The 113,571-nt window shown below is 45.1% G+C and overlaps 1 protein-coding gene and 2 long non-coding RNA genes across 5 annotated transcripts; 1 reads left to right on the top strand and 2 right to left on the bottom strand.

Annotated features, from left to right (window-relative positions):
* Positions 1 to 12,348: 12,348 nt before the first annotated feature.
* On the bottom strand, positions 12,349 to 14,642 carry LOC104002095 (uncharacterized). Its single transcript, XR_674162.5, has 2 exons — positions 14,206 to 14,642; positions 12,349 to 12,513 (listed from the first exon to the last, which is right to left on the bottom strand). It is a non-coding gene; the product is annotated as an uncharacterized LOC104002095 (long non-coding RNA).
* A 6,279-nt stretch (positions 14,643 to 20,921) lies between these two features.
* On the bottom strand, positions 20,922 to 26,368 carry LOC100608197 (uncharacterized). Its single transcript, XR_674161.5, has 2 exons — positions 25,654 to 26,368; positions 20,922 to 21,218 (listed from the first exon to the last, which is right to left on the bottom strand). It is a non-coding gene; the product is annotated as an uncharacterized LOC100608197 (long non-coding RNA).
* Positions 26,369 to 26,814: 446 nt separating this feature from the next.
* Positions 26,815 to 113,236, top strand: MAP3K9 (mitogen-activated protein kinase kinase kinase 9). 3 transcript variants are annotated; one of them, XM_016926275.4, is made up of 13 exons: positions 26,815 to 27,563; positions 35,279 to 35,692; positions 74,549 to 74,729; positions 85,646 to 85,794; positions 86,723 to 86,898; positions 93,148 to 93,388; positions 95,574 to 95,696; positions 97,350 to 97,503; positions 99,719 to 99,787; positions 101,253 to 101,365; positions 101,953 to 101,994; positions 102,409 to 103,212; positions 104,891 to 113,236. In XM_016926275.4, exons 1-13 carry the CDS (start codon positions 27,158 to 27,160, stop codon positions 105,373 to 105,375), a joined length of 3,357 nt encoding a protein of 1,118 aa, XP_016781764.3. In that variant the 5' UTR covers positions 26,815 to 27,157; the 3' UTR covers positions 105,376 to 113,236. The 3 variants fall into 3 exon arrangements, with proteins under 3 accessions (XP_016781764.3, XP_016781766.3, XP_016781765.3); XM_016926276.4 differs by having other exon boundaries at positions 26,821 to 27,463; XM_016926277.4 differs by lacking the exon at positions 101,953 to 101,994.
* The last annotated feature ends 335 nt before the right edge of the window (positions 113,237 to 113,571 follow it).

The raw sequence follows: 113,571 nt of genomic DNA, 5'->3' as shown, positions 1-113,571 counted from the left end.
AAACGGGGATAAGAATCACCACCTCTGGTGCAATTCTGATGCTAGCTACCCAGAGTGAGGACAAATTTCACAGGTTGAAGGCACAGTCCTCTATAATACTTCCCTCACTTCAGACACCCACCACAAGCTCTGGGACCCCCAGGCCACCTGCACTTTTGACCAACTGGCTACAAATTTATGCATTCTTACTACTACCTCACCTTTGATAATTCACTAGAAAAACTCACAGAACTCAGGAAAGCACTATATTAATGATTGCAGCTTTATTATAAAGGACACAAATCAGGACCAGCTAAATGAAGAGATACGTAGTATGAGGTCTAGGAGGAGGGTTCCCAAATGCAGGAGCTCTCATGTCCTCTGGACACATACCCTTCCCAGCATGTCAGTGTGTGTCTTAGTCAGTTCTGGCTGCTATAAAAAAATACCATAGACTGAGTGGCTTAAACAACAGAAATTTATTTCTCACAGTTCTAGAGGCTGGCAAGTCCAGGTTCTGGTGAGGGCCCTCTTCCTGGTTTGCAGACACACACCTTCTTGATGTATCCTCATATGGCAGAGAAAGAGATCATCTCTCTGCGTCTCTTCTTATAAGGTCACTAATCTCATCCCTGCAGGTAGAGCCAGAGCCAGCATTGCTTTTTACCCCCCAAAGGCCTCCCCTATAAATACTGTTACATTGGAGACCTGGGATTCAACATAGGAATTTTGGGAAGATACATTCAGTCCATAGCAGTGTTTATAGTCAACCAGGAACTTTGAGGGCACTTCAGTGTCCAGGGTTTTTACTGGGGTTTCATTGAATAGCCATGATTGATAGAATCACTGGCCCCATGATTAAGCTTAATCTCCCGCCCTTCTCCTCTTCCTTCCATGGAGGTTATATGATAGCCCATGGCTCAAAGCCCCAACCCTTTAATCACATGGTTGGTCTTTCTGGTGTGAACAAACCCTATCCTGTGTCACCTCATTAGCATTAACTCAGGTGTGGTTCAAGGGACCCACCATGAATAACAAGGCACTCTTTTTTTTTTTTTTTTTTTTTAAGACGGAGTCTCGCTCTGTCGCCCAGGCTGGAGTGCAGTGGCGCGATCTCGGCTCACTGCAAGCTCTGCCTCCCGGGTTCACGCCATTCTCCTGCCTCAGCCTCCCGAGTAGCTGGGACTACAGGCGCCCGCTACCACGCCCGGCTAATTTTTTGTATTTTTAGTAGAGACGGGGTTTCATCGTGTTAGCCAGGATGGTCTCGATCTCCTGACCTCGTGATCCGCCCGCCTCGGCCTCCCAAAGTGCTGGGATTACAGGCGTGAGCCACCGCGCCCGGCCACAAGGCACTCTTATTACTCAGGAAATTCCAAGAATTTAGTCTCTTTCCCAGGAACCAGGAAAAAGACCAAATTCTTTATTACATAACACTATCTAGCAGATTTGTCACAATAATAAAAATTTATACCCATAATGCATTTAAAACAGTATGATACATAGCAGGTACTCAATAAATGATAATTATTAGTTATTAATATGTGATAGCTCATATTATAAACTATTAAGGAAAGGTTTTTCTTTTTATAACACCTGTAGAGTATTGCATGTAAAAGGACACTTAACAAGGCATTTTGATGATGAAGGAATTACTCTGTTGTATTATAAAATCTCTTTTTACTAAGGATGTTATTTCTATGTGAAATTAGTACCAGGCGCTCTTTTCAAAATAAAAACCCATTAGCAGATCTTTTAGTTGTGAGACAGAAGGGATTAAATGAAAGAGGCCAACATTATTAATGATTATGTTGATACTGATACATTTTAATTTTTTATTTTTAACTCACAGAGTTCAAAGGGGGTTGAAATATACATGTTCATACAAATGGCCTTTTGTGCCATTGGAGATAACTCCAAAAATGTTTGCGCTATTTGCCCTATGATAGGCGTAAGCTCCTACTTCAACATAGAGTAATTTCAGTGAACTTACGCGCTCCCAGTTCTGAATTCTTAATTAAGGAAGCCCATGACCACATTCTTAGTATTTTGAATGCTTAGCTACATCACTAGTGATATTTAATGACATGCAAATTTGTATTAGGGTTCTCCAGAGAAACAGAAGCAATAGGATGGATGTGTGCGTGTGTGTGTGTGCATATGCACATGTGTGTGGGTACACGTGTGTGTGTGTGTGTGTGTGTGTGTAAAGAGATTTATTCTAAAGGAATTGCCTCACCCAATTGTGGAAGCCTGATACATCCAAAATCTGACACGTGAGGCTAACTGGCCAGAGATGTAGGAAAGGGTTTCAGTTCAAGTCCAAAGACAGTCTGCTAGTGAACCAGGAAGAGCTGATGTTTCAGAAGAAATTTGAAGGCAGTCTGCTGGCAGAATTCCCTCTTGCTCAGGGGAGGTGAGCCTTTTGTGCTATTCAGGCCTTCAACTGATTTGGCGTGGCCCACCACACCATGGGGGGCAGTCTGCTTTACTCAGAGTCCATTGATTTAAAAAGCAAATCTCATCCAAAAACACTCCCACAAAAACATCCAGAATAACTTTTGGCCAAATATCTGGGCACTGTGGCGCGGTCAAGTTGACACAGAAAATGAATCATCACAGAATGATTATCTCTAATATATGCACTGAGGTGTTATGACGTGACACGAGTGCTTCCAACGTATACAAAAAAATGATCAGACGAAGTACTCCAAAATAGTTTGTGCAATTGTGTTAAGATAGTCAAAGTAGAATCATTTGTTATTTTTTCCTGAGCTCCTGGCTTGAGGAAAGGCCTAGTTCAAAGAGGAATTAGGCATATTAGGATAAACCTCAGCCTAGGGCAACTGGGTGTAGCCCGAGGAATATAGATATAACCATGGATGGGGGAACCCATGGACAGGACCCAACCAGAAAGATTCCTCTAAAAAGGTGAAGAAAGAAGAACTCTCAGAGCTGGAGTTTCATTTTATTTATTTATTTATTTATTTATTTATTTATTTAGAGACAGAGTCTTGCTCTGGTGCCCAGGCTGGAGTGCAGTGCATGATCTCGGCTCACTGCAACCTCCACCTCCCTGGTTCAAGCGATTCTTGTGCCTCAGCCTACCGAGTAGCTGGGACTACAGGCATGCGCCACCACACCTGGCAAATATTTATATTTTTGGTAGTGACAGGGTTTTACCATATCGGCCAGGCTGGTCTCAAACTCCTGATAAGTGATCCACCTGCCTCAGCCTCCCAAAGTGCTGGGATTACAGGTGTGAGCCACCGCACCTGGCTTGGAGTTTCACCTATGATTTTAACATTCACTAAGCAAAAGAGGAAGAGGGAGGGAATGAGGAGAAATATGGAGGAGAATGAGAAAATGTCAACAACAGGCTCGTCACGACACAGAGAAACAAGTTTAGATCAAGAACTGGCCTGCTTCACGCAGAAATTATGCTCATTTTACTTAATGGGTTTGCTAGACAAGCTGACTCGTACAGTTGCTATTTTCCTCATCTTTTATACGTGCACTTCCCTTGCCTTTCAGGCCCGGATGGAAATTTTGCTCCTGTTACATTTTGTTAAATGAACAAGCTTCGGTGAGTTCTATTAAATCAGCTTCATACATCAGCTTCTCTGTTCCTTAATCATTTATCCTGCTCTTTCCTGGACTCTCTCCCACTTATCTCCTTGCGGCATGGAGTTATCCATGGCTGAACACAGTGTCCTTGATCAGAGCATGACTGTTCCCTCACGTCCTCTCTCCTATCTCTCCTCAGTCCTTTCTCTCCATCCCTCCTTTCCAAAGTCCTCCTGTTAGTGAAGCGCGTTTTAGACATCGCTTTCTTCTCAGCTCTGCCCCCAGACAAGACTCTGGGCCAAATCTTATCTAAGCACTTCTCGTGGGTGTCTCCGTATTTGTCTACAAACTTGGCAAACTTCTTCAGGCCAGAGTGACATATGGTGGTGCACTCCTGAACCAGGAAACTCCCACAGAAAGCGTGGTGAAATTGGGGCTCTCAGAGCATCTGGGGGCTGGAATTCAGTGCTAATGGTGAGAAAACTGTTAGGGGGGCCTCAGGCTAAACTTAGACAAACTGTGAAGCTGGCAGAATTTATTTTTAGGCTGACCACTTTTCCTTCCGCCCTTATGAGCCCTCCTCCAAGTTTTCAATGTCCACAGATGCCTCCTGGATGTTCTGGTCTCCTTTCCCAGACCTGCCCAAACTGGACAGCCAGTAAGATTCTGTGTCTAGCTCTCTATGCTTACACTTATTCGAATGTACATTTAATTAGCTCTCAGCCAATAATAAAAGGGCAAAATGATTGGAAACAATCCTTCACCAAAGAAGATATAGAGATGGCAAATAAGTACATGAAACGATGACCAACAACATTAGCCAATAGGTGCAGTGGTTCACATCAGTAACCCCAATATTTTGGGAGGCTGAGGTGAGCGGATCGCTTGAGCCTAGGAGTTTCAAAGCAGCCTGGGCAACATGTTGAAACCCTGTCTCTACAAAAGATACAAAAAATTAGCTGGGTGTGGTGGCGTGCACCTGCAGTACCAGCTACTCAGGAGGCTGAGGTGGGAGGATCACCTGAGCCCAGGAGGCTGAGTCTGCAGTGAGCTGTGATGGCACCATTTCACTCAAGCCTGGGCAACAGAGAGAGACCCTGTCTCCATAACAACAAAAAATTAGTCATTAGGGAAATGCAAATTAAAACCACAATGAGATACCATTATGCATTCACCAGAGTGGTTAAAATTAAAAACATTTACCAGACCCTGTGATGTAAAGCAACGGGAAGTCACATACAACGCTGATGGGAATCCAAAATGGTACAGCTGCTTTGGAAAATAGTTTTGACAGTTTCTTTAAAAGGGAAACATACATGTACTATGTAACCCAGCCATTCCATTTCTAGGTATTTACTCAAGAGAAATGAAAGCATATCTCCACACAAGAGACTTGTATACAAATGTTCATTGCAGTTTCATTTGCAATAGCCCCAGAACTGTAAACAACCTCTATTAGTTTGCTCAGGTGCCACAGCAAAATGCCACAGAGTCTCTGGCTTAAACAACAGGAATGTATTTTTTCACAGTTCTGGAGGTCAGAAAGTCCCACATCAAGGTTCTGATCGGGTTCTGGCTCTGGTGAGGGCCCTCTTCCTGGCTTGCAGATGGCCACTTTGTCTTCATGTGGCCTTTCCTCTGAGTGTGCTCCAGGGATAAAAGGAGAGCAGGAGGAAGAAGGAGAGGAGGAGTGGAAGGAGAAAGGGAAACTAGGCCTGAGAAACCTTGCAGCTTCCACCAGGGCCCTCATAGCATGCTCCTGCAGCACGAGGCTACTGAATGACATCAGCTGAGAGGAAGAGCTGACAGCTAGCACTCAGGCCCCAGTCCTGTTAGTGAGGTCATCTTAGATCATCCTGCTCCAGTCAATTCGCCAGATGACTTCAAACTCACGAGTAACTCCAGGTGAGACCAGCAGAAGAACTGCCCAGGTAAGCACAGCCCCAACCGCAGAATCCTTAACAAATAAATGGTTGTTGTTTTAAGTGGCTGAGTTCTGGAGGAGCTTGTTAGGTAGTCATAGATCACTGCAACACTCACTTAAGTGTGTGAAATCTAAGGCAGTTCCCAGCAAGCACCTAAGAACCCATTTCTGATGTTTTCACCACCTTGCCCTGTAATAATGGGCAAATCACTTACCATCTGCACCACAATCATTTTGCTCTTCAAACGGGAACGTTACCATGTATTTCAAAGGGGTGTGTTGAAAAAATTATTTTTGTAGGATGTTTCTATATGCAGTTGAGTGGGAGTGAAGAGTTTGGAAACATATTTAGTAAGTGGGTCTATTTTGATAGCTCTGGCTAATAAGGTTTCTTTGTTGAGGCTGTCCTTAAATACACAATGTCAGGTTGTTCTCCAGCAGTCTTCAGACTACTGATTACTGCCTCTTCTCTCTTGTCCGTCCCTGTTCGCCTTTTTCTCTCCCAGTGGTCCTGTCATCTTTGGCACAGGACAGCTGAGATTGCTGCTGCAGCCTTGCCTTGGCCTTTATCCTTTTCATTTGGGAAATCCTGTATCTTATTTCTTTTTCTCCTAGTGCAGTGCTCTACAGGTATGATGAATGAGGAAACTATTAAACTGCTGATTCTTGGGTAGAAAGGCCCAAACAAGGTAAAACAAGGTAAAAAAAATTGACTATTTCATTAGAGAGAGAAGCTGCCCTTTAAAAGAGGTTCAAGGTTCTGACGCTGCTGAAGGCAGTGTCTAGGATGTGTATGGCAAAAGACCGTGGGGGCAGATCTTGTTTGGCAAGAATTGTCTGAGTTGGCTCTTTAACTATGCGAAGTTAAAGCAAGTGGTGGTCCATCTTCCCAGAGGAATGAAGCAAACAGGGCCAGTTTTATGGCTAAGGTTTGGTCTAATCCCTGGTATGTAGCTGACTTCCAAAGAGGTTAGAGAAACGTGTTTTGGGGGCCAAGGACCCTACTTAAATGAAAGGGACCTAATACCCAAGCTACATCTCTCGAGGTTTAACATTATTTGATACTTCCAATGCCTAAGATGATCCCAACCAGGTCCAGCAGGCAGAAAGGGACATCAAGCCTCCCCAAGGGGCAACTTAACTTGATGACAAGAGTTAACAGAAATGGCAATTTGTCTGAACACCAGCACTTAGGTTATCATATTGGAAAGGCTGGAATGGGCAGAGTATGTTAAGCTGGAAACCTTTCCTGGCCTAGTTACCTAGCACTTTTTGAATGAGCTTTGGAAACAATACCTGTGTATATGAGTGTGACACACTGATGAAACTTTTTTAAACATTTTTTGAGACAGGGTCTCGCTCTGCCACCCAGGCTGGCGTGCAGTGGTGAGATCTCAGCTCACTGCAGCCTCTGCCTTCCAGGTTCAAGCAATTCTCATGCCTCAGCCTCCCGAGTAGCTGGGATAGGTGTGCACCACCATGGCTGGCTAATTTTTGTATTTTTCATAGCGACGGGATTTTGCCATGTTGGCCAGACTGGTCTTGAACTCCTGGCCTCAGGTGATCCACCCACCTCGGCCTCCCAAAAATGCTGGGATTACAAGCGTGAGCCACGACATTTAGCCTGATGAAACTTTAGAAGCTGAGGCCCATACAGGTGTGATAAGACCATTATAACGCCCAGGGGCTAAAACTGGCGTAATGAACAGTGGGGGAGACACAACCTCTTTCTCTGTCTCTCACTCCCTGACTCTTTTCTCTCTGATGAATAATATTTAGTTAATATTTGGATGTGCATTAAATTGTGTTATTTGGATTCTCCATCCCTAGTGATATATAATCTGCATACTTTATAGATCTTGACTAGTAGTGGAAATAAATACTTAAAGTTTCTATATCTAGATTCTTTGTCAAATATTTATTGTTCAAAGAAACACTGATATATGTAGATAAATAAAATTCTTATAATGAAGACATTTTGAAATAATATTTAGGCAAATTCTATTGTGAAAGGAGGCATGGAACGGTGGAAAGAACTCTGATTTAGTGATACTAAGACCTGAGTTCTGGTCCTAGATCTGCTATTAGTTAGCTGTATTACTGGCCTATTATTTATGATTCTATCAGTATTACTTTGGGGGGCAACTTCTATGATATTAGGAAGATATTTTCAAGAGGGACCTGTGTTGACTAGAAATACATAATGCTCATTAAGAAAATTTATAACGTAATCCCAGCTATTCGGGAGGCTGAGGCAGGAGAATCACTTGAACCCAGGAGGCAGAGGTTGCAGTGAGCCAAGATTGCGCCACGGCACTCCAGCCTGGGCAACAAAGTGAGACTCTATCTAAAAAAAAAAAAAAAGAAAAGAAAGAAAATTTATAACAAAAAATATAGGCCTCTTTATTTTTATTTTTTAAAATTAGGGATGGGGTCTTACTATGTTGCCAGGCTGGTCTCAAACTCCTGGCCTCAAGCAATCCTCCTCCCTCGGTCTCCGGAAGTGCTGGGATTATAGGCATGACCCACCTGGTTCTAGCCTGTCTCTTTAATCACCACTTTTGTCCTGCTTTGGAATCCGATTCCTGATTTTATTTTTTGCTTTAGAAATGAGCAATAGGTAGTTTGGCAGAAGAGCGAACAGGTGTGGAGGGAGCTAACAGAGGTTTTGTTGAAACCACAGACTTGCTTTCCTGAAATAAGCATCAGCCTTCATCCAAATGCCTTGTGTAGATTTCCATAAATAAAAACCTGATGGTAAATATAGATTCATTAAAGGGTCTTAAAATAGGAGCTAGGCTGTGCTGCAGGCTTAAGCAGGGGACACAACACAACTTCTCTATTTTATCCTTTTCTTCTTTTTCTTCACTCATCCATGAGCTTTTATCTGAAAAAGCAGAGAGCAGATGTGCCCGAACTCTTTGGTTACAAATACTTGATTGGCTAATTTGGTTCAAAAGATATTTATTTTGTAAGAGATGAAAATCCAGGGTGGCTACAGATTTAAAGGAGCAACTGAACCCAGGGACCAGGCACCGTGATCTCAGCAGGGCTGAAGCTTTTCTATGTGGTGCTGCGGTGGCATGGCCCGGCTCCAACTGCTCTCTGCATTTGTGTCTCAGCTCAAAGTTCAAAGTCCCCAGAAAGTGATTCTGTTGCTCAGTTTAGGACCTAAGTCCACCCTGTCTATGCTCAGCGGAGGGGTCATGTTATTAAAGTCTCACAAGAAGAACATGGAAGCAGGTGAGGCAGCTCCCCGAAAGTGTGTGTGTGAGTGGGGTTTAGCGGCTGTTACCAGAGGAGGAAGGCTGATGGGAAAACGCCATGGTGTCCAAGGCTCTAGAACTTCTCAGAAAGAGCTGTGAGTGGCAGCTATGTCAGATACCTCCAAAATGCTCCCAGGGCACAACTGGGAAATTTCAGGAGCATTGAGAGCCAGTTGGCCAGAAGGCTGACATCCAGTGGCTGGTTTATATTTTAAAGACTGCAGCCAATGTTTTTTCTTCCTCTTCTTACAAGCTTGTAAACAGCTGGCATTCAATGATATTCATTGACTGATGGGATGAGTAAATGAATGATGACCCAGCTGTTACATGGGCCAAGGGAGTCTTCTGCTCTACATTAGCCTTAGCAGAATTAGTTTAGGAACTGTTTAATGGTAATTGAAGCCCACCAGAGCTATCTTTAGCAAAAGCTGGCCCTTGGTGGGATATTGTTTACAGCAGGCAGGGACAGATGGGAACCAAGGCCTGAATGACAGGGAGCCTCTTGTTTTCATTCCTCTCTGAACGTCTACATGCTTTCTCTGGATGCAGTTTGGGTTTTTTTTTTCTTTTTTTTTTTTTTTGAGACGGAGTTTTACTCTTGTTGCCCAGGCTGGAGTGCAGTGGCATGATCTCAGCTCACTGAAACCTCCACCTCCCAGGGTTCAAGAGATTCTCCTGCCTCAGCCTCCCGAGTAGCTGGAATCACAGGCACCTGCTACCATGCCTGGCTAATTTTTTGTGTTTTTAGTACAGATGGGGTTTCACCATGTTGTCCAGGCTGGTCTTGAACTCCTGACCTCAGGAGATCCACCCGCCTCAGCCTCCCAAAGTGCTGGGATTACAGGCGTGGGCCACTGTGCCTGGCCCAATTTGGTATTTTTAAATTTTCAGTCCACCTAGTCAGAAAATAGCTTTCTAAGCCTCCAGTGTTTGTATTTCCTCTGCTCAAGAGCCCAGAGTGACTGAGACTGAGCCACCTTCATTCCCATTCCTGGGGTCTGCACCTGGCTCAATCAACCAAAATGGCACCTGAGGAGGTGTTATCATGTGGATTTGGCAATCCACTGTTATCATGTGGATTTGGCTATAGGAGCAGTTCTTGGGAAAAAGGGGAGATTCAGGCAAACAACCCAATTGGTATCTCCCGCAAAGCCAAATAATAATTACTACTTGCTTACATTTGCATAGTGCTTTAAGGATACTTGCTATCCATGATCTCATTTGATTCTTGGCACAACCTTATGAGGTAGGCAAAACAGGTATTAATATTCTTACTTCACATCTACTTTATTTCACCTTGCTGTGGGTCTGTTTTTAAAAATTCCTATCTCGGCTGGGCACGGTGGCTCATGCCTGTAATCCCAGCACTTTGGGAGGCTGATCATGAGGTCAAGAGATCGAGACCATCCTGGCCAACATGGTGAAACCCTGTCTCTACTAAAAATACAAAATTAGCTGGGTGTGGTGGCATGCATCTGTAGTCCCAGCTACTCAGGAGGCTGAGGCAGGAGAATTGCTTGAACCTGGGAGGCAGAAGTTGCAGTGAGCCCAGATTGTGCCACTGCACTCCAGCCTGGCGACAGAGCAAGACTCTGTCTCAAAAAAAAAAAAATTGTATCTCTTCTATTTGCCTTTACATTTATTGAGGGCGTAGATTATATCTTTTTACCTTTGCACTTAGATCTCTAGCACCTAGCTCTGGGCTCTGTACATGATGGGCATTTAATTGATATTTCTTTTCTTTTTCTTTTTTTTGAGACGGAGTCTCGCTCTATTGCCCAGGCTGGAGTGCAGTGGCACGATCTTGGCTCACTGCAACCTCTGCCTCCCGGGTTCAAGCCATTCTCCCGCCTCAGCCTCCCTTAGTTGATATTTCTTAAATTGAATTTCCGTTTTCCAGATGAGAAAACTGAGGTCCGGGCTGGGCGAGGTGGCTCACGCCTGTAATCTCAACACTTTGGGAGGCCAAGGAGGGAGGACCACTTGAGCTCAGGACTTTGGGACCAGCCTCGGCAACATTTGTGAGACCTTGTGTCTACTTAAAAAAAAAAAAAAAAAAAAGCTGGGCGTAGTGATGCATGCCTGTAGTCCCAGCTACTTGGGAGGCTAAGCCAAGAGGATACCTTGGGCCTGGGAGATTGAGGCTGCAGTAATCAGTGATCATGCCACTGCACTCCAGCCTGGGTGACAGAGAGAAATTGTCTAAGAAAGAAAGAAAGAAAGAAAGAGAGAGAGAGAGAGAGAGAGAGAAAGAAAGAAAGAAAGAAGAAAGAAAGAAAGAAAGAAAGAGGAAGACAGAAAAAAACCTGAGGTCCAGAATGCTGAGTGGCTTGCTTTGGGACACACAACTCTAGGGACAGGAACCTAATGATCTGCAACCAGTTATCATCCCTCTATGTATCCAGTGGATGATTCATAACAACAGAGATAAGCCTTTGGAACCCCAGTTATATGGTGGCTTAGACTAGGTTCCCACCTGAGAGGTCTCCAGCAGCTCAGAAAGACCATGCTGTAAGACAAAGCACCCAGGCTCTGAGGTTAGAAGCCTGAAGTCTGGTGGCCTCCAGGAAAACAATCTCAGCCCTCCAAGAAGGGTCCTTGCCAGAGGAGTTGGACAAGCACCTAAGGAAGGCAGGTTATTAACACCTGAATTTTCTCAGGAGCTGACTCAACTTTCTTAGCTGCCTCACATTTGAGTTTGATGGGAGAGAAAGGAGAAAGAAGCTGAGGTAGATACTGCCTTTGTGAGAAGCTTCCCATCACCTGGCAGAAGGCAGTCAGGGACAGCTGCAAGCTAGAGCTTATGGTCTCTGAAGTGGGCAAGATCATACAGCTCCACCACTTACAAAATGACCTGGACAAGCCACTTCAGCTGTGTTCATTCTCCCAGAGTTGTGTGAGGGTTAAATGAGAAAATCTAAGTCATTTGTCATTACATAGGATTATCATCTCTTTTCATTCAAGGTAGGAAAAGCAAGAATTGTGCCAGGCAACGATGAAGAAGGCAAAGTCCCTTTCCTCAAAGACTGATGGTCAAGGGAGGGGAGTAAATGGCAGAGTAAAGTGGTGAGGGATCTAAGTGTGGGTCGATCCTGTGGGAACCCACACAGGAAGCATCCCCTGTATCCTCAGGATAGTCAGGAAAGGCTCCCCAGAGTGTGGACCTTTTTTTTTTTTTTTTTTGAGATGGTGTCTTACTATGTCACCCAGGCTGGAGTGCAGTGGCATGATCTCAGCTCACTGCAGTCTTGATCTCCTGGGCTCAAGCAATCCTCCCACCTCAGCCTCCCAAGTAGTTGGGACTACAGGCGTGCACCACCATGCCCAACTAATTTTTTTTTTTTTTGTAGAGCTGGGGTTTTGCCATATTGCCTATGCTGGTCTCAGAACTCCTTGGGCTCAAGTGATTCACTTGCCTCGGCCTCCCAAAGTGCAGGGATTATAGGCATGAGCCACTGCGCCCGGTCGGAGCTAGGTCTTAAAGGATAGGTAAGACTTCATCAGGCAGGAGAAGCTGTGTTTGCAGGAAATGGTGGGATTATGACAGGGTGACTACGAGGACATGGAATTACAATATGGCTGAGGGTGACAGAACTATCATCAGACGCCGTCTTGTGTCATCAGATTCCTTGTATTTATGCTGCAGAGGCCACACTTGGCAGGCTGATTTCAGGGGCATCAATCAAGAAGTCTCTGTGAAGTCACAGGCTTTCAAGATTCTTCTTCCCTTGCTTGCTGGGAGTGGCTGTTCCTCTGTTCACCTCCATTTCTTCAGGGCTGGAAGAGATGTGAGAATGATCTGGTGCAATCCCCTGCACCATGGTTGGTATGGATGGGTATCCCCATGTTATAAATGAGGCAACCGTGGCCGAGAGAAGCTGCAGCCAGTCCTTGGGGATGCGGCACCCAGGACTGCTTCTCCTGGAATTCAAGATGCTTCTTTTCTTTCCTCCCTTTTAGGTTTCAAATCTCTATTTCAGGCAATACTTGATATATTATGTATTTATAATTCAAGTTTTCAGACTTTTCTTAGCAGCAGGTTATAAAAAGGAGAGAAGCAGAAGCTGAGACAGGGAGGAAGCAAACAGAATGGGGCAGAGGTGGGAGTGGGAGGCTGAAGGCTTCCAGGAAGATAAGCTTCCTCGACTGTTAGTGGATTCCGCATCTGTGGCAATTCTACCCCCATCCAAACTAGAGGCTTTGGGACTACTGAGAACCAGGACCACCTATTTTCACAGCAAATGCCTGGAAGGAACCCAGGTGTCACATGTTGAGGGTTTATCAGAATAAATGGCTGTTATTTTCTTTTCCTCTTCCCTTTCCTTCTCACCTACCCTTATTAGTGATCTAGTGTCATAGCTGCAGAGTGACAGCAGGGAGACAGGAGTGAGCGGGGAGTGTGGGACAGAGGGGAAGAAAGAGAAACAGGCCATACGCAGACCTACAGGCAGCTCCTGAGCTACCCAGATCGCTTCTCCTGTACAGTTAGAGCTGCTGGCCCGAGGGAAGGGAAGAGGGGGTCCCTGTTGGAGCAACTGGAGTGGCAGGAGGCGAGTGGGTCGAGGGAGAGTTATTAATAGGCACTAGAACACATATTTACAACTGGTGGCTTAAATTAAGGGCAGCACATTCACACCTAGCTACTCCCAGGCTTCCCACAAAGACATCTGAAGCGTGCAAAGCGCGCTCCCTGAGCCCAGCCCACCAAGGGGCGCGGCCCGCCTTCGTAGGGACAAGGTCTCTGGCGCTGGCCTGAGCGGCTGCGGGAGTTCGCTCCTGGGAGAGCGCAGCGAAACCGAGGGCATCCTTCTCTTTAAAAGGAGGGGGCGGAGGAAGGGAGGAGGGGAGGAGGGGAGGAGGAGAGGAGGGGAGGAGGGGAGGAGGGGAGGAGGGAAGTGGGGGAGAAGGGAAGGAGGGAAGGAGGCGGGGAGGGAGAGACGGAGGAAGAGAGGGTGGGAAGAAGGAAGGAGAGAGAGAGGGCGAAAAGGGGAGAGAGGGGCGAACGAGAGAGATGTGGGGAGAGAGGGGAGAGGAGAGGGACGGGGCAGGGGAGGGGAGAGCGAGGGGAGAGAGAAAAAGAGAGAACGCAAGGGGGTCGGGGAGAAGAGAGAGGAGAGCGAGAGAGAGCGGGAGGAGAGGGGGAGGGAGAGAGACGGGGGAGAGCGAGACAGAGCGTGGGGAGACGGGGAGAGGGGAGAGCGAGGGGAGACGGGGAGCGAGCGAGAGGAGAGGGGAAGAGAGAGAGAAGGGGGAAAGCAAGAGAGTGGGGGGAAAGCGAGAGAGAGAGAGAGGGGAGAGACAGAGGGCGGGGGAGAGCGAGCGCGAGCGAGGGGAGGGGAGAGAGAGAGGCGCGCGCGCTGGTTGTGCCTGCGAAACCCTAAGCTCCGCCAGCGCTATTCCTCCTCCCGCTGCCAGCCCCGCGTCCACGTGGGGAAACTGTCCCTCCTGTGCCGGGAAGAAACGACTCACCGCCTTGCAGAGGCGCGGAAGCTGTGCGCGGGACGCCACGGCCCCGAAGCCGCGAGTGACCGCAGCTCCGATCCCCCGGCGGGAGGCCTGCCCGAGCGTGGGAGCCGAGCCCAGGGCCCTTTCTCCGCACTGGCTGCGGACCTAGCCCTTCCTGGGCCCCTCCTCCCCCCGGGTAGAGAACGTCAGCGCCGAGGATCCTGATGAGGGGGCGCGGTGGCGCCGACCGAGAGCCCGCCCGGTCCCGGTGTTGGGGGGCAGAAGGGGAGGGGTGAGCCGCAAGGGGCGGAGAGGGCCCGGCGTCCCAGCTGGGATGGAGTTACCAGAAAGGGGTTCGAGGCAGCCTAACCCTCCGCGCTGAGTCCTGGAAGGCAGCCTCTGTATGTAGCTCGGTGCATTTTGCACGAAGATAGGCTGCTCCCGGCGGGGTAGGGGGTCGGGGGAAGGTCCTCCTGTGGGTAAACTGATCAGAAAGCCGATAATGGATTCTGGCTCCGACACACGCCACCCCTGCTTGCTTAGTGGCTCTGCACCCCACTTTTTATATAAAGTGGTTATTCAAAGTACCTAGCACATAGGTTTTTGGTGAATATTGAATGGGAAGGGCAGGTGAAGTCCTTGGCACAGGCCCGGCACACCGACCGATGGACCCAAGAATGTCAATTATTTTTGCTGTTATTCCCTCCAACCTCAGCTGTCCTTTCTCAGAAGCAAAGCTAGGAGACACCAGAAGAGCCGGTGCGAAAGTTTGGCTTGTTTTAACATAAAACCCACACTCCCTAAGGAAGTGGATTCTGAGTGGGAAAAGCTTTGGAGTCAGAAGCAGGAACCCCTGATTGGGTCTTGGGCTTCTGTTCCTTAGTACTGTTCCTTAGTACTTAGCCACACTGAATAACCTCCCTGGGCTTCCGTTTCCTTATTAGTAAAATTGGCTAAAAAGTCCCAACCAGGTAGTACGATCCCTTCTGCCTTTATTGAGGGCTCACTATGTTCTAGGCACTGCTCTTAGGGCTGCCTCCGTATTATCTCAGTTAATCTCTAAGCTAGTTTAGGAGGTAGTTAGGATTATTTAAAATCTCCATTTTGCACTTGAAGAAACCAAGACTTAACAGAGAGGCTAAGTAAATTGTCCTAGACCACACAGTGAGTCATGGCAGAACTGGACAGAACTGAGATTCAACTCAGGCAACCTGGTTCCAGAGTCTGTATTTTTTTTTTAATAGACAAGGTCTTACTCCCTCTCCCAGGCTGAAGTGCAGTGGCGCAGTGGTGCCATAGCTCACTGTAACCTTGAATTCCTGGTAGCTGGGACCACAGGTGTGCACCACTATATCTGGCAAAGTTTCTAATTTTTTGTAGAGACAGGGAGGGACTCACTTTGTGGCCCAGGTTGGTCTTGAACTTCTGTCCTCAAGTGATCCTCCGGTTTTGCCTCCCAAAGCATTGGGATTAGAGGCATGGGTCACTGTGCCTGGCCTCAGAGTCTGTATGTACTCTTAGTCAGTATACTGGCACCTGTCTGTAAAAGTGTTTTCTGAACTCTAAAATAGTATATAAATGTTGGCTGTGATTACAGTGAGTGGTACAGTTGGTAGGTCGGTGGCTTCGTCTTTGTATACTAATGGAGGGTATGTCTATCAGTGCCCAACCTACTGTCTAGTACTCAATAAGCTGTCAGTCACTCTGCCATCCCTTGCCCACATCCCAGGAAGGAGTGTACCCATGCAAAAGAATGGCAATTCCATCATGTACAGAGCTGGGGAAGAGGGCAGACTATAAGATAACGAAGAGACATCATGAAGCTGCAAGCAATTGCACCTGACCTGGGTATCAACAAAACCCAAGGAAGCAAAGATGGGAAGGCTTCAGGTTGGAATCTCCCCTACTTTTCATAAAACACAAAGCACAAGAGAGTTTCCCTGATGTTCCACCGGCCAAGCAGGCTGCTCTCTGGGGCTCCCACTGACTTCACAAAGGGCTCCATCCAGTAACCCAGAGAACAGGCAACTGTCTTAAAGGTCTCATCAGTGTCAGGAGACTCATGTCTCATGTCTGTGAGCAAAAGATTCATAGCCTTCAACTAGGAAAGGCATAGCCACTTAAAAGGTCTCCTTGAGTAGAAATCTGGAAAACCACGTTAAAGGAGAAAGTATTTTATTATTTGAGTCTGAATGTTTTCTAATCATTATTGCACCCTTAGTCATTTTATAGAGTTAAGGTTCTCAGGGACTAGACTGTTGTCATTTAACAGTTCTTGAATGAACTCCAGATGATGTAATCAACTGCCCACTTGACATCTCCACTTGGGTATAGAACAGTGATCTCAAACTTATCATGTCTAACATTAAACTGGTGAGATTTGCCCCCAAACCAGCTTTTCCCACATTCTTCTTTAATGGCAACACTAGCCTTCCAGTTGCTCAAACCAAAAACCTTGATGTCATCCTTGACTCCTCTCTTTCTTTTATTCCCTTTCTGATTCATCAGCAAACCTGGTTGGTCTACCCTCAAAATGTATTTCTAAATTCTGACCACTTTTCACCATACCCATTGTCACCTCCCTTTTCTAATTTGCTGTTATCCCTTGACAGGCTTACTGAATAGCCCCTTCCTCCCACAGTCCCCGCACTTGCTTTCTGAAGCGTGTTGCAAACCCAGTAGCCAGAGTGATCTTCTTGAAAAGGCAGACCACACCACTCCTCTGCTCATTGAAATCATCGGTGTGGCAGGGCATGGTAGCTCACGTCCGTAATCCCAGTACTTTGGGAGGCCACAGCAGGAGAATTGCTTTAGCCCAGGAGTTCGAGACAGTCTGGGCAACATAGTGGGACCCTGTCTCTACAAAAAACAAAACAAAGCAAAACAACAACAACAACAAAAATTAGCTGGGTGTGATGGCGCATGCCTGTAGTCCCAGCTACTCAGGAGGCTAAGGTGGGAGAATCGCTTGAGCCCAGCAGGTTGAGGCTGTAATGGGCTGAGATCACGCCATTGCACTCCAGCCTGGGCAACAGAGTGAGACCTTGTCTCAGAAAAAAACAAAAACAAAAACAAACCTCTTCAATAGCCTGTCTCATTTAAAGTAAAACCAAAGTCCTCCTTTGACCTGAAGGACCCCATGTGAACAGGCCACCCTACCTCTTATAGCTCTTACTACCCTTGAGTTTGCTATCTTTTCATGAATACACAGGCATTTTCCTGTCTTAGGGCCTTTGCACTACCGGGCAGTTTGCCTGAATGCTCTTCCCCTGTATCTGTATGACTGGTTTCCTAAATTCTTTCAGGTGTCTTTACTCAAAAGTCACCTTGTTGGCCGGGTGCCATGGCTCACACCTGTAATCCCAGCACTTTGGGAGACCAAGGCAGGTGGATCATCTGAGGTCAGGAGTTCAAGACCAGCCTGGCCAACAAGGTGAAACCCTGTCTCTACTAAAAATACAAAAATTAGCTGGGCATGGTGGCATGTGCCTGTAGTCTCAGCTACGTGGTGGCTGAGGAAGGAAAATCACTTGAACTGGCAGGCAGAGGTTGCAGTGAGCTGAGATCATGACATTGCACTGCAGCCTGGGCCACAGAGTGAGACTCTATCTCAGAAAAAAAAAAAAAAAAGTCACCAGTCACCTTATCAAGGAGGTTTTCTCTGGCCACTCAGAAAAGTAGCCCCTCCTAACATTTCACATCCCCCTTCCCTTTTATTTCTTCTTTGCATTTACCCCTCTCTAATCTGGTATTATATATTTTAGTTGCTTACTTTGTTTCCCCCACTAGAACATGAGCTTTATGAAGGGAAGAGATGAAGGGATTTTTGCAGGAAGGGATTTTTGTTTGCTGTGTTCACTATTTTATCTCTAGTGCCTTGAATGGTGCCTGACATGTAGTAGACACGTGTATAAATATTTGGTGAATAAACGAATGAGTAGAATAAAAAACGAAGGACCCCAAATTAGCGCAGACCTTTTAGCAAGTCACTTATCCTCTCTACACTTCAGTTTCTTTGAATGTGAAATTGAGTTTTGCATAAGACAGCTCCCAGTTTCCCTCCAGCTATGTGCAGACATCCCTGAGTTAACTTGAAAAGCTGGGAGCACAAAGGGTGAAGATTTGGGTTCAAGCCCCAGTAACATCACTTGCCTGAGTCTTAGTTTCCACACTTAGTTAGCCCATACAACAAATTGAAAGGGCTCCACCCAGCGACCGCGAAGGTTATTCTAGCTCTTAACTAGAAAAAGCGTAATTATAAAAGGAAGAAGGCGCCATACCCCTCAATACCACACGGCGGCGCAATGGTCCACCTTTGTCTCTAAGAGGGCACTGCTGTGCCAAGTCCGTTACAAAACAGCCACCACTACCGTGCAATGTATTATTCAGACAACTGTGACGGTTGCTCATTCCTCAGATCTTATTGGTTTGTTTAAATAACAAAAATATTTAAATTGTTACTGTTTTAGATAAGAAGGCACAACTCTCAAAACCAAAACAGAGAGCTTAGGTTTGAGTTCAGTCTTGCCAACGTGATTTAAAGACCAAGGTTTGCCGGGTGCTGTGGCTCACGCCTGTAATCCCAGCACTTTGGGAGGCCGAGGCGGGCAGATCAGCTGAGGTCAAGAGTTCGAGACCACATGGCGAAACCCCGTCTCTACTAAAAATAGAAAAATTTGCTGGGTGTGGTGGGTGGGCGCCTGTAATTCCAGCCACTCGGGAGGCTGAGGCAGGAGAATCGCTTGAACCTGGGAAGGCGGAGGTTGCAGTGAGCGGAGATGGCGCCACTGCACTCCAGCCTGGGTGACAGTGTGAGCCTCCGTCTCAATAAATAAATAAATACAGACCAAAACGTTTGAAAAGCTAAAGTCTAAATCCGTGTCAGGTGAGGGGTGCCACAGTCATGCTAACTTAGTCCACATATGTGTCTGCACATTACCAAGAATTTCCCTCCATGAGGTAGGAGGGGTGAGGAGTAAAGGGACTGTTTGGATTCCAAGACCTTTTGTTTGCTTGGAAGAAGCCGTTAAAGCCTCTAGCAAATAAAAAAGACTGTGAACCTAAGCAAGGCCGTTAAGTAACAGGAGTCATTGTCATTATTGTTACTTATTAGTAGTGTCATCCTCAGCTTCTGTTTTCCTTCCTCCACCATCTCTCCAACTAACAATAATGATTTTAGTTTGAATTTTGTATTTAAAAAGATAAAAGTGATTTTGTAGTTCTTTATTACAATTACACAAATATCACATGGTTATTTTTGCTGTAGGAAAAAGAAAAGTAAAATGAAGGTGACATAGTTTGGCCGTCTGTCCCCGTCCCAATCTCTTGTTGAATTGTAATCCCCAATGTGGGAGGTGGGGCCTGGTGGGAGGCGATTGGATCATGGGGGCGGATTTTTCATGAATGGTTTAGCACCATCCCCTTGGTGCTGTCTTCAGGATAGTGAGTTCTCATGAGATGTGATTGTTTAAAAGGGTGTGGCACCTCCCCCGTTACTCTCTCTCTTGTTACTGCTTTCGCCATGTGACGTACCTGCTCCTCGTTGCTTTATGCCAGGATTGGAAGCTTCCTGAGGCCTCCCTAAAATCAGATGCTGCCATGCTTCATGTAAAACTTGAAGAATCGCAAGCCAATTAAACCTCTTTCCTTTATAAATTACCTTTTCTCAGGTATTTCTTTTTTATTTTTATTTTTATTTTTTTTGAGACAGAGTCTTGGTCTGTTACCCAGGCCATCTCAGCTCACTGCAACCTCCGCCTCCTGGGTTCAAATGATTCTCCTGCCTCAGCCTCCCCAGCAGCTGGGACTACAGGCACGCACCACCTCACCTGGCTAATTTTTGTATTTTTAGTAGAGACGGGGTTTCACCATGTTGGCCAGGCTGGTCTCGAACTCCTGACCTCAGGTGATCCACCCGCCTTGGCCTCCCAAAGTGCCGGGATTATAGGCGTGAGCCACCGCGCCTGGCCAGGTATTTCTTCATAGCAATGCAAGAACAGCCTGACACAGAAGGCACTAAAAATTACCCACGCTCCACCACTTAGCTCAGAAATAGCTGTTAAGATTTTTATATTATCCACCCAACACATTTGTAATTATATTTTATAAGGATTTTTACTACTCTTTCATTTATCATTATACTGTACACATTTCCACATCATTAAAATTTTTCATAATTATCAACAATAACATGTTTTTTTAATAACCTGTTTAAAATTGACAAAAAGTGTATATATTTATAGTATACAACATGATGTTTTGACATATGTATGCACTGTGGCGTGGTTAAATCAAGCTAATTACCATATGCTTTTCACATACTTATTTTTTTGTGTGGTGAGAACACTTAAAATCTACTATCTTAGCAATTTTAAAGTATAAAATATATTGTTATTAACTATATTGACCATGGTGTACAATAGATCTCTTGAACTTATTCCTTTTTTCTAACTGGTAACCATCATTTTCCTCTTTTTCTATGAGTTCAACTTTTTTAGATTCCACAAGATCTGTTCCATAAGAGAGTGAGAGTTCATGTGATATTTGTCCTTCTTTGTCTAACATACTATTCTAATTAGAAAATCAGAATATTTTAATGGTAGAAAATATTAAATAGTATAGGACAAAGAAAAAAAATCACTCCTAATCTCATAATCTAGATTGGTGATAATTGCTGTTCACCTTTTGATATATTTCTTTCAATAATATTAATGCATATATATTTTTCACAAGATTAGGAATATATTATATATATAGTTCTCTTAATTTTTCAAATTTATTTAAAAATTATTTGAAAATTACAACAGATAGATTTCTTTTCTTTTTCCACTTAACGTGATTATTTTCCCAGTCATTTCATGTTCTTCAAAAACCCCGATGATAGGAATAATTTTCTCTTTCCTGAAATCTCTCTTCTTGTGATTGGATCTGTTTGAGGTCCTGGACGGAAAGGCTTGGACGAAGTCCTTGCAGACTCAGCATGGTTGTAAGCAGTATAATTTCAGAGGGCTGTCCCATGGGCTCACTCTGCAACCAGGCTGGATGAAGCAGAAATGATTTGACCTTCACTCCTTAATTAAAGGCTCTGATCATTGTTAAAATGCAACTTGCTCTCCAGAGATGCGACATTCTAAACAGCCACCCCCCCAATAGTTTACTGCTTTTCTGAACTGAGGTTTTCCTAAAAGAGGAAAGATTTCTTACCTTTTTGGTGGTTCAAGCTACATTAACTCATAATTCCTCATAGAGGAATTAAATACTATCAATTGTAATAACATTTACAATTTATTAAGCACTTATTATTATGTATTAGGCACTGCCAGGAGGACCTCTTACTTCATCTAACCTTCACAGCAACCCCATTTTATACAATCTCATGTTACCAACAATGAAACAGAGGCTCAGAGAGGTGAAAGGCCTCCCACAGTCATGACAAGTTGATCAAGACTTGTGTGGGTCTGACTCCAAAGGTCTGTTTCATCAGCCCTGCCACATATCTGCCCAAACCATTTGCTTAAAATCATATTTAATGCAAATGGAGTTTATGAAACAGGAACTAGGGCTTCTTTCCTGAAATGGTACACATGAGAGGTGAAAGTGGTGGGCTGGCTCTTTTAGAAAAGGTCAAAGGGGCCAGGCACGGTGGCTCAAACCTGTAATCCCAGCATTTGAAGAGATGGAGGCAGGAGGATCACTTGAGGCCAAGAGTTTGAAGCCAGCCTGGGCAACACAGTGAGTCCTTATCTCTACCAAAAATTAACAAAATTTGCCAGGTGTGGTGGCATGTACCTGTAGTCCCAGCTACTCAGGATGCTGAGGCAGGAGGACCTACTGAGTCCAGGAGTTTGAGGCTGCCATGTGATCAGTGAGCTATGATCGTGCCACTGCTCTCCAGCCTGGGTGACACAGTGAGACCTTGTTTCTTTAAAAAAAAAAAAAAAAAAAAAGGTAAAAGTCTGCTTGAGGGATTTTTTTTTTTTTACATCAAAGTACTAATTTTAAATATTTCCCAAAAGAATCAAGGAAAGGGTGACATTCATTAACTAAGTCACAGTTTAGGCTCAAATAATACCAGTAACTACATGCTAGATTATGTGTTAAGCACATAACATATATAAGATAGGTACAATTATCCCTAATTTCCAGGTGAGGGATCTGGGGTACAGCAGGGTTAACTTGCCTAATGGCACACAGTAAGCATAGATTCAAATTCAGTCAGAAGCCAAGACCCCAAATTCTTCATTAGTCTATGATGCCTGCCCTCTTTCTTCCCTTCCCTCCTTTCTTTCCTTCCTTTTCTCCCCTCCCTGCTTCCTTCCTGTTTTTCTCTTTTTCGTCCTTTCTTTCTTTCCCTCTCCTCCTGCCTTCCCTCCTTCCTTCACCCCTTCCTCTCCTCTCCTTTCTGTTCCTTTTTTTTTTTTTTTTGAGAGAGGGTCTCGTTTTGTTACCCAGGCTAGAGTGCAGTGGAGCAATCTCAGCTCACTACAGCCTCAACATCTCTGCTCAAGCGATCCTCCCATCTCAGCCTCCCAAAAGCTAGGACCACAGGCACCACCATGCCTGGCTAATTTTTCTATTTTGTAGAGATGGGGTTTCACCGTGTTGCCCAGGCTGGTCTTGAACTCCTCAGCTCAAGTGATCCACCCATCTCGGCCTCCCAGAGGCCTCTGTTCCTTTTTCCTTCCTTCCTTCTCTCTCTTTCCTTTAGGGAAAACCCTGGGTTCAACTTTCAGTCAAGAGGCCTAGGTGTAATTAAAGAGTGTTTCTTGGGGGTAATGGGCAGGTGAAAGAAGGAAAAAAATATATTGACTATTTGCTGGGTGTGAGCAGCAAGCTAAGAGCTTCTGCATGTCCTGTCTCATTTAATCCTATAAACATCCATTAAAACCAGGTATTATTATTACACCTACTTAAAATTGAGGAAACTGAGGTTCAAACTGGTGTCTTGCCCAAAGTCACAGCATTTTTAAAGGACAAAGCCAGGATAAACCATGATCTGTTGACTTAAGTCTAATGCCAACTTGCATCTTGATTGCTATTTTCTCCCTTATGCTATGCTTTTCAGCGTGGTAGAGAAAATGTTTCTTTTTTGGGGTGACATCTGCCAATCCCCTCCTCAAAAACTTCACAGTGGTAAAATCTTGGTAATTCCACCTGACTTTCAAAGTCTTTTACAATCTGCCCTTCTTTTATTTCATCAGTTTTATTTCCCATCACTCCCTTTTTGCATTCTCTCCTCTTCTCTGGATGAAATTTCTATTATTGCTACCCACTACATTAATTTCTATTTCCACATCTTTTATTCTCTATTAATCAGGTTGTATATATCTTTCAATGCCCAACTTAAGCATCTCCTCATCCATTCTAGTCCTCAGGGAAGGCAGTATTTGATCACCCCACAGCCCTACTCAAAACCTTTCAGTGATAACCTTTTACATGCTGAACAAAACCAAGGCTTCTTCGCCTGGGATTCAAGTCAGCCAGCCAGTTGCAAAGAAGTACTGAGAGTCAATTATGTGCTAAGCCCTCTCTAGGTGCTGGGAGAGCTGTGGAGAACCAGACAGACTGGTTCCTACCCTTATGGTGGATGCACCAGACATTAAATAATTACAAATAATCAATTACATAATTACTAGTGTGAATCAAGTGATTACAGGGCCCTCTACAGTCTGGTCTCAACCTATCTTTTCAGTTCTTTCTCATCCTTCTATTCCATCCAAATGGTCCCCTCTCCATGCTTTCCTACGTCTGTGGCTGTGCCTATTCCCACCCTCCTTTCCTGAACACACTCTTCCCTGCTCCACCCCATTCCCCTCCAGGACCAGTTCTGGTTCTGCTTCTTCCATGCAACCCTGCCAGACAAGTTTAGTCTGAAAGATCTACCCTCATTTGAATTCCTAGCACTTACCCATTCAACAAATATTAACTGAATGACTTGTTGAAATGTTTGATGAATGATTCTTTATGAGATTCTAAACACATGCTATGGTATTAAAGGTTTAAGTTGTACAGGGAATTAGTTTTCCTATTGAGAAGAATCAGTGATTTTTCTCCTCTCTTCCCCTCTTCCCAGGGAGTGGGAAGGAATCCACGAAACTAAATAGTAGAACATACGAAGTTATGGAGAAGCAAAATGACAATAAACTTACCCAATTACTCATAATCCGACTACTTAGAGACCCACCATTGACATTTTTCTCTTTTTAGTACTTTTTTTCCTGTTTCTGTTTTGCTGTGTGTCTACAGTTTGTAAGACTCTTCTTCCCTCAAGTTAAAAAAAATTTTTTTTTTTGAGACAGGGTCTTGCTTTGTCACCAGATTGGAGTGCGGTATAGCAAACACTGTTCACTACAGCCTTGACCTCCCAGGCTCAAGCAATCTTCCTGCCTCAGCCTCTCAAATAGCTGGGACTACAGGCTTGCACCACCATGCCTGGCAAATTTTAAAATTTTTTGTAGAGATAGGGGTCTCGCCATGTTGCTCAGGCTGGTCTCCTTCCTGGGCTTAAGTGATCCTCCTGCCTCAGCCTCCCAAACTGCTGAGATTTCAGGCACGAGCGACCATACCCAGTCCTAAGTTAAAATTTTATCAAGACAATTATTTTCTTATGGCCTTTAAAAAAACACAATATACCTCCATCCCCACTCCCTTGCTCTCTGCTGCTTGATGGTGGAATGGTTTTGTCTAAAACAAAACCTAGAGAATTTACTCAGACTCATCCATATCTTTTCCAGTTCATGGATCCTATGTAAAATAAGAATCTGAGCATTGTTTTAGGTCTTTACTTAAACAGAAATCCTTTTTCAAGACCTACTCTGGATGCTTTTTAGAACAAGCCTCATCTCTTTTCTTCAAGACCTCAAATGTGTGCTATGACTATACAGTGTAGTCATATTGATGAGCGAACCACAGAATGTTCAAACTATGAGGACACAGGATATCTTCCAGTTCACTCCCCTCACTTTAAGAGTACAGTGTTAGGACACCTGCCCGAAGTCATGCAGCTGCCTAGTTATCTTTCCAAATTGCCCCGCTGTCTTTAGTTTGTGTAATAATAAACCCCAAACTAAAATTCAACAAAAGCACTCACCCTTGCTAAATAAATCATGTCTATTCCTACCACTGAAGGGGAAAAGGTAACAAAGTTTGGTAGAGGTTGGGCTAGATCCTTCAGCACTGGCTTATTTAGAAATTTCAGAGGACTAGGTGAGGTGGCTAAGGCCTGTAATCCTAGCACTTTGGGAGGCCGAGGCAGGTGGATGACTTGAGCCCAGAGTTCAAGACGAGCCTGTACTTCCAGCTACTCAGGAGGGTGAGGTGGGAGGATGGCTTGAGCCTAGGATGTTGAGGCTGCAGTGAGCCGAGATTGCGCCACTGCACTCTGGCCTGGACAACAAACTGAGACCCTGGAAGAAAAGAAAAGAAAAGAAAGGAAAAGAAAAGAAAAGAAAAGAGAAAAAAAGATCAGAGAACCTTTCTTACTGGAAGTCAACGTTGCCACGATAGGATTAAAGCAAGAAGAAACATTATGGGCCTCCTATCTCGTCCTTAATGTTCAAAACGCAGGGTACAGCAAAGCATATAGGAAGAGGTCGTCCTCACTTGTGAACTCAGCATCGGCTTCTACGTTTATTCTGCTTTGGTTCTTCTTAATCTGACCTCTATAGACTTCGCCACGATCCAAGGTGTAATTCCAACAGGCAAAAGAAGTCTAAGGATTGTCGAAAAGGTGGCTCCCTTCAGACAGACCAAGCCCAATTCATGGCAGCGTTCCCAGCCCCAGTTTGAAGCTCAGTAAGGTGGTCTCTTGCCTTTCTGAATTCTGAAAAAAGAGTGGTGTTGGAATCTCTTCTTACCGGAACCCAGGAGAGGGCGAGCTGTGGTGCAGTCCTCATAAAGGGGAGAACTGTAGTTTTCAGAGTTCTAATGAACATCCCAATGGGCCTAAAAGGCTTCAATAAGAGATGAAAGGTTCCGGGTGAGAGTGGGCGTGGGCGAAGCTGATCCCTCTAGGTTGGACTAAGGCAGAGCCAGATCCAAGAGGGAGAATCCAACTGTAAAAGGGATCTGGGGAAGAAAGAGCTCTGTTGGGGGTGCAGCCGGATGAAGAACACCGGTGCTGCTCAGTGCAGCCCCTACCCATCCATGGCAAACAAAGGCAGCGGCCTCCCTTCCAGCCTTTTAGTTTGAATGAAGGCTCAGTATTACCTTTTAGGATCCACCCTTCCCTCCTCACGCACCCAATGAGGCCGGAGCCTCTTCCTGCCGGGAGGTGCTGAACTCTCCCAGGAAACGGACAGGTGCCGCGAGCCAATGGTGGGAGCTGCGGCGGGCCAGTGGGCGGGAAGAGTGGGTCGACCTGGGTTTGAGAATGACAGAGCCCGCAATGGGGGAAGGCACGGTGCGTCGGCGGCGCAGGGGGTGAGGGGGACCAGCGAGACGGCCAGCTAGCCTGCCCCAACCACGGCGGAGGAACCGGGGACTGGGCGGCCGCAGCCAATGGGAAGGCAGCGGGCGCGGGGCGGGGCGGGCGTGGGGCGGAGCCCCCTCGGGTCCGCAGGGGCTGGGGCGGAGCCAGGCCCGCGTCAGGTGGTCCCGGCGAGCTGGCGGTGCGGGGGGCGGGGCACGGCACGGCGCGGAAAGGAGAGCGGCGGCCGGCGGGCAGCGGCGGGCACCGGCTGCGCGAGCAGGTACCGGCGGCAGAGGTGACGAGGCCGCCCCCGGGGGGGCGAGCGGGCAGGCGGGGCTCGGCCCGCTGCGCCCCTAGGCTGCGCGAAGCGCTCGCGCTCGGCGCTCTTCTCCTACCGCGGTAACAGCGCCGGCGAGCCGGCTCTCCCAGCCCTGCCAGCCCGGGCCCTACCTGCGGCCGCCGTCGTAGGGGGGGGGGTCCTCCCAGCTCTGCGGAGGCGCATGAACAATAGGCGGCGGCGGCTCCTGCGGGCGGCGGCGGCCCCGCACCCTATGGATCGGCCGCTCCATGGAGCCCTCCAGAGCGCTTCTCGGCTGCCTAGCGAGCGCCGCCGCTGCCGCCCCGCCGGGGGAGGATGGAGCAGGGGCCGGGGCCGAGGAGGAGGAGGAGGAGGAGGAGGAGGCGGCGGCGGCGGCGGGCCCCGGGGAGCTGGGCTGCGACGCGCCGCTGCCCTACTGGACGGCCGTGTTCGAGTACGAGGCGGCGGGCGAGGACGAGCTGACCCTGCGGCTGGGCGACGTGGTGGAGGTGCTGTCCAAGGACTCGCAGGTGTCCGGCGACGAGGGCTGGTGGACCGGGCAGCTGAACCAGCGGGTGGGCATCTTCCCCAGCAACTACGTGACCCCGCGCAGCGCCTTCTCCAGCCGCTGCCAGCCCGGCGGCGAGGACCCCAGTTGCTACCCGCCCATTCAGTGTAAGGCGAAGGCGGGGCCCGGGAGCCGGGCGAGGAGGGGGAATGACGGAGGCCTGGGGGGCGGTCGGGGAAGGGGGGAGCCCTGCGCGAGGGCTGGGATGAGTGCGGGGGGTGGGGAGGACGATTGACCTGGGTGTGGGTGGCGCGCGCTTAGGCTGCCCGGGCTTCGCTTGGTGTGCTGGATAAGCTCGAGACGCCTCAGGCCCTGCCCGCACTTCAGACGCTTGGGCTTCTTCACCTTCATTTGGCCACCTCAGCAGTGGCTCCCGATTTCCACATCCTGAAGTCCCAGTCTGAGAATTTGCCAGTTTCCCAGTCCCTTCTCTTACCCACCCCCCCGCCGCCCCCCATTCCCAATCTGGAAGTGTTTATGGCAAGCTGGTGGTTAGTGTCCTAGCCTTAGTCCCCAAATCAGGGACCTTGCCACCACCTCTTCTAACGCCTGTCCCCCGCCTCCTAAAGGCATTTGCTTTCAAAGAGATGGGGGTGTCTCCGCAGGGCTGAGCTGGCTCACAAGTCCCGGAAGCATGTGTGAACTCAAGGCTCAGGTGCCTGTAAAATGTCGGGTTGATTTCTTGGATCCTATTTCTTATATCTCAGAAGTTGCACCTTTAGGAGTCTCACTGATTAATGTGCTAAGAGGGATGTGTGTGTTGAGAGTGGGGGTGGGACAAGTGATGATTAGAGAGGAAAAAGTATGTCGTTCCCCCATGGGAGATCAGGATTGCAAGGTACAGTGGCTGAATCCCAGTCCTTTGACAGTGAGGCTGTTTGGGAAATACATTTTCTTCTTTCTTCTCATCCTAGATCCTTGCCTATATTTGGAACTGGTCAAATCTCAGGGGGACCATGCTCAGGGGTCCCTCCCAGGGCCTTTCTCCCAGTGTCCTGGTTTCCGTCAATTTTCCAGGAGCCCCATATTTCATACCCTATAATGAAATCTTTTTTTTTTCAAGGGAGTTAAATTGCCATCGCAATCCCTTAATCATACTAGTTTATTTCAGAAAAAACATGTAAATATCTCTTTAGTGCAGTTTACACTGTTTTGTATTTGAGAGTTTCCATAATCTCTTATCTGTTAAAAAGGTATTGTTAATATGTATTAATTACTGTTTATTCCTTATTTTGTGTACTTTCATCTTAGTTGATTTTTTAAAACGTCATTAGCAAGGACCAACTTTAAATATTTAGTTTTAAGATTTCCTTTGTAACAGTTACGTTTTTGGCTCTGTAACTTATTTTTTACCCCAGCAATTGTGTTACTTTAATCTTGAGTTTTTTTGTTTTTTTGTTTTTTTGAGACAGAGTCTCGTTGTCTCCCAGGTTGGAGTTCAGTGGTGCAATCTCAGCTCACTGCAACCTCTGCCTCCCGGGTTCAAGCAATTCTCCTGCCTCAGCCTCCTGAGTAGCTGGGATTACAGGTGCCCGCCACCATGCCTGGCTAATTTTTGCATTTTTAGTAGAGATGAGGTTCACAATATTGGCCAAACTGGTCTCGAACTCCTGACCTCAAGTGATCCGCACGCCTCGGCCTCCCAAAGTGTTGGATTACAGGCGTGAGCCACCGTGTCTGGCCTATCTTAAGATGTTTTTTAAAAACTAGCACATAATATCAAAATCATAGCCTCTTCACTTGTTTTTCTGCTCTTCTTTTTCTGTTGGTGTTTTGACTATCAAATCGATGTTCAAATCTTTAGGTTCCCCCTCTCCCTCTCATTCAGTTTAAAACTTCATTTTTCTTCATTTTGATCTTTAAAATGCCTGGTGGTAGCAAATTACTTTAAGTTGTTTCCAGATACTACATCTTTTTGGGACTAGTTTGGTAGCCTTAAGGCTAAGCATCCTAGCATAGTGTTTTGAAAGTGTTGAAAATGAACTTGGTCATATATTGGAAGAAATATGAATAGCCTGGCATGTTAGAAAACAGTGTCATTTTAAACATAAGTCAGATTTTGATTCTGTGGGTGAAGTTTTGTGATTTTGTTTTCAGGACAGCTAATGTCAAAGCAGAAGAGCTAGGTGAGGTTCGTGATCAGGAACTCGGTTTCTTCAATATCTTGTGCTCTGGCTGCTAGAGCAGTCAAGAGTCAGTATGACGTAGGCTGAAAAACTGTCCACAGAGCTAGGCATGGCAGCAGCGTGCTACTTCTTCATTTGGTGGCCAGGACTTATCTTCATTGTCATACAGGTTATCTTGGATAGAGTGGATTCCTAAATCTGGAACCCAGATGTTGAGAAAGTAGGAAGTAACTTGTTCTAATGGAAAGAATTGACTTGAAGAATATGGCATTTGAAAGACCTGACACGTTCTTTTATTTGGCCTCACTAGGAGTTCTGATCTTGACTAGAATTAATTTTTGATAATTCAGAAAATTTAGTTTCAGTCAAAAACTAATTATTGAGTACCTAGTGAGTGATAGATACTGTACACTGTGTTAAGTACCAGGACATAAAGAAGTGATAAGATCAGAAGGTGCTTATAAGTTACATGAGGGAGATTAACTATGTAAATATAAAACTTCAGTGCAGTGCCTTGGTTCATCAGAGGGTGAACATGGGCGGTCATTGAAGTCTATGTGCTCTACCAGATCAGTTTGTGTCACTCGGAAAGTGAAGACGATTGACAAACCTTGTCTCCGAAGACTTGGAATGAAATTGAGCCACTGACACTTCATCGCCAGAGTTACCCTTTTGAACTTCTCCTCTGAGCATGTGTTGTGACGTTGCATTCTGGACCATGAATAGAAGACATTAAGTCAAGCAATACTGTTCAGCTTTAGTTTCATATTATTGCTTCTTAAAGTGAAAATTTAGCTTCAAACTTGATTTAAAAGCTTTTTTTGTTTTTTTTAATTTTTAGGGACAGGGTTTCACTCTGTCGCCCAGGCTGAAGTGCAGTGGCATAATCATAGCTCATTGCAACCTTGAACTCCTGGGCTTAAGAGATCCTCCCACCCCAGCCTCCCAAGGAAGCTGGGACCAGAGGCGCATGCCACCATGCCCAGCCGATTATTTTTATTTACTTTTTTAACAGAGGTGAGGTCTTGCTTTGTTGCCCAGGCTGGTTTCAAACTCTTGGCTTCAATCATTCCTCCCACCTCAGCCTTCCAAAGTGTTGGGATTATAGGCGTAAGCCACTGTATCTGGCCTCAAACTTTATTCAAAACGGAAGGGGAAATTACTAAATATTATGGCAAAGAAAACATATAAAAATGATATTATAAATCATTTTACATTCATATAATGCTTTAATCCTCTCCATTGTAGGTACTGGTTAGAGTTTAGCTGTCTATGGATGACAAATATAAATAACCCAGGAGCTCATCCATCGTCTTTATTTTAGTGAAAGATGAAAAATGTACAGTTCCAAACTCATTATCTTGGGAGATGCAATCCTAGGTATTATATGAAAGTTTCTCTTACAAGAGAGTTGTTTCAGTTTTCAAACAGGGCATACATTAAGGTTATTAGTTTATGTTTTTTGTTATCTACCTCCACTAGAAATAGAAGGACATATTTTCAGATGTACCTAAGATTTTTAAGTGAGTGAAGTATATACCATTCACTTACTCAAAACCCACCAAAATGTGCCTAAACATTCAGTTTCCAAGCATACGATTGAGAGGGAATAACATCTTGACTTTAAAAATGGAAGAACTAAGGATTTATTCCTGATATTCCTGGAAATATCCTTCCACAGAAACTGAAAAATGTGCTGAATGCAGCTTGACCTGATTCTTACTTAAAACCAGGTCTTGACTGGAGCAGGGAAGGGAAGGAGAGCCCCACATACTCTGCTGCAGCTGAAGGTCTAGTTCCTTCGTTCCTATCCCAAGGGACTGAGCAGGGAAGGAAAAAGAAGGTCCTTCCTCCCTCCCTTCTTCCTGGGTTCTGTCTTTTATCTGCTTGAAAGTTGTGTTCTATACTTTTCTTGGAGTCAGGTCATAATATTTGCTTAACTAAATAGCAAGAACCTGAGATTTTTCTGTTCTACCCAAAGAGAGGTTATTGCTTTCCCTTCCCTGCAGAGGTTTTTAGAGGAGCTGTCCTTTCAGCACCCTAGTACTGAATCATATCTTTTAAACCTCCCTGCATTTATTTTTTCAATCCCTCCTGCATTTAAATGAATATTTAACACCTACTGTGTGTTTACAACTATGCTTAAGACTGGAGGAAAGAAGGGAGGGTACAAGAGAAAGTACAATAGTTAAAATTCCCTTAAGGAGAATTCAGATACTCAGTTGAGGAAATAAGAAAACAGATACAAATTTGTTAAGTAATCACACATCTTTTCGTATGTGTAAAAGCTGCTAGAAAAACATGAATGTTCCTCCCTCCATGACCAGGAAGACTCTTAACATGTATTTCTCCAAGAGGGTTTCTAATCTTTCTTCATAACATAGGCATATTTTTCTCATTCATATAGATGACATCAGGCACAAATTAGTAATCAGTCAGGATTCATTTTGGGGCTCAGAAACTCTCAAGCTATTTTGAGCAAGAAAGAGATTTAGCACAGGAAATTCTGTGCTTGCAGAATTGTTGGAAGGGCTGAGAGAAGAGGCTCTCAGCTGGACCTATGTGAACAACTCCCAGAACATAGCAGAACTGGCCCACCAGGTCAGCTGCTACTTCTCTAATTGGGAACATACAGAATCAGGAGCTGCCATTGAAGCTGTTGGCTTCAAAAACACCCTGTTGTGTCTGCAGCCCAGAGATTAGGCAACCACTTGGCTATGAAACATTCCTCTCCACATCTACAGACTTAGTGATTGGACACCAACATGCTGATGCAAAAAATCCCTGCAGCAAGAACATGGTCTTCATCTCACTTCTGCCTTTCAAGTATTGTGCATCTAATCGGCAGAACTTAATCTGCATTCAGAACTTTAGCTGTAAAGGAGTCTGGGAAATGTAGTTTTTAGCTTCCTAGCCTCTGTAGTACTGAAATTTGTGCTAGAAGGATTTTGGAATGGATGCCGATTGCTAGTCTACAATGTTCTGCCATGACATTCATTCTTCAGGAAGATTGCTGGATAAGGTGATAACCTCTTTAAACAGTTGGAATTTTGGGGTCTGGATGGGCTATACTTTTTGTATATCTAAAGACTATCCACCTAACATCCACCTAAGAGTTTCCTTTGTGCAGACTGCCAGTTGCATTACAAAATACAGATGGGCTAACCTCAGATGGGATAGAGGTGCTATAATTAAGCAAGAACAGATTTTTTAGCACCACCAGCGTCTGAGTGGAGAACGGAGGCGTTACAGGGCTGGCTGAGTAAGGAAGGGAATAGTCAGCAGTGGCAGTTCCTCTTTTGGTCTTGTCAAAAGTTCAGAAATGTATCTTTGTTTTCTTAGTTTTTTTTTTTTTTTTTTTTAGTAAAGTGTGATTATTTTCTGTATTTGTTTCAGAAGGTCTAGTTCCAGTTCAGTTTTTTTTTTTTTTTTTTTTTTAAGATCTGAATTTGGTTTATTTCCTCCTGAGATAGTGTGTTAGTCCATTCCTGCACTGCTATGAAGGAATACCTGAGGCTGGGTAATTTATAAAGAAAAAAAGTTTAACTGGCTCACAGTTCTGCAGCCTGTACGGGAAGCATGGCACCAGCATCTGCTTGGCTCTGGTGAGGCCTCAGGGAGCTTTTATTCATGGCGGAAGGTGAAGTGGGAGCAGGCATGTCACGCGGTGGGAGCCAGGAGCAAGAGAGAAAAACTAGATAGGTGTCACACTCTTTTAAACAACCAGATCTTGTGTGAATTCGAGCAAGAACTCACTTATTACTGTGAGGAGGGTGCCAAGCCATTCATGGGGGATCGGCCCTCATGACCCAAACACCTCCCACCAGGCCCCACTGCCAGCACTGGGGCTTACATTTCAACATGATAATCAGAGGGGTCAAATATCCAAACCATATCAAGTAGATTTTTTTTCCATTTTATTTCAAGGATCTCTTGGTTACCTACAAAATGTTTGGCATGGCAAGTGCAGCGGTGAATAGGGCAGACAGAATCTCTGCCCTTGTGGGTCTCATAATCTGGCCTGGACAATAGGCATTGAACAAGTAATTAAGTAATTATAACCTTGATGCCTCTTGTGGAATGGAAACTGCCATGGAAGTGTTTGATAGGGGCCTGACCTCATTTGGTCTTGGTGATGGAGAAGTTCCACTATGAAACTGATATTTAAGACCTGAGGTATGAGTATGAATCAGCCAGGTAAAGACAAAAGAAAAAAGAAGATAGAGAACAGGGTTTCATGCAAGAAACAAAACACACTTTGCTCATATAGCACTTAGCACCACATGTAGCTCGCTTTATAATCACTGGCAGCTATTATTATCTACCCATGAAAGCCTTTCCACACACAACAAAATATATAATCAAGTACCTTAGGTTCAAACTCTGGATTTGGGAAGGAGAATGATTGGTTGGGATACTGGGTGGGATACTGGGATCATCAGGGCTTGAACTGAGGCACAGATGACTGCTGGAGTAAGATATCTCTTATGAGGCTCCTTTCCCATGTTTCAGTCTCCAGGTCCAGGTAGAACCAAGTTCTGAAACTCTCCCAAATTGACTGCGTACTTCCTATATTCACTGCTGCTGAGGTTCAGACCTCTGAGCTGCAAGGCCTCCTTAGGGGGTCCTTTTGCTGTTGGGTCTGTGTCCTCCAGGTTAGTTTCCAGTGGCTGCCAGAGTTGATTTCCTTTCTAAATTACAGGTCTAACAACATTCCTTTTCTGAAAGATACATGACTCCTCTTGTTTACAGTGTGATGTTCAAGCCCCTCAGAATGGCTTTAAAGACATTTCCTGGCCTGGTTACCCTCAACAAGGCTTTGAGCCTCGTCTCCAATCCTGATGCACATGACCTGGCCACAGCAGACTCCCTGGAGGTCCTAATATACCGTATACTTCCTACTCCATGTTCTTGGCTCCTGTCCTTCCCTCTGCCTGATTGTCCTTCCCTGCCCTGATTTCCTTCATCGCCTGAGATCTCTCCCACTCACTCTTTAGGGCCCATTTCAAATGTTGCCTTCCCTGAGAATCCTTTCCCCACTCACCCCCTGAGTGCTCCGTGCTGCTGTGGGAGCTAGTGATTTTCCTAAGCCTCTAATCATACTTCTGCAGAAGCTCTTCTCATCCTATGGTTTGGTTGTTGGGTGTCTGCCTTGGCACTGAGTTGGGTGCTTCTCACCACTGAGTACACAGTAAAGCTGAGTAAGTCTCAAAGAAAGGATCTCGGCCAGGTGCAGTGGCTTATGCCTGTAATCTCAGCACTTTGGGAGGCCGAGGCGGGAGGATTGCTTGAGCTCAGGCATTCAAGACCAGCCTGGGCAACATGGCAAAACCCCATCTCTATATTTAAATGTATTTTAAAGGAAGAAAGAAAAGAAAAAAAAGGACCTCTCCCATATTCCCTTTAGTGACAATAGTTGGTTTTGGTACAGGATTCTGCATGATTTTCCAGGTGGGATTTTTTTTTCATGAATGTTTATAGAATGCCTACCATGTGCTGACTGTCACTAAGGAAAATGCAAAGGAAAATAAGTTGATTGCAGTTCCTGCCCTTATGGAATTTGCTTTATAATGGGGAGACAGAAAGGCCCAGTAAACAGACAACTTGCCGTGTTTACCCACTCAGGTAAATGAAAGGTTAAATACGATGTTTTCAAGATGTTTTTGACTTGCTTCTTTTTTTCTTCCCTTTCTCAGTGTTAGAAATTGATTTTGCGGAGCTCACCTTGGAAGAGATTATTGGCATCGGGGGCTTTGGGAAGGTCTATCGTGCTTTCTGGATAGGGGATGAGGTTGCTGTGAAAGCAGCTCGCCACGACCCTGATGAGGACATCAGCCAGACCATAGAGAATGTTCGCCAAGAGGCCAAGCTCTTCGCCATGCTGAAGCACCCCAACATCATTGCCCTAAGAGGGGTCTGTCTGAAGGAGCCCAACCTCTGCTTGGTCATGGAGTTTGCTCGTGGAGGACCTTTGAATAGAGTGTTATCTGGGAAAAGGATTCCCCCAGACATCCTGGTGAATTGGGCTGTGCAGATTGCCAGAGGGATGAACTACTTACATGATGAGGCAATTGTTCCCATCATCCACCGCGACCTTAAGTCCAGCAACAGTGAGTATGAAGAGATGGGGCTGGAGGGGCTCAGAGCAGTTGCAGTTGTATCCCACGACGTCAGTAGGAGTGGACTTCTAATGGAACCTTAGAGGGCAGTGAAACTCCTTGCTTAAACACATTCCATCCTTGAATGGAGATGTAGGAGGTGAGATGAGTGCCAAGAAAGATTGGTTTAGGAAGAGAGGAAAGAGGCGCCTGAGGAGTTTGGGATAATTTTGAGCTTTTTTTTTTAGCAGTCTAGAGTGGCCTTCCCTACTATTTTTCCACATATCAGAATGTGTAATTCTGATATGCTGTGCACAAAACTTGTGGGAAGTGTGAATATTATCACAAAAGGGATTTTCCTCTTTGTGGAACAAGAGGTAGAGCAAGCCTTTATTATCTGTTTGAATGTTTACCTAAACACCTCAACTTGAGATACCCATCACAGAAGGGACTATAAGAAGAGAATGCTATTCTTTAAACTGTGAGCTGATTCAGATGGTGATGTCCATTTGGAGAGCATGACTTCCTGGTAATATCACCAACCTCCTGGTAGCCCAAGGGTGGTATTAATTAAATGCCGTAATTACCTAGTGTTTAATAGCAGGGAACTGAGAAGCAACTCTTTATTAAACATCCAGAATCCATAAACTGGATTTAAAGCAAATGTTAAATATTAAATGGTGAGTTGGTAGAAGCTCCAGTCCTTCACGTTGGCTGACTCAGCGGGGCTAGGAATACGCTTCTTTTCTGTGGTAGTTTGTGCTCTCTCTCGCCTAAACTGGGTGGTAAAGAGGACACAATTGCATAATGGTATGTACTTAAAATCACTTGGAGCATCCTGTCCCAGAGAGGAGGGCATTTGAGTTGAAGGACTTTGTTGGGGGGAAGCATGGGCCCCCAGGGACTTCACTCTCTTTGCATTCAGCTTTGAGCCTAGAAATCCTTCAGACTTTGTTTTGCTCCAGGCTGTTCCAGATGTGGTTTATTTTTCTGTTGATACTATGGTGAATCTGTTTACTTTAAAAACTACATTTTAAGGCCAGGCGTGGTGGCTCACGCCTGTAATCCCAGCACTTTGGGAGGCCAAGGCGGGCGGATCATGAGGTCAGGAGATCGAGACCATCCTGGCTAACACGGTGAAACCCCGTCTCCACTAAAAATACAAAAAATTAGCCGGACATGGTGGCGGGCGCCTGTAGTCCCAGCTACTCGGGAGGCTGAGGCAGGAGAATGGCGTGAACCCGGGAGGTGGAGCTTGCAGTGAGCCGAGATTGTGCCTCTGCACTCCAGCCTGGGTGACAGAGCGAGACTCCATCTCAAAAAAACAAACAAAAAAACTACATTTAAAAATTATGTAAGTAGTGGCGGGGTACAGTGGCTCACGTCTGTAATCCCAGCACTTTGGGGAAGCTGAGGCTTGAGGGGGAAGAGGATTGCTTGAGCCCAGGAGTTTGAGACCAGCCTGGGCAACATAGCGAGACCCCATCTCTTAAAAAAAAATTATGTAAGTAGTAAGTGTCTATTGTAGAAAATTCGAAAGTGCAGCTAAAAAGAAGAGGAAGTTAACCTATAATGTTTCCCTTTAGAGAGAACAACTATTACATTTGGCATATCCTTCCCGACATTTTTAAAGCGTATCTGGTTTATGCATATACAAATATACATTTATCTTTTCTACCTGTGTTCTTTTCCCCCTTAATAATAGAAAAACTCCTTCTTGTAAGGGTATGGAACATTAGATATGTATTTTAGATATGATGCATGTGAAGTATTTAAGTTACGTAAAAAATCTGGTTTCTCTTTTTCCCTTTGCCATTTTCCTGTCTCTTTATCATGATGATTTTCATCCCCGCCCCACCCCCACTCAAATTCTATTCTTTAAATAAATTAAAACTTTTGGTGACCTCTTTTCAAAGTAATTTCTACCTAGAGATTGCTTTAAGTGATGGGGTAAAAAGAAGCAGATATATTGCTTGGAAAATGTGATGGAGAAGCTGAATTTTCTTTATTTTACTTTTTCTAATATTTTTATCATGTTGAGAGAAGTAGGCAAAGTATTGTAAAGTTACATAATTGAACCCATTTAGAAAGTTGGGTTAGGATAACAAAGTTGTAAAAGTTAATAGTTTACTTGATGAAGTTTTGAATTTGAGTATAATTTTAAGCTCTTCATACACGTTTTTACCTCTTATGAGATTTGTATTTAGGAGTGGAGGCTCTTATGCAGGAAAAGTTACCCTGTTAAGGTTCTGCTGTTTGTAGGAGAGGGCAAGAGACCTGAGTGTCATTCTGTTATTCAGGAGACAAAACTCTGGTCCTTTCTTTTTCCTTATGTGGGTTTTAGGATTGCCAAGGGGAGCCATCAGGATTGCAGAAGTTGTATAATACTTAAACATTCGGCAGTATTTTAAAGGACCTTCTCAATACAGTTGATGCCCAGTAATGTTTATGGTCCATTGGACTGCATGGTTGGCGCTGATGTTGATGCTAGTTGTAAATCTTACATGTATGGTGGGGTAGCACTTTGACATTTGTCTGTGGGTGGATGTTTGCCAAGGATTGTATACGTCTAATATGAGCCTCGATGATACCACCATTCTTACTCCATTGCAATGTGTACATGACTTGAAAATGATTGTATTTTATTTTAATTTTATTTATTTATTTTTTTTAGAGACAGGGTCTCACTTTGTCACCCGGGCTGGAGTGCAGTGGTGTGATCTCGGCTTACTGCAACCGCCGCCTCCCAGGTTCAAGTAATTCTCCTGCCTCAGCCTCCTGAGTAGCTGGGATTACAGGAGCCTGCCACCACACCTGGCTAATTTTTGTATTTTTAGTAGAGGTGGGGTTTCGCCATGTTGGCCAGCCTGGTCTCGAACTCCTGACCTCAGGTGATCCACCTGCCTCAGTCTCTCAAAGTTCTGGGACTACAGGCGTGAGCCAGTGCACCAAGCCTTTTTTTTAAACAATTTATTATTATTATTATTATTTTAATAGAGACGGGAGTCTTGCTTTGTGGCCCAGGCTTAAAATTATCTTAGAAGTGTTATGCCACTTCTTTGCCCATTGCCTCCAGCTTGGGAGCCATAACTTCTTTGTATTTTATAGACTTGGGAACACTGGTTTGTTTTCCTTGCTTTGTTAAGGGTTCCAGAGAATTGGATTTTGGTCATTGTCATGTGAGGGCAGAATACTAGGAATTATATGTGTTAGTTGACTTTGACCATTCGAGAAAAGAGTATGTATACACAGGAGCTGTCTTTGTGGGAAAGAGAAAGCAGTTGATGATAAACCCCTAGCTGTTAGAAAGGTTCAGTAAAAAGTGTCTTATTAAAATGTTTTATTATCTTGGTCATCTACTTTAAAAAGTCATTTGCAGTTTACTGGCAGTGAAACGTGTATGGCATATAGTATCCTATGTTGATATAGAATCTGCATTGAGTTTAGATTGACCGTACGTAGCCCGAAAAGCCAAACAAAATAACAGCGGCTAAACAAGGTCTACATTGACTTGTCTTTGAAAAGAAGCCCGGAGGATTTTAGGGCAGCTCCATATTGTCATCTGGGACCCAGGCTCCTATTTTTTACTCCCTCATCCCAGTACTTGGCTTCCATCCTCATTGTCACCCTGTGGTCCAGATGGCTGCTGGACTGCCAGTTATGAGGTCCAAGTCACAGGCCTGAAGGAGGAGGGGAAGCAGAAGCACAGAAAAGGTGCCCCATGTGGCTGAATTGGCTCCCATTAATCTCCCAGAAGTCCAGCATGGCGTATGTGCTTGTGTTAATTGGACAGAGTGTGGTCGCCTGGCCATCACTCGCTGGAGAGGAGACAGGGAGATGGAGGCTTTTATGCTGGGTGTCATTGAACCCAGCTGAGAATCAGGATCTGTTATCAAGGAAGAGCATTGCCGCTAAGGAATTGGCAGCTAGCAGTCTTACCATGGAATCTTAATGCAGGACATGCATCGGTATGAACTGTTACCTCAGATGTCTAGCATCATACAGCCAAACAAGTTTAGCCAGGCCCTGGGACGTGTGGCTCAGACCCCTGGCTTAACTACTGGTTTATGCTACTTTACCACATCACATCATTAACTTAAGCATCACACCCTAAAACTACTTGTAAAAAGCCTCTGGCTATAAAAATGGATTTATGTGTCTCTTCTCCATCAAATTGGGGAAAACCAGTTACGTGATAGTTAGCAAACACATTGTTGAAAGATGGTCTTAAATGGAAAGGTTGTCCTTTTGGGGGCAGGTAGATGGACTTCAGGATTTTGTATAGTAGGTGGCTTGGTGTAATGGCATTGGGCAGAAGAGCAGTTTAATAGTGGCCATTAAAAGTTATATAAGTGGCCAGGTGTGGTGGCTCACACCTGTAATCCCAGCACTTTGGGAGGCTGAGGGAGGAGGATCACCCGAGGTCGGGAGTTCAAGACCAGTCTGGCCAACATGGTGAAACCCCATCTCTACTAAAATACAAAAATTAGCCTGGGGTGGTGGTGGGCGCCTGTAATCCCAGCTACTTGGGAGGCTGAGGCAGAATCATTTGAACCCGGGAGGCAGAGATTGCAGTGAGCTAAGATTGTGCCACTGCACTCCAGCCTGGGTGACAGAGCCAGACTCTGTTCAAAAAAAAAGAAAAAAGAATGAAAAAAGTTAAATAAGTAAAGATATCAATATTCAAGTAATATGAAAAAGCTTTGGAAAGTAAAAACATTGAAAGTGAAGGTATTCTCATTACTTTTATATTCATATTAAATAACTCTTTCCTTCTCTTAGAAAATACAGAAAAGGGCTGGGCACAGTGGCTTAAGCCTGTAATCCCAGCACTTTGGGAGGCTGAGGTGGGCGGATCTCTTGAGCCTAGGAGTTTGAGACCAGCCTAGGCAACACAACAAAATCCCATCTCTGCAAAAAATACAATAAAATCTAGCTGGGTGTGGTGGTGCATGCCTGTGGACCCAACTACTTGGGAGGCTGAGGTGGGAGGATCGCTTGAGCCTGGAAAGTTGAGGCTGCAGTGAGCAGTGATTGTAACATTGCACTCCATCCTGGGCGACAGAGTGAGACTCTATCTCAAAAAAAATAAATAAATAAAAGAAAAAGAGAGGCTGGGCATGGTGGCTCACGCCTGTAATCCCAGCACTTTGGGAGGCTGAGGTGGGCAGATCATGAGGTCAGGAGTTCGAGACCAGCCTGGCCATCATAGTGAAACCCCATCTCTACTAAGAACAAACAAAAAAAATAGCCGAACGTGGTGGCATGCGCCTGTAGTCCCAGCTACTCAGGAAGCTGAGGCAAGAGAATCACTTGAACCCGGGAGGCGGAGGTTGTGGTGAGCCAAGACTGAGCCACTGCACTCCAGCCTGGGCAACAGAGTGAGTCTCTATCTCAAAAAAAAAAAAAAAAAAAAAAAAGGAAAAGAAAAAGAGGCTGGTCACGGTGGCTCATTCTTGTAATCCTAGCACTTTGGGAGGCCGAGACAGGTGGATCATGAGGTCAGGAGATCGAGACCATCCTGGCTAACACAGTGAAACCCCATCTCTACTAAAAATACAAAAAATTAGCCGGGCATGGTGGTACGTGCCTGTAGTTCAAGCTACTTGGGAGGCTGAAGCAGGAGAATTGTTTGAACCCAGGAGACAGAAGTTGCAGTGAGCCGAGATCGCGTCACTGCACTCCAGCCTGGGTGACAGAGTGAGACAACATCTTGGAAAAAAAAAAAAAAGAAAAGAAAAAGAAAACAGAAAAACAGGGGTAAAAACACTGTGTGTTTTTCCAGTTTTTCTGTGCATTTTTGCATGTTTATTTTTACCCCTAGATAATAGCCTAACAAAAATTTTGCTTGTAGCATGCGTTTCTCCTCCCTCTGTCAGTGTGTTGTCAGCTTGTGGCCCTAATCACTACACTCTTGCCTGCACACTCCTGTTGGACAGCTGGGGTATTTCATCGTTGTTCTGTGTGGCCTAGTGCTTTAGTTTCATATAATTGGGAATAACGTCATTCTGCTCACAAGGCCACAGCATCCACTTTGCATTAATGTTTGATTTATCCCCTGCCTGTACCTTCTTTGGGTTTCAACCAACTCATTCTTAACTTTATAGCTAAAAGAGCAGAGGTGAGTGGTGAACTGTATTTGGTTTGGGGCTAGGCACACCTGTCTTCCTCTTTTCAGATGTCAGCTTAAATGATCATGAGATCTTTGCTGCCTTCTCTTCTTCTAGAGGCACTTTCTTCTTTAGCCAAGCTGGTCTCCCCTTTCCTCCTTGCTGGCAGGGGTGCCCTCGCCTCATCTCTCTGCCTGTCCAACCCTTCCGCAGTTTTCTGTGCTCAGTTCAAACCTGGCTGCTTCTGGTAGCCCATCACATATCCTTGCTGTAGTCAGTGCTAAGTCATCATTTGATGAATGTGTACTACCTGGTAGTTCGTAGAAGAATATTGGAGTGACAAGAGACTAGAACCCCTGGTCTAATGGCTGCAAGTTCAACTGCCATCCAGCCAGGGTGAGTCAATTTAAAGCACTGGTAGGCATTCACAGGCCATAACGAAACAAAACACTGTGCTGGCCTGTAAGCCAACCTGCCAAGTTACACAACCTGGCCTCTTTTTTTGGCTATGATTTCAGGAGCATCCCTTACATCTCCAAATAGGTTTTGTGTCTTTAGCTCCCAGCATAGTTCCAGGTGCATAGTAGGGTCCTCAATAAATGTATAGATAAAAGGAATGAATGAATGAATGAATGAAATATCATGTGAACTGGTTTACTTACGGGATCCCAAAATGTAAATGTTCCCTTTCTCTTACCCATGGGTGTCATTCAGACCTCACTTGTGTGGAATTATTTATTTATTTATTTATTTATTTTATTTTATTTTTTATTTAGTAGAGACAGGGTCTCGCCGTGTTGCCCAGGCTGGTCTTGAACTCCTGGGCTCAAGCAATCCACCTGCTTTGGTCTCCCAAACTGTTGGGATTACAGGCGTGAGCCACCAGGCCCGGCCATGTGGAATTTGCTTTTCATCCTCGTTAGAATCCCCTGGCCCTTGATCCATCTTAATTGTCTGAGCCCAACCACCTGTTTTGGATGCTGGAGTGTGGTGTTGTGACAGTACATTCGTTATTAATCCCAAACGCCTCTGCCTCCTCCCCTCTTCACACTTTTCCTGATCGCCAGCCCTGGCTAACTCACTGGCCCACATCTCCACTGTAGCCAGTTGCCGGCTGCTAGGAGCTGCTGGAGCAGACCACTGCCCGGTGCTGTCGGGTCTACTCCCAGTCTGTTCTGTCCAACCTCAGTACTCCCTTTGTTCCCAACTTGGGGACTGCCTGTCACGCTCCTCATGGTGCCTGTTCCAGTTTTGTTGAATTGTTGGATTGGCTGCTCCTGTTGGAACTGGAGGTCCATGTAGCATCTCCCTCTCCAAATTCTGTTCACTTGCACCTTGTCCTCATCTCCAACCTTCTCTTGGAGTTCACAAGGTCAGGAAGCTGAAGACATGCTTTCACCAGTGTGAGGATGATAGAGATTTTGTCTTCCCCTTGGCCTCAGCTCAGCAGGCTCTAACATTCTAAGCCCTGGAGTATACCTGGACCACACACTAGCCAAAGCTCCTGACTGGTTTTCCTGTGTGGGATTTCTCATGGCTGGTGAGTTTGCTGGCTGCCAGACCTGTGGCACCCTGGGACCCACTGGATCCCAGTCTCTAGTGTCGTCCTGCACGCATGGTAGAGCCCATTCTGCCTGATGGAGGAAGCAGCTAAGGCTCAGGCACCCTGGTCAGGGATGATGTGGCATTAGACTTGCCTCGAAAAAGGATGAGGAGTAGCTGTAAAAGCAGTTTTTTCCTACAAGAGAATGAAATAGGCAGGAAAACATTCCCAGAGTGGACCTGGAAGGCAGTGAAGTATCATCTGGAAAACCCAAGTCTTGGTCCTTTTTGAGAGGTAAGTAAATGACTTTTTGTATGCTTCATGGAGGCCTCTCCAAATGAAATACTTCTGGCATTACCTGGCTCAGGTACTTCTGAATTTCTCTCCCTGTTTTTTTCCTTAGTCAGGTCCTTTGGTGGTTTTTGCCACATGTTCCTTCTTAACAGGGAGTTGGAGGATGATGGATGTGTTTTGAGGATTTTCCCAGGTGAAAGTGTACAAGCGCTCAGAGAATTGGATTTATCTTTTGGTTGCAGGAGGCTATGCCAGAGGTTAGCTAGCAGCCACCTGGCGTGTCTCAGAGCCTCCTGTTCAGTTGATGGGTAGCGTTTCCTATGAATACAGAGACATGTTCTGCAAGCCAAAATAAATACGTAAGTGAATAAAGCTGAAATGAAGCAAATAACCAGCCGGGTGAACAGGACTCAGCACAAGAAACCATTGAGGCTGGAGATCTGACTTGCAAGTCCTGTTGCATCTTTCGGTTCTTGAACGTGGTTTGGGAACCTTGCCTTTCCCTTTTGTCCTGTGCCTTTGTGGCCATCTCCTGCACAAAGTTGGTTTTCTTTTATGGGCCAGTCTAAGTCCTGGTGTTAAGAATACAGCAGGAAACAAAAACAGACACAGGCCCTCCTCTCCAGGAGCTCCCTGTGGGGTCAGGGGGAAGGACCTTGATCAAAATAAAGTGGCACAAAATGTAAAGTCAAGACTGTGGTGAGTACCATGAGCATGGCTGATAACGGGACATGCCTCGAGAGGCGTGCTGGAGAATTCTCTGAGGAAGTTTTGTTTCCGACGTGATCTGAGAGAGGCAAGAGTGGAGACAAAGTGGAAAGGGAAGGTGGGGCAAGGAGGTTCCAGGCAGTGAGGCCAGCAGGCCCAGTGCCCCGTACAGTGTGGCCTCCTAGGAGGCAAATTGCGTGCTTGGATTCTCTTGCCTCCATCCTTTCCTGTGGTTGGTGGAGAAGGATTCATAAGGGGAATGGATCTCTTTGTGGGCCACGTGCCTTCATTTCCCAGTGGTTGCTCTAGAGTCCTGCCTGCCTCTTCTTCCTATTTCATCACCGTGGAGGTTCTCTGCAGCTTACTCAGTGGGGCAGCAAGTAGCTCAGGACACCAGGCAACTTTTAAGCTCTCATAATGCTGTGCTGGAGTTGGAGCAGAAGCTTGTGCTGTATGAAGGGCCTTGGTTGGGGTTTCTGGACCGTGAGCTTTTAGTTGCAGAAAACAGCCTTGGTGAGGGGTTGAGTTCAGGGCAAGAAAGGCGTTGAAAGGCGTGTGGGGTCTGATTTCCAGATGAATATTTAGTCTCTTCCTCTTTGATCTGTTTCCTCTGATTTGAGCTACTATTGCCTTGAAAGTAAATAATACATTTTATTGTATCTTCCCTTCCCCACATCCCTCCCAACCAAACCTGGTAAGAGCTAGGTATTGACCACAGTTTGTGGGTGGTCTGTGGCACCGTCATTGCTCAGGTTCAAGATTTGTCCTTCAGGATCTCTGAGGAGATGAGAGAAGAGCCTGCCTATTTCTCCTTTCCTCCGCATCTCTTGGAAAATTTTCCATTCCTTAACCTGGTTCTTCACCTTGTTTCGATGATGTAGCTCAGGGTCACTTATGGATGGCACACAAAGCAGTAATGTCAGTGGTCTGGTTGAGTCAGGAGAAAAATGTAGCTTCTATCCCAGGTCCAGGGAGCCCAGGTCTTTCCTGTGGAGTCCCCTTAAATACCCCTGACAGCCTCTTGTAGAACCACACTTTGTTCCTCTTATAATGTAAAGATTAACACAGGGCCAGGGAACCACACAAAATGGTTCCATGCAAAATGTGGATACATTCATTTTGGAGGGAAAAGGTCAGGGCTCTTATTATTGTAAGACTCAGAGAAGGTTATGAAACAATATCATTACAGATAACTTAAATTGGGCATCTGTGTAAGAGGTGTTCTGGTGCAGTGGAAAGAACATGGGCCCCAGGGCTGTCCTTGACACTGACTGGCCAGGTGGCCTTGGGCACGTCTGTGATCTCTCTGGACCTCAGATTCTTCATCTGCAAAATGAGGGGTTTGGACAGGTGGTCTCTGAGGTCCTGCCCAGGACTTAAAGCATGAATGTCTGTGTATTTGGGAATGTTAGTGACTACAGGGTTTGTCTGCCTGTGCATGTCAGGCTGCTATGTGCTCAGGTTCCCCACTTCGGGGCTTGTTCTGGCTTGGGCTGAATCTCCTGAAAGGGAATCTTTGCCGAGTGATTTAGTGGAGAAAACAGTTGACAGGAGCCCACAAGTGGTCCCCTTCCCCCACTGCTGCTCAGGGCATGACAGATGGCCTTGCTGAGAGAAGATGCTCTGGTCACATGAACCATCCTGGAGATTCACAATAATCCAAGGACAGCCTTCCTCCTAGAAGCAGGACACAGTTAGTCGCCTGCTACTCTGTCCTTGGAGCTAAGCAAGGGGCATCCTGGTGTCTCGGAGCTTTGCTGCTGCTTTGATTTACACTTGCTTCCTGCTCACTTTTTTGAAACAACATAGGGCTTTTCCAGGTGGGGCTCAAGGTCACTTAGGCGACTTTAATTGTGTGCCTCATATATCCCCACTGACCTGCAGAATAACAGGAAGAACATGTCCCCTGTGTGATCCACTATACTGTAAGAGTGAGACATATACATTAGACATATTGAAAGCTGTGGGTTGCATGTCCCTTTCCCTCCTAACTTCCCTAAAGTTTTTGCTCTCTTTAGGAAACTTGAAGGTTTTGATCTGAGAAGAAAGCATTTTCCCCTTAAGATTGGTTTTGGGAACCACCGTGGTCTAATGGAAGAAACACTGGCTTGGGAGTTAGATAGACTTGGATTTAAGCTACTTCTTGAGCACTTGACATTGGGCACGTGGCCAACCTCTTGGAGTCACAGGAAATCTCATCCGTAAAATATGAACAACACAGAAATGAGCAGTACTGTTTTAAGATGATATGAGCTATTATGTGTCCGTATCACACAGGCACTGCATTCAGTAAATGGCACTGTGCTTTTTTTCCTTTCTAAGGAGTACGAGAAACTTCTTCCCATTCCTTGTTATTTTAGTTGCACACAGGATATGGCTGAATTTCCCTTTTTAAAGTGGTGCAGGAGGATTTTAGGCAGCCCTGAGTAGCCCTCTCCTAAGCCAGCCAGGCATAGTTTTACTATTCCCACCGAAACAGGCAGATTTGATTCTGCTGAAGCCCCTGAAAGAGATTGAGCCCCACCAGCCCCTTCTAACTGTGCAAAAGCCTCTTGTGGAAACGGCCCGTGCGTCTTGAACCCTCTGGACTCAGCCTTAACTCGAAGTGCTTGGTCCTCTGAAAAATGCAGCCTCGTCCTGTCTGTTACAGCCTTTGGCTTGATTGAATGGGACAGCTGGCCAGTTTTATGGCTCTGCTGGACTCTCAGTTGATAATTAAAATGCTTTTGCCCCAGGAGGAGGGCAATATATTTCTTTCCCTCCCTTCTCTGCTGCATTAGTCTGCTTTTTTCACATCTTCTCCTGGCCTCCCTATGTCAACTTAGCTTTCTTGTTACACAGTGTCATTTAAGACTCTGGAGTATTCAGGGTGGATTGAAGAGATTTTATTTTGAGTTTTGTGGTCTTGTTTTGGAAGGTAAACGGAGCATGTCTGGCCCTTTTTCATCTCTGTATAAGAGCTTTGTTTCCTACAGCTACTCTCTAAATCTGGTTGTGTCCAGCACTTAGTAGGTCCTTAAGAAATGTTTATAGTTTTGATAATCACAGATTCTAGCACTGTGTCTTTCCCATACATACCTCCTTCCCGCATAGACATTCTCCAAACAACACCACACCTCTTCTGCTTTAGAGCCCTCATTTAGGATGTGAACCCTCTCTTCTTTTGGGGATGAGCCCATGTGAACTGTGGGTGAAACTGGATTTGAGTCTTACCTGGCTCTGTTACTTGCTAGCTAAGGACCTTGAGCAAATGATACACCCTCTGTGGCTTAGCTTTTGCAGATGTAAAGCGGGAATAATGATAATACCACCGATCTCATCTTACGGGGTAGAAGTGAGGATTAAATAAGATCATCTAGGTGAAGTTCTTAGGAGTGCCTGGCACGTAATAAGCACCCAGTATATTGACCATTTTAATTATAATTCCATCTGCTACACTTATTCCCTTAGTATTTAGATCACAATTGGTGATTATATTTTTGGGTGGTATCTTTTGTCTTGTACTTGCATTTTCATTGTTTTAGTCATATTCTTTCCAGTTGTACTGTAGAATTTAAAAAATTCAAAATGTAGTGGATACACATGGGTAAAAATAGGACAAAATTGAAATACAAAGAAAAGTCTGTCTCCAGAAAAAGAGAGAGAGAAAAAAGAAAAGTCTCTGTCCTTACCCCCCAAACCCTAAGTTTACTTCTTAGAGGCAAATGCGATTAAGTATCTTTTTGTCTCTGATAACTTTTTTTCTATGAAAACATAGAAATCCCAATAGAATTCTTGACAGCAGAGGTGTTGCTGTTTTTCATCCCTTCATCTTCCCTTGCTCCCCCCATCTCTGTCTCCCCTCACATCATCCCTAGTATAGGACTTCGCATGTAGCAGCCCAGGTGTTCGGTGGCAATTCCAATGTGGCCAACCAAAAAATCTTGTTTTGTTTGTGTGGTTTTTTTTGTCCCTAGTTCCTTTCTGGATGGACTCAAACACTTTTACTGAATGAGCTTTGTTTGTTCTCTTCAAGCCTTTGCTTTTATATATCTATTTCATAAACTTTTCAGGGGCTTGGGACCCTAGAGGAAGGTGTTCCTTGGAGTAGCTTGTAAAGTCAGAAGCCCAATGTGTGTCTTTGGAATTGCCCAGCTGTGAAGGTACTGACTGTCCATCCATCCTTTGGAGCAGGTTTGGGAGTGGGGCCCATTGCAGCAGGTGGGCATCAGGATGCTGGCAATGACCGATCTTTTTTTTTTTTTTTTTGAGACAGAGTCTTGTACTGTTGCCCGAGCTGGTGTGCAGTGGTGCCATCTCGGCTTGCTGCAACCTCTGCCTCTGAGGTTCAAGTGATTCTCCTGCCTCAGCCTCCCGAGTAGCTAGGATTACAGGTGCCCGCCACCACGCCCAGCTAGTTTTTTGTATTTTTAGTAGAGATGGGGTTTCACTATGTTGGCCAGGCTGGTCTCAAACTCCTGACCTTGTGATCCGCCCGTCTTGGCCTCCCAAAGTGCTAGGATTACAGGTGTGAGCCACTGCGCCCAGCCAGTGACTGATCTTATAGTTAAGATCTTTCTCTGCAAATCCTTGTGACTGCAAGCTGATGTGGCTTATGAGGCAATATAACAGGAAAAAGTATCATTGAAAAAGGAAAAAAAAATAGTTATGCTAGATTCCAGTGTGCAGATACAACTGTTTTCATCTTTATATTTGGCTTTCCTATTCTTATCTATATACCTCATCTCCTCCTGCTGTTTTATTCACGGTGTACATGCCATCTGGACACTTAAAATTTGTTTTTGTTTCTGCATTCTGTTAACCTTCAGGGTCCAAGAGGAAGGAGGATGCCTTAATCAGTGAGTACCAAGAAAAACCAAAAAACTAAAAATAAAAACAATAAATAAGAGGAAGGAGAAAAGGACTGTGGGTAGGGAAAATAGCGATAGATTTTGGATTCTGGTCATTCTTGACTTTCTTTTTTGCTTATAGATATGATTAGAGCTTACCGGAACCTTACAGTTGTGAACCAGAGAAGCTGAGTGACTTGCCTAAGGTCATCCTGATGCTCATGATAGTGTTCCTTCTTTTAGCCTGACAATGGAACACTGTTACTCTGCCAGGCTTTCCAGCTAGGACCAAAGTATTTCAGACAACAGTGGAAACAGGATCTGTACCCCATTCGAGGAACCAGGGGGACAATTTCCTTGTAAGGTCCCAAGGTCAAAGTTTGGGGTGAAGTCAGTGTTTTTCCTGGTTACTAACATGAACTCGGTCTTTGGTATGTTATGTAGAAGGATAACAGTGTTCAGTATTCTTCTAGGTGGTACAATTTTTAGGAAGAAAAGAATAATAAAAACATTTTTTATTTCTTAAGCAGTAGACTCCTGGCTCCCTGTGCTTAGAGATAGGAATCCCCGCTGAGAGATAGATGGGAATCCTGGAGTGGATTGTTAATAATCTCCCTGTTATTGGCACAGTTGTGTGATAGAGAGTTGTTTTCCCCTCTCCCCTGCCTTAGGAGACCTACCCTTACTAAGTATTTGGATTAAGTTAATAATAAAATAGCTTGCTTTGCCCAAATGCACAGCAGCTAGTGACAAGGGGAGATGCCACATCACATCCCATGGATGGCAATGGAAAATCAACTAAGGACTTAAAATTTTCCCACATAAGCTTCAGATGATTTAAGATTATTAGTGTAACCTGATATTATCTGATACTCTCCTTGGCTTATTATTCATGGTGACAGTAATACATGGCCCTCATTTCCTTCATCCCCCAAATAGTCCTAGAGGTAGTAGAAAGAGTATGGTAGTCCCCTCTTATCTGCCATTTCACTCTCCCTGTTTTTAGTTACTCATAGTCAACTGTGGTCCAGAAATATTACATGGAACATTCTAGAAATAACGATTCATAAGTTTTAAATTGCACACCATTCTGAGTAGCGCAATGAAGTCTCACGCCTTCCCACCCCTTCCTGCGTGGGATGTGAATCACATCCTGTCCAGCATGTCCACACTGGGTGTACTACCTGCCCATTAGTCATCCACATGGTCTGTCCTGACATCCAACCATTGACATTGTCACAACGCAATGATCCCGGGTCATCCAAAGCAGACGATCCTCTGACTACACATCAGAAGGTTGGGAGTACCAAACACTGTGTCACTGTGTCACCTCGCCTATGTCATCTACCGCGCACTTCATCTCATCACGTACACATTTTTTCATCTCATAACGTCACAAGAAGGGCGAATACAGTACAACAAGATCTTTTCAGAGAGAGAGAGAAACCACATTAATAAAACTTTTCTTATAGTATAGTTGTTCTATTTTATTGTTAGTGTTAATCTCTTACTGTGCCTAATTTATAAATTAAACTTTATCATAGGTATGAATGTATAGGAAAAAACAGTATATACAGGGTTCTATCCATGGATTGGGGCATCCACTGGGGATCCTGGAATGTGTCCCCTGAAGATAAGGAGGGACTACTGTAATCATGCTTTGTATTTGGTCCTTTAGAATTTTATTTGAAACAGTATCTACCTGAGGTACTCCAGGAAGAGGTGGTAGTATCCCCATTTTATAACAGAGGAAGCTGAGGCTCAGGGAGGTTTAACAATGCCCTGCCCAAGAACACATAGCTAGAGAATGATAGGGCCTGGACTCAAATACCAGGCTCTTGAGTGCTTGCATGGTTTTCTTTCTGCTCTGCTTGTTGGAAACAGACTGCAATAGGAGATCCTTCTCTAGCACCTTGTTCTGCAGGACGGACCCTGTGACTCACCAGAGTCTGGGTGCAACAGGGCTAGACCTGGACATTAAACCTGGTCTTGGGGACTTTGTGGGGTAGATCATCCCCACATTTGGAACTACAGATAGGGGATCCTTTATTTCTCCAACACAGGACCTCTGGTACCTCCAGACCTGATGGTCCTAAAATGCACAAGACCTGAGAGCTAGTTTCTCATTTCTCTTTTCCCCAGGGCCCCTCCAAAAGCACAATTTGAACCTCAGCCATCCTTCTGTAGCCTCAGCTTTGCTTCTTCTTCCATCTCACTCACTCTGTCTCCCAGGCTGGAGTACAGTGGCCTCCACTTCCCGGGTTCAAGCAGTTCTCCTGCATCAGCCTCCTGAGTAGCTGGGATTACTGACGCCTGCCACCACACCTGGCTAATTTTTGTATTTTCAGTAGAGATGGGGTTTCAACATATTGGCCAGGCTGGTCTTGAACTCCTGTCCTCAAGTGATCTGCCCACCTCGGCCTCCCAAAGTTGTGGGATTACAGGCATGAGCCACTGTGCCTGGCTTCAGCTTTGCTTCTTGTTAGTGTTTGTCCTGAACCAAAATTGTGCTTGCATACAGCTGCCCAGAAGTTGGGCCATCGCAGAAGCTTCTGTGTTATTGGGCTCTTGTACTTACTTGTGTTTGTGTTGTGGTTTTGTTTTTTATTTTATTTTATTTATTTTAGTATTTTTTTTTGTTTTGAGACGGAGTTTTGCTCTTGTTTCCCAGGCTGGAGTGCAGTGGCGCGATCTCAGCTTGCTGCAGCCTCCACCTCCCGGGTTCAAGCGATTCTCCTGCCTCAGCCTCTCAAGTAGCTGGAATTACAGGCATGCACCACCATGCCCAGCTAGTTTTGTATTTTTAGTAGAGGTGCAGTTTCACCATGTTGGTCAAGCTGGTCTCGAACTCCTGACTTCAGGCTATCTGCCTGCCTTGGCCTCCCAAAGTGCTGGGATTACAGGCGTGAGCCACTGTGCCTGGCCGTGGTTTGTTTTTGTTTAAACAAAAGAAGTATATATAGATTTCAGATACATTCACAGATGATTGTTTATGGAATTTAAAAAATTTTAAATGAAAAGTAATGTAAACATTCAAAAAGGGTTTGGACACGTCTGTTAATTGCAGAGCCCTGTGTGGTTATTCAGATGCCACGTCTTTCAGCTCTGTGTAGTCTGGGAGGTGAGCGGGCCTTTCTGGGGTGTTTCTTTGCAGCTGAATTTATGGCCAAATGGACCATGCGTGAGCAAGAGAGCAGTTCCATTCCTCCTGGAGGAGCGCTGAGCATGCTTTGTGGTGCCCACTTAACACTTTTAGATGAATACTATGAAAGACAAATTTGACTTCACTGTTCATTCCTTGAAGCTCCAATTTGGATTGATTGCTGGTGGAATAACACCTGGACTATCAATGAGCGAAGCCTCCCGGCTATTTCCTTCGCCCACCTCACAAAGAGAATTTTGACTTTGCTGCTCCTGGAACTTTAGAGCTTTGTGGTGGGAGGAAAGGGGAGGGGACAAAGAGTAGAATCCTTCAGGAGCTCTTCTGGGAGGAATTTTGAGCAGGAAATGAGGGAGCTTCTTTCTATAAGGACAGTGGATGGAATTAAAAAGGGGTATTTGAGGAAGCGTTGCTGTGGATCATATGAAACCTTTGGATGCTCAAGAAAAATAAGAGTCAGACTAATTTGAATTTACTTTAGGATGCCGTCTTCCTTCCCACCTTACCCTCGTTTGGACACAGTACTGTCCTGGGCTTCTAACATGTGAGTCTGTGGCTTTATATGCTTGACTCTAGTTGCATGGACCATGAATCTGGCCAATTTTAGGTTTCTTACAAGCATTTTGATGCTTGATTTGATGTGTAGTATATTGGTGGAGAGACTGGGATAATGACCTTCCAGGAAGAGTAAAAGTGACCCCGCTGAGGAAAAATAAGATATTCTAAGACTTTTCCTTACGTGGGCATTCACTGAAGGCAGGGAACACGGCATTTGAGCGTTTTCCCAGCAGTTTCTGGGTATGCCTGTTATGCCCACCTTCCGGGTAGCAGGGAAGGAAGGAAAGGACTGGCTTTCACCTGGAAACTGAGGTGTAACATCTTGAGAATTTGTATAGTTTTGAATTTTCCCTACCATGGTGAGATCCTCAACTCTGTCTCATGGGGAACAGGATTTGTAGAGTAATATTCAGAGGTAGACTAGGAAGATGCTAGGAAGTCTCATCTTCCCCATCCAATGGACATGGAGGTGGGAGGAAGGAATTAGAAAAGCATCCATATCATAGACTGAAAGACAGTGAGTCAGAGAAAAGCTAGTCTTGGCCTGAGGAGGTACTTGAGGTTGGTTCCTCCCTGCTCTTACATGGAGAGGTTGAAAAGTGATTCATAGGAAACTTTAATTGGTGTTTCATAGCTTTCCAGGGCTATTAAGGACTTGTGGTTCAAAATGGCAACTCCCAGTGTTTCGAGCCTTTGTGGTTGGGACTTCCTTGCCTGCAAGGTGATGGGATGAAGGTGGTATCTGTGGTGGCTTGTACCGCTTCCTCCTCTGCCCTCAAATCCTTTCTCCTCTGCGATGCTTGGGGTGAAGTGCAGGTCACAGAGCCTGGAATGTTTTCTTTTTGTATAGATCATGATTCTCAACCGATGTGGGTAATTTTATTACCCAAATGTCCTCATAAGAAATTGACGTGCCTGCTATTGCATACATGCTGTAAGAAATATGGTCAATTTATTATATACATAACATAGAGGTCACTTCCACTGCATTCTTTCCATCCTTAGGAGTTGTGCTATGTAAACACATCCCAAACAACCAGAACAGTGTGATGTAGTAGGGGGCAGCGTGTCAAGATACATGAGATGGGGTCTGGAGAAGGCAGAATTCCCTGGGAAGCCTTGATGGAACAATTAGGCCTCAAAGAAGGGGTAGGATTCAAGAGTTGGTAATAGGGCAGGTAGGCCATAGCTATGACCTCCCAGGGAAGGCGGCCTGCCCCAGCTCAGACAGAGCCAAGTGTTCACTGATGCCATGTCCCATCACCTGGGTTCTTTAGGCAATTCCCAGACCTGGAATGTTGACTAGGAAAGCCATGCTCCCAAGAAGTTGAGTCTTCCATGTGAAACAGCTCCTCTTTCTAAGTGGCCAGAGAACCTGGGCTGGTACAGTTGTGGGCTGGTACAGTTGTGGGCTCTGAATCAGGCAGACCTGGCTTTGGGCAAAGTCCTCGACCCTGAGCCCATTTCCTCCTCTGTAAAATGGGGATAATTCTAGTATTTACTCATGGCATTATAATGAGGATTAAATGAAGTTATGTGTGTAAACCCTTAGCATAATGCCTGGCACAAAGTAAATGCTCAGTAAAAGCTAGTTTTTCCTTTTTAAAAAATTCAAGAGCAGCAGCAGATATGAGACTAGACTCACAGTGTATCACCTACTGTTTCCATTACTATTTCTTCAGAACAAACGACCCCAAACAAGAACTTTTTATTAAGCTCATGGAGACTTGGGTCAGGAATTTGGAAAGAGCTCATTAGGGATGGCTTGTCAATGTCTGGGGCCTCACCTGGGAAAACTTGAAGGCTAGGGGAGGCTGCAGATGGAGGCAGGAACCATCTGAAGGTTGTTCACCCACATGCTCAGTGCCTGAGCTGGGAGAAGCTGGAGGCCAGGACTGCTGATGGGAGTGCCCATGTGCAATCTGTCCATGAGCATGGCTCTCTTAGGGCTCTTGGCCTTACATAGTGGCTCAAGGCTGCAGACCCAAATGTTCCAGTGAACGTGGGGAAGCTGTAGCATCTTTTCTGATCTAGCTTAGAAGTCGGGCATTGTCATTTCTTCTGCATTCTGTTAAAGTGAGTCTCAAGACCACTCAGCTTCAAGTGGAGAGGACACAGACCCACCTCTCAGTGGGAAAAGTGTCAAGATCACACTGGGGAAAAGCACAGAGGATGGGAGATGATGGACCACTTTGAAAATGCAACCTTCCATGCCTGCTAAGGGAACTCTGCTAGCAGAGCTTGGGGATACAAGGCCCTGGAGAGCCTGTGCGGCGGCTGCACCCCCATGGCCACCTGCCAAGAAAGAACTGCTTTCTGTTGACAAAACCATCGAGCATCTGATAGGCTTCCTCTTTTTTGGTTATTTTTATCTGGTATGTAGCTGGGTACTTCAGAGGTATGATGGAGATCTGGCAGCTCTTCTCAGTCAGTTTGAGCTGGTACGATGAGAAAATTCAGGGGAGGCAGGTGTTTAAGGAGATGTTCTTTAGTAAGGAAAGTGGCTGCACAAAAGCCTCTGGCTTTCTGTTTCCTGCTGGTGATATCTGTGCCTGGATGAGGTGAGGGATGGAGTCCCAGCTGTGTTTTCTGGGCTTAATTTGCACAAGATGGCAAGGGCTGTAGGTATCCAAGTTGACGCCTTTTGAAGCAGTTATATTTTAGGATGTTAGAGAGAGCTAGGTGTCCTGCAGACACATGTGGGAGGTTTGGTCAGGGAGATGGTGCTTATTCTTCTGTTTTAATCATGAGAAGCTTTCACTCAGCAGCATGGGAGATATGGGAAGTGGGTACGGCCTCCAAGAAAGAGATGAAAGTGAAGTTCCCATAGAAAGTTGGGGCTGGTTAAAGGAGTCATTTTTCAAGGCTGATGAATTGTGCTGTGCCTACAGGAGGCCTATAAATATATTAGTTCCCTATCATGTCTCCTTCTATCCTCCAGCCCAACAAGGCAGCAGAAATCCACACCTCATGCTGTTAAGTCATGCGGCAGGCATGGATGTGGGCACATTATGAGGAAGGCTGGTGCTTTGGGTTGTTTCTCCAGTGCTGGTCCACATGAATACATCTGATTTGTTCCCTTGTTCCCCAGAACACATATTCACATTATGGCCAGCCAGAGTTGTTTGGGAGTGGCCTGGTTCAAACTATCACCCTAGTATCCCAATCTTATTAACTAACCAGCCTGTCTGAAAACTTTGCATAAGGCCTGGGTGCCTGTCTGAAGGATCAAGACACTAGCCAGCCCCAGGAAGCTCATCTATCCGTTCTGTCTCCTCTGACGTCATTCTTAGGTTGTGCCATTCCCTGAGTTCCTTGCTGCATGCCCTTGGCTGACATTGCAAAGTGCATTGCACTGAAATCTGGGGGCTTGCCAGACATGTCCCAAATGAATGTAGGACTGAGCCGCGTTGGCAAGGAGTGGCTGTTCTCAGCATGCCAGAACTGTGGAACTGCATCTGGTCTAGTTAGTAGCAGTCAGTAATATGTGAGTTGGTAGCTACAACTGAAAATGAAGGAACCCTGTTTCTAGGTGTTTGTGGCTGCAGAAGCTTCAGTTCCTGTTGGAAGGGAAGAGTGGGTGGGTGAATGTTAGCCTAGAGGTAGGAGGAGCGGGACCACTAAACCCCCCTGAACTCACTAAATGCTAGTATATTCCTGTGAGATTGGTGACATACAGGGACTTAGCCAGAGCAAGTAAGTGATGTGATGTCAGAGAGATTTCCTAGGACTCATGGACCACTCTTTCTCCGTGTATGTGAAATTAATTACTCTGTCTGACTGTCCCATCCTTTCCATCCCCAGTACTTGAGTTTGTCATTCACCATTGTCCCCTGGACAATTGTAATAGGTTACTTACTGTGGCTCACTGACAGTCTGTTGCTTTTTCAGTTGAATTTGTCTCACTGCAACCATAGTTGTTTTGCTGAAACTCAAATCTTGTCACAACACTTTTCTGCTTAAAAACTACTTGTGACTCCAGGGTCATTTCCAAGTTCCTTGGCAGGGTCTGTAGTCTTCCAGTCCTGCCCCAGCCCTTCACTGCAGCTCCTTCTTCTCCCTTTCCACCTCATGAAAGTTCTGCTCCAGCTACAAGGGACTATTTCTTAGATATGTCAAGGCCCCTCAGCCCTCTTGGACCTGGACTCACATTATTCCCTCTGCTGGGAGTGGTCTTTCTTCTGATTCTCCCCCCGGACCAAACCCTGTCCTCTCGTTACAGCACAGACAGCAGTTGTTTATTCTGTGAGCCCCTTCTAAGGAGCCCCTTCCTCTGTACATTCTAGTTTCAGGCATCCTCCATGTTAGGTGTTCAAACAAGATGGGTGGACGGGGTAGAGTAAGGCATCATCAAGAGCCAGAGAGTAGCCAGTGGTCCCCACTTTACCACTTTCTGGCTGGGTAGCTCAGGGGAATATCCTCACTTCTCAGCCACAGCTTCTTAATCTGTAAGTAGAGATTAAAACAGTACATATCTGTAAATAGAGATTAAAACAGTACATCTGTTTTTATATAAGATACTGCATGTAAAATGCTTAGCATGGTGCCTGCCATGTGGTAAGTGCTCAGTAAATGCTAGCAATGATGATGACAGTGTTATAGGTGTAGACTTATATGGCCAGAATGAGAGAAGTTTGGCCTGGTGCAGTGGCTCATGCCTGTAATCCCTGCACTTTGGGAGGCCGAGGACGGTGGATCACCTGAGGTCAGGAGTTTGAGACCAGCCTGGCCAACATGACGAAACCCCGTCTCTGCTAAAAACACAAAAATTAGCCAGGTGTGGTGGCGCATACCTGTAATCCCAGCTACTCAGGAGGCTGAGGCATGAGAATTGCTTGAACCTGAGAGACGGAGTTGCAGTGAGCAGAGATCGCGTCGTGACACTCCAACCTGGGTGACAAAGGGGGACTCCGTCTCAAAAAAAAAAAAAATAGCTGGGCGTGGTGATGTGTGCCTGTGGTTGAGGCTACTTGGGAGGCTGAGGTGGGAGGATTGCTTGAGCCCAAGGCAGCAGGGGGCAGAGGTTGCAGTGAGCTGAGATTATACCACTGCACTCCAGCCTGGGTGACAGAGTGATACCTTGTCTCAAAACAACAACAACAACAATAACAACAACAACAAACAACAAAAAACAAAAGGGAGAGAGAGAGGTTCCGTCCTAGTTTCCTTTATAGGATCATCTATTTATCCCTCTCTTTTCCTTTCCTTTTTTCTGTGTGGGTGACTGCCGACCTTTTCTAGTAACCACAGTGGTTGGTATCTTTTACCAGTTTCTGCCAAAGTAGGTAGATTCTCAGGCATGCATGTTGGCTGGGAGGAATCTTGATTTTTTGGAGTGAAATCTTGGATTCTGTCCTGGTTATAATTCTGGTCTTGGATGTTGGTTATGTCTTAGAGGCTTTAGCCCTTTCCACCCATGGTGCTGGTGTCTTCGCAGAGAACTAGGTGGACACTGCATTAGTCAGGGTGGGGCCTCATGGTCCTGATATATCTTTTCACAGCCAAGGGTCTAGTGTCTTAAGAGTTGACTTGCCAGGGCTTGTGACTCTCTGGTGACCAGTGGTCCTTATGCTTTGGGACTCCAGCCAGTATCCCCTGACTACTTTTAATAGCATCAGACTGGTCTGATAGGGAAGACTTTCTGAACCCTGGACTGTGATGGAGCAAGGAGACCCTCCTTCTGTAAAATAACCATTCCCTCTGCTTTTGAGTATGTCAGGAGGGTCTTTCCTGGGATGAATGAGCAGTGAGTAATGCTTCTCCCTTGGCTGACTATGGTTGCTGGTGAACAGTGGAGCTGGGGTCCAGAGGTTTTGGAGTGGACACTTATTCTTTGCCTTTCTGATATATGAGCCTCAGCCTTTCTCACCACTGTCTAAGAGTGCTTTCTGCTGCTCTGGGGATGAGTCATTGGATAGGGCACACATTTTAGAAAAGAAAAAAGATAAGTGGATGGTGATTTGATATGGATGGGGGCAGGAACTGGAGATTCCCCTGAGAAATAGCTACCCCTTTGAGGTGGGCATTGGTCGAAGCAACAGCGCCCTAGAGATGGGTAGAAAGTGAGAGATCTTTGGCCGGGTGTGGTGGCTCACGCCTGTAATCCCAGCACTTTGGGAGGCCGAGGTAGGCAGATCACCTGAGGTCAGGAGTTCGAGACCAGCCTGGCCAACAAGGTGAAACCCTGTCTCTGCTGAAAATAGAAAAATTAGCCGGGTGTGGTGGCAGGCGCCTTAATCCCAGCTACTTGGGAGGCAGGGGCAGGAGAATCATTTGAACCTGGGAGGCAGAGGTTGCAGTGAGCTGACATCAAGCCATTGCACTCAAACCTGGGGGACAAGAGCGAGACTTCTCTCAAAAAAAAAAAAAAAAGTGAGAGATCTTTTAGTTCAGGGTGTTTCATAGTTTTTATAGCCTAGTGTCTTAAGGGCTGATGGGAGAGGATTTTTTTTAAATCAAAGTGGAGGTTCTAGGTTGAGAATGCTTTATTTGGGGCCCGAGTGAACAGCTATATGGGACCTACCTGCTACTGCTAGCGCCAAATATATACCTATTTTGAGGGTGAATCTCTAACGGAGAGAGCAGAGCTTTAAGATCGTAGGGATTCCTTTGCTTTATTAGTTTTTTTCTCACACTTGTGAACATTTAAGTTTTTGGTTCCTAGCTCTCCCACTGACCTTCCTCATAGTTTATCTGGATATACCATGTAGAGGATGAGGCATGGTATTGAATTTGCAGGGTCCAGCCTGTACTACTCAAAGCAAAACTCAAAACTTCTGAAATGGTTTCAGACCTAGTGTAGGAGGGTTTCTTCTCCTGCCCATCAACACCCTCCCCGCAAGCCACAAGCTACTGTCTCAGCCATGGTGCTTTTAGCACATATTTGTCCTAAATTATGCCTGGGGAGATGCTGCCTGCCGGTAAGCTTTTGCCACCACACCTTGCCAAGCTATTAGAGTTGATCCTGAGTGTCTGTGAGCTTCCCAAATATTTATTTTATTTATTTATTTATTTTGAGACGGAGTCTCGCTCTGTCGCCCAGGCTGGAGTGTAATGGCGCGATCTTGGCTCACTGCAACCTCCACCTCCCGGGTCCAAGCGATTCTCCTGCCTCAGCCTCCCGAGAAGCTGGGATTACAGGCGCCCGCCATCATGCTCAGCTAATTTTTGTATTTTTAGTAGAGATAGGGTTTCACCATTTTGGTCAGGCTGGTCTCCAACTCCTGACCTCAGGTGATCCACCCGCCTTGGCCTCCCAAAGTGCTCGGATTACAGGCTTGAGCCACCACACCCGGCCCCAAATATTTAGTCTTAACTTCTTAAGCACTCTCATTTAAATATAAAAGCCTAGTTCCCTTCCCTAGAAGGATATGAAATAAGACTCAGGTGGTTTGGTTTTAGTCCAGGACCTCCTGGGTTCTAGTGGAAAGGGCAGTGGACTTAGAGGTAGAATTAGGTTTGACTGATAGCTTTGGTGGCTTCTCTTCCAGTTCTCTTCTGTTCTAAACACAGGTTTCTCTCCTTGTCCCTGCCAGTGAGAAGTAGCCATTAGCTTGATAGTGCCATGTAGAGACCCACTTCTAGTGCTGGGCTCTGTGTTCAGTAGTGTTATGGGCATTGGTCCATTCTGGATGTAGGATTCAGCAAGGTTATGCCCAGTGGATTTATAATATGAGACTGTCCCCAGGCAAATAAAAGTAAGTTGTGGGTCATACACTGTGGCCTATGAGAGACTGGTATTGTAGAGATGTATCTTCTCAACATTTGACCCCCAAATGGAGGGGGCAGCAGGGTATAGTGAAAGGAGCATAGGCCTAGAAGCCAGAGCAAGATTCAAATCTTGACTCTTTCGCTTCCTAGATGTGGAAAAGTTACTTGCCCTTTGAGTCCCAGCTTCCTCAACTATAAAATGAGGATGCTACCCAACTTGCAGGATTGCCATGAAAACTGCATGAGGTAATGTGGATGTGAAGTGTCTAGTATTGCACCTGGGACATAGTAGGTATGCAAAAAAATAGTAGCTGCTATTATTATTAAATAATTTATGAAAGTAACAAAAACACATGTTTATCCTAGATGATTTTGGATTTCAACAATGATGAAAGTGAAGAAAAACGTTTCGCTTATCATCTTATATACTAATGTTTTATTATAATATAGTTACATGTATTAAGCTGCCTATTATATCTTTTTTTTTTTTTTGGGGGGGGGACAGAGTCTCACTCTGTCTCCAGGCTGGAGTGCAGTGGCACGATCTTGGCTTACTGCAACCTCTCCCTCCCAGATTCAAGTGATTCTCTTCCCCAGCTTCCCAAGTAGCTGGGACTACAGATGGGTGCCACCATACCCAGCTAATTTTTATATTTTTAGTAGAGATGGGGTTTCACCATGTTAGCCAGGATGGTCTTGATCTCTTGACCTCATGATCCACCTGCCTCGGCCTCCCACAGTGCTGGGATTACAGGCGTGAGCCACCGTGCCTGGCCTTTTTGACATACATTTTGTTGTTGTTGTTTGTTTTTGAGATGGAGTCTCTCTCTGTCACGCAGGCTAGAGTACAGTGGCATGATCTTGGCTCACTGCAGAGGCAACCTCTGCCTCTCAGGTTCAAGCGATTCTCCTGCCTCAGCTTCCCGAGTAGCTGGGATTACAGGCGCCCACCACCACGCCTGGCTAATTTTTGTATTTTTAGTAGGGATGGGGTTTCACCATGTTGGCCAGGCTGGTCTCGAACTCACCTCAGGTGATCCACCCGCCTCGACCTCCCAAAGTGCTGAGATTACAGGCGTGAGCCACCGCGCCCAGCCTGATATAAAATATTTGAAGTGTCATGTGTACATAAGCTAGTTTTAAAAGCCGAAATATATTACAAGCCTTGTAATAAATAACAAAGGTCTCCTGCTTTATCCTTTCTCACTCACTGACTCTTCCTCCTGGCTGGTGATCTTGAGGGGAGATATTGGTTTAATTTACACAGTATTTGAACACCCCTTGCCTATTAGCACAGTGCCTGATACATACAGGCTTTCAGTACATGTGGGTTATTATATTATTTTTGAAAGGTTTAAATCAATACTTAGTATAGAACATAGATTTCAGGTTGATTAACTTTACGGCAGCTTGGAGAGGCTATCCAAATCTTTCATTGTATCATACTGAGACTCTGTTGACTGGGATCTTGGTTTTGGTTTAGATTTGCAATTTTGATATGTCTGTGTCTGTTTTGCTGTAGTAATGAGCAAGATATTTTGTAGGAATTGAACTCTGTATTAATTCAGTTAGATTAGCTGTGAGAAATAGACACTTAAAGTAACAGTAGCTGAAATAAGTGTCTCTCTTGTATGTAAAAGTTTGGCATGAGATGGCCAGTGATTGGCAAGACATCTCTGTTCCATGAGCCTTACCTCCTTCTCGTTCACAGCTCTGCCAACTCTTGGGGCATGATCATGTCCTCATGGTCCAAGATGGTAGCTAGACCTCCAGCTATCACATTCACTTTCCAGATAGCACAGTGTATAAAGGGATGAAGAACAAAGTCCAAAGGCCTAGAGCTGGAATCTTTTAAGACAGGTTACAGAAAGCACCTACAATGACACTTTTTAGTTACCTGGCTACATCTCAGAACAAGGAGGCTGGAAAATGTAGTAAATGTTCTGAGTGGCCTGGTGCCCATCTTGCAATTGTGGGTTCCATTACTATGGGAGGAGGGGAGAATAACCACTGAAGGGCGACTAGCAGTCTGGGTCACAGATTTCAGGCTCTTTTCCTATCATTAATCCCTTGTTAGTCCTTCCCTGATATGCTGCCAGGATTGCTAATGTAGCAATCCCTTTCTGCTGTGTTTTCAATTTGTTTTCTCTTTCTGCTGCTGACTCTGTCCTTCTGCTTTAACCCTTACTTGGAGATTTCTCTCCCATTCACCCCTTCAGAGTTGGAGGCCTTGAGACACTTGCTTGGATATGCGATGGAAGCAGACAGGTAATTCCTTCCTTGGGGGCAATGACCTACTGCTTTCTGCATAACGTGCTTATAGTTGCAGCACTGAGATCAGTGGTTCCCTTGGGGAGAGGGTTACTGAAAGGTATCTTTGACAGTGTTTGTATAAAGTGTAAATATTTCTGTTTTTCAAATGTGCATGGGTACTGTTGTGTTGAGAAAATATGAATTCACTTAGAAGCATTTTCTTAGGGTGTTTAGTATTTTCTTAGTGTTTAATATGGCATGGTGGTCTGGGGTCCTGACTGATTTCATTCAGGCCTGGGCTGAATGAAATGTCCTGGCTCCGTCTCTTCCCACTTGTAGACCAGCCTGCCTGAATTTCAGTCTCCATATCTGAAAGTGGGCATAGTTATAGTACCTACTTTCCAGTATTGATGAGAGGATTAAATAAGATTATAGGTGTAAATCACTTAGCTTAGCACCTGGTATGTTGGAAGGACTCCATAAACATTAGTTGTGGTTATTATTTTCTTCTTAATCAACACACACTAAAAGTACAAATAGCATCATAATGGCTTTTTTTTTCAGCTGAAAGGACATATTTTGAAAGGTTGGAAATCATTACTGTAGCTTCTCAGGGGACTCCAATATGGCCAGCCCTGGAACAGGTAGCTGGGGACCAGTACCTAAACTGATTTAAGCAGACACCTTTTGGGATGATTTGCATTCATTTGTTAATTCCAGATGAATGTTTATTGAGCACTTATTATTCCTCTTCAGGTTATAGGCATAGAAAGGGAGACCACTGTAGTTCAGCTTTACTCTAGCTCAGGAAAAGGTCACTGTATTGAATGCTCTCTCTCTCTCTATCAGGGGTGTTTTGTACCCATTCATTTGCTTTGGTTTCCTCTTTTATACCAAAAGGGAGTGACTCCTAAGTCCCCAAGGAGCCAATTCTCTCCACCTTTCTGTAGTTACTGTGGCAGGGACTCTTGGCTGCTGTGCCTGAGTCCTTGTCGGGAAGCATAGCTTTGCTGGTTGTGCCAGTGGAACCCGGTGCAGCTCTGCTGACAATGCGGAAGCTGCTGGGGCCACCGTTGCTGCTGGCGTCTCCCTTCCATCTCTAGGCAGCACCGCAGCTCTGCTGAGGTCGAATCGGGGAGTCTAGGTGGTGAATCATTTGCCTTGGTAAGCAAGTCTGGCCTCTCTTGGCCTTGCCTGGAGAGACAGAGCGGGCAGAGCCCCACGGGCCAGGAGAAGCTGGGGGATGCACAGCGGCCGCACTCTGGCTGCCTGGTAGTGGTCTACGAGTCAGGCTCTCCCATGCAGCTCTTGCTGCGTCAGCACAACAGGGAGCCTGCTCTGTGTTGGGTCTGAGATCATCTTCCTTCCTCCACTGGAGGCAACGTGCTGTAGGAAGCAAATGTCTCACGTGCCACTCAGGCGCCCTAAAGGCTGGCTGTGTCTAATGAATAGGGCTTTTCTCTGGGGTAGAATCACTTCACCTAACTCCTTTTCCCCCTATGTTTAGCTGTTCTTCAGCTCAGATGGATGGTGGGGCTTGGCTGGCTCCTGGGAAGGACTGACACAGTTTCCAGGGAGTTACAGACTCCAGGAATGTCAGAGGTAGGGAAATGGGGGCCTGGTGAAGGTCACACAGTGGTGGAGCGAGAACCCAGACACCCTGGGTCTCCATCTGTTGCTTTTTTCTTTCTGCCTTGGTGTAGCTCAGAGACTGTTTTTATTAAGGTGAGACAGGATGCTGTGACATAGATCTGGAGTTTAAGCCCTGGGCTTTGGCAGGAACAAGCAGGAGTACGTATATGCCTTCCTCTATTACACCCTCCCAGGATGGATTTTGCATATCAGGAGAGATGGAAGAACCAAGTGATGGAAAGCTGGAAGCCTTTGAAAGTTTCCTTTGTAGGATATGCTAGTTTCCTTCTCCCTACCCCAAGAAAACAAAACTGAAGGCACAGTTCTATGCTAGGGTAGCAGATTGAACATGTGAAATGCTACAGCTACCTTTACTCCCTCCTGAAACCCAGTGAAAGCCACAGCAAACCTACAAGGTGCATGGGAGAAGAGACGATAGCTGTTATGTTTTGGAGACTGGAAAACTGATGGAGAAGTGGTAACTGACTTAGAACATTTGAGAAAGATAATTAAGTTGACAGTAGGGAAAGCAAAAAAAAAAAGCAATCCCTTTATATCACAGAATCTCCTCTACTTTATGCAGCCACTTGACTGCCTTTTCTTCTTGGAAAGGGTAAAACAAGAGTTACTGGACTGGAGACAGCAAGCACAGAAAAAAATAAATAAAACAAAACATACCTCCTACACGTCCTTTCTAAGGAACTACTGGAGAGTACACACCACCGAAGCAGGGGAAGGAATCAGTAAAGAGGGGAGTGGGGTGCAGGACACAGGGATTAACACAGGAGGGAGACGAAGGGAACCCCTTAGGACTGTGTACCAGACGTAGAGGATGGGCAGCTTAGATCTGAGCAGCGTGACTCAGAATGTCATCACCAACTTACCTGCAATCATTGTGCCATTGATTTAACTGGAGGACTGACTACCTGGGGAAGCCTGGGGCAGATTGTATCTGCTCTTGGCTGTCTTGCTCATGTGCTGATGAAGCTTCTGTCGCCCCTCCTTGCCCTGCTGATGGATAGACGCATTTTATATTAACAGAAGTGTTTTCTTTGCCCAACCCTCGGTGCTAAAGGTAGGTCCATGTGAATTTAGAAACAGAAAATATGAGCCAGGCACGGTGGCTCACTCCTGTAATCCCAGCACTTTGGGAGGCCGAGGCAGGCGGATCACTTGATGTCAGGAGTTCGAGACCAGCCTGGCCAACATGGTAAAACCCCGTCTCTACTAAAAATAAAAAAAAAAGTATCTGGGCGTCCTGGTGTGTGCCTGTAATCCCAGCTACATGGGAGGCCGAGGCAGGAGAATCGCTTGAACCCAGGAAGTGGAGGTTGCAGTGAGCCAAGATTATGCCATTGCACTCCAGTCTGGGTGACAGATTGAGACTCAAAAACAAACAAGCAAAAGAAACAGAAAATACAGAAGAGTCCCACTCTCGCAATTACCTTGACCCCTACCACCAGGTGTTCCCACTGTGGTTACCTGCCCTGTGTTTCCAGGACTTGTTCATGATCTTGCCTATCAACTTTCCCAGGAAGGGCTCTTGTAAATTCCATGGGAATTTCCCAGAGACTCTGTTTAGCTTATTCCCTTTGGGAAGGCTTCATTTAGCAAAGGCAGTGTTTTTACTCCTCCATGGTGTTGTGGGTAGAATAGTGTCCCCCACAACCCTCCACACAAACAATAAGTTGAAGTCCTAACCTGTGAAATTTGGAAATACCATCTTTGCAGATGTAGTCAAGTTAAGATGAGGTCATACTGGATTAGGATGGGCCCTAATCCAATGACCGATGTCCTTATAAGGACACATAGACAAATAGGAGAATGTTAGGTGAAGATGCAGACAGATACACAAAGGGAAGATGGCCATGTGAAGATGGAGGCAGAGATTAGACTTAACGCTGCTACGAGCCAAGGGACACTAAAAACTACTGGCAACTGCTAGAAGCTAGAAGGGTCAAAGAAGGATCCTTCCCTAGAACCTTTGAAGGGAGATGGCCCTGCCGACACCTTGATTTTGGACTTCTAACCTCCAGAACTGTGAGAGAATAATTTCTATTGTTTTGAGCCACCCAGTTTCTGTTAATTTGTTATGGCAGCCCTAGGAGGCTACAACACACAGCTTCATTTTTTGTTTGCCACTCACTTTTTCAAAACTAAACATTATCTTATTTAGAGATGTGTACATAGCTGGTAAAATCATAAAGAGAAGTAAAGAAATGAATAACAGAAGTCACGGTTGTCAGATGTTTAGGGAGAGAGGAAAGGGGGTGGTGGAGAGAGACACATGGAACTTCTAAAGGGACCGGATGGGATTATGTGGGTTTTCATATTATGTTCTTTAAACCATATATACATTTTTAAATTTTAGAAATGGAGTTTCACTGTGTTGCCCAGATTGGAGTGCAGTGGCTGTTCACAGGCACAAACATGGTGTGCTATAGCCTTGAATTCCTGGGCTCAAGCCATTCTCCTGCCTCAGCCTCCCAAGTAGCTGGGACTACGGGTGTGCTCCACCACTCCCAGCCATATATACATTTGTACATGTTACATGTATACATTTTAATGTACTCTCCTATGTGTATAATACATTTAACAATAAACTTTAAAAAATAAAACAAAACATAACCCTCAAAACCAAATTAGCTGAGTTACGTAATGTAGGAGAGATGGCATTGAATCATCTGAACCAAATGCAGGCCTGAGGACATGAGCCTTGGCACCAAGGTGAGCATTTAGCAAATTGGAGCCTCTTGTACTAATGGAGATGAATAATAAATAAGAAATCTGAAAATGACATAGATCATCAACCAAAGCTAAGTTTACCATTAGGACCTAATGGGAGAGTCTCCTCAGTGATGCCAAGTTTTGAGAGCCTGGCCTCAGCTAAATGATATTAGGTCAGATTCACAAATCCCTTAGTGGCAAGACACCCCCCATTTCTCCTGCTGACCTCCTAATGGGATGGCCTTGAGACCATTTTAAGTGGTCTGCATTAAGCAACATTGAATCCCAAAGAAAGTCATTCAGCTTTTTTGTGTAAATGGAGGATCAACATTCATTTTGGTGCTGTTTGTCTGTAATTCCTCTCTAACACTTCAAATCTTTCTTCTCAAGCAGAGAAGGCAGGCCTTAGGCTCAGCATTTTGACCATATGCGGGTCTGCCACTATACCATTTATTTTTGTTTCATTTTATTTGTTTGTACAGGTTACTCAATGTTAGGAGAATTTTTGGCTTTCCCATTTACAATAGTGATATAGAATTTCTTCTTTAAATTTTTTTTTAATTTTTAATTTTTGTGGGTACATAATAGGTGTATATATTTTTGGGGTACATGAGATATTGTGATACAGGCATATGATGCATAATAATCACATCATGGAAAATGGGATATCCATCCCCTCAAGCGTTTATCCTTTGTGTTACAAGCAGCTCAATTATACTTTAGTTATTTTTAAATGTACAATTAAATTATTTTGACTATAGTCACCCTGTTGTGCTATCAAATACTAGGTCTTATTCTTTCTATTTTTTGATGCCCATTAAATATTATTTAAATAATAATATTAAGTGGTATATATAGGTGGTGTCCTAATTGGGAAATAATCAAGAATGATGTCTTTGTGCCAGGCACAGTGGCTCACTTCTGTAATTCCAGTGTTTGGGAAGCCAAGGCAGGAGGATCGCTTGAGACCAGGAGTTCAAGACCAACCGGTCAATACAAAAAATAAAAAATTAGCTGGGGTTGGTGGTGCGCACCTGTAGTCCTAGCTACTCGGAATGCTGAGGTGGAGAAACGCTTGAGCCCAGTAGTTCAAGGTTACAGTGAGCTATGATTGTGCCACTGCACTCCATTCTGGGCAACAGAGTGAGACCCTGTCTTGACCTGATACTCACTTTTGTCACATTGTTTTTCCTTATAGAAGGCGAAAGGCCGTTGAGATAAGCTGAGAGTCTTCAGGTTATCTTTCTCTGTGTGTCCCCTACCCGACCTGGCACTAACTGGGTGTGTTAGTCACTGGTGAACCCCTGGCTGAGGTATTACTCTTTCTCTAGTCTCCTCCCAGTGCCCCTCCACCCCCTACCCCAATACCTGGCAACAATAAGATGGGAAAGTGGATAGTTTGAGAAGATGCACAGATATCCCATTGGTCAAGTATGTGACCAGCAAGAGATGAGTTCTTTTTTTTTTTTTTTTTTTTTTGAGACTGAGTGTCACTCTGTTGCCCAGGCTGGAGTGCAGTGGCGCAGTCTCGGCTCACTTCAACCTCCGCCTCATGGGTTCAAGAAATTCTCCTGCCTCAGCCTCCCAAGTAGCTGGGACTACAAGTGTGTGCCACCATGCCTAGCTAATTTTTGTATTTTTAGTAGAGACAGGGTTTTGCTATGTTGGCCAGTCTCGTCTTGAACTGCTGACCTCAGGTGACCCGCCCACCTCAGCCTCCTAAAGTGCTGAGATTATAGGCATGAGCCACCGCACCCAGCCGGGATGAGTTCTTTCAAAGAGCCTGGTCCTGTGCTTGGTTCCTAAAGGGGACATGGCATAGGTTCCAGAAGAAAAAGAATGAGGTTTTTGCTTTCTAGGAGTCATACTGTATCACATGCTAGCGGAAATGATGACACCCATATATATGCAGCAGTCAGGAATGATTAGAAGTGCATATAATGTTAGATTATGTGGTATTTGGATGCTGAAGGAAGAATTCAGGAAAAAGAAATGCAGGGTAGACTAATCAATGACAGCTTTAGGGATTAGGCAGAAATGGAGGCAGGGCTTAAAGACACATAGGATTTCTTTCTGGCCTCTGTACGGCATGGCACAAAGGTGAAGAATGTGGTTCTGAAGTCAGACAGATCTGGATTTGATTCCCTTCCCCATCCCTCGCTGACTGGGCAACTGACTTAACCTTTCTGTGTCTGGTTTGGAGTGCATAAAATGGGGAAAATAATTACACCTACTGCTGAGGGTTGATTTAAGGATTAACAAAAGTGATGGACATAAACAGCATCGTGCTGCTACGTAGTAAGTGACCCATAATGAGTAGGTGTCATTATTAATCAAGCATTCCATTTATCTATACAGCAAAAACGTATTGCATGGTTATTGTGTGTCAGGGACTGCCAGGCCTTCCATATCAGTCCCTTGAGCACTGAACCCTATGGTTTCCATTTATGTACAGGATACCTAATTATAATAATAACTATAGTGCTCCAAGTGCCAGGTACTCTGCTAGTTGCTTTATTGCTGTATCGCCTTTAATCTTTATCCCCATTTTGTAGAAGCAGGAATTGAGGTACAAAGTTTAAGAGATTTGTCCAGGGTCACATTAAGAGTGTCAAGCCTAGGATTTAAATTATCTGCTCTTTTCCTGTTCCATACTGACTCTTGTTACAGTGAACCTAGACCCATTATGTCCAAAACTAAACTTGGCTTCTTCAAATGGGCTTTTTCTCTCAACTTCCCAATTAGGGGCACCACCATTCTTCTGCTTGTCACCCAAACCTGAAAGGCTGGAGATGTCTTCCTTCTCCATCAGGCCCCTACATCTGGTTAATCACTGAGTCTTTAGTTCCAATGTATCTTTTCCTTTCTCTTCCACTGCCTGGCCAGGCCCCCATTGACTTACGCCTAGACTTGTTAGTTCTTCTCGGTACAGTCACACATCACTTAATGGCAGGGATACATTCTGAGAAATGCATCATTAGGCAATTTCATCATCGTGTGAACATCAGAGTGTACTTATACTACACACCTGGGCTATATGGTGTAGCCCAAGCTTGTCCCGCTGTGGCTCAGGACACTTTTTCCTTTGTTTTTTTTTTTTTTAGCTGCTGTTGGTGTATTTTATGTGTGGCCCAAGACATTTCTTCCAATGTGGCCCAGGGAAGCCGAAAGATTGGACACCCCTGGTGTAGTCTGCTGTTTCCAGGCTACAAACGTGTACATGTTACTGTACTGAATATTGTAGACAATTGTAATGCAGTGCTAAGACTTTGTGTACCTAAATGTATCTATACGTAGAAAAGGTACAGTAAAAATATGATATAAAAATAAAAAATGGTACTTCTTTACAGAACACTCACCATAAAATGGAGCTTACAGGACTGGAAGTTGCCCTGGGTGAGTGAGTAGTGAGTGAATGTGAAGACCTAGGACATTACTGTATACCACCGTAGACCTTATAAACACTGTACACTTAGGCTACACTAAATTTATAAAGAAAACTTTTTTTTAGATGGAGTCTCACTCTGTCACCCAGGCTGGAGTGCAGTGGTGCAATCGTGGTTCACTGCAACCTCTGCTTCCCAAGTTCAAGCAATTCTTCTGCCTCAGCCTCCTGAGTAGCTGGGAGTACAGGCACGCACCACCACACCCAGCTAATTTTTTGTATTTTTAGTAGAGATGGGTTTTTGCTATGTTGGCCAGGCTGGTCTTGAACTGCTGACTTCAAGTGATCCTCCTGCCTCGGCCTCACAAAGTGCTGGGATTGCAGGCCTGAGCCATGGCGCCCAGCTGAAAAATTTTCTTTCTTCAATAATAAATTAATCTTAGCTTACTGTAACTTTTTAACTTTATAAACAAAAACTGTTTACTTCTTAACTCTTTTGTAACAATGGAGCTTAACATAAACACACTGTACATCTTTACAAAAACATTTTCTTTCTTTTATCCTTATTCTATGAGCTTTTTTCTATTTACTTTTTTTTTGTTGTTTGTTTGTTTTTGAGAGAGAGGTCTCACTCACTCTGCCACCCAAACTGAAGTACAGTGGTACGATCACAGCTCACTGCAGCTTTGACTTCCCAGGCTCAAGTGATCCTCCTACCTCAGCCTCCTGAGTAGCTGGGACTACAGGCATGCACCACCACACCTGGCTAATTTTTCAATTTCTTTGTAGAGACAAGGTTTCACTATGTTTTCCAGGCTGGTCTCCAGCTCCTGGGCTCAAACGATCCTCCCACCTTGGCCTCCCAAAGTGCTGGGATTACAGGCATGAGCCACCACCCTCAGCCTACATTTTTTTTTTTTAAAGAGCCTGGTCCTGTGCTTGGTTCCTAAAGGGGACATGGCATAGGTTCCAGAAGAAACATCAGCCTACATTATTTTTTTTAACATACATTTTTTTGTTGTTGTTATTTTTACATTTTAAACTTTTTTGTTAAAAACTAAGACACAAACACACATTTTAGCTTTGGTCTACACAGGGTCAAGATCATCAATATCAGTCTTCCACCTCTACATCTTGTTCCACTGGAAGGGGCAAAACACACCTGGAGCTGTTAATCTCCTATAATAACAATGCCTTCTTCTGGAATACTTCCTGAAGAACCTGCCTGATGCCGTTTTACAGTTAACTTTTTTTTACATAAGTAGAAGGAGTGCACTCTAAAATAATGATTAAAAAGTATAGTATGCTGGCCAGGCACAGTGGCTCCCACCAGTAATCCCAACACTTTGGGAGGCTGAGGTGGGAGGATCGCTTGAGCCGAGGAGCTTGAGACCAGCCTGGACAATGAAGTGAGACCCACTTCTCTATAAAAACTAAAATAATTAGTTGGGTGTGGTGGCACATACCTATAGTCACAGCTACTCAGGAGGCTGAGGTGGGAGAATCACTTGAGCCCAGGAGATTGAGGCTGCAATAAGCTATGATTGCACCACTGCACACCAGCCTGAATGACAGAGTGAGACCTTGGGTCCAAAAAAAAAAAAAAAGTAAATACATAAACCAGTAACATAGTCGCTTATTAGCATTATCAAGTATTATGTATGGTACATAATTGTATATGCTATGCTGTTATATGACTGCCTGCACAGTAGGTTTGTTTACAGCAGTATCACCACAGACACATGAGAATACATGGTGCCATGACATTATGACAGCTGCCATCATCACTAGGTGATAGGAAGTTTTTAGCCCTATTATTACCTTATGGTACCACCATCATGTTTTTGGCCTGTCATTGACTGAAACGTCATTATGCGTTGCATGACTGTTTTTGCCATTGCCCGACAGGAGAGGTGAGGTTTACACAATGCACTCTTATGGACTTCACCAAAATTTGATAAAACATTCTTACATTTTTCAAGATGTGAAAGCATGACAGTTTGTTATTGCCACAGCTGTTTGTCAGTGGTAGAAGTTTACAGTGGGCTTACTGCAGTGGTACAAATATGTAAACTGCTGTGAATATAACCTTTCTCTTCCACTCAGGAAAGCATGTTGGGAGATAACAGCTCTCCCCTCTGTTTGTGTTTTAAAGCTTTCCTCTTTAAACAAATGGGGCTGGGACAACTGCATAGCCACATGCAAAAGAATGAAATTCGACCCCTGTTATATGCAGAAATTAAAAGTGGATCAATGACCTAAATGTAAGAGCTGAAACCATAAAACTTTTGGAAGAAAACATAGAATTAAATCTTCATGATCTTGAATGTGTTAATGATTCTTAGATATTATACCAAAAGTATATGCAATAAATAAAAAAATAAAGTGTACTTCATCTAAATTAAAAACTTTGGTGTATCAAAAGTATCAAGTAAGGGAGAAGACAGCCAGTAGAATGGGAGAAATATTTGCAAGTCATGTATCTGACAAGGGTCTAGTATCAGAATATATGAAGAGCTCTTATAACTCAATAATAAAAAGACAAACCACTTACTTTAAAAATGGGCAAAGGATTGACTGGACATTTCTCCAAAGAAGATATACAAATGGACAGCAAACTCATGAGAAGATAGATGTTCAATATCATTAGTCATCAGGGAAATGCAAACCCAAACCACAATGAGTTACCATATCACATGCACTAGGATGGCATTAAGAATACCAATAATAAGGAAAATAGCAAGTATTCGTGAGGATGTGGAGAAATTGAAACCCCCATAGTCTGCTTGTGGAAATGTAAAATGGTTCTTCTGCTGTGCAGAACAATTTGGTGGTTCCTTCAAAAGATAAACACGAATTACCATGCGATCCAGCAAATATGCTCCTAGATCTGTACCCCCCAAATGACAACAAGTATACAAATATATGTATACACATGTTCATACACACTAGTCACAGTAGCCAGAAAGTGGAAACAACCCATGTGTCTATCAGTGGACAAAAGGATAAACTGTAATATGTACATACAGTGGAATATTATTCACCCATAAAGAGGAATGAAGTACTGATATAAGCTATAATGTGGATGAACTTGAAAACATGTTCAGTGAAATAAGCAGGTGTGTCACATATTGTATGATTGTATTTACATGAAGTATTCAGACTAGGTAAATTTATAAAGACAAAGGAGATTGGTGATTGCTAAGGTTTGGGAGGAGGGAGAATGGGGAATAATTGCTTAATGGGTACAGGGTTTCCTTTTGGGGTGGTGAAAATGTTTTGGAACTAGACAGGTGGTAGTTGTACAACATTGTGAATGTACACAATATCACTAAATTGTTCACTTTGAAATGGTTAATTTTATGTTATGTGGATTTCAGCCCAAAAAAAAGGTCTACAAAAAATAAAATAAGGCTTTCACAAGCTTTGGTGCTTTAATGATTAGTAGCAACGGGTGCTTGGTAGATACCGGTATTTGAGGACATGATTATTGAGAGTCACTGGCGTGCACTACCACACCTAGCTAATTTTTTGTATTTTTAGTGGAGACGGGATTTCACCATGTTGGCCAGGCAGGTGTCAAACTCCTAATCTCAGGTGATCCACCCGTCTCGGCCTCCCCAAATGCTGGGATTACATGCGTGAACCACTGTGCCCAGCCAGGAATTTATTTAATTGTGACATGTGTATTTTAGTTTCTTCATCAGTAAAACTGAGATGGCAATAGTACCTGCCTTGTAAGTTGTTGTGAGGATTAGAGATAGTGGCTATAAAATGGGTGGTACAAAAATGGATGCACTGTAGGTGTTTAAGAAATGATGGCTCTGACCATCAATCCATGGCAGCTAAATGCTGGAGCCCACAGGAGAGGCCAGGAGGATGGCAGAAGAGTTCTGTTCTGTGGTTTCCCTGTGATTAATGCAGACTCTGGTTTCTTCTGTATTCGTTTCCTTGCCTAGTATTGATCCTCCAGAAGGTGGAGAATGGAGACCTGAGCAACAAGATTCTGAAGATCACTGATTTTGGCCTGGCTCGGGAATGGCACCGAACCACCAAGATGAGTGCGGCAGGGACGTATGCTTGGATGGCACCCGAAGTCATCCGGGCCTCCATGTTTTCCAAAGGCAGTGATGTGTGGAGGTAAGGTCCAGGGGGGCAGGGACAGCATTTCCCAGGTCCATCTTGGTGGCACACACATTTCAAGACTTGGAGAATTGAGGTTACCTAGGATCCCAGGCACCTGAAGTAGGTCTAAGTGACCTCCCCCAAGAGTCATCTATGCCAGTTCCCATATTGCCAGGGGACAGTTTCTAATGCTTTCATCTACCAAAAAAATCCCTGAAGTGCTATACGCAGGCCACTTTTTGCTGGTGATTGCTCCCTAGGAAAGGCCAGTAGATTCCAGGGGCAACATGTACTCCCATCTCTACGCTGTAAGATGGGAAGGACACTCAGTCCTTCTCGGAGAGCTTCGTGAGGATCAGTCTGGCTTGCTCAGCAATGCTAGGCTTTCGTGGCTGTTACTGCTGAACTTGGGGAGGGGATTAACCCAATGTCCTCACTCTAAAGCTCCTGAGCCAATGAATGTTCTTTGTGCAATCTCGTTTTTCTTGATGGCCTAAAAATTACCTTTTCCAGTTATCTAGTTCATCTTTTAGTCAAGGCTCTATCTGTTGACATTGATCCAGAAATCAGAAAAAAATGGGTCCCAAATATGTGCCCAGAACTGCAAAGCCGCAGACTAGAAATGACCAGCCATCCTCCTAGTAAATGTGAGCCCAAAAGGTTGCAAGGAAATAGATCTAAAAATTTTCCCAGCTGAGGAAGGATGAGCAACTACCTAGTATATGTTGTCATGGCTGTGGGACAGTAGCATCACCTTAGTATACAAAAGAAAGGACTGTAGTTTATCATTATATATAAGTCCATGGAGTTATTGTCCTGATGTGTTGTAAAGTGAGCTGTGTGTGTGTGTGTGTGTGTGCAAGTATATTTTAAATAATAGCTTTATTGAGCTATTATTCACATACCGTAAAGCTAATCCTTTGTACACTTTAGAATGTATAAGTTGGCTGGATACAGTGGCTCATGCCTGTAATCCCAGGACTTTGGGAGGGTAAGGTGGAAAGAACTCTGGGGCTTGGGAGCTTGGGACCAGCCTGGGCAACATAGCGAGACCCCCATCTCTACAAAAAGTTTAAAAAGTATCCAGGTGTGGTGGCATGCACCTGTAGTCCCAGCTACGTGGGAGGCTGAGATGGGAGGATTACTTGAGCCTGAGAGGTTGAGGCTACAGTGAGCTGTGATTGCACCACTGCACTTCAGCCTGGGTGACAGAGAGAGACCCTGTCTCAAGAAGTAAATAAGCATGTAAGTCAGTGGTTTTTAGTATATTTAAAAGGTGTGTATGGGTCACCATTGTTATTAGTTTCCTAGGGCTGCTGTAGCAAATTACTAAACCTAGTGGCTTAAAGCAACAGAAGTGCGTGCTTTTATAGTTCCTGAGGCCAGAAGCCTGAAAGTGATGTGGGCAGGGCCACACCCTCCAGAGACTCTAGTGAAGATAATGACTCAAATAAGGATTCTGGGTATTGGGACATAGATATACCTTTTTAGGGCCACCATTCAGCCCATTACAACCACTATCTATTTCCAGAACTTTATTTTTATTTATTTATTTTTTTGAGATGGAGTCTTACTCTGTTGCCCAGGCTGGAGTGCAGTGGCATGATCTCAGCCCACTGCCACCTCTGCCTCCCGGGTTCAAGTGATTCTCCTGCCTCAGCCTCCCAAGTAGCTGGGATTATAGGCGCGCACCACACCTGGCTAATTTTTATATTTTTAGTAGAGACGGGATTTCGCCATGTTGACCAGGCTGGTCTTGAACTCCTGATCCAAAGCAATCTGCCCACCTTGGCCTCTTAAGGGGCTAGGATTATAGGCATGAACCACACCATGCCCGGCCAATTTCCAGAACATTTTTATCATCCAAAAAAGAAGCTCCATGTCTATTATCAGTCCTTCCCTAATCCTTCCCCCTTCTACTCCCTAGCAAACACTAATTTCCTTTCTGTCTTTATGAATTTGCCTGTTCTGGATGTTTCACATAAATGGAATCATACCATTTGTGGTCTTTTGTGACTAGGCTTCTTTCATTTAGCATAATGTTTTCAAGATTCATCCATGTTGTAATACAAAATTAGCTAGGCGTGGTGGCACATGCCTGTAATCCCAGCTACTCGGGAGACTGAGGCAGGAGAATCGCTTGAACCCAGGAGGCAGAGGTTGCAGTGAGCCAGGATTGTGCCATTGCACTCCAGCCTGGGAAACGAGCGAAACTCCGTCTCAAAAAAAAAAAAAAGATTCATCCATGTTGTAACTTATCTCAGAATTTCATTCTTTTTTAAGGCTTAATAATATTCCATTGTATGGATAGACCACATTTGTTTATCCATTTATCAGTTGATGGGCATTTGGGTTGTTTTTGCTTTTTGGCTGTTATAAATAATGCTGCTATGGACACTTGTGTACAACACAAGCTTTTGTGTAAACATATTTTTTTCAGTTTTCTTGGGTCTATCCCTAGGAGTGGAATTGCTGAATCATGTAACAGTTCTATGTTTAACCTTTTGAGGAACCACCAAACTTTTTCATCATAGCTATACCATTTTATTATATTCCCGTTAGCAATGTATGAATGTTCCAATTTCACCACATCTTTTCAATACTTGTTATTGCCTTTTTTAAAAAAAAAGTTATTATTATGTCTATCCTTGTGGATATGAAATAGTATTTTGTTGTGATTTTGATTTGCATTTCACTAAATGACTTATGATGTTGAGTATCTTTTCATGTAATTATTGGCCAATTATATCTCTGAACCTGAAGAAATATCTATTCAAATCCTTTGCCAATTTAAAAATTAGAGTATTTGTCTTTTTGTTGTTGAGCTGAAAGAGTCCTTTCTATTCTCTCATCAGATATATGATTAGCAAATTTTTTTTTCCATTCTGTAGATTGTTTTTCCACTTTCTTAAGGCTGTTCTTTGAAACAGTGTTTTTAATTTTGATGATGTCTAGTTTATTTTATCATCTGTGGATTGTGCTTTTGGTGTCATATCTAAAAAACATTGCCTAGTCCAAAGTCATGAAGACTTACACTCCTATATTTTTTTCTAAGAGTTTTATAATCTTAGCTCTTACTTTTATGTCTCTGATCCATTTTGACTTAATTTTTGTATGTGGTATGAGGTAGGGGTCCAACTTTATTATTTTTCATGTGGCTATTCAGTTATCCTGGCCCCATTTATTGAAAAGACTATTTTTTCCCATCGAATTATTTGGTCACTTTTATCAAATGTCAATTTACCAGAAATATAAAGGTTTATTTCTAGATTCTCAGTTCTACTCCATTAATCTATATCTGTCCTTATGCCAATACCACCCTTTCTTAATTAGTATGACTTTGTGGTAAGTTTTGAAATTAGGAAATGTGATTCCAATTTTGTTCTTCTCTTTGAAGATTGTTTTGGCCATTCTGAGTCCTTTGCATTTAATGAATCTTAGGGTAATTTTGTTAATTTATACAAAATAGATAGCTGGGATTTTGATAGGAATTGCATCAAATCTGTAGCTTTGTAGATTATTTACACCCCCTTTTTTTTTTTTTTTTCGGACAGGGTCTCAATTGCTTGAGCTGGAGTGCAGTGGTGTAATCATGGCTTACTACAGCCTTGACCTCCTGGGCTCAGGTGATCCTCTTTCCTCAGCCTCCTAAGTAGCTGGAGCTACAGGCATGCTCCACTTTTTCTATTTTTTTTTGTAGAGACAGGGTTTCACCATGTTGCCCAGGCTAGTCTTGAACTCCTGAGCTCAAGCTGTTCACCTGCCTTGGTCTCCCAAAGTGCTAGGATTAGAGGTGTGAGCCACTGCGCCTGGCCCTATTGACATCTTAATAAGTCTTCCAATTCATGATCATGGGATATCTTTCCATTTATTTAGACCTCCTTTAACTTCTTTCAATGATGTTTTGTAGCATCTGTATATTGAACCTCATTTTACCATGCATTAATTACAGGGTAAAGTAGCTAATGAGAAGAAATGAGTTTAACTTTCCTTAAAATATCTGACCTGATCTCATTAAGTTGAGTTGTATACTGATATTCAACTATTTTTGATATATAAAATCAGCAATTTCATGTTTCAGTTTAACACTTTTATTGCTTGACCATATGCTAGTGAGATTAATACATCAATTAAGCTAAGCTGCTATTACAAAGAGGCATACAGATATGGAGGCTTAGATAGGATAGAAGCATATTCTCTTTCAAAAACTAGCTAAATAGCCCAGGCTAGCAGGGCAACTGTGCCCCATGAGATCGTTTAGGAACCTAGGTTCTTTTAGATTCCCTCAGTGCATTGACCTTGACCGAATGGTTAAATTGGGTGACTGTTATGTGTGTATTACAGTTTTCATAAAAGAGGAAGGAGAACTTACTCATGGCAAGCGCAGTTTATCTTTAATTTGGAAACTATCCAGAAGTTGTATACATCTCTGCACACCCGATTGCCTGCACTTGGTTATGTGGGCACACCTGGCTCCAAGGGAGGCAGAAAAATGTACGTTCTAGCTGGACAACTGTGTGCCCCACTATGGAAGACAGGAAGGGTGGATTTGAGGGGACAAGCAGCTACTTGTCACACTCAACTCTCTCTTGCCTTTTTTAATGGAAAACCATGATTTCTCAGTAACATGATTGTTTTCTACCTCCAGTATTCCCACTAGGTTTCTTCTCCCAGCCTAACCCTGAAATTGCTCAGGTTTTACTGTCACACACTCCAGAGGTTTCTGCTGGTGACGATTTGGACAGAGTTGTGTCATGTATCCAAGTACCTTCGTACCTTCCCAGTGGGAAGGGAAAGCACAAATGCCACATGTAGAGTCTTCTCAGGATGACAGAAATTAAAGACAGGGAAAGACAAGGCCATTGCAGAGCTTTTTTCTCCACCGAAAGAACAAGGGCAGGACCTTTCATCTTTTACCCTAAGTATCCTTGTTGTAAGACTAACCTCTAGGTCTTGCCCTATAACCATGATCCTAAAAGCAGGCTTGAAGGAAGAGCCTCTGGTGAGAGGCATCTGATGAAATTATTCTACTCTCTAGAGGAAATCACTTGGAGGTAAACCTCAAATCAGAAGCACTTTGGATGATGTGTCTTGGATATTGTCACATGGTCTGCCAGCAGGTCTCTAGTTGCTCTAGTCTAGACTTGTTCCCAGGACTTAAGCCTCCTGACCCAGTTTGGTTGATGATTGTGGTTTGAAAACATAATTCACCCTGCTCCCTTTCAGCTGTCTTAGCTTCTATGCTGCAGGATTTCCTTCAAAGCACAATTTATAACCCATTAAATGGGCCTTTCATTCCTTCTTCCTCAGGCTTATCCATCTAAGTAGCTCCAAATGGTCTCTCACCTTTAGCAGAGGAAAATGTGTGCCCACTGCTGTACATACAGCAATGCTTGTACACTGGTAACAGTTGTTACCACCTACAAATGCTTAAGGGCTAGAGTCTGTGGTAAATGTTATACGTCTTCTATAGTCTTCACAAGAATTCCCCAAAGTAGGGATCATCATTTCCATTTTACAGATGAGGTAACTGGGCTCAGACAATTGAAGTCACATGCCTAAGTTCACCCAGGTGGCAGACAGAAAGCTATGATTAGAACTAGATATGTGTGTAGTGACAGTCTGTGCTTGTAGTTATGCCACCATCTGTACGGTCTTGTTCCTGCACTTAAGGCAGCCTCTTCTGAATGATCAGCCCACCGTGCGTGCCTAGGGCCCAGCAGGGTGTCTCAGGGAGGGCCAGGGCATGCCTAGGAACTTGGTACAAAGCTGTTTCCCAAACTGACTTGTAACTCACTGACTCATTCAAGAAGTGTCTGTGGAATGCTTGCCCTATGCCGGGTACTGGCTGAGTCTGAGTGCCCCACACCTCAACCCTCCTGGAACTCATCCAGAGCTGGGGGCCTCTGCGCCTCTGCTATTCCAGGTGCCCAGGGCCATCTGGTTTGTCTTCCTGCTCTTTGAGTGTGCTTCTGAAGTTCTCCTGCAAATGTTGTGATGGAGGGTGAGATGATAAAGGGCTGGATCCTCAATTGTGTAAGTTTCCCAGTCTGCTTGGATTGGGGACTGCCTCAAGAAGGCTATTGCTGAAATTGTTCCCTTTCTTTGCGCTGTGTGGGTAGAGCAGTGGTTACTGTCAGAGGGCATCGTCCCACAAGGCCTTCTTGCCTGTTGGTTGTGGGATGAGGTGGAGGCATTTTCTTAATCATTTTAAGTTTAAAAAATTACAATAGTGGCTGGGCACGGTGGCTTACACCTGTAATCTCAGCACTTTGGGAGGCTGAGGTGGGCAGATCACAAGGTCAGGAGATCGAGACCATCCTGGCTAACATGGTGAAACCCCATCTCTACTAAAAATACAAAAAATTAGCCGGGCGTGGTGCTGGGTGCCTGTAGTCCCAGCTACTCCTGAGGCTGAGGCGGGAGAATGGTGTGAACCCGGGAGGTGGAGCTTGCAGTGAGCTGAGATCGCACCACTGCACTCCAGCCTGGGCGACAGAGCAAGACTCTGTCTCAAAATTACAATAGCAAAACGTTTGCTGTAGAAAAAATTTGAAAATATGGGTAAACAAGAAAGAAAAGACAGGGAAAGAGAATCACCCTGAACCCACTTATAGAGATAATGCGTATTGATATTTGGGTGTGTTTACTCCTATTCATGTGCTCATCTGCCTATCCCTAGTGGGATCTTTCTGTTTTAAAAGTTGCTTTTTGAATGTAATATAGCATGAACACATAACCACATTAATAAATATGTTGTTATGTCAATAAGTTTATCAATGTATATATTACATATATGTTAATAAATACATCATCATTTTGAATGAGGGTTCAGTTAATAAGAAGAAGAATTATATGCTACTTTCAATTTACAAAGTGCTTTCACATATATTAGTTCAATTATCTTTGTCAAAGATTATTAAACAGTCAGTGTGGTTCCTGGAATGTGGAATCATAGATAATTACCAAGTGCAAGACATTCCCCAGCCCACCTCATTCAAGGGAGACTGGTCACCTCCTTTCAGAGCATGGACCCTGACCTGACAGTCTAGAGATGGTGCAGGTTACTACAAAATAGAGCTCTGGCCCAGCACAGGCGTGGAGTTGCTGTGCCTTTTGTCAAGAAAGGTAGCTGTCCACTTTTCCTCACTTTGAAAAAAAAAAATCAAACACCCCTCCTCCACCTCTGATCCTAGGAAATGGTTGAAGGGATTACCAAGCCTCGGGAGGTGGTTAATTATTGACTCAAGAGTAAATTCTGTGAGGGTTGGGTTAGGCAGTGAGGACTTTTAGGAAATTACTGGCAGCACTGTGGGAGCTGGTGGGTCTGTGTTGTGGGGAGGTACTCAGAGGCAGTGACTTAGCTGAACGAGTTTTTCCAGGCTGCTTGCAAATGGTCATCAAAGGACTTGTTGACCTTTTAACCTTGGGAGGGCAACTAAGTTGACTAAACCTGAGGTAAATCACATCAACTTCTACTGCCCGCCTTGCCCTGAGCTCAGATCCATGTAAACTTGTATTTCTCTTGAATTTCTCCAGTCTTTTTTCCCACCAACAGAATACCAAGTCTTCGTTTATATCACCCACCTTCCATTGTAAACATAAAGCGGGATGTTGGCAGAGGAAAACTAGTTTAGTCAGCCCCAGAAAGACTTCTTCTCTGAATGCCAGTGTCCCTCAGCAAAGCTCTCACCAACACTGTAGCTCTACATAAGTCTCCTCAGACACAATCTCATTTCAGGCCCTTTTGGAGAAACCACAGGTCTACTAGCCATAGATGGTAATTTCTGGATGAGGGTTAGTTGTTGGTGTTAGTGATTCCTTGTAACTGTTCTGTAAGGTCGGTATTGCTGTCTTTGTTGTAGGGATGAGGAAACTGAGGTTTGGAGAGGTGAACTTGCTTCCTAAAGGCACATAGCTGTTAAGTGATAAAACAGGCATTTGACCCAAGTCTGTCTAAATCTTTCTCCAGTAGCATTCTGCCTACTTGGGCAGTAGTTCTCACATTCCTTTTAGCTGTAGAACCCCTGAAGTGGGATAGAATGCAGACAAACAAAGAAACAAGCCAGGTAAGAGCAGAGCTGCCCTGACTGGAGCTAATGGGGCCAGTCCCAGTCCCATAACCCCCCACCCCTGCCTCACCCCCGACATGCTTCCAGGCGGTCTGAGACACCTTCACAGGACACTGAGAGCTTAGTGTGAAAATTGTCACAGAAGGGATGCAGGGACACAAACAGAACATATTTGGATCTTTGAAACTCTCTATGATCTTTCCAGGTAGTTAGGGCCCAGATACCGTCTGTCTTTGCCTGGTTGGGAGAAAGGGGTTCTGTGGGACCTTTGGTTTTTATTCTCCAGGATGGAGGTGGGCATTTATTCCAAGAGCAAGCAATGGAGGATAACAGTGGCTTTGACCTAGGAATCTGGTTGGCAATGCTGAGAGTTCCTGGAGGTCACTTGGTAGAAGCTCCCCAGCATGACCGCTACCTGGATAAGTCACATGAAAGGTTTGTCAGGAAGTGTAATAGTGCAATTCTTGATGATGTTTGGGTTTTCCTCTAGAGGACCCAGGGCAGCCTGCAGGACTGTCTGACCATGCGCTCGCTCCCATACCCACAGACCCACTCACTCACATATCTATGAGTGCTTCCTGTGTACCAGAGCTTGGGCTAGGTCCTGAGAATGCAAAGATTAAAAACATTTCTCCCTGCTCTTTAGGAGCCTATAGGCTAGCAGACAAACAGCTACAATACATGGCAGCCCAAATGGGCTGAGTAACATCTGGGGATGTCGAGAAGGCGTCGTAAAGTATCCAGTGCTATTCCCATAAGCCTCCAAACTAAAATCCATCTCCTGTCTAGACGAGTCAAGACCAACTGGCTACCAGGCTTTTTGTTTTTTCCTGGCAAGATGCATAAAGAAAATGATAATATTTGAAGGCCTCACTGGGGTAAAGCCGTCATCTGATGAATGAATAAATGGTGGGACATTTGAGTTGGATCTTGAAAGATGATTAGCATTTACCAAGCAAAGAAATGGTAGAAGGCATTCTAGGGGGAATAAATTGAGAACTGGTCTGGGCCCACCATGATGTACTCTGTGTATGCCCTTAGTAATATGCTCCTAAACATGTCTAAAACTTGCTTTCCTTGTGTGCAAAATGTTGATAATACCTATCAGAATTGTTGTAGAGATTCACAGTGATGTTTGTAAAGTGTCTTAGTGGTCTTCATATATAAGGTTTCATGATAAATAGCTACTGGGTTTATTATTATTATTGATTACTTTGAGACAGAGTCTTGCTCTGTCACCCAGGCTAGAGTGCAGTGGCGTGATCTTGGCTTACTGCAACCTTCGCCTCCTAGATTCAAGTGATCATCCTGCCTCAGCCTCCCAAGTAGCTGGGATTACAGGCATGCACCACCACACCTGGCTAATTTTTGTATTTTTAGTAGAGATGGAGTTCCACCATGTTGGCCAGGCTGGTCTTGAACTCCTGACCTCAAGTGATCTGCCTGCTTCCGCCTCCCAAAGGCTGAATTTACAGTCTGGGATTACAGATGTGAGCCACCATGCCTGGCCTATTATTATTTTTTAAATTAATATGACCTTTGTTGCTGGTTGCAAAACTTATTGTTGAATTTGGTGTTGAAAACATAAGGAGAGCCATTCTTCTAACTATTCATAGCCTTATGGTTTCTTGTCCTGACTTATTCCTGGAAGGACTGAGTGCTGTGTGATTGTGTCTGGTTCTGATCGTGAATTCACAGAATAATTCTTCCATTAAGCTTTGTACTCCACATTCACTGACTCACAGGACACAAGAAAAGAAATTCTTTATGTGGACTTGAAAGATAGGGAGGGCACACTGAAGTTCTCACAGCTGATGCGCTGCTCTGTTCTACCAATGTGGTCTACCCTTGTGAAACTTTTCCATTTGAATTAGACAGAGATCTCCGTTAAGAACCCACTCACGCTGATCTGGGGGCAGAAATCTATTCAACCTAGTGGGCATTTAAAGAAATCTTTTATAGGAACAAAATCTGCTTTGAGTGGTTAGCACTCTGCTTTTTGTAAAGCTAAAAAGAAAATCTGTTAATCCTAGCACTTTGGGGGAAAAACTGTATCTGTGACAAAAGCTGAAGTTTTCTTAAAACAGAAAAAAAATTATACTTGGGAGGCTGCCTCTTCTCCCAGTTTATTTCATTAATAATAATGATAACAGGCCAGGTGTGGTGGCTCACGCCTATAATCTCAGCACTTTGAGAGGCCGAGGCGGGAGGATCACAGGAGGTCAGGAGTTTGAGAGACCAGCCTGGCCAATGTGGTGAAACCCTGTCTCTACTAAAAATACAAAAATTAGCCGGGTGTGGTGGTGCATGCCTGTAATCCCAGCTACTCGGCGGGTGGAGGCAGGAGAATCTCTTGAACCCAGGAGATGGAGGTTGCAGTGAGCCGAGATTACGCCACTGCACTCCAGCCTGAGCAACCGAGCGCAACTCCATCCCAAAACAAACAAACAAACAAACAAAAAACAATAATGATAGTGAAAGAGCTATGGCCATTGGGCACTTATTTAAACACTATAGTAGCTCATTTAATTCAACAATAGCCTTGCCAGACTGATAGTGTTATTCGTGCATTACAGATTAGGAATTAGAGGCTTAAAGAGGTGTAGTGCCTTGCCCAAGGTCATATAGCTAAGGAATTATGGAAGAAAACTTGAAAACCAAGTATGCTTGACTCCAGAGATTTTGCTTTTAGCTAGTAGGCTTTATGGTTTCCCTTTTATATTACATTAGTATTTCTGTTTCATTAGTCTCACTATGTGTTGGGGAGAATGTGGGATGCTCAGAAAAGACTCATGAGCTATTGCAGTGAAGTTGTACCTGAAGTTTATTACATGGCTTCTGTCTTCTTCCTCTCCTTAGCTATGGGGTGCTACTTTGGGAGTTGCTGACTGGTGAGGTGCCCTTTCGAGGCATTGATGGCTTAGCAGTCGCTTATGGAGTGGCCATGAACAAACTCGCCCTTCCTATTCCTTCTACATGCCCAGAACCTTTTGCCAAACTCATGGAAGGTAAGTAAGCCCTGGCCTGAACCAAACTGGAGACACTTTGCCTCTTGTAAGCACTGGGTAGAGTTTGGCCAATTCTATGAGATCAGTTACTGAAAGAGGAGATAAAGTTTCAGTCACCTAAGGAGGAATCCTCTGGGCAACTGGAAAGGCTTCTTCAAGATGACATCCACACCCTGCTGCAAGCAGTCATATCTCCAGGGACTGTAGAAGTGAAATTAGTAACAAAAGCCTGCTATCCGGCACTTCAGCATATTATCATTTAATGCAAAATCAGAAAGTACAGCAACTTTTATGTCAGGACCTCTGAATACCTTAAGAGACGTGAAGAACATCTTAGGAGAAAGAACTCTAAAAGTCATCTAGTCAAACCCCATAATTTTGTAAGTAAGGAATCTAAAGCTAAGCGAAGTTGAGTGGATAGGTGGCCACCTCATTAGGGAGTGGCTGAGCTGGGATTAGGTAGAATTCGATTTCCCTGACTCCCACTAGAATGCTTTTCATCCTCGCCTCCTCATCATCCCATTGTGGGTGGGGGAAGGCTAATTCATTTATTTATGGGAAACTGAAGCCCAGGGCATAATTCCCCATTGTCTGTTCTTGAATCAGGTAGTAACATGGTAAATTGTGTTGTGGTGGTGCTTTGTACAAGAAAACTCTTTGGGCTCGCTTTTCTTATCCTTAATTAACAGCCAGAATGGAATGAGTACAGAACTGCTGCATTTCATTTCCATTTTCACTCTTTATGGTTGTAATGGTGGACAGTTTGCTTTACTTCCTGAGCCTTATTTGAGGTTACCTAAATTCTGATCTCTGTTTCTGGAAGAAGTAAGAGGTAGTTTTCTGGGAAGTGAGGCCATGTAATAGCCTAAGTCTTACATGTTTGCTTCTGTCCATTCATGCTTTCTGAGTATTCACATGTTCTATTCAGACTGCTGGAATCCTGATCCCCACTCACGACCATCTTTCACGAATATCCTGGACCAGCTAACCACCATAGAGGAGTCTGGTTTCTTTGAAATGCCCAAGGACTCCTTCCACTGCCTGCAGGACGACTGGAAACACGAGATTCAGGAGATGTTTGACCAACTCAGGGCCAAAGAAAAGGTAAACAAAACAAAAAAAACAACAAAAAAAGAACGAAAAGAAAAAAGGCATGCATTGAATTAGTAGACCTCACTCACAGGGACCTCTGGACCGAGTCTGACTGACCATCTTGATTCTAGCATGCCCACCTTCCAGCTTGGTATCTACTTAATTGTCCAAACCAGAGAAGAATGCAGTTGGGCAAAATCCCAGTGCTTGGATTACAGGCCTTTTTTCTTGTCTCACAGTGGAATGTCTCACCCTGCCAGCTGGAAATATGAGAAGTTCTGGAAATGTTTCTTGATTCTATAATAGACTTCTAGAGGAAGGTTAACTTGATATAGGGATACTTCAACCTTGAGGATAGTTATCAGAACATCCTTCCCATGTCTTTTGACATCAGAATCAGAAATAGAATATGGGCAAAAAATACCATGGGTCTGAAATTGTGTGGCATTTTTCATGTTTTTATGAAAAGTATTCCAAGCCCAAACCAACCAGGGAGTTCAGAGACTCCTAGCCTACCAGAGATCTGCTTTTTTGTTTTGGTGGCCATTCCCTAAATGGCCCCTTTCTGTTCCCTCAGTGTGTCCCTAGCAGTCAGTGTACACACAGGTGAAGCCAGTCACATGCTACTATATTGCTTATATAGGGGCAGGACTAAATCTAAGGGATGTAGCTAGGGGCAAGAGAGAAGTCTTTATAGATTTGGTTAATTTCTTTTATCTTTTTTTTTTTTTTTTGAGACAGTCTCGCTCTGTCGCCCAGGCTGAAGTGCAGTGGCGCGATCTCAGCTCACTGCAGGCTCTGCCCTCTGGGTTCACGCCATTCTCCTGCCTCAGCCTCCCGAGTAGCTGGGACTACAGGCGCCCGCCACCTCGCCCGGCTAATTTCTTGTATTTTTAGTTGAGACGGGGTTTCACCGTGTTAGCCAGGATGCTCTCGATCTCCTGACCTCGTGATCCGCCCACCTCGGCCTCCCAAAGGGCTGGGATTACAGGCCTTTTTTCTTTTCTCACTCTGCACTATGGGAATTTGGGAAGTTAATAGCCATATGATAATAATGATAGCTAAAATTGTTTATGGCTTTATGGTTTCCCACTTTTTCCACTTGAAAAATTTGATGAGACCTTTTGTCTGTTTTATCCAGGAGTCCTATGGCTCCTGCCATCAGTATGTAGGCCAGGTGTTATTATTGTTTCCATCTCAGAGCTGAGGGTCAGCAACTTGCCTGAAGTAACAGAGTTAGTAAGTGGGGAAGCAGAATCTTGAATGTGGGTCTTCTGATTCCAAAAACCTATATTCGTTGTAATATTATATTAGTCTGTTCTCATGCTGCTAATAAAGACATACCCAACACTGGTTAATTTATAAAGGAAAAAGGTTTAATCAACTCACAGTTGCACAGGGCTGGAGAGGCCTCAGGAAACTTATAATCATGGTAGCAAACAGGTCCTTCTTCACATGGTGGCAGGAAGAAGAAATAAGTGCCCAGCAAAGGGAGAAGCCCCTTGTAAAACCATCAGATCTCGTGAGAACTAACTCACTATTACGAGAACAGGATGAGGGAACCACCCCCATGATTCAATTATCTCCACTTGGTCCCTCCCATGACCCATGGGGATTATGGAAACTACAATTCAAGATGAGATTTAGGTGAAGATACAGTCAAACCCTATCAAGTGTCATTTTTGTTCTACACAAATGACTTACAAATAATTTCTGGAGCTGATTTGAAGAATTAAACTCTTTTTATGGAACATAGCAATTCTGAACACAGTACTGTTTGCCAAGTCAATGAGCATTCTCTAGAAGAATGGAGTGAGCTTACAGTGACTCTTTAGGGACCCTGGTGGGTGGACTTTCACTGGCTGTTGAGCAGAATGATTACAAAAGACTGTTCCTCTCACTAAATAGTATTCTAGCTAGAAGAATCCCAAGAGTTGCTGGCCTTTTTTTTTTTTGATTGCTGCATCACTGACCCTTGGTTACCTTTCTTTTAATTGATGAAATTATAAGGGTACCAGCCAGTAAGAAAAATGAAGTTTGGATTTTGTCAGTAAGTAGTTACTAGGAAGTCAAACTCATTCTTATAATAGCTAACATTTGTAGAGCATGTGTTATGTGCCATGCTTTCTTATACTTTCTATGAATTATCTTATTTAATGAGATAATAATTGTCTGTGTCAATGATGTCAGTGCTATTAACTCCATATTACATGTGATGCCCTTATTAACTTGTCCAAGACCACACAGTTAATGATGGTGAAGCTGGGACCTGAACAGGCAGTTTGTTCCAGAGTCCTTTCTCTTAGCCACCATGCTATGATGCCTCCCTGTTATAAGGCTTGTTGTTTGGTAAGTGAGAGTAAGATGTGCTTTCTCTCTGGAGAGATTCTTCTTAACTCATTCTGTATGTGGAAGATGTGATTTGCAAACTGTGCAACACAAATAGGTGTTGCAAAAGTAGGAGATTCAGCATGTTTAAGGGTCCTCCAGGTGAATGGTGTCATAGGCATATATTCCACAAGTTTCCGGATTTACCCTATGATTCAGCTAATTCCTCAAGTTGGATCAACCTACTGTTTCTAAGTATTATTGTGAGAATGCATTGGTGTCATCTGGGGTTTGTGTTCCATTAAAGAGAGTGACTTAGAGCCAGACCATCCCTTAGACAAGAGCATGGAGGAGACGAGGGCTTAGGAAGCTTGAAATTAGCTTTGACTTTTAAACTTTTACACTTAACAGCAAAATCAACCAACCAGGAATATTTTTTCTGCATCTTCCATGAATTTTTCTTCTCTTGGTAATGAAAACAAAGTCACAGGACAGAGAAACAAAGGATTTGGAGGGCGCACAACAATTAATTTGAGGTTTATTTCATCAAGGAAGAAGTAGTTCAAGTTCAACTCTCAGGAACTTGTGATAAATCTATGTTCCCATAAAGAAGGATTGCATTCACAATATTGCACTCTATCTCCTATTATTATTTCTCTTCATTCATTTATTGACTCAATAGTTATTCAACCACTGAGTACCTAGGCCTACCACATGCTAGACACTTTTCAATGTGCTAATTCTTTTCTCATTTCTTTTCTATCACTTTTTTTTTTTTTTTTTTTTTTTGAGACAGAGTCTTGCTCTGTCACCCAGGCCGGAGTGCAGTGGCATGATCTCGGCTCACTGCAACCTCCGCCTCCCGGGTTCAAGCAATTCTCCTGCCTCAGCCTCCCAAGTAGCTGGGACTACAGGTGCACGTCACCATGCCCAGCTGATTCTTATGTTTTTAGTAGAGACAGGGTTTCACTATCATGGCCAGGCTGGTCTCAAATTCCCAATCTCAGGTGATCCGCCTGCCTCGGACTCCCAAAGTGCTGGGATTACAGGCATGAGACACCATGCCGGCCTTCTTTCTATCACTTTTATGGCTATTTTGACATTCTCCTGGGGATGGAAGACAAGCTGAATGGAGAGTTTATAGCATCAGAATATTGTATTCATTTCTTGATCTCTTTCCTCTCTTCCACTGTTTACCTGCTGCTCAGCTTCCCCAATATGGGTTCACATGCTTGTTTTCTAGCTCCAGGTTCCCTTTCTACACTATTTTGTTTTAATCCAGAATGGTTACTTATAGTGAGTATTTCATTGAGAAGTTAGGTTTCGACCACAGAAGTGTTGCTGTGGCTCCTTTACTGAAGAAATATCCTGCTTTTTCAGACATGGCTCTCTCCAGGTTCCACCCCACACCCCACTTTAATCCAAGGCCCAGGGTAACCAGCATTAAGAGTTTAAAATCTAGATTTAAAAATTTTGTAGGCATGCTTTGTTTTCTTTCCTGTTTTCTCTCCTGTTTCCTGATTCTATATCCCCTCCCCTCTTGCCAGGAATTCAGTGCTGGGCTCACTTGTGAACTCATGCGGAAGGATAAAGGGGAGGTAGGGAAGAGGTTCTGCCATCTGATGTGGCTCCTGCTTCCATTCTCAGAGCAGGACAAAAGGGCCTGTTCTTGAGTCACAAGATGCAATTCCAACTGGGACTTTGTCCCAGTTCCACCCTCTAGCTTTCGGGCTTCAGCTCTCCCCCTAGCAGTGTGACTGACTGTCCTTCAGATTTGCAGGGGCACGGTCTGCTCTGGGGTGACATCTCCTGTGCTCATTGAGCAGTTTGTTTCAGGGGAGTGTGATAGAGCAGCAGCCAAATTTGGTTCTAGAGCAAGTGCCTGAAAAAGACCTCAGGAAATGTTCTCTTTTTTCCTTGCTATGCTTTCGTGATTCTTCTAGAGCAAATCATTGTCCTTTAAGATAAGGTGAGCGTTGAAACCACATACCTCAGTGGATTCATTCCTCAAGTGACCATGAAGATTTAGATGACATGCCTCACTTAGCTTTTGAGCAGCCACCCTGGAAACATATTTATATTTTATTGTTAGATGTTACCTGGAGGATGATTTATGTACAGTGGATACATTTTAAGCTGGATTAAGTTGGCTCTGCTTTAAAAATATCTTTTTTTTATTTTTACTATTTATTTATTTTTAATTATGCTCTTAAGTTCTGGGGTACATATGCAGAATGTGCAGTTTTGTTACATACACGTGCCATGGCGGTTAGCTGCACCCATCAACCTGTCACCTACATTAGGTATTTTTCCTAATGCTCTCCCTCCCCTAGCCCCCCACTCCCACAGGGTGTGTGACGTTCCCCTCCCTGTGTCCATGCGTTCTCATTGTTCAACTCCCACTTAGAGTGAGAACATGAGGTGTTTGGTTTTCTGTTCTTGTGTTAGTTTACTGAGAATGATGGTCTCCAGCTTCATCCACGTCCCTGCAAAGACACGAACTCATCCTTTTTTATGGCTGCATAGTATCATGGTATATATGTGCCACATTTTCTTTATCCAGTCTATCACTGATGGACATTTGGGTTGGTTCCAAGTCTTTGCTATTGTGAATAGTGCCGCAATAAACATACGTGTGCATGTGTCTTTATAGTAGAATGATTTATAATCCTTTGGGTATATACCCAGTAATGGGATTGCTGGGTCAAATGGTATTTCTAGTTCTAGATCCTTGAGGAGTTGCCACACTGTCTTCCACAATGGTTGAACTAATTTACACTCCCACCAACAGTGTAAAAGCATTCCTGTTTCTCCACATCCTCTCCAGCATCTTTGTTTTCTGACTTTTTACTGATCACCATTCTAACTAGTGTGAGATGGTATCTCATTGTGGTTTTGATTTGCAATTCTGTAGTGACCAGTGTTGATGAGCTTTCTTTCATATGTTTGTTGGCTGCATAAATGTCTTCTTTTGAGAAGTGTCTGTTCATATCCTTCACCCACTTTTTGATGGGGTTGTTTTTTTTTTTTCTTGTAAATTTGTTTAAGTTCTTTGTAGATTCTGGATATTAGCCCTTTGTCAGATGGATTGATTGCAGAGTTTTCTCCCATTCTGTAGGTTGCCTGTTCACTCTGATGATAGTTTCTTTCGCTGTGCAGAAGCTCTTTAGTTTAATTAGATCCCATTTGTTAATTTTGGCTTTTGTTGCCATTGCATTTGGTGAAAAAACATCTTTTATATAATAGAAAAAATTTGGCTGGTTGCAGTGACTCACGCCTGTTATCCCAGCACTTTGAGAGGCTGAGGCCGATGGATCACTTGATGCCAGGAGTTTGAGACCAGCCTGGCCAACATGGTAAAACCTAATCTCTACTAAAATACAAAAAAATTAGCTAGGTTTGGTGGCACATGCCTATAATCTCAGCTACTCCGGTGGCTGAGACATGAAAATCACTTGAATCAGGGATGCAGAGGTTGCAGTGGGCTGAGATCGCACCACTGCACTCCAACCTGGGTGACACAATGAGTTGCTGTCTCAAAAAATAGAAATTAAAGTAGAATCAAGTCTGTAAATAAATACATGATTATATTTTCTATTCAAACATATATATAAATATATGTAAATCACAGGCAATTTTAATGAAGAAGGAAGGAGCGACTAGAAACTCTTAGCCCCCATTTCTAGGGCTTGACCTATGGCTTTATCTTCTCTGACTGTCCCGTCAGTATGGCTGTTCTGAGCCTTCCTTTCCCCACCATTCAAGGTGGTCTGATGTTCATTTACCAGCTATCGAGTCCTCTCTCTTCACTGAGCATCATAGGAGAGCTCTCCAGGTCACCATAAGCCCTCTGGGAGCTCTCAGGCCTCATCCCAGAGCCCCTCTGCACTGAGCACCCCAGTCTTTTCTCTGATGGTTCTGCCCATCCTGCAGGAACTTCGCACCTGGGAGGAGGAGCTGACGCGGGCTGCGCTGCAGCAGAAGAACCAGGAGGAACTGCTGCGGCGTCGGGAGCAGGAGCTGGCCGAGCGGGAGATTGACATCCTGGAACGGGAGCTCAACATCATCATCCACCAGCTGTGCCAGGAGAAGCCCCGGGTGAAGAAACGCAAGGGCAAGTTCAGGAAGAGCCGGCTGAAGTTCAAGGATGGCAACCGCATCAGCCTCCCTTCTGGTCAGTGGCCGGGGACCGGCTGGGAAGTGGGAGCAGGGCAAAGAACTCATGTGGCAGAGGGTTTGTGGGAGCCCGGGACTGAGCTTGGAAACATGAGACCCTGGGGCTCAAACTCCAGCCTGTTTTAAATGGGCCATTCTGTTCACTGGAAAGACTGGCATGTTGAAAATCTACCCTACTCCGGGGAAATTGTTGCATGTGAGTGAACACAGAATATGAAGTGAGGACAACCCGGCAAGGTCCAGGCTGCTAGAAGCCTGGTGGCTCACAGGGGCACATCTCACTTTAGGCAAACCTGGAGAAGGAAGCATGAAGTTGGGGGAAAACATTCCAGGGTGTGCATGTGTGAGACACGAGAAGTTTTGGCTCTGCAAAATAACTTGTCTCAAGGTTTCTTTTTTTTGAGACAGAGTTTTTGCTTTTGTTGCCCAGGCTGGAGTGCAATGACAAGATCTTGGCTCACTGCAACCTCCACCTCCCCGGTTCAAGTGATTCTCCTGCCCCAGGCCCCCGAGCAGCTGGGATTACAGGCGCATGCCACCACGCCCAGCTGATTTTTGTATTTTTAGTAGAGACAGGGTTTCACCCTCAAGTGATCCACCCACCTTGGCCTCCCAAAGTGCTGGGATTACAGTTGTGAGCCACCATGCTTGGCTGACGTTTTTTTAATTAGTCCCTTGAGTGCAGTTGAGACTGGGTTTAATGTATGAGAATTTACATGATAAGATTTACATGTGACCTTTCAGACACACACATCAGTTGAATAAACATGCATTTGTTGTACTGCAGCCTTGGGGAAAATATAAAGAAATATGAAACTATTAATTAGAATCTTTGTGGTGTGTAATATATCCATGGAGGGAGCTGAATGCTAAAATGTGTGTTGATGTAGATAAAGATATTCACTGTGTTCTAAGTCTATGAGGCCCTAGAAAGCAGGCTTATTAGAAGTGTAAGGAACAGGCCAGGTGCAATGGCTCATGCCTATAATCCCAGCACTTTGGGAGGCCGAGGCGGGTGGATCATCTGAGGTCAGGAGTTCGAGACCAGCCTGACCAACATGCAGATACCCCGTCTCTATTAAAAATACAAAATTAGCCGGGCATGGTGGGGCATGCCTGTAATCCCAGCTACTCAAGAGGCTGAGGCAGGAGAATTGCTTGAACCCGGGAGGCGGAGGTTGCAGTAAGCCGAGATTGCACCCTTGTACTCCAGCCTAGGCAACAAGAGTGAAACTCCATCTCAAAAAAAAAAAAAGTGTAAGGAACAAAGAAAGAATGGTCTAATAGGGGCAGGAGTAGATGATGTTAAGCACTAAAATGGTGGCTTAATTAAGTACAGATAAGGCATTCCATGCAGTTGAGTGAATATGTTCATGAGCCATGTTTGCTGGTTCCCTTGCTGCACATTTGTTTTTCCTTTTCAGACAGCATGGACTCTTTAAGCACCCTTTGAGCATCTAGCATGTGTCAGCATATTGTTGCATGCCAGGATGCAGATAGAAAAGCTATAGTTCCCACCTGCAGGGAGATCACAGTCTAATGGGGAGACATAGGTGCAAGCAGCAGCTGTTTATTTTACCTCTTTGATAGATGAGGAGACTGAAACTCAGAAATTCAGACCTGTAAGTTTTACATTCTTTATGCTGTACTGTAACTTCCTTTGGAATGTGTCCGAATTGGAGCCATTTGCTCCATCTCCCTCACTGCCCTAGGTTCCCACAAGGGCTAGTCATTGATACCCTGCTGTGCCTGCACTTAGTGAGAAGAATCAGTGTCCCTGCTTCAGTCCCTGAGAAAAGAGGACCAAATCTATCTGATAATAGATTATGTGAAACCAATAATTTTAAGTTAAATTTCCTAGAATAATCAACAACATCTCATGAGCTAAACAGCTATTCTTAATACATAACTGCTTGAACTATATTCATTATATAGACAGCTTTATGAAGCTCACAAATGAAGTTCACTTGCACAGTGAATTTTCCATCTTTTTATACGTTCATCTCCCCATGTCCCTTGGGAAAAAGAGGTGATTCTAAAAGAGAACATTTCCCAGGTGAACAAAGAGCTTTTCAGGAAACTGGGGCCTGTCCCTCAAGGATGCTGAGGAATGTCACATTTCTTATATGAATTTAATTATGGGAAATGTTAATGCATACACGTGTTTGTCTTTCCCCAAGCAGATTTCCAGCACAAGTTCACGGTGCAGGCCTCCCCTACCATGGATAAAAGGAAGAGTCTTATCAACAGCCGCTCCAGTCCTCCTGCAAGCCCCACCATCATTCCTCGCCTTCGAGCCATCCAGTGTGAGACTGTTTCCCAAATTAGCTGGGGCCAGAACACACAGGGGCACCTGTCCCCTGCTCTGTCCAGCCACCGACTGGTCCAGGCTTGCTCCATCCATAACTTCTGCCACCTCTCCTCGACAATGTGTATATACATGCACATTATGTACGCAAACCCTTAGCCCTCTCCCTTGTCTCTCTCCATTAACTTTACTACTGCCCCCTCTACCTTTTAGTCACATATCAGCAAAGGGATTTGTGGGTACTAATGGGATCTTTAGTGGTTTGCAAAGCAATTTAGAAACTGGTGTGTGATGTAGATACAGGTTGCTACCTGGCCTGAGAACCTAACACACTCTTTGCCATATTTGGGGCATCATTGTTTTTCTTTAGTCCACACTTCCCAAGGAAGGGTTTTTTTTTTTCAAAGTATAGGTCCTAAGGAAACTTGCCATATACTTTATAATAGGCCAAATCTGGACCAATTTTATCTTTGCTACAGTATTTGCTTAAAAAAAAATACTCACACATACATGTAAGTGTGTGTGTGTGTGTGTGTGTGTGTGTGTGAACATACACCTGTATGTGAATGAATTAGTTTCCCTGGTTTAAAGACAGATTTTATTTAAAAATCCAAGATTTCGGCTGGGCATGGTGGCTCATGCCTGTAATCCCAGCACTCTGGGAGGCTGAGGCGGGCAGATCGTGAGGTCAGGAGATCGAGACCATCCTGGCCAACATGCTGAAACCCCGCCTCTACTAAAAATACAAAAAAGTTAGCTGGGCATGGTGGCACCCATCTGTAGTCCGAGCTACTTGGGAGACTGAGGCAGGAGAATCGCTTGAATGCAGGAGGCGGAGGTTGCAGTGAGCCAAGATTGCACCACTGCGTTCCAGCATGGGCGACAGAGTGAGACTCCGTCTCAAAAAAGAAAAATCCAAGATTTCTAGCTTTCCTTGAAAAATGAAATCAAATCAGTAGGTTTCTTTTTTCATGTGGCTACAGTTGGCTGGCACTAATAGCAGCTTCCGTATACTCTATATTTTGCCTCAGCCCCTTCAACTCCTTGTTTTTTGGTAACTAGTTCGCTCGTTTATGATATAAGCACAGTCCCTGGGGCATTTGGGTCTCAACCCTTGCTCCAAGGTATTAATGTCAGAAAAATATTCCTCCTCTCTTATCTGTCTTTCTCTAGGCCTGTTCCTTCCCCTTCTCCCACTCCAGACTTCCTTTTCCATAACCTTGAACTCGTCATTTTCTTCCCAACCCTTTCTTTCCAAGATTCCTGCATTTCCACGCCTTCCTTACCCCTTGTCTTTTTTCCCCCCTTACCTGCCTCCTTATTTGCTCACTACCCAATCCCACCCAACAAAACAGGTAAAGTCAGATCTGTTTGGAACTCTGATGTCTGGCTGGCCTAAGCTCTAGCTTTACATTGGATTTGTGAAAATTGAAGAAGTGTTTCCATGTTTAGTACTTTGAGAGAGCTAAATGATTGGTGGCTGAGAACTCCATTACTTTCCTGGAAGGGTCCACTTGGGCACAGAGTTTTTGATAAGGTCTAACTTCCCTGCAGCTCCAAATGTGTGTGTGTGTCTGGTGGTATAGAGGCTAGTTTGGGGGAGCCCTGTCTGTCCATTTTCTAGATCCTGTCCAACCCTTGTGATTCACAGTGACACCAGGTGAAAGCAGCAAAACCTGGGGCAGGAGCTCAGTCGTCCCAAAGGATGAAGGGGAGGAGGAGGAGAAGAGGGCCCCAAAGAAGAAGGGACGGACGTGGGGGCCAGGGACGCTTGGTCAGAAGGAGCTTGCCTCGGGAGATGAAGGGTAAGTGCCAGATGACATGAAATTCTTTCTCTCTCGAAGATGGATGTACCATTTAAACATAGGATATGAAATAACTTTTTTTCTCTGTCGTGTGTTTGATTGCTTTCTGAGAAATTACAAGCTTCTTGATCTTTACAACAGTTTTTCACCCTCCAAGTTCCTGGAACGTCCTAGAACAGGCATGGAAAACTTTTTCCATAAAAAGCCAGATAATACATATTTTAGGCCTTGTGATTCCTATGGCCCTGTCACAACTCTTGAGCGCCACTGTTGGAACACAGAAGCCTCCAAAGACCATGGACAACATGTAAATGAGCGAGCGTGGCTATGTTCCAGTAAAACCTTATAAAAGCAAGTGGCGGGCAGGGTTTAACCCACCAGTTATAGTTTGCCAACCCCTGAAGGCGTTCTACTCAGAGTAGCAAGTAGCCCAAGCATTAACCAAATGTAAAAAGTTCTGCCAGGGTGTTCTGCTTATACCTGGCTCTTCTTCCAGCTTTAAAGCAGAGGAAAGAGAAGAAAGAGCAGAAGTTAACAGGACTCTCTTGCCTAGAGGCTCATGCTGAAGCAGGGGCAGGCAGAATAACCCAGCCCTGGTAGTACAGTTGTATACAACTCCAGGGCCGCTGGAACTATTTTCAGATCTCACCCCATAGCCACACTGCCATGTATGATGGCTCCTCTGGGCAGGGCACAAGAGGGGTGAGAGCCTGGAGTGTGCTTGTGTTCTCACTCGTGGGCTTGAGTCCTGGGGGTCAAATTCTCCCCTGAGTCTGGGTTCTTCACAGGCAAGGCACTCATAGTGTAGTAATGAAGATCTTTGACTCTAGCACCAAACTGCCTGGGCATGAACCCTGGCACCACCACACCTAGCTGTGTGACGTTATGTTTTCTCATTTATAAATGGCATAACATTAGTACCCATCTCATGGAGTTGAGGCAAGGACCAAATAAGTTCATCTTTGTGAGTGCAGAGAGGATGAGCTGGCCCATAGTGAGCGTATGTAAATATTAGCTCTGATGACACTTCCTGCTTCTCATGCAATTTTACATCATATCTGAAGAATGGACGGAACCGTTTATACTTCATATTCTTGGTGTTAGAAGATAGCACAGTGTTTCTTGATGTTTCTATTAAATAAGTGCAAGGATAGCCAGCAGTCTCCTTCCTCATTTTTTAGTGACTTTCTAAAGAGCTTCTCAGGTTGAATATTAGGCTTACAAGTGCCCTGAACCTGCAAGTGGCCTTGGTAATCCTTTAAACACTAAGATTCCATGTCCAAAATCTATGATTTTCCCATGTCAGATCTGAGCCGAAGGTAAAAATAACAGTTTGATTCATAAAGGATTGACTCTCTGAAGCTAGGCTTTGTAAATCACTAGATACCTTTGAGCAGAAAGTTTAGATATGTAGGGCAAACTACCTCAGCTATGTAAGAATCCAGCGATGGGATCCTTGGGGGATGGCAGATTCTTCTACTAAGTTTTGTAGGAGCAAGAGCTCTCCAGTTTGTCCTTTGAGCTCTGGGCTAGAGTAGGGTTGAGCTGGGTCTGAGAAACTCAGTCACCCTGAGTCTCTTGATTTAAATATTTTTTTTCTTTTGGTCTTGGTAGTAAATTAACTTTATTTCACATTGCAAAATATTAACTTTGGAATTTTCTTCTTCCTCACAAACTTTTGAAGGAATTAAAAAATATATGACTTAATTTTTTCATGAGTCTTAGTTCCTATTGAAGAAATAAAAGTATATTCTATCCAGACTTGAGTGAAGACCCCTTTAATGTCAGAAATTTTGAGAACTTCTATGTGATATTATTTCTGGTTTTAGTACCTTTTGACTAAAGAAAACACGTGATGAACAAAAGCCATTTTGAATTCAGTAATGTTAAGTGAGTTTTGCATCCTCATCCTTTTAAAAAATAATACATATTTGTCCAAAACATGCATACCTGTCTATAGACTGCTTGGGTATCTATGGATTCACAGCCCCCCTGCAACCGTGCTGCAGCTGCCCAGGGATCTTTGTCCTGGGCCTGTCTTGGCTTAAACAGGACCATCTTGTTAAGATTCTTTCATGGTGTGGGCTTTGTGTCTGGACAGTGAGAAGGCAGCTGGCGATGTGGTGTGAGTCCAGCCTTGGGTGTTTTGGTGTGGGAGAGGCTGAGCTGGATGTGCCCTCCATTGCCTGCTACTGATTCTCTTTATTCATTGAAGATCCCCTCAGAGACGTGAGAAAGCTAATGGTTTAAGTACCCCATCAGAATCTCCACATTTCCACTTGGGGTGAGTCTCATCTTCACCCTTTCACCAACTGTTCTGGTAACAATCTCCCTTCCATTTCCTTGTTCTTACAGCATACCCCATAGAATCAAGCCTCGTTATTGCCAGGGCTGAACTGACTTTTTTGTTTTTGTTTTTGTTTTAAGCAGTACCATTGTGCACCTTGGGAAAATTCCTGTGTTGATCTAATTTTACCATATTCTTCACTCCACTGACCACTCCAATTAGGATACTCTTGGCACTCTTGGTTTTAGAGAGGCTTAGATATGTGGCTATTTATCCTTTGGTCTTCAGCACTGGTTTTGACTTTACTAATCTGGATTTTCCTGGATCCAGAGCTGGAAGTGATGTTACGAGAGTCTCAGTTGGAAGCCCCAGGCTGTGGGTTTGGCAGCAGGCTTATCTCTGACCATATTTTGGTTGAAACCAGTGGTGGTTGGGATGTACTTTAATTTGCTGGTATTTCTGATAGCACTTGAAACAGAATTCTGAACAGGGAAAAAGCTGGTCCTCTGTCTCTCTCAAGATGGCTGGGACTTTGGGGAAAGTGGTCTTTAGTTGAATGATTCTTCCTAGCCTTAAAAAAAAAAAAAAAAAAAAGAGCCACTCTGGTCATAATCCCAATATTTCCAGGGCAACCATAGCCCACAGATTCCTCAGTCCTCCCTTTTACTGTCCTCTAGGGAAAAGACCAGTGCTTCTAGGCCTCTGGTTCCCCCCTCCTACAAAGTGGTTGGCGGGGTGCCCAGGCTGTATCCTCGGAGAGTTACCGACTTTCCATATGGGCTGATGACAGGGATTTGAAAGCGAGCTCCTGTCCTCTGTCTCTCCACCCCCAGACAGACCAAGGGCTCTGCTTCAGCACTGTGCACTACCCACATAGGTCTGTCCCACAGTGCACTGGGTTGGTGCAGCTTTGTGGGTTGGTTTTTCCTTTTGAAAAGGGGATGGCTTTGAAAGTTGCCTAAGCATGCCATAAAGCTTGGAAGGAAAGCCTGAGAAATGCCTTATGTGGAGTAGCCTGGTCCACCTCTGCTAGCTCGGCTGCCCGGTGCTTGCCTGGCTTCGCAGGTCTTTGCATCACAGTAACTGTCATGCCATGAATGTGTTGTGTCCAGTGTCTGCTTTGAGTGCTTCTCTCTTGAGATGGGCTCAGGCAAGACCCCCGGCCAGCAGGGCCATCCTTATTCTTTCTGTCTGCTTGCCAGCTTGCCCACTAGTTCTTTCTACAGTTCCACAGCAGCATGTGAGGGGGATGGGTCATGTCATTGCCCTTTTCTTCCCTGGAGCATGTGCATTTCTGTTTGTGAAGCAGGTGGGCTTGGTAAGAGTCATTGCCTGTATGTACTCCAAGGTTCTTTGGTAGAATGAAGCAGGCAGGGAGAAACGTCTCCATAGACCCATGGAGCTGAGGGTCAAGTAAGAAAGGTAACCAGTTCTGACAGTTTCCTCTTTTCCTCTGATTCAGCCTCAAGTCCCTGGTAGATGGATATAAGCAGTGGTCGTCCAGTGCCCCCAACCTGGTGAAGGGCCCAAGGAGTAGCCTGGCCCTGCCAGGGTTCACCAGCCTTATGGAGATGGGTAAGCATAGCTCCTCTTGAGAGTCTTGGCTGTCTCCCTGCTCCCTGGGGGCATTCTTGCCCAAGCTTCTAGGACCATTTAAGGACCCCTAGCACTGCTTCATGGAGGAAACATTGGGAATGTTTTTGTTCTAGAATGTTCAGTGTTCTAGAAACTCATACTGCACTTGTGTTAAGGGGCCGGTATTAGTCAGGGTTCTCCAGAGGGAGAGAACCAATAGGAACCAAAAGGAAGTTTATTAGGGAGAATTGTCTCACACAGTTACAAAGGCAAAGTCCCATGATAGGCCGTCTGCAAGCTGGAGAATGAGAAAAGCCTGTAGTATGGCTCCCAGGGAAGACAGTAGAGTGGCTCAATCCCAGTTTGAAAGCCTTAACACCAGGGAACCCAGCAGTGCAGCTCCCAGTCTGAGGCCTGAGAGCCTCCTAAAGGCCTCAGTTACAAGTCTGAGAGTCCAAAGGCTGAAGAACCTGGACTCTGATTTCCAAGGGCAAGAGGAGAAAAAGTGTCCCTCTCCAGAAGGGAGAAACAGAGAGAGGAAGCTCAGCAAACTGAGCATCCCCCTTTTTCTGCCTGCTTTGTTCTAGCCTTGCTGGCAGCCAGTTGGGTGGTGCCCATCGACATTGAAGGTGGGTCTTCCTCTCCCTGCCCCCTGACTCCCATCTTAGTCTCCCCTGGAAACAGCCTCACAGACACACCCAGCAACTGTGCTTCACCAGCCGTGCAGGCATCCCTCAGTCCAGTCAAGTGGATACCCAAGTCACTATCACAGATCCCTTATGAAAGAAATGGCAAATTAGCAGATCTTTTATTCTGCTCTAAGGAAATGGGCTCTGGAATGGAGAGTGGTTTCCCTGTGTTGGGGGGTGGATAAAGCCCCCTTGGTTCAGTGTTCAATTCCATGTCCTGCTCATCACACCATTGAGCCTTTGTGTCCCTGAGACTGAGACAGGAGGCCTGGGGTGAGGGGAAAGGGCCAGATTCTTATTCCTGCCACCTCATTTCCATTTCCTGTTTCTCTTCCACTCTTGTCATCTTCACAGAGGATGAGGACAGTGAAGGCCCAGGGAGTGGAGAGAGTCGCCTACAGCATTCACCCAGCCAGTCCTACCTCTGTATCCCATTCCCTCGTGGAGAGGATGGCGATGGCCCCTCCAGTGATGGAATCCATGATGAGCCCACCCCAGTCAACTCGGCCACGAGTACCCCTCAGCTGACGCCAACCAACAGCCTCAAGCGGGGCGGTGCCCACCACCGCCGCTGCGAGGTGGCTCTGCTCGGCTGTGGGGCTGTTCTGGCAGCCACAGGCCTAGGGTTTGACTTGCTGGAAGCTGGCAAGTGCCAGCTGCTTCCCCTGGAGGAGCCTGAGCCACCAGCCCGTGAGGAGAAGAAAAGACGGGAGGGTCTTTTTCAGAGGTCCAGCCGTCCTCGTCGGAGCACCAGCCCCCCATCCCGAAAGCTTTTCAAGAAGGAAGAGCCCATGCTGTTGCTAGGAGACCCCTCTGCCTCCCTGACGCTGCTCTCCCTCTCCTCCATCTCCGAGTGCAACTCCACACGCTCCCTGCTGCGCTCCGACAGCGATGAAATTGTCGTGTATGAGATGCCAGTCAGCCCAGTCGAGGCCCCTCCCCTGAGCCCATGTACCCACAACCCCCTGGTCAATGTCCGAGTAGAGCGCTTCAAACGAGATCCTAACCAATCTCTGACTCCCACCCATGTCACCCTCACCGCCCCCTCGCAGCCCAGCAGTCACCGGCGGACTCCTTCTGATGGGGCCCTTAAGCCAGAGACTCTCCTAGCCAGCAGGAGCCCCTCCAGCAATGGGTTGAGCCCCAGTCCTGGAGCAGGTGAGTCTTCTTCCTCTTTTCTCTTTCCTTTCTTTGTGCCTCCTCAGGGAGTGAAGATGTTTGCAGGCCTCATTTTCTCTTTCCACTTCGGGATTTGAGTGAACACCATTCCTCCTCTTAGCCAATCAAGAAATACAGATCTGGGATCAGGGAGGTGGCCAGGGCTGGCTGACTTTTCTCTGACCTGTGCCTCAGGGGTCTTCCCTGAGGATTGAAAGAAGACAAGCAGGTTCTAGGAAGAATCAGAAGACCTGGGACTCCTTTGGAATGTCCAGACCCTGAGTCTTAGGATAGGGTAGTGTTTTCAGGGCACAGGAAGGGCAGGAGTCTAGCTTCTAGTTATTCCCTGAGGAGGATGATGCATTTTCCAGGAAGGAATCTTGCACTGCATGTGGGAGCAGTATTTTCTGCCACATAGCTGGGATTTTGCCTCTCATTATAGCATTAGTTCACACACACTCAGAAGGCAGGCTTCCACCCATTCATCACACTCTTCAACACTCACCCCTGACTCATACCTGCCTCTTCAGGTGTGGAGATGAGTCCAGGCAAATTGCTATCCCTGTGCATATGACTGCCCTCGACATCTGACACCTGGGGACACACACTCTTTCCTGTCACCATCTCTTTCCTGTCACCATCTCTTTCTCCCTGGAAGACCTAAGTCTGACTTGGAAACAGCCTCTAATCCAGTAGGAAAAGCGGGGATAGTAATACCCTTTCAATGAGATTTAAGTGTCAACAACAATTGTATTTAACTGTTTGGCTTGACCTGCCCTCCTGTTTTTTGTTATACTCAGATATGTGACCTCTTTGGGAACAGAAACCCTACATTACTCACCTTTGGACTTCTGATACCTAGCTCTGTTCCCGTCACATGTTTATTACATGGATGAGCAGTAAATGAACAGACATGCCCTTGAGTCAGGAGGCAGCAAGCTTTTTTGGTGAAGGGCTAGATAGTAAATATTTTAGGCTTTGTAGGCTGTACAGTTTCTGTTGTAACTAAACTACGCTGCCGTAGTGGGAAAGCAGACACTGGATGTGGCTGTGTTTCAATAAAATGTTATTGTATACCTTTTTTTCTTTTTTTTGAGACGAAGTCTCACTCTGTCACCCAGGCTGGAGTGCAGTGGTGTGATCACAGCTCACTGCAGCCTCGACCTCCTGGGCTCAAGTGATCCTCTTGCCTCAGCCTCCCAAGTAGCTGGGACTATAGGCATGGACCATCATGCCTGGCTAATTTTGCAAAAAAATTTTGTAGAGATGGGGTTTCATCATGTTGCCCAAGCTGTTCTTGAACTCCTGGGGTTAAGTGATCCTCCTGCCTTGGCCTCCCAAAGTGCTGGGATTATAGGCATGAGCCACTGTACTCCACCTAAAACCTTGTTTATAAACACAGGTGGCCAGCTTGTGTGTCATTTGCCAACATCTGCCTTCAGTTATTTCATTACATGTGACCCCCAAATGTCCTATTATTCTTACCAGATACAGGGATCATGGCCTTCTAGGTCACTACTGTATCCCCAGTGCCTCCCAGTAGGTGCTCCACAAACATTTGGTGATTCATGTTCTCCTGATTGCGTAGGGATATGGTGGTGTTTGGGGGGAGTAGTGGATATCTAACCCCGAAATATGGTGCATCATCTGATGCTTCTCCCTTTGTCTTTTTGACCAGGAATGTTGAAAACCCCCAGTCCCAGCCGAGACCCAGGTGAATTCCCCCGTCTCCCTGACCCCAATGTGGTCTTCCCCCCAACCCCAAGGCGCTGGAACACTCAGCAGGACTCTACCTTGGAGAGACCCAAGACTCTGGAGTTTCTGCCTCGGCCGCGTCCTTCTGCCAACCGGCAACGGCTGGACCCTTGGTGGTTTGTGTCCCCCAGCCATGCCCGCAGCACCTCCCCAGCCAACAGCTCCAGCACAGAGACGCCCAGCAACCTGGACTCCTGCTTTGCTAGCAGTAGCAGCACTGTAGAGGAGCGGCCTGGACTTCCAGCCCTGCTCCCGTTCCAGGCAGGGCCGCTGCCCCCGACTGAGCGGACGCTCCTGGACCTGGATGCAGAGGGGCAGAGTCAGGACAGCACCGTGCCGCTGTGCAGAGTGGAACTGAACACGCACAGGCCTGCCCCTTATGAGATCCAGCAGGAGTTCTGGTCTTAGCACGAAAAGGATTGGGGCGGGCAAGGGGGACAGCCGGCGGAGATGAAGGGAGCTGGCGGGCACAGCCCTTTCTCAGGGTTGGACCCCCTGAGATCCAGCCCTACTTCTTGCACTGATAATGCACTTTGAAGATGGAAGGGATGGAAACAGGGCCACTTCAGAGAGTCTCCTGCCCTGCAGGGCCTTTCTACCTGTGTCCACTGGAGGGGCTGTGGCCATCAGCTCTGGCTGTGTAGGGGAGGGAGGGGTGCATGCATGTCCCCCACCCTCCACAGTCTTCCTTGCCTTTAGAGTGACCCTGCAGAGTCACTCAGCCAAATCTGTCTGCTGCTCCCTCTCCTCAGCCAGTTGGGTGTGCGCAGAGCTGTCATGGGGTCCCTTTGTCAGCCCCGAGTTCAGCTTCCCAAACACCAGTGTTGGATATTCTGTGATTGATTTTGGTCCTCCTCCGCTGTCCTCCAACACCCAGGAATGGGAATCTGGCTTGGTTCGAGATAGGAGCTTTTCTGTGTCCTAAGCCCTTTCATGCTAGCAGGAAGACTGAAAGCAGGGTGGCCCAGTGTGGGGTCATAGGGCTTGATAGACCTGGCACTGCCTATCTGCACTTCCAGGTGCCCCACCTATTTATCTGAGCCCACAGGTGGAAAGGGGAACTGCCTCAGTGAGAACAGGGGGACGGGGATGTTAGGAAAAATACAGTAAAGTTGCAGTGAAGAGGTTCATGAAGTATGTCCTTGTTCTTTTTGGAAACTCTCGGCAAAGGGCAAACCAGCAACTATTGAGGGTACCCATCTAGCTACTTGGGGTCAGGACCTCGTCAGACCAGGTTCGGATACAATCATCTGCTCATCCCAGGAATAGTTTCTTGGGGGACTCACTCACTGGTGCCAGTTCTAAGTCAGAGACAAAATTCCACTGTCTGTTCCTTTTGTTGTCTGAACTTTATGTGTTACTCCCTTCCTTTGGTCTTCACTCTAATCCCTGGAGTTTGTGGGCTTTTGGTTATGTTTGGTTAGTAGATATCACCGCAATGCCCTAGAACAGCTATGAAGCAGAATACCGTATGGCCACCTGGACATTGGGACTTGGGAATTCACTCTCAACTGGGCCATCCATGTTGTGATGCCCTTGAAGTAAAATGGAGCCAGCAGGAGTACCTTCTGTAAATGCATGTGGCAAAGTGCTATTTATAGGGTGCCCAGGGAGCCGCTGATGTACAATAACCTTGAGGTCCCCCATACTGAAAACTGACCAAGGCCTGTGCACAGGTAGTCCCTCATGCTGGGCTCTGAACCATGAGCTGAGTAGGAAGGATAGCAGAGGCCAACCCTGACCTTCCTGGAAGTTGTTTCCTTAACTTGAATGTTGAGCTTCCTCTAAAGCTTTCTCGTGTATGTCTTCTCCATGCCACTACTCTGAGGCCTCCTGTGTTATGTGTGAACAGTTGTCTTTATGTGGGAATGACGACTTGATTGGGAGTAGAGTCTCAAGGTCATTCCCCTCTTCCCTCGAGACTCTCTGAATGCTGCTCCACTGTCTTTTGTCTTGGAGGTCACTCAGCAGGTTCCTTGCATTTGCTGCCTGGATGTGCAGCTGGCAACAGTGATGAATTGGTCACTGCTCTTTCTCTATAACTGGGATAGATGTCCTGCCTTGGGGTCACTAAAGGGGTGACCTTGTTCCTTGCTTTATGAGCCCATTAGCACTTTGGTTCAAGGGGCCCACCAAGTCTTGGACGGGAAGGCGCTACTGGTTTTATTGCCCAAGGTTTTGTTATTGCTTCTCTTCTGTGTCCTTCTCTTTGTTCAGTGAAGCCAATATGTAAGATACTGTTTTTGTCCCCATTCCCCTACTCCTGAGCTAGGAGGAAAAAATGTGAATCTTACCAGCAGTTCCAGCCAACCAAGTGATTCTTCTTCATTCTTGATGGGGAGAAGTACATACAAAGTTTGTTCTGACAGGGCGCGGTGGCTCACGCCTGTAATCCCAGCGCTTTGGGAGGCAGAGGCAGGTGGATCGCCTGAGGTCGGGAGTTCGAGACCAGCCTGACCAACATGGAGATATCCTGTCTCTACTAAAAATACAAAAAAATTAGCCAGGCATGGTGGCACGTGCCTGTAATCCCAGCTACTCGCAAGGCTGAGGCAGGAGAATCACTTGAACCTGGGAGGCGGAGGTTGCAGTGAGCCAAGATTGCACCATTGCACTCCAGCCTGGGCAACAAGAGAGAAACTCTGTCTCCAAAAAAAAAAAAAAAAAAAAAAAAGTCTGTTCTGTGGCCTCCTTCCCCCGGGCCCTCCATAACCTCAGGCTAAACCATGAACACATCTGTATATCCTTGGCTCCACTAAATGGCCCTCTTGTGGCCCTCCAAACCATGCTGCCTATACACAGTGCTCTGTGGTATGAAGCAGAGATTTTTCCTTTGCTCATTTTTAACTTTTGCCATTGTGGTAGGTTGCAGCCATCTTTCTAGATGTAGTGTAACTGATGTAGTGTAACTGAATGATGGTCACCTGCCATTGAGTGAGAGGTTGAGTGCCATCCTTACTTGTCCACTGTGGGGAAAGATAAAGCAAGCCTGGGTCTTTGCTAAGGAAATAATTGTACCCGAAAGAAGCAAAAGCAGGGCTATCCAAAGGTGCTACTGTGAGCACCCATGAAGAAGGAACAGTTAGCATCTCTCAACTCCTACACACCTGGTCTCTGATGGGCCCCTGACTGCTGCACTCTCTCAGTGGGGCAAGGTTGGAGATGGGCTAAGGATCTGTATAGTAGTAGCAGGTCTCAGTGGCTTTCTGTTCGCTCAGGTTCCCTTGTTCTGTGGTCCTGGTCGGGAGCAGGCCCTGGAGCTGTGGATGAAGCCACTTGAGTGGCAGTAGCCGGCACCCCTTTCCTCTGCCTTCCCTTTCCACAAAGACACATTCCTTCTGCTCTTGGCAGGTGCTAACTTCATGGAAGATGGTAATAGGAACAGATACTGCTCTCTGCCCCTGCTTCTTGGATTCTTCAGCTCCTACTGCTGATTCGGATTATCCCCTTTTGACCCTCTTGGGGATCCAGACTGCTGCCAGGAGGCTGAGTAGATACCTCAGTTATCTATATGTTATTTCTGAGAGGCTTTGGCGGATCCTCTTCACTTGGCATCCTGTGGCATCCCTAGGGTCTGGTGGTAACAGTAATAGCAACAATGATATCTTACATTTGGACAACTCAAAATAGTGCTAACTTTTCCTCCTGACCTTTGCAAAATGACATCATTTTCCTTGTACATTTGATACCCTTGCTAGTAGAGAAGGGGAAATGCTTAAAGATGAAAATTCAAGTGAAGAGAAATGAAAAAGTGGCTTGAACTAATTGCTGAGTGAGGCCACTGGGCTCAGAACTGAACAGGTTGGCTGCATTCCCCATTCTGCTTTTGCTGTGTGGCCATAGGCTTGTCTCTTTAGCCCCTCTCAGATTTCCTTCCTTTAAAAGCAATCATCACATGCTTTCCTCTCAAGGGAGTTGGGTGTATGTATCAGAGGTCAGTGAAACACCATAGCTCCTTGCCAGCTCCTAGAGGAAGCTTCTTTCATCTATACAGGATGAATCGCTGAAGTTGAGAGTGTGGCTCTCGTCACCTTTGCCTTGAGGGAACTTGCCTTTTCTTTCGTCCTTTGGCTTCTGGAAGAGGAGTGATTTGGAGGTGGTTGAGCATGACTAATGGGGGCCCTGGTCGGGCCCATGCCCTTCTGCCGCACATATATAGCACCTGGTGTTGACAAGCATTCTTTCCTAATTCCCCCACTTAACTTGTCTGACGCTGTCTGCCAATGTCATCCTCACCATTTGTGTCTTACAGAGAAGGAAATGGGAGAGGGAGGTTGTGTCTTACAGAGAAGGAAATGAGAGAGGGAGGTTGGTAGCAACATCAGAGTGACAGTTGGCTGTCTCTCATTTCTTGGGGTCATCAGTCTGATTTGTTTAGAGCCTGGAATCATCCCAGTTCCTGGAAGAATCTTTGGAAAAGGGTCCCCTTGCTCTTGGGACATGTGTCATGGTCACTAAGCCCCCTTTCCCTCAGGCTACTGTTGCTCAGGGACACAATGAGATACCCCAAGGACATCTAGACCTGACTTTTCATGAACTCTCTTGCCTCTGTGGTCCCCACATTGGAGACCTCCCTCCCTCCTCCTTCCCTTGTGTGAAGGAGACACCTCCTGAGCAATCCTAACTCATCCAGCTCACTTTTAACAAAGCAAAGAGCAGAGGGCACTGAAGACTGGATGACTGTGAATGGCACACCTTGGGGTTGAAACCGTGTTGGCAGGAACCTGGTGATAAAAGCTGCCTACTTCCTGGGTGTGTGAATTTGCACATATCTTTTCCCCTCACTGGACTTCAGAAGCCTACTGTGAACTGGGGACGATGCTATCTACTTTCCCTCCCGAAGCCCTTCTAACTTTCAAATGTATGGTCCTGGAGCCATGAGTCCTGCACAGAAACTGCAGCCTTGCCAGATTGCTTCCCTTGGTGCAGAAAAGTGTTCGTGTGTATGAAATATATGTACGGTTTTACGTCAAAAACAGTCGAATATCAGCTATTTCATATGGTTCACCCTAATGTACCTGCCTCTCTCTTTGGCTTTAGGTCTGAGAATGACTTGTCTTTGTCAAGGTATACTATTGTTAGAAATGCATTACCAAATGCATCTCTTCTGTCGGATCAGCGTATTCCTAGATTAGGAATTCAAATTAATGAAAATTCACATGTGAAAGGAAAATCCATTGCTATTTCTGGAGAGGACCTCAGTCCTGGGCTTTTCCCTGGCATTGCTACCTGGGTGGGTGCTCACCACTCAGGTGCTGGTGTTGGAAGGCAGGAGGAGGAAGCTGAAATCCTGCCGATTAAGGCTAATTAACAGGGTTTAGGTGCCTAATTATCATGACTCAGCCCGGGACTTATGGTTAGCCGTGCAGGCCAGGTGAGTCTCTTATGGACTTCCTCTCAGACTGCTCTTTCTCATTTTGTCCTGATGAGATATTGACAGTCATGTCCACCCGCTTCCTCATCCATTTCCCGTCTTGGGCCCTGGAAGTACGGGGGCCTCTGTAGGCTGCCTAGGGAGCCCTGGCTTTGCTCTTCATGTTGGGCTCACTCCATGATCAGGAGCCAGTAGGACTGGTCCTTCCTGATTCTTACTGTCTGTGGTTCCCCATCCCCTACAGGGAGCCTGCTTTGGGCCTTGAGCTGGATAGAGAGAAGAGCTTTGGGGCCCAGCTGGTTATAGGAGCTGAGCTTTTCCACACCTCTCTTTGTTAACCCTTGGAAACAGACCTGCCTTTCACCTGACCCATCTTCCTACCTGTCTGGTCTGACCTGCCCTCTTTGAAAGCACTCATCACCTAGTTTTACTAGGCTGATTGGCAGATGTGGATATGACAGGTGTCTATCGAGATAGGTGTCTAACTAGTTAGGTGTCTCAGGATTGGACAGCAGAATACCATTCCAGGGGTGCACAGACAGGCCTCTCCTACCGGAACATGAGGGATAGACGTCTGGGCGTTCTGAACCCAGAGGTCAGAGTAGTCACAAGCGGAGCCCTGGGGAGCGAGGGCCCCAGGGTCGTGGTGTTCCTTGCCCTGCGCTCACTGAAGTCCAAGGCCAGGTTTCAGAAGTAGTGTGCTGCCCATTCCTGAGATCCTTCACACCTGGACACCAACCCAGACAAAGCCTGACTTAAAATTTTGATACTGTATTCATTGTGGAATTTTTCAATAACTCTGATTTTTAAAAAATACTGCATTGCAATATGATTTACCTTGATTACTGAGGTTCTTTTTTTTTGGCACCCCCTTAAATTTTAACCCAAGGTGAGGGCCTCACTCCACTCTTGACCCAGCCCTGCCTGCCCCTCACCTGGACCTGTGAGAGGGGCTTAGGTACCACTGTGAAATACGTTTTAAATTTTTACTTGCCCTTCCCCTCAGGTCCTGAGTGAGGCAGCGGCTCTCTGGGGGTGCTCGCATTTAAATAGGAGTGTGTAGGCTTACAGCAATGAAACATCTAGGAGCTTTTAACTTTGGATCTACACCTGGGTGTGACATTTCCTTGGTGTTCTCTGGCTGCCTTTCCGGCTCTGCAGCCCTGAGGGCACTTGTGTGTGTGTGTGTGTTCCCTGGAGAAGGGAAGTGATTATGGCAGAGAGGCTCCTTTAGATTCTCCTCTTAAACCTCTTTGGAACATGTTTGAATTCCAGAAGTGAATGAACTTCATTCATTCTCTCGTCCAGATTTCAGAAGGGACTAAAGTGAATGGAGGCTTTTTCACTCCCTGGCATGCCAAGAGCCACATTCCCTAGCTCTGTGCCTGCACAGTGAGTCTTCAGAATTTGGCCCATCACACCCTCTGCTAGTATCGTTTCCACCACCCTCCTCATCCTCTGTCATCTTTATTTCATTCTCATCGTTTATCTCTACCTCCAGTTCAGATGCCATGCTGGCTGTGGCTCTTTTCTTCATCACCATCAGAGTGAGGCAAAGATGTATCCTGGCCTTGTTATAAAGACAAATAATACATGATAAGAAATCATTAATTTTTTTCCACGTGGGGGGTGGTGCTGTCCTAGTGATTCATATATATATAATTTTTGACTCCTTACAATAATTCTGGGATGTGGGTATTACCCCCATTTAAGAATGTGGAAACCAAGGCTCTGATGGCTCTATAATTTGCCCAGGGTCACACAGCTAGGAAGCAAGTTGCTGATCTGCTTGGTTCCAAAGTCACCTCTCTTTTTCCTCTGAGCACATTTCTAAGCCACTACTTAGAAGCTCTTGAGATAAAGTTGGCCTAGCTCAGGTCCACCGAGGTTTTGAGATTGCCCTTTGCCCAAGGAGGAGTTGTGTCCTTGGCTTACCTGTCATCTGCCTGTGACTGGACTTGAACCCTCGCACGTCTCAGCTGACATCCTTGATGCTGCTGGCTGCCTTCCTCTCCCTGTTTCCTCTCCATGACTCCAGGGGTTTGAAGCACACAGGAGCTGGACATGTCAATTCTGTAGCTCTTCTCCCAATACCACTGAAGGCCGTGAGCCTCTCTCCTGTTTCCAGCCTGCAGGTGCCCTGTTGCTGCTCTTCATTCCAGCTTCTCCTCACTTTTCTCTCAGTCTCTTGAGCTTGGAAGCCTTACTGTAGCTTGTGTCTCCTCCCTGGGCACTTGAGGTCAGGCTTTTGCCTTTTTGTCACATTGAGCCACATGCCTTTGATACACAGTTGTAGCAAAGAAGGGAGGTGATGAACTTGCTCACTTTCTTTTCTGATTTCCCTCCCTACTCATCCTGCACATTCACCCACAACCACTCCCCACCGAAACCCAGATATCTTATAGTCTAAGGCTTGTAGAGGATTAAGGAAAGGAATTGGAGATGGGTTTTACTTAGTTCACAGAAAAGCTTTCTTTGGGATTTTTCCTCCCCCTTAGGGCTTTTAAGTCTAGGTGAAGTGAAAGTTCACATATGTGTTTGTTTGGTTCCTCTGTAATTAGCTACTAGTTTTTATCCCTAGACCTTCTCTGCTCCAATGTCTTGTTCATGTGTCCTGACCCCGTGTCCTTGAATTCCCACTTTGCTTTGGGATTTAAGTTATTGTATGTTGTCAACAATATTTAAAGATGAAAAAGTCCTGAAGGAAACTTATCAGGTTCTTTCCTTTGGCTTTTTTTTTTTTTCTTTCGAGGTACTGTAAATTGTTAACTAGGGATGCCAAGCAGGCTTGGTTCAATGGCTAAACCTCTTATTGTATTACAGTGTAATGCTGATCTCAGCCTGGTCTCAATGCCAGAGCACACAGAGACTTGAATAAAACTGTTATAACGATTACCTCTGGTTTGTTGTGGTTCTTTGTAAACTCATCCTTTCCCCCTTTTTTTTTCTGTTTTTTTTTTGAGATGGAGTTTTGCTCTTGTTTCCCAGGCTGGAGTGCAGTGGTGTGATCTCAGCTCACCGCAGCCTCCACCTCCTGGGTTCCAGCAGTTCTCCTGCCTCAGCCTCTCAAGTAGCTGGGATTACAGGCGCCCACCACCATGCCCACCTAATTTTTTGTATTTTCAATAGAGACGGGGTTTCATCATGTTGGCCAGGCTGGTCTTGATCTCCTGACCTCAGGTGATCCACCCACCTTGGCCTCCCAAAGTGCTGGGATTACAGACGTGAAC

Source organism: Pan troglodytes, chromosome 15 (assembly GCF_028858775.2).
Source record: "Pan troglodytes isolate AG18354 chromosome 15, NHGRI_mPanTro3-v2.0_pri, whole genome shotgun sequence".
NCBI classification, from domain to species: domain Eukaryota; kingdom Metazoa; phylum Chordata; class Mammalia; order Primates; family Hominidae; genus Pan; species Pan troglodytes.
Note: the sequence above shows the minus strand (reverse complement) of the source record. Positions and strands in the feature narration are given on the sequence as shown.

What these genes read in the sequence shown, in the direction of transcription:
- MAP3K9 (XM_016926275.4), top strand. Translation starts at nt 27,158, where the DNA reads ATGGAGCCCTCCAGAGCGCTTCTCGGCTGCCTAGCGAGCGCCGCCGCT. An exon ending in TTGCTACCCGCCCATTCAGT is followed by an intron (nt 27,564 to 35,278) that starts GTAAGGCGAAGG and finishes TCCCTTTCTCAG; the next exon opens with TGTTAGAAATTGATTTTGCG. An exon ending in TCTCCACATTTCCACTTGGG is followed by an intron (nt 99,788 to 101,252) that starts GTGAGTCTCATC and finishes CCTCTGATTCAG; the next exon opens with CCTCAAGTCCCTGGTAGATG.